Genomic DNA, 103535 nt, shown 5'->3' with positions numbered 1-103535 from the left:
AGAGCATGAAAGATAGGTGTGCTGGGCATATGTCCAGACCAGGGATTTATCCAGCAGTAACACTGAATTCCTCATCATCTGGGGAAGCTAGTTCAAGCATTTGCCACTCAGAAGCTTCACTGCAGGCTGAGTAGTCAGAGCACATATCTTTAATGATATGGTGTTTTCATTAAAGCCACTGTCCTAAGCTCTACACTAGCTCACCCAACTAGCCGTTTTCCACATAACAGCACACCTCATAACACTGCTCTATTCTGCTTCATGTTCTGTAAGGATGTTAAATCAAAGATCAAAGATGTGTCTGTCATAGAATATATATACAGTACCAGTCAAAAGTTTAGACACATTTTGAATGGGAAAATGTGTCCACACTTTTGACTGGTACTGTATATATATACTGGTATTATCAAATCCAGTTGTGTTTACACTTAAATTGAGGTATTTCTTGATTTTGAGTAAAATTATTTATCTGTAATATTTGTCATATGATGGTGAGAGGAAGACAGAGACCTGTTCAGGATGGTAAGCCATCTTGCTGATCAACAGTAGCAATGAGCTACAGAATTACACACGGTTACGTTTGTCCTCACTAGCTTGCCGTACCAGCTTTATTTGCCTTTCTAGATTGAGACTGATTCATGTGTCCCATTGGGAGATGTGACAACGACGAAAAACGCGCCGTGAAGAAGGACAAAAAAGGCGTTGTATTTTGGGACCGAGGACTGACTCATCAGTCGTGCCAGAGTTGAGCTGGAGGCTGAGCTGGTGCGGGGATCCAGAGTGTGCTGTTTGAGCTCTGCAGCAGACTCCAGCAGGGTGCCAAGTCCTGCCATACAACCCACTCCTCAAGACACCCCCTCCAAACCCTTTCCTTTGGTGCATCATCATATGGATGCTGTTGTGATGAGTGTCTGTGTGTGAATGCCGGAGTGAAGCTACTGTTTATGGAGTGCAATGGCCCATTACAAATGTAACACAGTGAGACAGACTGCCCTGCAGCACAGGCCGGGCTCACGTTGCTTTGCCGCTGAGTGCTAACCATTAATTCTGAATAAATGTTTGTGCATTCTGGATGAGCATCTGAGCTCCAACTAGAAGTGAAGGACATTTTTCATCAGCCAGCCCCTCAACATGACTCAAAAGAGATGAACGCTTTCAAAAACGTAATTCCAAGAGTCGCAATTCTTGTCTTTGTCCCCTCCACTCCTGTTGTTATTGTGTCGAACAAGCTCTGCACACCAAGGAACGGAGAGAGGGAAAGGGAGAGAGAACAAAAGCGACACGACAGAGGAATGAGGGGAAGGTCCAGCCTGGCCCCCTGCTAGGAGGAGGGGGCCAGGCTGTGTGTCATGACTACAAGTTACTCAATATGAGCCAATTAACATTTAATGAGAAAATGAAGCATGATTACAGAGCCGTTAGCAATTGTTATCTTAATGAGTAAAGGAAAACAGGGATTGGTTGAGAAGGCGACGATAATTACTTTGCACGGTGTGTGAATCGCACAATTTGACTTGTTAGTTTGACAGACGCAGAGATACCTGGAGATGGACAGAGAGACCTGACACAGACAGAGACCAAGAGAGAGGCCAAGAGGTGCCGAGACAGACTAGGAGAGACTAGGAGAGAATAGGACAGACTAGGAGAGACTAGGAGAGACTAGGACAGACTAGGACAGACTAGGAGAGACTAGGAAAGACTAGGACAGACTAGGAGAGACTAGGGTAGACTAGGAGAGACTAGGAGAGACTAGGACAGACTAGGAGAGACTAGGAGAGACTAGGACAGACTAGGACAGACTAGGAGAGACTAGGAAAGACTAGGACAGACTAGGAGAGACTAGGGTAGACTAGGAGAGACTAGGAGAGACGGAGAAAGAGACAAAGCTCCACACATCTTAGATCGAATTTCTCAACACTTCACACTGTCCTTAGTCACAGCAATAAGCCTTTCAATTAGATACAGGTGAAGTTGAGATCAGAACCAAAATAGCATTGAGAAATCTCTGAGATTTCTTTATTTTAAGAACTAAATGAGGAAGGTGGGAGAGACAGGAGAGGAGACACGATTTCATGACATTTCTGGGCTCCTTCTGTGAAGGGATATAAAACATCACCATTTCTCAGGAGGAGGAAAGAGAGATTTCATTCCCAAGGGAGATGAAAGCAAATCAGGTAGCCTCTTCATCCATATGCACGTGTTTTTCTCTGCCTCTCTAACTGGGCTATATCAGAGCGTTCTCCTCCTTAATCTAAAATAAATAAATAAATGACTAAATGTTAATCAATCCCTCTTCTTTCCCTTTTAACTTGTCCTCTTCTCATCTCTTTTCCACTTTGGCCAGATGAATCAGACGCCATTATTCTCTCCTCGCGTCTTCGTAGGAGGCTGGAAGACAGAGCCTTCAGAACCCCTACCAGCACCCCCTTCCCACTGACAACATGAGCGGAGCAGGCCAGCCAACAGGGGATGGAGGACAGCACTGCTGGGGAGAAGGCTGTACAGTATGTCACACAGCCATCCATCTCCTTCAAGGACCATAAAATGAGCAGAGTAACGTGGAAGATGGAGCATCCTACGCCCAGAGAAGGGGGTGGTCTGCATCCACTTACACAAATGTTGTTCTGCTCAGGTGAAACGGCTTGCACGTCCCTCGGTAAGAGAAGGGAGTGAGAAACCGAGTGAGAAACTTCACCTCTTTTAAAAAGCCAGTGAGTCATGATGGCTGCAGAGTTTGTTTATCGAGTGCAACGGGGCCCATCCTTACTTGGGTTACCCCTTCTGTTGTACTCAATGTTTAGTAGAAGTACACCAAGCAAAGGCAATGAGAAGTATGTGATCTTCTGTTGGGGTTTAATTCAATAACAATGCTCACAAATTTGAGTGTAACACGCTTTTGGTTTTCAAAAGAATGGTTTATAAAGCTATTTCTGAGAGTTACAAGTGTGAATGATTAGATTGGTACCAACTACTAGTCTTAATGTTGAGGTAAGGACCCCATAGCTGATGCAAGCTGGAACATTGTGGCGGGTCACTTTGAGCAAATTAGAAGAGTTTATAAATGATTTCTTTCTTTGCAGTCAATTAATGATCCTAAATGACTGAATAATGTCCTATTACAGACCACTGATTACTAAACATTAATCACACTCACGGTCACATTTCCAAAGCACAAACACCGGAATGAAGAGAGACGTGTACCTACTCAATCACTGTTTCGCTCTTGTGTGTTTGTGTGTGTGTGTGAGTTTGCTTGCTTGTGTGAGAAGGAAATCTGCTCCTAGACAACTGGAAAGCCTGTTGGCTTCTCTCAGACATGAAGAGCAGTAGAATGATCCTTGGCATCACACACATCCTGCATTACATTTCAAATATGTCTCCTTAAAGGCAATCGGTCCTACAGACCAAAATACTATCCTGCTCCTCACATTTACCATCAATAATTCACCAATGTTTTCTCGTCCTCAGGTTAGGGCATTTGACTCGACAGTGTTGGCACCGGTAGATCAGTGAGGAAAGTACATTTCAGACAGCCGGAGAGGAAAAAGGCAGAGAAAGAATTTCTTCAGTCGACACTCCAGCATGTGTGTGTGTGTGTGTGTGTGAGTGTGTCTGTGTGTTCTGATGTTGCCACTCCCTGCACGCGTGTCATATTGGATGATTGATAAATGTTTCTAGTTCTTCAGCGTTAATAACAATCTAAACTGGAAATCCATATCCCCATCTGAGATGATTGAGTGACTCACAGCAGGACACAGCATGGTACTCATGTGAACACAAAGGACACACAAGACAGGCGAAGATTCTTGTTATCCCGGGGGTGTTATTAGAGTCAACCGAGGAACACAAAAACAAGACGGCGCCCAAGACTTCCTGAGATAGAGAACACATTCTATGTCAATCGTGTATTCGTGCCATTTCCCGTCCGGAACCCTGCCGTGTCTTTCTGCCTGCGACTCCAGGCGGAGTCGGAAACATCCCTTCTCTGACGAGCCGCTGGCTCCTGGTGCAATTTAGTGGTGGTTGGAGGGCACGTGAAATGAACTCCTGAGCGGTTCTGCCGGGAAATGAAATTGCCATCACTCTGGCCTCTCATTGAGGTTCTCCTCTGTGCATGTTAATGACCAAGCACACGTGCTTCTGTCTGCACTGGGCTTGAGAAACACCATCATCTTGCCTCCCCCTCTCCCCCTCTCCCCTTCTGGTTCTCTCACTCCACTCTCTTTATCGCTCTCTCTTTCCATTACACCTTTCTTTTTTTCCCCTGGTGAGCTACCCCTTCCTCTACTTCGGACTACTTCTCACCCACAATAGCTCCAGGGTTACAGATCAACTCTCCAAACTGGTTCAGGCTGTTCTGGCGGGAGATTCCGGGGGGCTCATTGCGTCAGTCGGCGAGGCCACTGTCACATGACACACATCCAGTCCACCTCACAGACCGAGGACCCACGCGCTTTATCGACACGCTGCTCGGTAGGTGCGCTGTGCACGTACGTGATTTTGCTCGGTGCCTCCGCCCTTGGTTCTGTCGTTGCTCGCTCTGTCAGGAGGGGAATGACTGATACGTAAGCTCTCCGTCACTGATGTCGAAATAAAGTCTCGAGTTGGATTTCTTGAGCGGAGTCCTTCTCGTCTCTGGAGGAGAGGATCACTCACTGAGTTGCTGCTTGCAAGATTTCTTCACATTTTTCCCTTGAGTTTTCCCTGCAGCTGTTCCATGTCTTCTTTGAGGGCTTTGGGTAGATTTATGTTCTATGGGCACATGGGTTGCCCTCTGTGGTGTTGATAGTAAAGGGCTATACAAATACAATTCTAAATCATTTCCCCTATGTGTATTATGCTTAACTGCTGCCTGAGTGTCCTGACTGAACAGAGTTCATGATGGTCACTATTGGAAGCACTCATGTGAGAACAGTCTAACCTCCCATTGAGAATCCTTCACTTGGAATCCTTCAACTGTTCTGTTCACCTGCATGGGGCCTGGGAGCCAGAGAAAGAAAGGGAGGAGGACAGAGAGTGCAGATAAATGAAACCTGGGTGTGAAATGTGAGTGATATTAGCCATGCAAGAGTGATGTTAGCCATGCCGGCTTTTTTCCAACTGAAACTTCAACCGAATAAGAGACACACATGTTCACATAGCACACTCCTTTTGTCTGAATCCAAAGCCTGATCTGGTCAATTTTCTGGTTTAGACTCGTCAGATGTATTTTCGTCTCATCAGTTTCTTGTCTAATTGAGAACAGGTTGTTGACAAAATAATTTTCTCACAATCTTCATTTGTGAAATGAACACTGCTGTGCCTGACCATCTGGCCTGTACTACCCTGTCTCCCACTTATCTTGTTATGGACCCTGTGTGTATTCTGCTTTGAAATATTCATTAATGGTTTTATTGATATATTTCGTCAAATTATTATTGTATTTTTTTAAAGTCACGTAATCATATTAATCTATTTACAAGGCTTCTGTAGAATATTTTACATTGTTTTTTGGGTGCCTCACTACTATGGACAGAGGACCCGAAACTGTATTGCCTGTTTTAGTCAAGCTTGTTAGTTAGCGAGCTCACCAGGACTTGTTTTAGTCAAGCTTGTTAGTTAGCGAGCTCACCAGGACTTGTTTTAGTCAAGCTTGTTAGTTAGCGAGCTCACCAGGACTTGTTTTAGTCAAGCTTGTTAGTTAGCGAGCTCACCAGGACTTGTTTTAGTCAAGCTTGTTAGTTAGTGAGCTCACCAGGACTTGTTTTAGTCAAGCTTGTTAGTTAGTGAGCTCACCAGGACTTGTTTTAGTCAAGCTTGTTAGTTAGTGAGCTCACCAGGACTTGTTTTAGTCAAGCTTGTTAGTTAGCGAGCTCACCGGGACTTGTTTTAGTCAAGCTTGTTAGTTAGTGAGCTCAGGACTTGCTACCCCTCATGTTGCCTCTTCCAGCTTCCCTGAGACAATCCCATACTTGTGGCAGTATGGCAACTCGACTTTGTTTGCCCGATGCCCAAGCTAGTAAGAGAAACTCACAAACAGCTGGATAAGTGTTGCCAGCAGGAAACCATCAAGGCAGAGTAGGGTGGTTTACTCCCATCACCATAGAGACAGAGCAAACCGCATGGGAAAGGCATAGGCCTCTTTGCATGTGTGTGCATGCTTGTGTGTTCCATTTCCTTGTAAAAAAACAAAACATGTAGGAAATGTTATTTGATGCAGAAATAAGATTTGAATGTAGGGCCAGTGGAATTGTGACATAATAGACTGGAGACACAAACTTTTTAGCTGGCAGATTGAATTGCCACCCAAGGCCCTCTGCCCTCCCTCTGAGCTAAACAACTGCAATATGCCAGCTGTGACATGCTACTGTCACATCATACACATGTTTTGTAGGTCGAGTTGACATTTGTACAATACAAAGTGATGGTTTGAGGCAAAGCAATTACCGCACATACAGTATTGTAATTGCTTTCACTGGTTTAATAGAGGTTGTATCTAAAAGGAGTGTAATGAAAATTGTCAGTGAGTATATGTGTACAGTATGTCTGTCAAAACGATATGGTACAGTGCCATTACAAAATCAACATTAACATTTACTTCCTCCCTCATAACAGGTTTTCTGCAACCACCTGTGCCTCTGAACTGCATGATGGTACATAATTATCCCTGTCAAACAACTATGTTTTTATATTGTAAAATTCAGGAAAAGAGGGGGGGGGGGGGGTTGTTGGGCTGGCTGAATGCATTCAGACAGGTCCCTTCACAGGTGTGTCTGGAAAGAGGAGAGCAAAAGAGAATAAAGAAAGGCTCTCTTTCTGCTCCTCAGGAAGGTCTGGAAGCATCCAACTTACAGGAAGTGATGTCGGAGGCCTGAGCACTGACCGTAGCCCCTGTACAAGCAGCAGCCACAGCCCCATGACCAGCAACACAAACCCTGCAGGCGCAGTGCTCATCTGAAACCCTGCTTCTGCAAGCACCTTGAACCTGGGGCTCTGACCCTCCCTCCCGTTATCTGATTGGATGCAATGGAGTGTGAGGAGGGAGTGAACACTCTATAGAAGATTGCAAAGCCTGTTCCATTCCGTTTGGTGAGAAAGAAAAAGAGACCAAGAGACCGAGAGAGAGATAAAGAGAGTGAGTGAGTGAGAGAGAGAGAGAGAGAGAGAGAGAGAGAGAGAGAGAGAGAGAGAGAGAGAGAGAGAGAGAGAGAGAGAGATGGAACAATGTGTCCAATTGATCAAATCCAAGTGGAAAAATACCATTTCTCTTTAAACCATAAATCTGAGCAGCCTTTTCGGACACTTGTGTGTGTGGTGTGCTGCTGGCAGTCCCCTCATGACAAATGGAGCTAATCCCCCTGCGCGGACTAGCCCTGCGCCAGCCACACTGCACAGCACCCCCGTGCTTCCCCTGGAAAACAATACAGAGATTGAGGGGGGGGGGGGGGGGGGGGCGTAATCTGCGGCTGGGTGATGAGCTGGAAAGTAAGAGGCTGCATGGTTGGTCATGATAAGTCTACTGTCCCTCCGAGTCTTTCACACGCTGGCCAGTGTCATGCTCACTGGGCTGTGTGGCTGCACCACATGCTGTGTATGTGTGTCAGGGCCGTGGGTTTGATTTCAAATGTGGGTGGGACAGTGTATACCCTCTCTTTAAAAGGATTATACGCTAACCGAAAGAGAAATACATAGACTGTACTCTGCAGACTCCTCCCCCCTAAATAAAAAATCCTTCGTGAATCTCTCCTCACAGCCTGCTGCTTGTCAGAGCAAATGAATATAAACAACCAAGAGCAGGTATTCAACAATAAGTGCCAAAGAACGTTTAGTTCTCTGATCTCTGTAGAAGATGGCAGGCTAGTCAATACATGTTCGTATTGGACACGTACAGTTTCTGCTGTTCAAATACAAAAGCAGTGCATACATACTGCACAGTCACCCATAGACATGGACACGCACAATATCTAGTGCATGCACAGACTGCCATTCACCAACCAATTGCACACTGCCCATTATGCAATGCACCCATAGTTGTCACACACACTGCACAGTTGAGTCATTTAAAGTGATCGTACGGTTTGAAAGTAGGTCATGCTGATCGCTCACAAAAGGGCTCAAACAAACCACAAACAAACAGCAGCACCGGTGTGTCATCGTGTGCCTGCAGACCAGCGCCAGAGCAAGGGAGGGAGTCCTTCCAGAACATACAACTTCTGTCCCGACTGTTGACTGACTCTGCTGCTGATGCTGTGTGCTGCAAGATCACCTCATCTCCTTGTTTGGCCTGGGAAGACCCTGCGGTGAGAGGGACCATCAATGTATCTGATCCAGCTCAGATCCAGTAGGCCTAGGACACGGCATGAAACGACAAATGCAACTACCAAGGGAACTACACGTGTAACAGAAGGTCACTTTTCTAGACACACATAGATTGATCATTAACAGAAGCCAGCTAGTATATAGCTCTCACTTGTGGAAAAAACGTTTCGCAAACTAATGCTCAAATCTTGCATTAGAATCGTAAATCGACAACTGTTGAACACTAAAAATGCCATTTTCACCATCAACATGAGTTGTGGCATGGCAGGACGCCGTTTCTGAGTATGTCGAGGTAAAACTCGCCAAACATGATTCTTTATAATTGACCCGGGCAAGATTATTGCATTGTTTGACAAGCCTACTTACAGTTTGCGACAGTATGCTATTTCCTGATACACAAGTAGAAGCCAATGAGGGGTCCCAATTAGTGTAATGTGATTTGCATACCTTAACGGAAGACCAGGTGCGTACACCACCTGTTCCCCAATATGGACACGGATTCGTTCCTGCCAGCCCTCCCCCGCTCCATCTCTAGGCCTGGGAGATCCTCTGTGATGGAGGCACCAAACTCTGTGGCCGAGACTGAGAGCACCATGATGCTCTGGTGGAACTGGAGCCATACTCCCTTAAGGGAGGTGAACTCAGTCAAGGCTGACTCAGCACTGTTCACGGCCAGGTGACTATGACAGTGCTCGTTGAGGTTGAGGAAATGTTGAACTCTAAGCTGCTAGGGATATGTGTCATCCTAGCTGGGCTTGTTGCTTTCTCAAAGGCGGACACATGTACACGTTCACATACAGCCATCGCATGGTTTACACATCAGTCCATGTTTACAATGAGAACTGGATCTGCAGCATCTTTCCAACTGAGGAAGAGTCAGTGACGTCAGTGAGCACTGTCAGTGACGCCACGTTCCTTCACAATCAGCAGGAAACAGCGGCATTCACCACTCAAACGCAGAACAATGAAATGGTTCTAACATCTGAAGGGGAGTGGGAGTTGACAAGAGGAATTCATGTAGACAATAAGACAACACGGCAATGTGACATACTGTACAGTTGCCCATTTCTGCAAGCACAAGATACACAATGACTGTTGGAGAGCATCAGAACCGTGACGTTCATGGATAGGGAGTAACTGGCACCTGCCAAGAGGGAGGTATTCGTTTGCGATTCAAGAATAGCAATTAGACACTATTTATTGGACACAAACTATTTTGTTCACATACGACATAACATGACAACCAGACAAAGGAGGAAGAGAGGATGTCATGCTACGAGGTTGTTCATTTTATCCTTCCTGGCCTTCAGATTAAAAAAACACAGTACAGTATTAATTGGACTTTTCTGCAGAAGCAATCAAATTGTGAGAAAGGGATTACTCACATGTATCAAAAAAAGTAGTTGATCCAGAAAGTTCTTTGATTAAAGTAAAAAGAAACTGTAATTGAAGAATGAGGTGTTACAGTGTTGATCAAGACCAACGAGGAAAACGTACTGCACTGCCGCACCAAACACAGCTTTCTTCCTGACTAACAGGATCATTACAGGGACTCATCTCTCCCTCCCCAACCTCCCTTCTCCCCTCCCTCAGACACACGGTCATGTGTTCATTTGATCTTCCTCGCACTTGTTGCCTCCTGACTTCATTTTCAGGCAGTACAGGGTCTTGCCTCCATGTAGATCACTGAGCTAAGAGCCAAGTACACAGCCTAATATCCTCACACCTCACAGAGCCTTGTTAGCTGTTCCAAACTCTATGAGGACATGCCAGGAGGAGTGTGCCTCTGCCATCAGGGACCCTTATCTCTGGAATAGCCTCCCCAAGCAGATGAGGCTTGCAAGATCACTATTCTCCTTTGAGTCACTTGTAAAAACACACTTCCTCAAATGTTCTTTAGATTAAAACTAACTGGACAAATGAATACCATTTGTTGATTTCTTCATGAGTAAGTAAATGTTATGCTTCTATGAAGCTTGCAACTGTAAAATTAATTTAAACCTCTTTTAAAATAATGTGTATCTTCAATGTTATTATTTCATTGTTATTATCAGTGGTAGTATGACAGTGGTATTAGTATCTGTAGTAGTAGTGGTAAACGTAGTTGTACTTCCTGGTCATGAGCGAAGCCTAGTTCAACTGAACCAGTCATCTCCCTCATCAACTGCACCTGTGTGACTTGAAGCTCACAGGGCCATGTCCGATAAATCGGAAATACGAATGCTGCACAGACGCACAAACACTCACCCACGGTTGTTGTGTGATTCTGTGCTGCTGCTCCACCATCCCCATCTCCCCCACTCTCATGGTACTATCCATCAGGAGTACTAACTGTCTACATGCTCCCTGCCTCATATTGTATGTATGTTGGTTGTTAATGCCCTGAGGCAGGAAGGGCCTCCCCTAGATAGAACCACTCCACCAAAGTCAAATCTGTTTTCACATCTATGGTAATGAATAGATGTGAAAATCAATACATGTCTTGACTGAAATGATTTTAGGTCAGAGAACGGGAATTGGAAAGCTGTTTCAGACGGCATCGCACACTCCTTATCTGAGGAGTTGATACGGGGGGTTTGGGGTGAGTCTGACTCTGGCCTGGATGAGGTGCAGTGTGTGTGAACAGGCTGGGTGTGTGATGCCTCCAGTCAGCGTGCTGAGATCCACACATCTCTGAGTGGCAGGACACAAACAAATGAGTGCGGAGTCCCTGTTGAGCATCCCGTATCTGTCATGTTAATTTCAGCCTTCTCCCCTTGACCCTGGACCCCAGAGAATGTCAGTTGTCAAGTCCTGCCTCGCGAGCTTTCATTCAGACTCTGACACACACACACACACACACACACACACAGATCCCTCCCCTTCTTCCTGTCTCTGTATGATGGATGGCACAGCAAAAAGACGGTTTCACCTCTGCCCCTCCCCCCCCCCTCCCCCCCCGTCGTCACTGTTGCCAGGATACTCCACACACAGGGGAGAGGGGTTGGGCACATGGGATCTTGTGCCTGCCCAAACCATGTCTTCGAGGGATTATGGCAGGTTACCAAGGGTGATACAACTGCTGGGTGTAGTTCTGACTGGAGGAACTTACGTCACCTACTTCAGACAACCGCCTGGTGGTCCCACCGCTCAAGACCGCCCGGTCCCAACACAAGCTCTTCTCCTGTCTGGCCCCCCAGTGGTGGAATCAACTCCCCACCTCCATCAGAGACACTGACTGTCTCTCCACCTTCAAGAAAAGGCTCAAGACGCACTTGTTCCGGGAGTACAACGGTACTTAGGAATGGTTTGCTTGACCCGATGTTAGTTTCCTCAAGGATCACAATGACTCTTGCTCAGAGACTTGTTGCTCTTGTGGTTAGTGGTAACTGATTTAATTATTTTTTTTGTACTATCTGTGATATATTGTTTTTATTATATCACAGCGATATTATTATTATTATTATATATTATTTATTTATTTTCCACAGGTACACTTGAACTTATAGTGGTTCATGTTGTTTAATTACATTTAGTCATTTATCAGACGCTCTTATCCAGAGCGACTTACGTTAAGTACAGGGACATTCCCCCGAGGCAAGTAGGGTGAAGTGCCTTGCCCAAGGACACAACGTCATCTGGCACGGCCGGGAATCGAACTGGCAACCTTCTGATTACAAGCCCGCTTCCCTAACCGCTCAGCCACCTGACTCCAATTGTAACTTGTTTAACTACATGCTCTTATGGTTCTTCCCTTTGGCACTTACTTTGGTTGTTCACAATGTGTGCTTCATGTTTTGGCTACTCGCAATGTTTTGTGGCTATCTTGTTGTTATGATCAGTGACCTATGCACTTTGTAAAGCTCTTTCTTGTAAGTCGCTTTGGATAAAAGCGTCTGCTAAATGAATAAATGTAAATGTAATGTAAATGTAGGAAACATGTAAACAGTTTCTCAGCATTAAAGACATGTGAATGTAATTTTGAAAATGAAACATTATTTAGTTACTGTATCTATCTGTAGGCTCAGCAATCCAATGTGTGTTTGTGTGTGTCTCAAACAGCAGTCAGAGCAGAGGGAGGGGAAGCGATGCACAGTGGGTGGAATTGTCGGGCACCAATCATTGGCTCCCTCTCCAATCCACTGCTAGGACTTTGTTGATTCTAGGATCGTGCTGTGTTGATCCTAGGATTTGGGGTTTGAGTTCTGCCTTGTGGGTTTGATCCAGGGGTCTGTATAAGGTGTTAACATTAACCCCCATGGTAAAGTGGACGATGTATGGCTGATAGTGAAGGAGGGAAGGAGGGATGGAGCGAGGAAAGAAGTTCCCCCTCAAACACCCCCCCACAAGTCCTTAACCTCCCTGCCCCACCCATACCCCCCACTCCCACTGACAGGCGCTGCCCACTGGCTCACATTCAATGCACCTTGCTGTCTGGCTGGTGAGTCCTACCTGGCGTGGATTCAGCTCAGTATTGATCGCGGTCTCTGGGTTTATCCAGGACTGACGTGCTGCTGAGACAAACACACTCACTCTGCCTGGGGCTAGCGGACTGGGCTGGGGCTAGCGGACTGGGCTGCTCTGGGGATAGTGGACTGGGCTGGTCTGGGGATAGTGGACTGGGCTGGTCTGGGGCTAGCAGACTGGGCTGGGGCTAGCGGACTGGGCTGGGGATAGCGGACTGGGCTGCTCTGGGGATAGTGGACTGGGCTGGTCTGGGGCTAGCGGACTGGGCTGCTCTGGGGATAGTGGACTGGGCTGGTCTGGGGATAGTGGACTGGGCTGGTCTGGGGCTAGCGGACTGGGCTGCTCTGGGGATAGAGGACTGGGCTGCTCTGGGGATAGTGGACTGGGCTGGTCTGGGGCTAGCGGACTGGGCTGCTCTGGGGATAGCGGACTGGGCTGCTCTGGGGATAGTGGACTGGGCTGGTCTGGGGCTAGCAGACTGGGCTGCTCTGGGGATAGCGGACTGGGCTGCTCTGGGGATAGTGGACTGGGCTGGTCTGGGGCTAGCGGACTGGGCTGCTCTGGGGATAGCGGACTGGGCTGCTCTGGGGATAGTGGACTGGGCTGGTCTGGGGCTAGCGGACTGGGCTGGGGCTAGCGGACTGGGCTGGGGCTAGCGGACTGGGCTGCTCTGGGGCTAGCGGACTGGGCTGGTCTGGGGCTAGCGGACTGGGCTGGGGCTAGCGGACTGCTCTGGGGCTAGCGGACTGGGCTGGTCTGGGGCTAGCGGACTGGGCTGGGGCTAGCGGACTGGGCTTGGGCTAGCGGACTGGGCTGCTCTGGGGCTAGCGGACTGGGCTGGTCTGCTAGACTACAAAAGGATTGTAAAGGAACCGGCTCCATCTTCTATGAGCACAAGTCACATGGGTCACAGGTCACATGTGCTCCTCTACATCTGTCATAGGTGTCATCGCGTCTCTCGTCAGTACAAATGTCCTCCCTCTCTTTCCCACACTAGGGTCACACGGGGTACTCCTTACTCTTGCATGCAAGGACCACTTTTTATAAACATCTCTTTAGTCGGCTACACCACCAAGCAAAGCTAGCTTTTCAATGGCACAGCTGGGCAGTTTTTATACCGCGGAGTGACTTTAACCAATATAACTGACACAAGCACTGAACCATGATGTCCAGTTACCCACCTTTAATCTTTACCCTTGAAAAGACTTATGCAAGACATGCATACAGGGCATGCAATTGTTTCTCTCTCAGTAGTTACTGCTAATTAAGAGACAGGGCAAGGTAGCCAATGTGATCTCCACAACAGCGACACAAACATGGTTCCTGTTGGTAAACACCATAAAATATGAAAGCCAGTCCTTCCAGAGTGATCTCGGCTTCATAAATATCTTCTTTTCAAAAACTCCTTACATTCAAAGATCTGAACAAGATATATTCATTCTGAAGAAGAGTATGCTCACTGGATACCAGATGTACATCAAGCAAACCTTAACACTACATGGAAATTACATTTGGAGCACCCAGGGATTTAAGTATATACGTAGGTGTGTGTGTTTCCAGTGGTGGTGTCGTTGAACAACAACACTAGTCTGCTGTTACTAGTTGTATCAGCACCTGTGAGGCAACAAATTAAAACAGTCTGTAGTCTTGGATAAAGATCACAGTGGTACGACTGGCAGTCTGAACCGAACAAGCTGTTTCCATGGCCTTTGGAGACTTCAATTACCCCCCTTCACCATTTTGCTGCTTCAGTTCATGATTAGTTGTGGAGAATGGCTAAAATGGCTACTCTCTCTCTCTCTCCCTCTCTCTCTCTCTCCCTCTCTCTCTCTCTCCCTCTCTCTCTCCCTCTCTCCCTCTCCCTCTCTCTCTCCCTCTCTCCCTCTCCCTCTCTCTCTCCCTCTCTCCCTCTCTCCCTCTCTCTCCCTCTCTCTCTCTCTGCGCATACAAGAGGATAAAAGCATACCATACTGAACCATGACGTTCTGTTCTCTGTGAACTTACATCTAGAGCACTAACTGGCGTCTGTTAATCCATTTAGATAATTCCTTTGCCCTACATTTCATGTGTTTGTTTGGATAAGATGGCTATAAGTGACACCATAATCAGCTGACATGCTCCCCCTTTGTCATAATATGACTGGTGATATTTAATGTTTACTGTTTAATGATGTTTAATAATAATATTTAATAACGTTTTTCAAGAGCAGTTAATGTTAGTGTTCATCATCGCCCCCTCTCAGTCTAGTGAAGTTAGCTTATTGCCCTAACCTCATAGATAAATTGTTCAAATATATCTTGCTCTGTAATATGTAGATAGCTCTAAACAATAACATCTGATCGGTCTCATGTTCTGCTGAGACGATTCATTGTCTATGTTAGGTGAGTCAGCCTCAAAGAGATAGGTATTGCTGACGTGTTGGCCTGGGATAGTTCCTCATGCTGGAGGTTGTGACAAACTAGCCCACTGCCCTGTCAGTGGAGCATGACCTCATCACATCCTGTGGATGGCTCAGTCAAGGTACATTTACCAAGCTAATACACCCGTGTTATGAGCTGAAGCACGACTGCCAGAGAATCCATCATCAATCCAAGCATCCCGGAGAACTATTTAAATAACGCAAATGAAGTGTCGCAGCCCTAATGAGATGGCTGCAACATCCCACACATCAACGTTTCCTCACAAGCCGCACACACACGGAACCTTGTGCACAAATTCTGACGCACAGCGCACAAACAAACACCCAGACACTTGCGTACGGGAGCGCACCCACAAACATGTGGGCTGCAAATGCGCACGCTGGTGTTTCTACGCGGCACTGACATCAAGCAGTGGTAAAACAAGACACACGACGGCACTCACCAGATGCAGTGATTGGGTCACATCTCCTCGCTAGGGCAGAGGAGGGTGAGATCTCGGCTTCTCTCTCTCTCTGTCTCTCCGTCTATACACCTCTATCCCTTTACTGTTTAGAAAACTGCCTCTGGCATTCTCTCTCCACTGTGACCACAGTGTGTGTGTGAGTCTGTTGTGTGGCGCTTCGTGAGGCGGTGTGTGTGTGTGTGTGTGTGTGTGAGTCTTACTCGAGCTCAAGCTCTGCCTAATCCCTGCTGAGTCGGAAAAGAGAGCGGGTGCTAGGCAGCAGGGAGTCAGGGAAGAATAACATACTAGTTCTGCCCTGCACACACACACACACACATTCCCTCATTCTTTAGTCTTACTAGTATGTTTTTTAAACACTCGTAAGATTCATTGATTATGAATTATGATTACAGTACATTCACTGCAAGTTGTTACATTCACTCCTCGTACAGACGGGACTGTAAGATCCCACAGTGGTACCAAGAATCCCACGACTCCAATTCCAACTGCAGACACTATGAACACAACCACAGGCCTGGTGCTTCTGACAAGTCTAACTAAAACACTAACACATCTGAGTGGATTAGAGGGTAAGGCAGGTCTCACTGTTTGAAGCTTCTTAGCTAGGATTGTCCTTGACACAGCAGCAGGAAGGCCCAGCCCAGCCCCAAGCCCAGCCTCCTGGTAGAGAAGGCTAAATGAAGATGACAGGGTCAGGTAGTGGAGGGTCTAGAATTCCTGCTGCTGTCCCTGGCTGCACCCAGACATAATGCATTCACTTCACATGGGCTCTGGAAGGGACCAAAGATTTGACGAGCCCTGGCCATGACAGGACACACATGCACATTCTCAACGTTGTCTAATTTAGTTATCCGGAAAAAGTATTTGTTCCTTTTTTGAGGACAAAGGTGTGCTCCATATCTCTGCCTCATGCTCTTGTGTGTTCTGTGCCAGAATGTTGTGTCTTACAGCCTGGTTCTGTCAGTTTGCCAAAGCAAATCATCCAACTGTTTCCCTTGGGCCACAAAAGACTCTCAGCCCATCAGCCCAGTCATCGTCCAATTCCATTACCTTTTTCATGTCGTCGGAGCCGGCGGTCTTCTCTGTATTAGAGCCCATCAGACTTGCCACTGTGTATGTCTGAGGGCACACACAGAGAGAGAGAGAGGGGGGGGGGGGGGGGGGGAGAAAAAGAGAGTGAGAAAGAGGAGAGAGAGAGAGAGAGAGAGAGAGCGGAGGATTGACTTGGTCTTCTGGGAACGGGTATGGCTAGAGCAGATGGAGAGATACTCAGCGAGAGAGGGGAGATATCTCCTATAAACGTGCCCATTAACTTTCCAGGTTCAATTAACAGGTGTCAAGTGTTAATAATCAGTCGCTGAATTACAAATGATCAGACGATGCGCTTCGGCTTTAGCTCGGCTAGTCCAAAAGTCTCTGTTCTCTTCTGCTCTCCTCACCTCACCTCCCCATCTTCCCTCTGCTATCCTCCCCTCTCCCCTCCTCACCTTTCCTAACATCCTCTCCTTTTCTCCGCTTACCTTCCCTCTCATCTCGTTCCCCATGCACTTCAGTCAGAGACAGTAATCAGATGTGATCAAGCCAGGCCAGCCAGAGACCACAGAAATACGAGGGTTGACAGCTTGTTTAAGGAGCAGCTACCCAGGGTTCATCAACCCACCAGGTGTCTGCCTCTCTGTGTGGACCGGAAAGCTGCTGCTAAAGACACACACACACACACACACACACACACACACACACACACAAGGACACACACCATGCACTTCTTTCACTGCCAATACAATATTAATGTAGCTTTCCCAGACTTGGATACTATATATATAAAAAACTGCAGAACTCCTCTACCACAAGCTACCAGACCACTTCGTCTGGCAGCTTGTCATTTGTGATGGAAGTGTATGGAAACTAGATGCCCACTGTTCTAACCTCAATCCCCCACCTTGCATTGACTTCTCCATTCCACTCTCTGTGGATTTGATTACATGTCAATATAGATCCCTCGTCACCTTGGCTCAGTTCTTCAGCCCCACACGTCTCATCCCCATGTCAGTCTCACCACGGGGCACGCGCCGCGCTTGCAGGCTCTCCTCCGGTCTCTCTAAGCTCATGGATGTTCATTTCTAAGCCTCGGTCTGGCATGTGAAGACGTTTCATTCTATCTCTTCTCCCAAGGATGAGCAGATGACCTCCCGCCCTGGGCTGACAGATGTGTGAGAGGGATCAGACACCTCCGTGTCTCAGAGGTGGAGGAGGAGAGCGGGGGTGTGGGGTAGGAGGAAGAGCGGAGGCCGGGGAAGGAGGGGACGGAGGGAGGGTGGTGGGGGGGGGGGGAGCGGAGCATTGATCTCTATGCCTCCTTCACAGCGGGCATGTGAGGCGTGAAGTGTGACGCAAGTCGCAGGCTATATTTGGATGCATTATTCCGGAATAGTTTTCACGCTCGTGCCCTGATGCATGTGGACAGGAGTGTCGGACCCCGGGGGCCAGGCTGACCCTGTGGGTGGCACAGGTGAGCACACACAGCCTGGGCTGGCCGGAGCAGGTCCCCAGAGGGCAGGACCAGTCCCCTACTGTTTTAATGATAATAATATTAAGCCCAGTGACTGTCCACCAGTCTCCCTGCAGCTCATGTGCACAGTTATGACTTGAGAGATGAGAGTGGAACTGCCTTCCAGGATGATACACCTTTGTTTGTGTCGACAGGCGGCGGTGGTATCCTGGTCAACTGCTTGGCTGGCTTCTTTTTTTTTTTACTTTCTGAACTGGTTGTTTGGTCCCAGCAGTGTGCAATGAACACAGAGGTTCGAAATGGAAATGTCAGACAGCTGAGGGGGAACCGTGCTGTAATCAGAGAGAAAGGTCAGCGCAGCAGGGAGCAACGAGGTGAGCCAATGGGGTTCAGTAAGTATCGTTTCACCGTAGAGTGGAAAATCATTTTTCCATGACTGTACTGAGACCTGAAGAGCCGATTGGTGTTCGCCCTCCAGTTCAGATGTATTGACATGCAAACTGTGGTGTGAAGTCATTTACGTCCAGAAGTTACTTTTGGTGCGGCTGAGAGGCTGGGAGAAGGTTTAAGACTGACAAGACACACCCAAGTCTACCTCATTACTACAGTGGACAGGACTTAGTTCGGTATAAGACATTTGTCTGGCTCGAAATTGAATTATGCATTATTCATGGAAAGTCAATTTTCTTCATCATCCACAACTATCACCTTGTCAACATCACCTTCAAAGCATAGTTTCATTTGGTGATTTATTCATGTATTAAAATAGAAGCTGAGATATTTATCAGAAATAAATTCCAAGGACATATCGTGTGCATGTGTGCGTCAGTCTAGTGCAATGATAAGTAAGAAGTAAAACATGTTGATACCTAAACACACACAAACACACACACACACACACACATGCCTCTGAAGTTCCTTTATTATAGGATATGAAACAAAGGTCTTTTTATGTTTGGACAAAAGTTCAAACAATCATAATATTCATGTATTTCTGACATAAGTACATCAACCAAAGACATGAAAAAAAACTGACCAAGAGCACACCAACAGCACATGCCAGATTTACACATCCATATGCATTGTCTCTATGAATTATGAATGGCCTGTCATCTCACACTACGCTCACTGTGAGCAGGGTTTCATCCAGTCCCACAGAAAGGGAACCCAAGTGGCTCACTGCTCCACCTCAAGGATAATCAGTCTAAGACAGTTAGCCGACCCCAGTCTCCATCCCTTCCAACACCTATATGATCCGGGATTGGTTTACAAGGCATGCGTGCCATCAGTCGATACGCAAATGAACCTGACAAACTGAAGACTTTTAGTCTTAAGGTACGTAGTAAAGTTAATTTAAGATGCTTTTTGCTTTTACAGATGTGAGATTTCATAGTGTTTGTTTTGCATGTCAGTGTCAAACAGTGATCCCAAAATCACACACAGGCCAGGCTTAGGTAAAATTCGATCAGAGATTCTTTTTAAAAGTCAATCTCCAATCTCTTTCTCTCTGCAGAGTTTTAGGGATTAGGGATCTGAAGCCAGGAGGGACTGTCACACACATATACGCACACACACACACACACACACACACACACACACACACACACACACACACACAGGGCTTTCCAGAACTAATGCAATGATAAGGGCATCGTGCGGATGTAAGATCAGTGCTGGACTTAGAACCTCTGAAGTTTGTTTGGAGGTTCACCACCTGTTGGGTCTCAGGGGCGAGGCCTGGGCCACAGCCCCTGAAGGAGCACACAGGGTTTGCCTTTTCATCTGCCAGAGTACAAACAACGATAAAGTTGAACTTGCCAAAAGGTCTCTCAGCAAGGTGTTGGTCTGACTCTCAGTGAGATTAACACCAATATTCTGGGAGGACAGTGATAAAGAATGGGCTATCACCATGGTCTTTTTTTAAGGACAGGCCAGTATTCAGTTGTGGCAATTCACTCCAAATCTCACCTTCCCATCAACAGTAACGGCCTCCCTCTCTGGGCAGGCACCATCAGTTCAACAGTAACGGCCTCCCTCTCTGGGCAGGCACCCTCAGTTCAACAGTAACAGCCTCCCTCTCTGGGCAGGCAACCTCAGTTCAACAGTAACAGCCTCCCTCTCTGGGCAGGCACCCTCAGTTCAACAGTAACGGCCTCCCTCTCTGGGCAGGCACCGTCAGTTCAACAGTAACGGCCTCCCTCTCTGGGCAGGCACCTTCAGTTCAACAGTAACGGCCTCCCTCTCTGGGCAGGCACCCTCAGTTCAACAGTAACGGCCTCCCTCTCTGGGCAGGCAACCTCAGTTCAACAGTAACAGCCTCCCTCTCTGGGCAGGCACCGTCAGTTCAACAGTAACAGCCTCCCTCTCTGGGCAGGCAACCTCAGTTCAACAGTAACAGCCTCCCTCTCTGGGCAGGCACCCTCAGTTCAACAGTAACAGCCTCCCTCTCTGGGCAGGCACCCTCAGTTCAACAGTAACAGCCTCCCTCTCTGGGCAGGCAACCTCAGTTCAACAGTAACAGCCTCCCTCTCTGGGCAGGCAACCTCAGTTCAACAGTAACGGCCTCCCTCTCTGGGCAGGCACCGTCAGTTCAACAGTAACGGCCTCCCTCTCTGGGCAGGCACCGTCAGTTCAACAGTAACAGCCTCCCTCTCTGGGCAGGCACCTTCAGTTCAACAGTAACGGCCTCCCTCTCTGGGCAGGCACCGTCAGTTCAACAGTAACGGCCTCCCTCTCTGGGCAGGCAACCTCAGTTCAACAGTAACGGCCTCCCTCTCTGGGCAGGCACCGTCAGTTCAACAGTAACGGCCTCCCTCTCTGGGCAGGCAACCTCAGTTCAACAGTAACGGCCTCCCTCTCTGGGCAGGCACCGTCAGTTCAACAGTAACAGCCTCCCTCTCTGGGCAGGCAACCTCAGTTCAACAGTAACAGCCTCCCTCTCTGGGCAGGCACCGTCAGTTCAACAGTAACAGCCTCCCTCTCTGGGCAGGCAACCTCAGTTCAACAGTAACAGCCTCCCTCTCTGGGCAGGCACCGTCAGTTCAACAGTAACAGCCTCCCTCTCTGGGCAGGCAACCTCAGTTCAACAGTAACAGCCTCCCTCTCTGGGCAGGCACCCTCAGTTCAACAGTAACGGCCTCCCTCTCTGGGCAGGCAACCTCAGTTCAACAGTAACAGCCTCCCTCTCTGGGCAGGCACCATCAGTTCAACAGTAACAGCCTCCCTCTCTGGGCAGGCAACCTCAGTTCAACAGTAACAGCCTCCCTCTCTGGGCAGGCACCCTCAGTTCAACAGTAACAGCCTCCCTCTCTGGGCAGGCACCCTCAGTTCAACAGTAACAGCCTCCCTCTCTGGGCAGGCAACCTCAGTTCAACAGTAACAGCCTCCCTCTCTGGGCAGGCAACCTCAGTTCAACAGTAACGGCCTCCCTCTCTGGGCAGGCACCCTCAGTTCAACAGTAACAGCCTCCCTCTCTGGGCAGGCACCTCCAGTTCAACAGTAACGGCCTCCCTCTCTGGGCAGGCAACCTCAGTTCAACAGTAACGGCCTCCCTCTCTGGGCAGGCAACCTCAGTTCAACAGTAACGGCCTCCCTCTCTGGGCAGGCACCATCAGTTCTGAGGACCCAGGAGAGAGGGAAACATCTGTGAGAAACCCAGAAGATTGTTCAGGGAAACACTGAACACTGTTTTTGTGTCTAGGAAGAATCTGGTGGACTGGTGGAACAACATGGGATTTCTATCAGATCATCGCTGAACAGGGAGTGAACCAACGCCAAGTGTTGTGGGAAATCGTCCCTCCACTGGACTGTCACACACACCTCAACAAGAAACATGACTGTACAGTTCCTTTAACTCCTGTCTCCCACCCCCTGAACTATCTGCCTCCACACCCTCCCCTGTGCCAGCTGGACCCACTGCACTCCACTGCACTCCACTGCACTCCATCACTTTTACTCCACACACATGCACATTATGTTGGCTTAGGGTTAGTATGTATAGTATAGTATAGTATAGTATAGCATAGCATAGCATAGCATAGTATAGTGCAGTATAGTATAGTAGCTCAAGTGGGTTAATACTTTTCATTTCAGGTTTAGATGACAAAGTGCGAGAAAATCTCTGTTATTGTTTTAAACAACAGAAGATTACTCTATTTCTGTTTTCACAGCTACTTTTTCAGTTACTGTACATTTTACAGCCTACTTCTTATGATCTTATTTGTATTTTTCTTGTCTGTGCAAACTCTCATGGCGAATAACACCCATTCTGATTCTGATTCTCATGATCTGACAAACAGTCAGAGACACACACAAACTCACACACACAAGCTAGCACTCTTTTTCTCCCTCTCATTCTTCAACAAATTAAGTTACAGCTCTGTGCCTATTTATTTATCTACCAATCTATTTTCAGCTGTTGTGTGTGTCATCATTTCAACTACACTACCTACTCCAAACACAGCCTCACTCTGTTCACCAGGCCCTCTTCCCATCTCTCTAGTCATCTAATATCTGTTCTTTCTTTGGTATTCTATATCATTTTAACTATTAAAATGACGTATGACCTTGGGTATTGTTAAGTCTATCTAAACAAAACATTGTGCTCGTATTCTAGGAAACGGTTTAATGCTGCTGAAGATCATCTCTGAATGTTGGACTCTGATGACACCAAGTGGTATTGTATGGACAGCACCGTCTGCACACTCTGGCATCCTGCACTCACTCATGGCTCTACCTCTGTCTGTGTGTGTGTGTGTGTGTGTGTGTGTGTGTGTGTTTAACCCTTGTGCTGCCTTCGGGTCACATGACCCAAAGGGTCACAACGAACCATCGTTGTGCTTACACAATTTTACCCAATACAAAAACAAATGAAAATCATGGGTGGGAATGACCCGAAGATAACACAAGGGTTAACTAAAAGACTGGGGGTGCTTGTAACTTGATGATGTTTCTTCCAGGCTGTGCTTGTGGCCCTGGCAGCAGCAACAGGAAGTGACAGTGCTCTATGCCCATCCGTAGGCAAGGTGCCCAGACCTAGCCTCCTCTCGCTCTCTCTCTCCCCCCAGCCTTCCTTAGGCCCACAGTAAGAGTAACAGGGGCAGACCTTCTGGTTCTCCAACCCCCACCCCCACCCCTCCTGTGTGGAATGAAAATCAATCTCCTGAGATCCGACGAGCTGTTCTCCCTAGACGGGTCCAGGCAGTCCTCTCCCCTGAGAACACTCTGTAAAATGTACCTGCATGAAAAGAGCTTAGCTGAAGCTCAGACACGAGGAGGAGGCCGTGGAGGAGGCCTGGGACAACTCCTCCACTTACCCAGGCAGTTTCATTATGACAGGGATCTAAATCATAGGACGGCTTCATGGGCCAATCAACTGTGAGGGAGGATTGTAGATCTGGGGCAAATGTCCTGTAGGTCAAACCATAAAGGACAAGCTTGATCTTGGAGGAACCTCTACTCTGGGAAATCGATGTAACATCACTCATCTTAACCCCTCGCCCCACTGTCCCTCCGCTCTGGAGCCGTTCTCTTTTCTTCCTCGATGAAATACCTGCCTTCCTGGACTTCCTGGATCAGCGCAGGGACTGGAGATGGGGAATGTCTGGGTGAGTAATGCATGGTCTGTTCTGCGTACACGTCTGGCAGGAGAGCGTTACCACATGCATTACTAAGGAACACATGAATGCCGACCCAGATCCTGGCTTGCGTGTGATGTCATCTGCTGCTGTCCAGCCTGAGAATTAATGTGTACAGTTCCTGGTCCATTTCACACGTGTTTCTCTCCGCACATGTACTCAATAACCCCCCCCCTCCTCCTGGCTCCCCCCCCCCCTCCTCCTGGCTCCCCATGGTACCTAGGCCCTTGCTTCTGAAAGGAGGGGGCAGCATTTGGGAGAGGGTGGAAAGAAAGACAAGCGAGGGGGGGAACTGATCGGAGAGCCATGTTGGCACGGCTTCTCGCAGACCTGAAGAGAGCTGGTGGTGGGTGGGAGGGGAGGCGGGCGGGAACGAGGACCCAGCGGAAGCAATCTGGAACAGGAACAGAGTGGTATTGTATGCCGACCACCACCGCCTCGTTGGAGGAAACGGGCCATGCCGGTGGGGTGGCCTCGATTCGGGCCCCACAGGCCCCAAGCAGTGATGTGCTCCCAGAACTGGGTCAGATGCAGGCTGCCAAACCCAGGACAGGAGAACCCTCTCCAAGCTTCAAGACTCACTGGCTGGAGTGAGGTTCACTGACCACAGACATCACAGCCAGCCTTGACAACGACACTGAGATGGGAAACATAAGGAGGAACACAAACTGTGACTCCTACAAGGACTGGAAATGTCTTCCCATCTGTTTGTTGTGAGCTGTTTATTTATGCACTGACAGCCCCGAAGAGGGTCTGTTGGGAGTGATTTATTCAGCTGTCACGTGACCGATGAATGGAATATGGAGGTTTTTCGATAGGGCTGGAGGTTTGGCTTGAAAGGTGGAGGGCTGTAATGGACATATGGTCTTAGGGCATTCTCAGATTGTTGACAGAAGCTGCCATTTCTGCAAGGCTCTAAAAGCAAGACCGATATCCCATGATCTTAGAAGTGAGGGGGACATTTCTGAATGCCTGTCCTTTATAAATGTTATGTCAATGGGCTTAATATCTGAATGAGAACATGACGTTCTCTCACTGAGGAGAGTAGCCTGACTTGCCAGAAGGGGGCACTGTTCCCATTCAGCTGGAAACGTCCTCCTTCCTCTCAGCATCCATTTTGCTCTCGCTTCCCTGCAGCTCTGAGAAGCAAAATGATAGCCAACTGCAACAGCACCCTGCTAAAGAGCACCTTCTGAATGATGTGGGAATCAAACGGCAAAATGGCTGTCAGAAATCACTGATGTGAGAGAGGAGTGAGTGAACAACACAGTAGGGAGAAAAAATATCTTGCAGGGGCCTGTGGAATGCAAGGAATGGAAAAATAAAAGCTTCTATTAAACCTGGACAGAGCTACGATAATGAGGAACTCAAACCTGAAACACAACATGCACACGTCAATGGCATTTAGGCTCTGCATGATGGACAGAAGGGAGGTCACCAAAAAAACAAAATAATCACACGAGTCTTGGTAAATAGTTTATATGTGATTGTTTCTTTATCTTTGCAAATACTGTATAGAAAACACATGGTAACATTTCCAAACATTTAAAGCAAGTCTGAGCCTTAAGACAGACATGACACAGTAATCTACAGCTTTATAAACATTCTCCTCATTCTGGCACTTCCGCCCTGCAGCGTGGAATTCACCTACACACAGACACACACATACAAACACACACACACACCCCACACGCACACATCCCGTTCTATGGGACTATATTCACAGTAGGCTTTAAAACACTGTTTCTGTTTGATGTTCTTGTTGTTTTATTTAAAATATCTATCAATATTGATGCTGAAATATTTGGAAAGTGATACATTTGTATTTACATAAGCTTATTGAATGAATTTCAAATACAATGTATATATTTATATAAATTGTATATATGTAGCCTACTGACCGGAGCCATCTTAAATTCTGCCTCAGTCCCAGACCATGACCAGTCCCTTTGAGAGGCTCCAGTCCGTTCAGGACGGTGGGATACAAAAGGAGGTGGGTGGAGGTCTTGTGGGGGTAGCATTTGGCCCTGAACGACCCTGCGATCCCTCCAAGGCAGCAGGGCAGGGGAGCTGGCTGAATTTGCCCATAGATTCACTCACCCAGCCTGAACGCAGAATCATTATCTTCAGGTGCCATGACAGAAACCTGTCCTTGCCATTGCAGAGCCATCAGAAATGTATAGAAACGTAAAAAGTCTGCAGTTTCTAAAAAGGTGTCTGGAGCCTGAAGCCTGATAGACCTGTCATTTATTCAGAAAAGGCTACCAGGCTTCAGTCGTGTACTTGAACAGCTATGTTTGTGGTCCTCAAGCCTCTGTCTCTGATATTCACATACACTTTTCATTTAAAAATCAAACTTGGCAATTGGTCACAGTATTTTCAATCTTAAAAAGCCTCAAAAGGCATCAGAATGGGATCTTACTTGACTGTCATGAGGAGTTTCTAGTTGGATTATTTTTGCTATGACAGGACTTGTTCCATCTGTACCTCTCTGATACATATATGCACGGATATGTGCACACATACACAGTCATGCACGCATGCACACGCACGTACGTGCCCACTCACACTTGCACACACACACATTTGAGAAAGGCTTGTGAGACCAGCCTGGCCACAGAGGTGGCACATAACTGATAGGCCAGATGTGGCTAAAAACCCTCTTGGTGTGTTCATATAGGGACGGAATGTGATATATATGGGGGCCAAAGCACATATATATCCATGAACCAAGCTCTATCTGCACCAAGCTGTTTACACACCAAAATTTGAGTCAAAGCTTTCTTTAAAACAAATTAAAAAAACACACACAAAAAAAACATATTCAACACTTAACAGTGCCATGCACTGGGGGCCTACGCACGATGAATGAGACAGACAGCAGCATAGAATGGGGTGTAACTTTCTTAGCTGTAATCCAATCTCTTCTAGGCAGGTTTGTAGGTGCATCTGTTGCCAGACATATGTTTTCAAGGGCCATTTTCAAAGAGGCAGTGTTTAACATCCCTTCCACATAAGGTCTGTAGTTGCTCCTTTGTCCTCCTAATTTCTTTATGTATATATATATATTTAATATTTTTTTTTACTACATAATTGTCGTCCTGTCGTTGGCGGTGGTCTGTGTAGGTAAGATGGTGTTGTTCCGTGTTGGTACCAGAAAGAGAGAGAGAGCGCCCCCTGGCTGCACCTCGCTAGCGGGGACCGGGTGAGCCTCCCCACCGCTCAACCGTCGTCCGGGGTGGAATCATCCGGGGTGGAGTCCTCGGCAAACTCGTCGGAGGAGCTGCTCTTGTGGATGCGGCCGTCGCTGCGCATGCTGTGGAAGGTCTTGCGGAAGGCCTCCATCATGGAATGGGCCAGCTTCTTGGCCTCCAGCTTGCTCTCGCACACCACCGCGTGGCAGTCCATCTGGAAGGTCAGGTCGTCGTTGATCTCCCGGTAGATCCAGGCAAACACGTTGGGGCTCACGTTGTGGTCGGCGGTGCAGTAGGCGATTCGCGCCACCTGGTAGGTATCCATGGTGATGGAGGCCTCGCCACGGCCATCCAGGTGGTGGAGCCGTACCTGGAATGGGCGGATCTCCAGGAGGGAGTCGGCAGGGAGGAGGCCCTCTGTGGAGCGGGCCTGGCAGTCCCACAGGCCCTCCACGGCCCGTTCTGTGCAACCCGACAAGAACTGGGTCCCAGAGATGGTCACCTTGCCCAGGTAAGTCACCTGGAACAAACAGAGAACACACAAACATTCTTAGGCCCTGTTACAGTCGACCGTACAATAATGAATGCCGTACGTTTGCTCTTAGACACCAAAACGAAACAAAAACTGCTAGATATGTTGAGTAAACACTGGGGGCTGTGTGTGTGTGTGTGTTTGTGTGTGTATTATTTCCTACACAGCAGAGGCAGAGGCTGCAATGAAACACTGCAGCATACCATAGTAATGACACGCTGCATACCAGCAGACACAGGCGAGGTACAGCCATACTTTCAACTAGAGGCACAGAGAGGGGGAGAGGAAAGAGAAGAGGACGAGAAGGAGGAGAGCGGAGGAGGGAAGAGAAGAGTGAGTGAGAAGGCGGTAAAGGGTTTGTAGGGAAGGGAGGCCAGGCCAGTCAAGGTTGACTTGTGAGTGTTTCCCGAAGGGTGCACTTTATGACAGAGGAGGAGTCAGCAGAGTGTGAAGTGGTCTGTTTTCTTTGTTGTTCCAGTCTATGTTTACAGGGGGCGGGGGAGGACTTGGTTCGCATTTAGTATTGGTAGTCTATCAAACAACTGGGAAGAATATTTGCGGGACATAGTTGGACGAAGACGTGGACAGCAGGAGAAAATCCTGGGAGGCTTCTTCTCCGTGAGACGTTGTCTCGTGAAGGACAACAAAGCCTAAATCTAAGACACTCTCTCTTTCTCTTTCAGTCGGTTTTATTGAGTGAATTCCGTCGGCTTCCTGGAGCTAGAGAGACATGGAGAACAAACAGTCAGCATGTGCACTGTGGGGAAACTCTCCACCAGAGAGAGCAGACTCACATGTCACCTGTACTGTAGGCCTGAACCTGTCTGACATGGCCCAGTACCAGGGTACACTATACAGAGTCCAGTAGTGCAGAAGGACAACAAAGTCCAAAACAAACAAAGAGAACAAGGGGACAGAGTGACAAGAGAGAGTATAGCAATGACAGAAAACCAACTGCATCCTCATGCATGGTTTTTCATCACAAGACCACAGAGTTACCAGAGCCAGCATCCTCAACTTCCAATGCTTGTCACGGCCATGCCCCAGTGACCCTGGTGTTTCCCCTTGTGTTTCCCTAGTGTGTTACCTGCCTCACTTGGTGTTTTCTTGTCATTCTCTGTGTGTGGGCATGACCCCCCCTACCCCTATTTCTACAGGAGTAGTCTGTGTTTGTGTTTTCATTTAGATGTTCCCAGTTTTTCCAGTCTAGATTACCATGAACAATAGTTGACTTTTTGTACGATAATAATGAATACTTCACTGGTATATCTTAGCTAATACGCAATCCAAAATGCTTCCTAGTATTGGGGTGAAAGAGGTATCAGGCTAAGGTCTGTGCACGAAAAAAGGGAGGCTTTGGCAGGAGGTCGAATTTGGAGAGGACAACTGGAATTCTAGAGACCTCCTGTGACCAATGCGACCCTGGCCTAGCCCTCTAGACACACAAACACACGGCACCTGGGGAGGTGTTTGGAGTTTAGCAAGAGGAACAGAGGCTGCTTTTCTTGCTCTGTGGTTCTCTGCGATCCCTGGTCCTCCACAGACTCCCTCACTCCTCCGGTCCCACACAGTATTTCCATCCTCAAAGCCTGTCATTGACAGCAGTTTGCTTTAGACTTTGCGACCTCGCACAGACTAAACATGTGTGCTCTGGATGCCTGAGGGGTTGGGGCCAGCAATCACTGCGTCAAAGTGCTATTTCTCACAACACAGAACAACTCTGACTCCAAGCTTTCTGAGGAGAGCAGTGTGTGTTCATGTGTGAGTTATACATGCATATGTGTGTGTTTTCAAATGCTTAAACCAACAGACAGGCTCCTGTCATGCTACAGTGAGGTCATGAGGGCACAGGGGGGTTCTGTCCAGCAGGGTAAGTATAGCTTCACACATGCAGCAAAAAAGGTGTCAGTCCCTATCATGTGGTGTTTGCAATCTATTTTGTCGACTGATCTGGGACATTCTGGTACTTAACAAAGTCTGTGTTGTCAAACGTAACGGTTGGTATTCATCCTGCTGGGAGTTGTTTGAGACAGACGGAGAGGGGAGAGAGAGAGGGGAGAGAGAGAGAGGAAGAGAGAGAGAGAGAGAGAGAGAGAGAGAGAGAGAGAGGAGAGAGAGAGAGAGAGAGAGAGAGAGAGAGAGAGAGAGAGAGAGAGAGAGAGAGAGAGAGAGAGAGAGAGAGAGAGAGAGAGAGAGAGAGAGAGCGGAGGATTGACTTTGTCTTCTGGGAACGGGTATGGCTAGAGCAGATGGAGAGATACTCAGCCTCCATTTACATTTGATCTTTCTCATTGTCTTTCTAACCACCACCCCTCCCCCCTTCCCCTCACTTTCTCAAGTTTTAAATAAATAAGGGGCTGCTCTCTCTCTCTCTCTCTCTCTCTCTCTCACACACACACACACACACACAAACACACACACACAGTACAGCATGCCTAAGTTGGTGTCGCCAAACCAATTTGATTGTGTGAGATCCTCTCAGTTTGTTTTCAATTTCCAAGGGGCGTTATCAACAGGCACAGACCAAAATGCCTCTGGTCGTAACTGGATAGATACAACCAATTACAGCAACGAAACGTCATCTTGGTTGTTTATAAAATACCTCAACAGCGCTCCTCTGTACAGCCATCGTATTACACCCGCCTCATGTTAGATAAACGGTTTTGATTGGCCCGGCACTTTCCATGCTGGAGGGAAATCTGTTTGAATGGGAGGGTGGCCAGACATATCTGCCAGAGAAAAATAAACATGAGCTGGCAGATTGATCTGGTTCCCAGGCTGCAGTGAGCCAGTTCTGGAGGGAGAATTTAACAGGCAAACAGCAAACAGCAGCAAAGGTAAGGAAGAGTCCCCTCTCATCACCTCCTCTATCATCCAGACAGAGACACATTTACAGAGCAGACAGACACTGACGTGGTCAAATTCCTCAGAGACTTTGTGGTGGATCCATTAGAGGCATCTCTCCCCGGCCTCAGCACATAGGGGGGGAGAGCACAGGTACAGTGCAAATGCACAGCGAACAGGCACAAGGCCTTAGGAGTTCACTAGAAAACAAACAGGCACAGCTCAGCGAGCATGGTTAAACACTAACATGTGTGGGTACAATTATAAGCACTAGGAACATGGGGAATTGTCTTTCAGCACATCCCCCTGTAGCATGTGTCCCGCTCCAACACAAGCACACACGGAGATTCTTGCACAAACACACGTTTCTTGCGGCAAAAAACATTCATAGCTTTTGACAAAGACACACATATAGCTTTCTGTGAGAATAACCTTCAATGTTGAAATGTCCATCCCCCATGTTGACAAAGAATATTATCTCTGCATTTGTCATGAGAACACACACAACCACAAAGGCAGTTTGGAGCCAATAACTCGTTGCCAAACGAGCACACACACAACTCCTAGACACCCCCACTTGTAATGAACAAAACATGCAGAGACCGTTATAAGAAAAGAGAGATAGACATATTAACCAAAGAATAGCACAGCACCCAAAAACATCCTATAGAATATAACTAAATTGATGGTACTTTCGTTGTGTTTTGTTTCGGTAATGTGAAACTCTTCGGAAAACAGAAAGAGAACAAAAAAGAGAGTAAGAGTGAAACAGAAAATGGAAGAGAAGCACAGCACAGAAAGAAAGGTGTTGAAGGCAGCCCCAAGTGGACTTCCTATCAAAGACAGCCAGTCAGAAGGAAGTCCTGCTTGTAGATGCACATCAGTGCAGAAGCAAGGAGTTAACCCAATACAGGCTTTCGCCTCGTCTCTGTCCAATCCAGCACACACACGTACGCACACGCTCATTGAGGAACAGATGCTCTAATCAGCAAACCTCACGTTAGAATACTAAATGTTACCCTCACCCTGTCACCAGAGAGTCCTGTCTCCGACAGGCTCCAGCATCTGTGGGACCGAGAGGAACTGGAGGCTTGTCCAGATGGTTATGATATCACTGTTCTCCAAAACAACAGAATCATACCTTCAACCCCAAGGCCTGTCTGAGAATGTCCTGTCAAATCTGGAGATACAAGACTCCAGGGAAGGTTACTTTTGAAACATCTAGAAGACCTATGAACAAAGGGAAGACTGGACATGATACAATGAATAATTCTCACGTAATCTAGTTGGATACAAAAATAATTGGGTTAAATCCTTTAAGACCAACTCAGGTTGGGTTCTCAAAGTTGTTTGGTAATTCATTAAAAGCCTCAGTAGAGATTAAGAGAATAAACACTTCATGAAGGTTGTTCGATTCTGGTATTAATAGGAAGTCTTATTATGTCTTATGTCAGTTTGCCCAACAATTTGGTGTAAATCAAGGTTATGTTCTATCTCCAACACTTCTATTTATGTTGAATCAGCACTTTAAATGAAAGCTTCTATCTTAGGGGTTGACTATCACATTGTGGGATTTCAAACATATGTGCATTGTTTACAGTGCTCAAAGTTTATATTGTTTCTTTTTAAAATGATGTCTACACTATTGGAAAAAGTCTAGAAATGTCAATTATGCGTGGAAATCTGTGTCATATGACAAAAGACTAACAGTACCCTGGCGCACAATAATGAGCAAGTTCAAGTGGAGCCAGAGTTCAATGTCCAGTGGAAGAGAGATTAGACAAACATGGTGGGAGCGTCTCTCCCAGCTGCTGAAGCTGGTGAAGCTGACGTCAGACTGAGCACAGCGGGTGAAGCTGACGTCAGACTGAGCACAGCGGGTGAAGCTGACGTCAGTCTGAGCACAGCGGGTGAAGCTGACGTCAGACTGAGCACAGCGGGTGAAGCTGACGTCAGACTGAGCACAGCGGGTGAAGCTGACGTCAGACTGAGCACAGCGGGTGAAGCTGACGTCAGACTGAGCACAGCGGGTGAAGCTGACGTCAGACAGAGCACAGCGGGTGAAGCTGACGTCAGACTGAGCACAGCGGGTGAAGCTGACGTCAGTCTGAGCACAGCGGGTGAAGCTGACGCTGAGAAGCAGAGACGGCACCAGAGCACCCGGCTCCCTGCAGCAGCCGCCATCTTGACCTCCACACTCGGTCACTATGGTAACATTGTACCACTCGCTGCTCTCTGGCGGGTCATTATATAATCACAGAGATGCAGAACAGAGCTCAGGCCATTATCTCCCCTATGGGGATCAGCCCCTGTTAACACTACCAACACAAATGCACACACACACTCAGCTTGGTTTATCTATCTTAGTGGGGGCCGAACATTAACTTCCATTCAAAAATGTGTTGTTATCTATAACCACTAACCCTTCATGTTCCCTAACCCTAATTTAAACCCTAATTTGAACCTTAACACTAAAACCCCTAAACCCCCCTGAAAAAAGCATTTGAAGGTATGGGGTCAAAAGGGCCCCGCCAGGTCAGATGTTTAACGTGTCACTATATTAGGGTATTTGGTCCCCACAAGGGTAGTTAAACAAGAACACATACACACCTCTATTTCACATGGGGTGTTTATAGTTTCTTTGTGCTGGTAGACAGTGTTCTTTATCAGACCTGAAAAAGCTAATGGGAATTAAAGGGCTGGAGGAGGACTGAATGACTCACAGAACACTGCATGGCGGCATGGCTTTCCCCTAAAGATCACAGCAATGCACACATGTAGCCGTTCCACATTGAGGTGACTGACTGGGGTCCCGTTCACTCACAAGCAGGCAGTTGGATAATGCAAGGTTCTCTCTTGGCCCCAGGGTGAAACTAGGTCTGTGGGCTCCAGGGTACAAAGCATGCTCTGACAGAAGGGTGGGGAGAGGTGGCCTCTCATCTCAGTGTGCTTTGCCAGAGTAGCTTATAGATCAGGGAATGTGTATGTGTGTGTTTGGGAGGGGGGGGGGGGGGGCTGAGGGAACCAGGATACAAAAGCATACAATCCATTACTCTCCATTCCCCACCACTCGATGTGAGCACCAGGAATATATTTAAGACTTGTCCAGTTGTGCCAGTGCAGAGGGAGACCTGATACAGGCACTCACACAACTGCTGCCTAGCAGCCTCAGGCTTGGCCAACTCTCCTAGCAGAGAGAAGATAAAACACACATTCTGTACCCACCCACCCACACACACACACACTCCACTAATTGAGCTGTAAATATTCAAATCCCCAACCCCCAATATAAGTCTTATTTCTGCTGCTCTGGAAATTGCTACAGAAAATGGAAGGATGGAGAAGCAGAGAGAGAGAGAGAGAGAGAGTGAGTAAGGGGGGGGAAAACCCTCTTCTTTTTAGCCCAAAGACTCGATAAATAGATGTAGTGGTATCCATGGCAACGTAGCTAAGATCTCTCCTGGTTACTTTGAAGAAGGTGTCTGAGGTGGTTGGGGAGGAGAGGCAGGGTGTGGGGTGTGTGCAGATTGAGCAATTCACAATGGACAGGGAGCCACAACAACACCTCCCCACAGCAGTTTGGAGTAATACCAGCATATGTACCTACACCCATAGTATGCCTGTCTCCCCAGACCACATTTCAGTCTCTTCCTCTCAGCCTCTCCCCCCGACCAGCCAGAGCAGTCCTTTCCTCTAGCCCTGCTCCGCCAGCCCACAATCCAGTCTCCTTTCCCGCTGCAGCCAAACCCAGCGCAGCCTGTCTTCTGCTTTCCTACACCAGCTCAGAGAGCTCAAAGAACAGTTCAGTCTCCTCTCCCCCGCCCAGCCAGTCCACAGCTCCTCCACTTCTGCCAGTGACTCATAAAGACAGGCTGATTGGGTTTCAGGACAATTTCGCAGGTGTGCTGGAACTGCTGCTCCTGTCACCTTCCAGATGGGACTTCTGTTCTCCTCGTTAGACGGTCACATGCTCTGTGCTACTACCTTGATCAAAACAGAAGCATCCATTACCTACTAAAACACTTCTAAATAGTCGGTTGATATTGAAAAAAAAAACATTTCGCCACAAGGTTCCATGTGTGTATGGGCATTCCAGAGCAACATATCCAACACGTTGTGTCTGCTGTTATGAGACATCCCACACACACTCCTCTGGTACACCTCCACTGCACGCTGCCCTGCACCGTGTTTACATGCAGCTTCATCTTCCTTCCATGATGAGTTTAAAGATCATTCTGAATATAAAGCTCTATATGCATGCTCCTCCTCGTGAAGGACGGGTATATCATTCTATAGTTTGGCTTCTATTCTTCATCTATTAATTCCAACTTTGCCACTATTCTGTACTAGGCATCTTAAGCACCTTGTGTCACATCTCTGTAGGTAGATCCATGGATCCGCTTGTGATGGTCATGGGATGAAAAGGGAATGCATTTGATTCATGTCATCACCAGTAAAATGAATATAAAATTTTTATGATGAATGAAATACATGACTAAATCCAGAAACACGCATGGAATCCTAAACTACATGTATTTTATTGGCGAAAAAGCAAACTGCCCAAGTCACAAAGTAGACAATTTATTTGGGTTATTTAATATACATGTAAACAGGTACCCATAAGAAAAAACGTATAAATTTGAGACCGTGTAGACACGTGGTTAAGAAGCTCTATTTAGAATGAATTTATTCCAAATTACCAAATAATGTACTAACTTTCTACTACATGGTTTTGTGGCATTTTAACCTTCTGGCTCCCATACACAGAGGCATGTATAAATACACACACAGAAGTGTTAATAGTGTAATAATAGCATGAGTTTCTCTTGCTATTTTAGTCCGTAGGCATGTTTGTTTGAGTTTTAACACAGAGAGCATACTGTGAGTCAGACAGCTCAGAGGATAAACAACTAAATTAGACAGATATCAGAACCAGAGAGGAAAACAAACACACGGGGCACGCACAAACACACGCACACACAAACAAACACACGATAACACTCTGCAAGCCAGGGATCCAAGAGTCATATCAGTGTTTCCCCTACCGTTATATTAGTGGGGCGCCCCACCCCCCCAATGGCACCCCCGCCCCCCCTGGAAGGTCAAGTTAATGAAAGAATATTTAAAAAAAAATATATATATATATATAATTTAAAAAAAATTGATATATAATTATTTATTTTTGTTATATAGTGCCAGATCACAAAATAAGTCATTTAAGGTTACCATTCCTATAAAACAGGTCTATAGCTTGCTCTTTTATTAAACAAACTAAATTGCCTTCTGTTATTTATCTTATTTACACGACGGCATGTCATTTCTGTCTCTACATGTCAGGGGATCAGCTAACCATGTCTCTACATGGTCGCCAACCCCCCCCCCTCCCCCCAAAGCTGTAAACCTAGGGGAAACACTGCATATGATGTTCAAACAAACTTATTGTACAGCCTAGTATAGCCAGGAACAAAATGGCTTCAGTTACAAAAGTAAAGCATGTGGCTAATCTCTCTCCTGTTCCAGATCACCTTCCACAGGGTGAACTCTGGGTGGTACTGTATGGTTCTGTACCTTGTACTCTGGGTGGTACTGCATGGTTCTGTACCTTGTACTCTGGGTGGTACTGTATGTGTGATTCTGTACCTTGTAGCCGGCGTGTGTCCGGTTCTTCATGAGTGGGGTGGTGGAACACAGCTCTATTGCCTCTGGCTCGTGGAATATCACCGTGGGCAACGGCTCCTTCCTCAGAGTCAACACGTTGAGCTTGGTCTTCAGCATGGTCTGGAAGTGCTGAGGAGAGGAGAGGAGAGTCAACTCTGGCTGGTGGACTCCGTGTGGCCTGTTCATACACTATTAATGACATGCATGGAACATTGAGACCAATCCACAGCGGATTTATTCAAGAGTATGAGTTTTTAGTTAAATGTACTGAAAACATGGGAACAGGGTGTGACACATTCTATATTAGGCTACTATATCTATAGGATAGGAGTCCATAAACCCCACAAAACTGCTTTTACTGTAAACATCAACGTTTTCCTGATACTGATACACCTTTCTGGATGATGACAATTCTGCTCAACTGGGGAGGGGGGGGGGTGGTTAGTCATACAGATTAAGAGCCCTATTTGCCCACACAATTTCAACAATTCAGTGGGCAAATGGCAAATTAATTCCATTGCGTATCATCAGAGCTGTAGTTGACACTGATGGTTAGAGCGGCTACAGATGGTCTACAGGGGACTCAAAATAAAGTGTAACCGAACTACATTTATATTCCATATTAAATCTGCATATTATCTGCTACCCAGGAGGACTTTACATGAGCATAATCCAATTAGTTCTTAATTATGTTACAACCCAAGGAAAAGGCGGGACTGCATCCGTCATGTGTAGGTCAGCACCAAGTCTGAGGCCCCGGCTCGGCTGAGACTAAAAAACTATCACCGACGGTTCTGCCCTGCAGAGGTTGTGAGACTCATGATTTCATTAGCTGCTCGGTTTCGTCTTGGCTATTTCAAGGAAACCCAGAAATTCCTCAGCACCACCTCGGAGGCCCAGAGAGAACATGTGGTTCTGCTCTGCCTCACGAAACCACGGCTGCAGATCCCAGTCTGGGCCGAGGCTGGCGGCCAGGCCCTCATCTCCTGTTTTGACGCTTCACACGCAGAGAGAACCTTCTCCATCTGCTCAGCACATTGGTGCAGCCAGCAGTCTGACAGGCTCTATACACAGCATGTCCAAACATACCGTGGTACTCACACAAAAGGTTGAATAGGACGTGTTGATTGGGGATCTAGATGTTTATTTATTTATTTATTATAAAATATACATATGAATAATATTAATGATAATAATAATAAAATGCCTTTATTTCAAGGCATGTTCTATACAAATAAAAAGACGCACACTGTCAAAGGCAAAGCCAGAACCACACACTTTTCCAGGGCTTCTTAGGAAGTTGCAAGAAGGTATAGTTATTGAGTAACTTAGACCCACACATTTCTGAAGGTAATGACATGAGGGTCTGGAAAAGGATCATGAACTGAGGCATCACATTTTATATCACATTTTTCAGAATCATCTTTTCATCCTTCAGCTTCAGAATTGTATTTTGTAAGTCTCTCTTGGGTGCCAATATTTTAGGTTCTTGAATATGAATCACCACATACAGTATCCATGGCAGCCAGAGACAGCAAAACTGTTTTGAAGTAATCATTGGATTCTGAGAGTGACTTGCATTATCACTAATCCATCACATCCTGACAGGTGAGCTCAGCTATGATGAAAGGTGCTCCTCCCTGACCACGTCTCCATGTCTGACACTGCCCCGGCCTGCGCTGCTCTGGGAGCGCCACCACATCCGGTTCACCTCCAGTTCTTTCACCACTAGGAACTCCACCCTGGTGACTCCACCTCACCAAAACAGTATTCTGTTGTGACTCAGCAGCACTACTCTTAATGCCCACGAGACAACACAAACTAACTGAAGCTGTAAACCCCAGAACCTTTCCTGGATATCTGTGGTTTGAACTTCTGAAGAGGGGAGAACCGATGATGCCCTAAACAAAGGAATGTACATTTGTGGTTGAATGGTGTTCTCACAAACTGGGATAGATGGGAAGAGAGCAGACGGAGAAACAAGAAGAAAGAAGTGAGAAGAGATGAAGAAGAGGGGAGAAGAAAGGGAAGTTGTGAAACTAAAGCCACGTGTGTAAACGCTCACTGACCTCCGCGTCAGCACTTTACGGCTTCCTGACAGCGGCCCACATTCCTGTGGTCAGGGGGGGGGGGGCTCAGACCCCCTCCCGGAGAGTGGGGAGGTGAGGGGGGGGCTCGCCTAGGCTCAACAGAATAACACAGGAATTCTATTCATAATATTTTTACTGTATTTAAGTTTTTATTTCTTTGGCATAAGAAACAGTCTCATCAAGTTACTGTTGTTATGACTTCTATTTCTAACTAACCCCTGGCGAGGAAAATTCTTAACCAACAGAGGTGAGGGCTTGGGGTGGGGGATGTTGGGGGAACTCAAAAGGACTGAGTGATTTGAGATTTTTATTTTCACAGCAAGATGCTGTTCATTAACAGCAGAAAGATGAAAACTTTGTTAATCTCACAAATTGTGGCATGCACACACACACACACACGTGCGTGTGCAGGGAGCGGAAGAACAAGCACACGCATTCCAGACCGTCCACCTAGAGGAATGTTCCTCTGCCTTTTCCCCATCCTGCCGTTCTGTCCTCAAGGGGGACCAGAAGCAGTGGGCACCCGGGCCCAAGGCCATGTGCTCGGACAGGCAGGAGAACAAACTGTTCTGCATGTTGTTGTAGGGAACTCAAGTGAGCACAGGGAGAATCTGCCATTTCCACACAGAAAGGCCCGGAAGAGCCCACTTGAGCACCGAACATAGCCCCATGCAGGAATCGAACTCAGGACATTCTTGCTGTGCCACACAGCTGTGCTACATGACACACTATGCCCTGGACAGTCAGTCATTTAGATCATTCATCGACGTCCTGACATGCTTTTTCCAAAGCAACAGCCCTTTTTTTTTTTTTTTATAAGTCCCAGTTATGCATTAGTTGTTGCTTTCACAAAGTCATAAAAAAACTATTTTAAAAACAAATTAAGAAACATACATCTGAAGGCTCACAGTCTACCTCTTGGTATGTTTATTTGTTCATTTAAATAATTGATTTCTAAAATTCTATAGCTAATTAGCTTATGTACCGTACAGTTAGCTATAGCACCTGCCGCTTGTCCAAAGATTGCTATTTGGTTGGGTTAGGCTAGACTAATAAACAGGTTTGTCAAAAGATTTAATTTGAAATAGTTGCCAAAATGAATACTGAATTAAACTAAAATATGTTGCAAGCCTAAAGCCTCCAGCAGTAAGGAGTCTTAACAGAGCACAGATTGGACGTTAACACTACACATTGGAGTTTCACTTAGATGAAAGGGTGAGTCTGCACATATCCAGATGTGTGCTAGCTGGCGTGTTGGTGGAGGAAGACCCTACATCTGGCAAGACAGTGGGTCATCTTCGACAGCCTGGTCACAGACTGTTCTCAGCCCCTATCTAGCCGGCAGCTCCTAAGATTTCTGTTCAGACCCACACACGTATACACCGACACACACACACATTTTGGCTCCATCTGGGGTCTGACCGAGTCATTAGACACACAGTCTGGGCCATTGCTAAAAGGTAGCAGGCAGACTGTGCAACTGGTTGGCTCCACAACTACAGCTCAGGCACCCCTGAAGCCCTACATGGTACGATCCAGCCACGACACACTGGTCCTGACGGCCTGTGTGTATTAACGGGCTCATCTTCCGATGCAGGGACAATTTACAAGTGGAACCCCAATCTACAGAGTTCTGTGGGAGGTCCTGAGCCCTGTTTGGTGGTGATAGGGTTGGTGCTGTGCATTCAGAAAGATTCAGGATTAACTCAATTGGGGGGGGGGGGGGGGGGGGGGCAAAAATACAGTATTGTGCATACAGAAGAATCCACATGGAGCTGCTAGCTAGTTCTTCCCAAGGATTCCAGGAGGCCTCTGATGAACAGAGCCACAGGCCACCACAACCCCAGACAGACCCAGAGGTTTCTGTCCGTGTGTATCCTCTAGCAGGCTGGCAGTTCTGCAGTCAGGAGCCGCTCTTTGTTTACTTAGCTATCTGGTACTAAAGTACACAGGACGACAAGTTTGAGAATGCTGAGAAACTGTCTAAGGGGAACATGGTCATAAAAGGAAGTGCGTGTCTGTCAGCTGAATTGCGTGAATGGTGAAAATAAACCCTTCCTGATGCTAGGAGGAAGAAGCAGTTACAACAGAGCTGATTCTACAGCTGTGGTCTGGGAACAGAACAATACTGCATCCCACATCCAGTTGTTGCAACACTAGTGGTTCTTCTTAAACACCATCTTAACCCTCGTGCTGCCTTCGGGTCACATGACCCAAAGGTTCATAACGAACCATCGTTGTGTTTACCCAATTTTACCCAATACAAAAACGAATAAAAATAATTTTATTTTAACCATTCCAATGTGGGGGGTCTGAGACAGCCCGACAGTTAAAAGAAAATGCTTCACTTTGTTTTTGTATGAGGTAAATTTGTCGCAATACGAAGGTGGGTCACAATGACTGATGGGTCAGAATGACCCGAAGATAACACAAGGGTTAAAATAGGCATTGGTAAGAAAACCACAGCATGCAAGGTAGTCTAGAAGATGCATGCAAGGTAGGCTATAAGATGCATGCAAGGTAGTCTAGAAGATGCATGCAAGGTAGGCTATAAGATGCATGCAAGGTAGGCTATAAGATGCATGCAAGGTAGGCTATAAGATGCTAACTTCAGTCAAACCCCTCTTGGCTACCGTCAGCCATATAGCAGTCGACATGCCACCCTTTGTAGGCACCTGTGTTTACAACTTCCCATTTCTCTTCTCTTCCTACTTCAACATTAGATTAAAATGCAGCAAGACATCCTGTGTTCCCATAGCAACAGAGGAGAGAACAAGAAGGATACCATGGTAACGGCGCAAAAACAACCTACAGTAAACACATCTTAAACAGGGAAGAACTCAAAAAATGTCACATTGCACAATCAAGGTTCAAGATAACACTACAGTCAAGAAGATGCAACACTCATTATAGCCATTGTTACAGGGCAGCAAGTGACAGATAATCCCCATTGTTACGGTACAGAATGTCACAGTCCTGGAGGAGCCATTTACAGTGTTATGTTAGCCCCAGTGTTTAAATTGACCCTAGTTTGGGATTTCTGGGTCCACAGTGATCCAGCTGAAGATAAGAAAGTTATGGGGTAGACACAAGCATCCAAACCATGCAGGTCATGTGACATGGGGCATTACTGCACAGTGAGCTGGAACAACTCTATTAGCATGTGATAAATGGCTCTCTCTGTGAACTGTACCTTTTTTCCCCCAGGGGATAGAACTGTTCACAGGGCCAAGAACTGAAGCCAGAGGGCAGACCCTCCTACAGAACACACAACATTACTCTTCTGTGTGAAGACCAGAATTAGAACTAGAATTAGGAACCACATGCTAAACTTACTGTTGAGGCAGACTATAGACAGTGTTGCCTTTTTTTAACCCACAGACAAAACAACTGTCGTTGCTCATTGGGCAGGGTGGTCAAGTTGACCAAGATATGTAAACTGAGTTATTCTGGAAAGTCTTTGTAAAAGTGTTTTTGTGGAATTGAGATTACAGATCTCATCTCAAATGAACTGTATTTCAAGGTATGCTAAATATGTAGGGCCTACAAATAACAAAAGACCCAAGCATAGTGTATAATACGATATCTTCCTGATGCCTGAACCAGTGCTCAGTGAGAGGTATTGTGCAAGTCCCTTTGGCAAGCGGTCTACCCCACATCTGGAGGCCATTACGCGAGAGGAGACGTAAAGCCAGCCTCGGTGGACGGCTTCCCCCTCGCCCCTGGAGATCAAAATACGTGTCATTAATAAAAATGAGTTTTCACTATTGCCAAAGAGGTCAAATAATTTAAATTATCAAGTTATTTTTAAGCATGTGGTGCAGTTCCAAGGTGTTTTTTTGGGGTCATGGGTCTATTTTCATGTTGACACACTTGGGTAAATAAGAGCCCCGGAATGCACAAACTACATGTGAATGTGTGAATACATGTGAAAATGACAGAAAATATGCCCTCATTTTGAGCGAATAATATGGACTACCATACTGTCCATCATGCTATTTACACATATGAGCGTCTTCCAAGAATATGATAACTGGAGACCATGCAGCTGCCGTCTCAGGCAGTATTAAACTGACACCTACATTTGCCTAACGGGTAACTTATGAAACAGTGTACAACGTTGCACTGGTTGGGTAATGGGCATTGTCGTGGGAGGGAGGGGTCCTGGAATCAGCAGACAGAAGGTAACATGGGACGCTGGGATCGAAATCCTGCAACAATCCTTATTGTTTCGGTACTAATTACTACAACTATAAACTCTATGATCAAATGTGGCTTAAATTTAGGCTAAGAACTGATCAATGTTGACCATATCAATACAGAACTTCTGTATTCAGCTGCTAGATGTACATAACGCTTTCAAGCTCATTGACCATGCATAGCGTCCACCCAGCTTCAGCACGATGGATCGAGCGCAAAACCTGGCATACACAGCTGTGCATGGTGGGGATAAATTCATACCTGCAATCGCTCTGTCGCGGGCTGCCACATGTTAGAATCACAGATTTCCGTCTCCACAATAGCTTGTTCGTCTCTGTAGTCCAAATCACATCTGCTTGGCGTCGCCGCTTGCCTCTCTTTTGCAGTCTATAGAAAACAGACCGTGAATTCCAATGGTGTGGACGACGTAGCTCCGCCTGTGCGTAGGTACAAGAAACCTGAAGAGGGCGGTAGCAAGCCCAATATTTCCAGTCTGAGCAGCTTGCAAGTGCAGAATATTTACATTTACATTTAATCATTTAGCAGACGCTCTTATCCAGAGCGACTTACAGTGAATACAGGGACATTCCCCCGAGGCAAGCAGGGTGAAGTGCCGTGCCCACTCAGAATATGAGAATAGTATTGACTTCAGGCTACTTCAAAGTCTCGCAGAAGAGTATAGGCTGATTATGTTATGATTTTAGCCATATTCAGCCAGTGAAAGCTAAGGTTTGCCCTCTAGTTTTAATCTTACACTCACTGTTCTAATGTCAAACTAAATGTGTCTTGCTGATCTATAGAAGCCATTCAGTGAACTGAGACCCAGAATTTGCTACCGGTCGGATATGTGTGTGTTTCGGTGTGGCATGTAGAGATACCTCAGCTAGTCTGTACTTACAGATATTTATTTTCATCTGAAACATCTGAATGAACCTGGATGTCACCAAGTCCTTGCAGAGGAATAACACACCTTATATGGGCATTCACCCTGAGATTGGTTGTTGTCTGTGGGCATGAACCATTCTGGTGTGGGAAGCAGCTCCTACATCATGCTGAAGTGTTAATCACTATAATTCTATTAGTTGGTCTGGGTTGCATCCGTTTCTTTCCATCTGTGTACAAATGTTGGTACATCTTGAATCATTATTTAAGAGCACCACTAAAATGACATATAATAATTGAAGAAGACCGAATGCTAATGTTCACCTACATTTTTATTGTTACATCATTCAACATAGATAATATTCATGGTTCTTTTCGTAAAAAAGAAAAGAAAAAGGAGGATAAGCCTGTAGGCAGGATCAGTCCGAGCTGGCTCTTCACCCAGGGTCTGGTCCTGAGAGGGACAACATGACAGCACAGAGAAAGAGACCCCTGCACCTGGGTACCTGGGACACACAAGCACACTGACACTGGAGCATACCACCTGGCACACCCCGACCATGACCCCTGACCCTCTGCCACCCCCAAACATGATCATCCCAGCTCCCCTCACCACTCCCGGAGGAACGCCGTCCTCAGGTACGTTACACAACACTGTGAATATGAGCACTCCTGCCTTTATTTACACAGAACCTGCATGTCAATAACAAAAATATGACAACAAATATATATTTTTCAAAGCACTGTTCCAACGGCTCCCACTACATAGTGGATCTAGACATTCCATCTACCACCACGTGTTGCCTGAAGAAGAAGAGTTTGGCACAAACCCTGGAAAAGCTACTGTATTCACGAAATCAACAACAATACGGAGGGTTTCAAAATAATGCAGAAACCATCAAATCTACCCATGCACCAAGTAAGGCAACCTACAGCAGATACACATGTGTGCTCCTACTATCTACCACATCAGTTAGGACGCTATCAGCAGTGTGAGCTGTGAGTGTCTAGGTGGAGGGACAGGTTGCTCTCTACTGGCCCCTGAGTCCCAGGGCTGGAGGTCTCTCCAGTAGTTGGTAGAAGGACAGGTAGCTATACTGGACAGCTGGCCGGCACAAACACTGTTTTGTTTCACATCTTCACAGAATAATAAAATGTAAAGTAAGCTGTTATGCTACAGTAGCCTCACGGATTTCAAATGGAAAATAGACAAACTGCAGAATTATTTTAGAACTACATATTCTCTAGCTATTTTCTTGCTTCTACGTTTGTTTATGTGTAGTTACATTTAGTTATTTTGTTGTTGGTAGAAACACTGACTTGTATGTGTGCTTATGCAGAGTGAGATGTCATGATGTGACGTGGGTCATGTGCCCTCGTGAAGGTGTTTGAGGCCATGATGGGATTTGTAGTCCCAATGGAATGTGTTGTTGCAATGGAATGTGTGGTAGCGTGTGAACATGATAGCATTCGCGGTCTCAAGTCGACAGATGGCCCCGTGTGGTCGTGAGGTGACGTGTGGTTGTTACACGTGGCGTCTGTGGTGTTTATTTTTACAAGTCTTTGGTTTTGATTAGAGTGACGAGCGGTTTGTCGTCCGGACTGTAGTCCTCGTACGTGATGGGGGTGGCGTCGTACATGGCCGGCCTGGACTTCTTCCCAAATCTGACGGGAGAAACACAGGGGGAACAAAACAACATCTGTCCTAAACAAGAGAGGTAAGCACGCAACTTGTGCATGCAACTCATGTTTTTACAGATGAGCCGAACAGTTTAGAGAGGCACCCCATGCACCCGTGTTGCCCAGATACCTGGCGTGTCGGATGGAGGCGATGGCGTTGCTGAACTCGCTGTCGATGCTGCGGCAGTTGTAGAACTCCTGGTAGGCGTGGCGGGATGAGCCCTGGTATTCGATGCGGCTGATGCGGCAAATCCCCACGATCAGGATGATGAGCATGAGGACGAACGCCACGCACAGCGCCCCGATGATGATGTAGAGGGAGTGGCGCGGCATGTTGGTCAGGGAGTCCTCGGGGTGTGTGGGCTTCCACTGCAGGTCTGGGGGGGGCAACACACACACACACAAAACACACAAAACACACACAAAACACACACAAAACACACACAAAACAGGCACGCACACGCATTTAGGGACGGAACGAGACGAGTGGATGGGCGTCGGCGGGTGGACGAGGAGAAGCGGTGCGGACGACTCACGTATCTCGCAGCTCGGCCCCACCCAGCCCGGGGGACAGTGACAGGTGAAGCCGTTGGATTGGTCGATGCAGGTGCCTCCGTGGTGGCAGGGGTTGCTCTCGCACTCGTTGACGTCCACCTCGCAGCTATCCCCTGAGACGGCACAGAGAGTCAGAACCTGCCGCTGCTCTGTGGCTCCGCATCAGCAAGGCTACCACACGCACACGCACACACACACATTCAAGTCCAGTCCTCACCCAGGTATCCAGGTGGACAGACACAGGCGGTGTTCAGCCCCGCACTCTTGCAGTGGCCGCCGTTCTGGCAGTGCACCCTCTGACAGGGATCTCTGTACACCTCACAGTGCTTCCCTGCAGAGAGGAGGAACGCATGAGACGACACACATGGCATCCCCATCACCTCCCACTGGAGTGCACACGCTCTGTGCGGTGTACGCTAAGCTAGCGCGCACATCCTCTTCGTACAAGGAGACCCAGACGGGCACACACCTTCGTACTGAGGCGTGCAGACACACTCGTACGCGTTGATGAGGTCCCTGCAGGTGGCGTAGTTCTGGCAGGGGGCTGAGAGGCACTCGTTGTACTCCTCTTCACAATACAAGCCATGGTAGCCTGCCAGACAGAGAGGTTTACCACGTTTACAGAGCTTTCGTTGATCAAATATCCGATCATGTCACGGATGAAAACAATACATATTCCATATTTGCATAACATAACCCCACAACTGGGTTATTGCAGCCTTAGTACATAGCTTTTTTGTTACATGTTCATGCAACACTTTGGTTTACTCAAACAATCTAGCACAATGCCTCTTGGGCATGGAATGTTACTGAAAGAGAATGGAATGCACAAGGCTGTTCCCCCTGTATGCCACTAGAGGGCAGCGTCACACTGGGATTGAGACAACCGTGGCATCCCCATCTTTGTCCCCAAAAGAAATCAGTGCAGCTACAAGGTCAGAGCACACAGATTGACAGAATCTCTGGGTTGCTGTAAGAACTTGATGTTCTGTCATCACAAACACTGCAATGCCAAGTGCTTGTGTGTGCGTCCGTGCATGTGCTGTGTGCGTCCGTGCATGTGCTGTGTGCGTCCGTGCATGTGCGGTGTGTGCGTCCGTGCATGTGCGGTGTGTGCGTCCGTGCATGTGCTGTGTGTGCGTCCGTGCATGTGCTGTGTGCGTCCGTGCATGTGTGGTGTGCGTCCGTGCATGTGCGGTGTGCGTCCGTGCATGTGCTGTGTGCGTCCATGCATGTGCGGTGTGCGTCCGTGCATGTGCTGTGTGCGTCCGTGCATGTGCTGTGTGCGTCCGTGCATGTGCGGTGTGCATGCATCTACGTGTGTTTCATTGTTCATTTTCCGTGAGTGAAAAAGAGTGTTTCCGTGAGTCTGTCTGTGTTCCTGAGCATCCTGTCTCCTCTCCGAACTGGAGGCAGACACACGAGGCTGTGTGTGTGTGTGTGTGTGTGTGTGTGCTCAGACACACGTCAGCCTCATAACTCATCTTCTCCATCACACAACACTGCCACATGCACCATCTGGCAGGCTGATGAAAAGGGAGGAAAGGTCAATTAAATCCCTAAACAAAATTGTGTGTGAGTGTGTGTGAGAGAGAGAGAGAGAGAGAGAGAGAGAGAGAGAGAGAGAGAGAGAGAGAGAGAGAGCGCGTGTAACTCTGATTATGCATGCTTTTTCTCCAGGATCGTAATTGCAAATCACCCCTCATGCCAGTCCCCGAACAGTGGCGGTCCGAGCAAAGCCTTTTCATTGGACAGCAACCTCATGACAACTTGCGCAGTCAAGGCTGCAAGCACAGGCTCGGCGGCACTGAGCAACGGTTTCACCATGGCAACCAGACGATGGGGCTGGGAGGGTGGGCGGGGGGAGAGGTGAGGAGTAGATGAAGAGAAGGATAAAAGACCCAAAGCAATCTGAGACAGGTGGTGAATAAAGAGGAGGCAGAGCCCTGATGTTAAGGAGCTGACGTATTTCGGAAGAGAGGCAGCAGATCATAGGAGCCTGTATGTGCAGGCCCAGAGTCTTCAACAGAAAGACATCAGCTGCCATGTTCAGCAGAGACAGAGAGCCACCCAGATGGTTAAGACCAACAGGGAGAGAGGCCAATGTGTCCCTTTGTATTTACGGCCCTCTGAAGGAGTCATCGTCCTAACCACAGAGGCCTCTTTAAGAGATGGATGATGATCTGTCATCATCCCACACAATAGATTTGGACCAATTCACCCAACATGATCTCGATAGCCATCGATGGTTTGACACAATCTTTTACCAGTTTCAGAGAGATGTGCCTGCTTGAGACAGAATGCCCAGCCGTGCCTGGGTTCCTCACCTGGGACACACAGGCACCTGTAGCTGGTGCCCACGCTGCGACAGACCCCGTGGGCGCAGGGGTTGAGGGCACAGAAGTCCACCAGCTGAGCGCAGGTGGGGCCCGTGAAGCCAGCAGCACAGCTACAGCCGAAGCCCAGGCCGGGACCCTGAGGGTAGCAGGTCCCGTTGTTGTGGCAGGGGCCGGAGGCACAGGGGTCCACACGCTGCTCACACATGCTGCCCTGATACCCTGAGAGAGACAGAGAGACAGAGAGACAGAGAGACAGAGAGACAGAGAGAGAGAGAGAGAGAGAGAGAGAGAGAGAGAGAGAGACAGAGAGAGAGGGAGAGAGAGAGAGACAGAGAGAGAGAGAAAGAGAGAGAGAGAGAGACAGAGAGAGACAGAGAGAGAGAGAGAGAGAGAGAGAGAGAGAGAGAGAGAGAGAGAGAGAGAGAGAGAGAGAGAGAGAGAGAGAGAGAGAGAGAGGGAGGGAGGGAAAGACAGAGAGAGACAGAGAGAGACAGAGAGAGAGAGAGAGAGAGAGAGAGAGAGAGAGAGAGAGAGAGAGAGAGAGACAGAGAGAGACAGAGACAGAGAAAGAAAGACAGAAAGAAATAATTAGAGTGTGTGACACAAACAGAGAGAGACAGGTTTGTTTTCCACTGACTCCAGCAGATTATTCCTTCCTCCCAATGGATATAAATGTCTGGGACTGTGTGCTATGGGTAAAATAGGGTCCCTCCCTCCAGATCGATGAATCCGCCTGTAAAAGGCTCACTTCATTAGTGTAATGAAATACATACCGATGAAATCAGCACTCTACGCTGCATGTACAGTACTCACGCACAGCCCAGCCAGGCTCTGTACCATCGGCCATGAATTATAGAGTAGCATGGGATGGGGTATCTGGGTAAAGATGGAGGAGGATGGGGGAGGGGTAGCACACCTCGTCACAGGGGTAAGATGTACAACCTCAGTCTGACAAGAGTAGCAGACAGTCAAAAAGGTTTAGACTGAAACAGAAGGGCAAGAGAAGCACAACACCAACATGGCTTCAGAGGAAAGATGATTCTGAGATAAGAGGAGGAAGCCAAGCTGCATTCCCCTCCCTGTCTGTCTGTCTGTCTCCCAGAAACCTGTCTGGTGTGGCGGGCTATTTTCACGCCGTCTGTGGCCTGAGGTGTGGTCGTCAGGGAGACAGGGGGGAGTGAGCAACAGCCGTCGTCAGAGCTCTGTCCCTGATCACAGTGACAGCACCCAGGACCGGACCATAATGCACCCTGACACAGAAGTCTGGGGAAGCTGGACAACCCCTCAGAGGGTGAAACACTCCAACATCATCACACACAGACCTGAACACTCACATATATACACACGCATACACACACACACACCAATGTGACCACACACCTAAGCAAAGCCCCGGATGACCTCCACCATGAGTCTGAGTTGAGAGCTTGTACATTGCGGAAAAGTACCAGGAGAGAGAGGGTTAAGACTCTAAATATAGACGTCCTCCCACCCCGCTGTTCCTGGGAGGAGGCAGGCACACTGCTGAGAGAGGCCTGGAGGATGGAGGGGAGCACTGCAGGAGCGGCTGTGTCGACACACAGGCCCACCAGCGGTACTGACACTGGATTCAACTCACTCGGCTGGCAGTCAGTGATCGAGGCCTAATGCTGTTTTGATTGTTTCTGCTACTGTTGTCATCTGTTGTCATTCATCAGTTTGCGTAGAATGCTTCGTGATAATGAGTTCCGCCTCCGCCAAAAGACATTTCATACTTTGAATGATTTATGTGTGTGTGCGGGAAAACAGTAGCGATGCTGTAAACAGGTGAGAAAATGTGTGTGTGTGTGGGGGGGGGGGGGGGGGGGGAGGGGGGCATTCTTAAAATAGTCCAGAACCCTCCAGAGAGAGAGGAATAAAAAAAGAAAAGTGTCCCTTTCAGACAACAGAGAGACGGTATACACGCTCTTGCAGTAGCAAGAGAGTGAACACCAGAAGCACAGTCTTTATCCCTCCTCGATTACTCTTCACACTTCACAGATTTGACTGCTCGACAACTTCTCCACTCTGGGCTGTCCGTGGAGTAGGTAGGAGTGGCCAGACTGATCCAAGTCCTCCTCAAGCCTCAGCTGTGAAACCCTCCAAGCTAGCACCCTCTTCTTCTTCCCCCTGTGGAGAGCTAAGTCGAGTTGGGTGTCTGTCCGTCACACGGCTCGAGCACACAGTTCAGACCACCCCCCAGCTTGAACTGGGAGAGGGGGACTGTTGTGAAACCCACAGAAAAGCTTCAAATACATGGTTACCCAACAAGAGCATTACATATTTTGAAATCTTCACTGCACTAATTAAAAAGTGGTGAAGTGCTCTTCACTCCTATTGTTGAATCGTTGCTCTTTTTCTGCTGGAAAAACAGCTGCAGAATTATTCTTTTTTATTAGTGGAGTTGGTCCAAAAGCTACTGATTAATAATTCAATCAGTTTTGCTTTGTTAGCTGTCCTCATTAGGAGTACCTGAACAGGAATATTTCTCGAGCCGGTTCATCAGTCATCCTCAGTTGTTTTATTTATGTGCGTGCAGTGAAAAAAACTCAGGGTTTGTTGTGGTCGAAGTGTGAGGGTGTTTGTGTGTGTGCGTGTGCATGCCCTTACTCAGAAGTTTTGCTTTGGCACATGCACTTTGTGGGAACATATTTCCCTTGAGAGGCCAAAGCCAGTGTTAAGTACCTTAGAACTCATTAGAGCTGCAGACCAAAGTTCAAATGAAGCACAAGAGTGACACAGATAAACACATAGATGACACCATGACCCGGAGAGAGCAGACTGCTGGGAAATTAAATGCAAGTGGCTTGTGCTGAGCAAATATCTCTGATCTCTCACTTGTGTATTTTGGGGAACAGTGGTTTATACATTTTCTCCAGAGTTCGCTTTGGTTCATAATTTATAATAAAGAATTATTTAAAGACAATATATACATCCTTAAAGGTATAAAAGGGAGACAAATAATCTGTAAAATCAATAGGTTTTGTCCCCCATGAACTTGTAAACTAATGAGGCCCTCTGAGAGATGTTTAGCAACACAGACAACCCGCTACTTTCAAGCCAATTATGTTCCAGCAATGCTGTTCCAGCCAATCGCCTTTAGCAAGGCAACCTTTCCTTCTGGGCTTATGTTGTGAAACCACTGTCAATCAAACTCGAGCTAGAGGAAAGCGTAGAAGTTTAGACGAGAATTGGGAACATTGTTTTATAGAATTTATTCGAGCTATTACAGTTTTAATTTGTCATTTTCAAATGGTTCGTCAACTGTTATATATCACAATACACAAAACATCATTAGACATTAGTAGGAATTAGCAAATCAATATTCTGGAAGTTGGAAGATCACTTTAGTTTAATTTATTTACTTTATTTTCTTTATCTAATGGCATCATACACACCTCAGTACATTACTTTTGTGGTATGTGCAAAATTGACCTTTTATGATGTTAGAATGTAGATATGATTATTGTTAAAACTCTGTCTTGTAACACAAACCATTCATTGGCATTACTACAGGATGGAATACTGTCTCAGTCAGCCACCCTGCATCAGAATATGTAGTGTAGTACATATGTAGTGTAGTACATATGTAGTGTAGTACATATGTAGTGTAGTACATATGTAGTGTAGTACATATGTAGTGTAGTACATATGTAGTGTAGTATATATGTAGTGTATGGTGCAGTGCATGATGATACATTTCCATCCATAAAGCTATGTCGTTCACCAAGTTACATTCAACCATGTCGATAGAAATATATCATAGTTAACTAGCTCCCTACTTAGAACTAGAAGTTAACGACTGTGTCATAGTCTAGCTTTCTGATTAAAACAAAAAACATAATTTTATGTGACGAGGTAGGGTTTCCAAAAATAAAACTCATTAACTCACATAATTATGATACAGCCTAGGGCGAAAAAACGCAACTCTGTCACATAAACAACTCCACATTCAGAATCACAAGTTTCTTTGTTCTGTTTGTATCAGATGTGTGGCTCTGCCCTAAGTTGGGCTGTTGAAATGGGAACATCTATTTAAGGAACAGGTATTTAAGGAAGAGCCACAACAACTGTTCTGTATGTAAGGCACATATTCAACCCCATTATGCTCATGTTTAAGGGTTTTAATTGATCATAAAAGCTCCTGGCACTCAACACGCGTCAGGCATGAAGTCATGTTTTTTGTTTGAATTATCAGAGGAACACCTAAATAAGATCCCTGTCATGGAGCAGTAGGGTACCTACCTTCAGGGCAGTAGCACCTGGGCCCTGCTAGGCTGCTGGAGCAGGTAGCTCCGTTTCTGCAGGGCTCAGACAGGCAGTGGTCCACCAGCGTCTGGCAGCGCTCCCCCTCGAACCCTGGGACGCACAGAGCAACGTGACATCACTACAATGCAGCTTCTCCTTTGTAGTCAGCTGTACTACACACAAACACACACACGGGCACACACATACACTCATGCTTACAGTCCCCCACACACACACAAACACATACACACACACGCACACACAGAAACCCTTGCCTGGGGGGCAGGTACAAGTGTAGTTCCGTCCCTCGTCGCCCTGCCTCTGATCGGTGCAGGTGGCGTTGTTGCGGCAGGGCCTCAGGTGACAGGCATCAAACTCCTCACAGAAGATGCCAGAATAGCTGTCCTCACACTCACAGAAGAAGGTGTTCTATGGGAGTAGAGAGACGGAGAGCTCTGCTAACAAGGATATCCCATCATTCTTACACAAATAGCTCATTGATTGTGTCATTTTCTGTAGCCTGCTAATGAGGTGTTGATTGGCATTAGGTTTGCGACATAGCTATGTTCAGCTACATTGGGCCACAAGCCTGAAAGCAGCCTTGAATCATGTGCGTTTCTGATATGAAGATCCTTCTTTACAAGTGGAGGGGAGACACTTCTAACCCCTGACCTTACCACTGGAGGCTGGGTGATGCATTTTCCCTTCCCAGAGCATTGTGGGTCACTGAACCTGCTTCCAGGCTCCACACAGCTGCTGGCTTTGACGGTCAAGTTCAGTCTCAAGGTCACCTCCTCACTGCTGTCGGAGCCCAGACGCAGCATGCCTACAACGAAAGAAGAGAACTAATGTAAAGGTTTAGCAGGGAAAAAAGCAACGCCCGGTCAAAGATGTGACAGACAGACAGACAAGTGAGTGAGAAGTGGTTTTATAGAGGGTTGTTATTCTTATAGAGCATCAAACATGTTTATGACCCCTAAATGATCCACCTAGATGTCACTGCAGTGAGAAGATTCCCCAGTGGCCGACTGTGCTAGATAGACAGAGTAGACAAGAGACAGGCAGAAATAGATTTGATGTTGTTCCCGTTCTTCATATGACCCAAGTCACAAGAGGCAGCTGCGTTTTCAAAACCTCCCTCAAATGGAGGATTAATAGCAATATTCTGGACCCCACTCAGAACCAGTAAACCACAAACACAAAGATGAGCCAGTGACATAGTGGATCACCCCCCCACTCCATGTTGTCACTCCCCCGCTCGTACACTCAGAGATATATCAAAGTCAAAGGAAAGACAGTTCAAGGTCCAACGTCACATGTAGTCAGACGTGCGCAGGAGGGTGGAGGCTCATCACCACCAAGGAACAGGACACCAGTTAACTGCTGGATTAAGGACAGTTCAATATCCTGTTATAATCCTGTCAGAGGCTGAGTTGGAACAGCGTGTAAGGTGGTAATATTAGGCTCTTACAGAAACATTCGGATTGTGACCATCAGGTCTATTCTGGACATGCTCTTGTGGTCCTGAAGTGTGTATATATGAACATGTTCATAGAGGTTACAATATTTATATCATGGCAAGACCGTACAGAGTGTCTCTTTATGTCCTAAGGATGTCCCCTATTTGTCGGGGACGATAGCTTCCTCACAGAGATGCCATTGGTCAGTAGGAGGGATCTTACTGAGGAAGTAGTTGTGTCCTAGAGGCAGGGACTGGTCTGGAACCACTAGTCCATCTGCGGCCTGCTGGAACCACATGATGGTGCCCTCCAGCACAGAGGAACGCTGGAACCCTTCCTCACCCACACGCCACAGCACGGGAGCCCCACTCACGTTCACCAACACCCTGGAGAGAGACAGAGAAAGGGAGAAACGAAGAGTGGGAGAGATAGACAGTGTGTGAGAGACACAGAGGGAGAGAGAGAGAGAGAGAGAGAGAGAGAGAGAGAGAGAGAGAGAGAGAGAGAGAGAGAGGGAGAGGAAGGGATAGAGACAGATAGATAGACACGGTTGTGCGTTTGTGTGTGTGTGAATGAAAAACCCTGATAAAAAGACAAAGAGCAGTCAACCACAAAGGCAAAACCAATGTGGTACAGAGTGATGCTAGTGCAGCCCTACAGCTTGCACGGCCCCCGGGGACTCTGAGTAATGAGAGGGGCGTGTGAGTCTGGGGTGGAGGAAGGTTGATCCCCATGGTGACACCGCCACGGTGAGGCAGCAGTTTCTGAAGGCCAGGGAGATGAGCTATGGATCGTGCGGTCAAGGGCCATTACTCACCTGAGTGTGAAACAAATACTGTTGCGGGGAAAAAATGCAGCAAGCAAGCAGATGCACAGAGATACTCTTGTCTTTTCTCTCTCTCCATCACGGCACACTCGCAAACACACGGACACACAAGTTCACGATCTCCTTTTCAGCCTCTGAATACCTTGACAATGTGCGTCTTTAGCTTGTGTTTCAATTGACAGTTCTGTGCTGGATGTGTGTTTGTGTGTGCTTGTCTGTGCGAAAGAGAGAGAGATAGTGTGAATGAATGCAAAGTTTGCACACAAGCTTTAGGAATCGATAAGCAGATCACAAACAGCAACAGCTTTAGTGTCACACAGGACGAACAACTAAAAACAGCCAGAAAACGTGCTGAAGATCTCCCTGACTCAGACAGGGCAGTAGTGACTCTAACGTGTGGTGTGGGTTGTGCCTGTGAGCAGACAGGGCAGTAGTGACTCTAACGTGTGGTGTGGGTTGTGCCTGTGAGCAGACAGGGCAGTAGTGACTCTAACGTGTGGTGTGGGTTGTGCCTGTGAGCAGACAGGGCAGTAGTGACTCTAACGTGTGGTGTGGGTTGTGCCTGTGAGCAGACAGGGCAGTAGTGACTCTAACGTGTGGTGTGGGTTGTGCCTGTGAGCAGACAGGGCAGTAGTGACTCTAACGTGTGGTGTGGGTTGTGCCTGTGAGCAGACAGGGCAGTAGTGACTCTAACGTGTGGTGTGGGTTGTGCCTGTGAGCAGACAGGGCAGTAGTGACTCTAACGTGTGGTGTGGGTTGTGCCTGTGAGCAGACAGGGCAGTAGTGACTCTAACGTGTGGTGTGGGTTGTGCCTGTGAGCAGACAGGGCAGTAGTGACTCTAACGTGTGGTGTGGGTTGTGCCTGTGAGCAGACAGGGCAGTAGTGACTCTAACGTGTGGTGTGGGTTGTGCCTGTGAGCAGACAGGGCAGTAGTGACTCTAACGTGTGGTGTGGGTTGTGCCTGTGAGCAGACAGGGCAGTAGTGACTCTAACGTGTGGTGTGGGTTGTGCCTGTGAGCAGACAGGGCAGTAGTGACTCTAACGTGTGGTGTGGGTTGTGCCTGTGAGCAGACAGGGCAGTAGTGACTCTAACGTGTGGTGTGGGTTGTGCCTGTGAGCAGACAGGGCAGTAGTGACTCTAACGTGTGGTGTGGGTTGTGCCTGTGAGCAGACAGGGCAGTAGTGACTCTAACGTGTGGTGTGGGTTGTGCCTGTGAGCAGACAGGGCAGTAGTGACTCTAACGTGTGGTGTGGGTTGTGCCTGTGAGCAGACAGGGCAGTAGTGACTCTAACGTGTGGTGTGGGTTGTGCCTGTGAGCAGACAGGGCAGTAGTGACTCTAACGTGTGGTGTGGGTTGTGCCTGTGAGCAGACAGGGCAGTAGTGACTCTAACGTGTGGTGTGGGTTGTGCCTGTGAGCAGACAGGGCAGTAGTGACTCTAACGTGTGGTGTGGGTTGTGCCTGTGAGCAGACAGGGCAGTAGTGACTCTAACGTGTGGTGTGGGTTGTGCCTGTGAGCAGACAGGGCAGTAGTGACTCTAACGTGTGGTGTGGGTTGTGCCTGTGAGCAGACAGGGCAGTAGTGACTCTAACGTGTGGTGTGGGTTGTGCCTGTGAGCAGACAGGGCAGTAGTGACTCTAACGTGTGGTGTGGGTTGTGCCTGTGAGCAGACAGGGCAGTAGTGACTCTAACGTGTGGTGTGGGTTGTGCCTGTGAGCAGACAGGGCAGTAGTGACTCTAACGTGTGGTGTGGGTTGTGCCTGTGAGCAGACAGGGCAGTAGTGACTCTAACGTGTGGTGTGGGTTGTGCCTGTGAGCAGACAGGGCAGTAGTGACTCTAACGTGTGGTGTGGGTTGTGCCTGTGAGCAGACAGGGCAGTAGTGACTCTAACGTGTGGTGTGGGTTGTGCCTGTGAGCAGACAGGGCAGTAGTGACTCTAACGTGTGGTGTGGGTTGTGCCTGTGAGCAGACACGGTCCCTTACTTGACAGCAGTCTCCTCAGGCACCTCCAGGGAAACAGTCAGTGTTCCAGAGGTGAGCTCACATAACTCAGGGCTCACACAGTGCATCCCCTCCGTCACCTTCAACACACACGCACGCACACACACACACACACACACACACACACACACAGGTAAACAACAATACATACTTACACTGTATTAAGGTAAAAAAGAAAAAACCTGAGCAAGGCCGTTTTTTTACCTGGTCTTTGTCCCAGGGCACCACCAGCAGCCTCTGTCCAGCCTTGGGTTCCCACGGCTGCAGGGTGGGTGTGGCCTGGCTGGTGGAAGGGATGCTGGTTGGCTGAGGTGGTTGAGTGGCGGTGGTAGGCGTGGCAGGAGTGGCCTGATCAGGGGCAGGGGGCATGGCTGTCTCCCAGTTAGACACGGGCAGGTCCAGGATGGGCTGGTCACACCTTTCCCCCTCGTAGCCCTCAACACACTCACAGGTGTGGGCCTCCCCTTCGTCACTGCGGCTACAGTTGCCATGGAGACAGGGGCTGCTGGCACAGGGGTCTGTGAAAAACTGTGAGGAGCAGCGGGTAGAGGGAGAGGTAGAAGAAGCAACATGAAAACATCTCCCTTCTCAACCACAGCCCCTCACACTGCACATCCAAGGGCTCCATGTCCTCCTTTGTCTATATTATATGTTGTGTACAACACATGTTTTTTACCCCCCCTTCCACAATTCTAGCTTAGACTTATAAAGCCAAGGGGACAGTGCATACAACATTGTTACGTGTGACTAGAGTTCCAGGGAGAAAGTGTGTTCAAATTGTAAACAGTCCTTTCTCGATTTCATCTATCACGTCACACCTCAAATCTTATTCCCAACCCTCTCCTACCCTCCCTTGTCCTAATCACCATCCATTCTTTACCACTAGTTTACATGCTGTTGGTGTTTTACATTTTGTTCGTACAGGTGGTGTCTGGAAAGGTTACAGCAATACATTTGTTTGATGGCAAAGTGAAAAACAAGAACAAACTGTTCTGAAGTTGGCTTCCTTGTTAAAGGCTATGGAGCTGCTACCTCTGCATACAAACAGCTCAGAGCTGGTTCCTCGCTGTCATGCACTTATGACACAAATGGGTCCTGACAGCTTGTTTCATGCTGTTTCCTTCTGTGAATAATTGAGTGGATTCGGTCGAAGACGCAAAACAGAAGAAAAAAAAAGCGAAATAGTTGAAGGTGATAGGACAAAGCTATGATATGATACCTTGCTCTAAGACTATTGGTTCTGCCACCAGAGTCTGTCACCAAGAGCCGGCATATTAAACTGTTGTGTTTCCAGCCCCTGCAGCTGTTCAAACATCAGACAAACCAAATGCAGACAACTCTCATTTTGACTCTCCAGCCAGACACACACTCAAGCTCGTCTTTGTAAGGCAGAAGAATCCTTCAGTATCCTTAGCAGTTCTCCTCTCCATAGGAATGAGTCACAGCTCATTAGCACTGAACCCGTCGAGTCTTCTCACGAGACTCTGCCACTGACTCTGAAAGCACAGTTGCAAAGTGGGCTGACTCACTCCTTACAAACCTCTTCTGACCTGGACACACTGTACTAGCCATCTTTCACCCTAGTTTGTTTTCTCAGACTCTTGATAACTTGCAGTAATTTAGTCAATTCTTTAGTCAAGTATGCCATGTTGTCCCTGAGTAAATAAGGGACAGGCCTGAAGTTGAATATCGAAAACACGAAAACTTTGTAAAAAATGTGTACAGTGTGTAGATAGCGTAGAAAAAACGTTTTTCTTTTTCATTCAATTGATATGGTTTAAAAATACATTTGCAAAAGGGTGGGTAGGCTTGAAACATCATTGGCTTATAGAGATCAGTTTCTGATAGCAATAAGGTAAAAACAATACTTAAATCCATAAAGAACCATATTTGTAACCTATCCAAGCTAACCTTGTTGTTCCAGTAGGTCTGTAGTGCCAGTGAACTGAATCTGCTCTGTCAGGATATGCAGTGTGGAGACACTACTGTGTGGATGAGGAGCAGGATGTTCTGATGATCTCTGTTGGGTTGTACTAAGATGGTCTAAGTTTGTGGTGTGTTCCTGCAGCTTGCTGGTGGCCAGACCTCAGGGCTGACAGCTCGGTTATAACTCATCCTGTGAGCCTTCCCATTTAGTCACTTTATCAGTCAGTAAATGTTTGTTTGAGTCATCATTGCCGTGGACATGTTGTGGGGGTGTAAAGTGTAAAAACTAAGAAGAAAAATGGTTGTGAGATGGCAGAGCTAGTCCCATAGGAGTAGAGATTAAAACCATATATTGTACGGTCAAGCACAAAGGCATGCACATAGATACACACACACAAACACACATACACACTGCAACACTGAAGAATCCTCTGTCGGTTTTTGTTCAAGGCTGTGTTGTAGGAACATGACATGACTTCAGTCTGTATATATCAGTTTACAGTATGTGAAGTAGTCATGACCCTTCAGCAGGGTGCCCAGGATGCTGCTGCCTCCATTCAATAATGATCAAGACATCTGTGTTGCCATAGCTACAGTAGCTAGGTAACCTGAAAACAATTAGCTGTTTTTGGTGCTCAAGCCCGAAGAGTGTGTGTGTGGTAGACACACAAACAGCAGGTGAGCCGTGGAGCACATTCACACACTTTGTGAAACATTTCCTTCGCAGCTCTCTCATAGTTCACATGAGACGTATGAGAGTGAAGCAGCTGTCTCCTCTTGCTCGTCCGTAGTGGCGTGCAGGGCTCATGCTGCCTTGGCACAAGAGGAGGTCGAGACAGAAGCAGGTATTTGCACATCTCAAAGGCACCTGGGAGGTCACTGGCCCAAGGAACATGTGCATGTTCAGTGAGAGATGAGATGTTTGAGTTTGTGTATGCCTGTGAAGATCTTCTAGCTCTCTGAGAGGGTGGAGCCTACAGAACGACTATCAAACAGCTGAACAGAAACATTTCCTCCTGATCAAATTCTGGATACACTTAAACAAGGAAAGATGAGAAGGAAGAGGTTTTAGTGTATCATTATTAGTTTGATGAGAAACTAATAATCAATGTGCCCATTTTGAAACTCCTTAAGAAAGCGCTATCCTTGATTTATTTAATTGAAGACAATGTTCTGGTCATGAAGAGAGAGCTTTAAGAATGCAAATGTCTCCATGCAACCTGGGTTTTGATCTGACACATTGTCTGCTAAAAAAAGCATGCATGGCAACCTGTAACAGCCTGGTCGCTGCAGCAGGGAAACTAGAGCATCTCCCTGCATTGCGTAACACGGTAACAAATAACCGTGGCGATGAGACAGGAGGAGAGGACGGGGTCCTGTGTCTGTTACCAAGAAACACTTCAGCACATGCCTCCCCTTCCTGCTATAGGCCAGGGACTGATCCTGGAGCCGGGAGTTTTTGACAGCTTCCGCTCAAGGTCCTCTTTTAATGAAGCTCTGCCTCAGCATGACATCATGCTCAGAGGCTACCTGGCTGTGCTATATTGTCCTGCATGACATCATGCTCAGAGGCTACCTGGCTGTGCTATATTGCGGCACAGTACCACGCACGACTGTGACTGACTGTAGACCAGGACCCACACTCATCAGGGCTTCACACAGTCAACACCGCTCTCTCACCACTGCACTGGCCATGACACGTCTATAATAAGACAAGCCTCCGACACCAGTCATCACACTGTGTTGATAGTGTTTGATCACGTCAGCCTGATTCACGCTGTGAGGAGACGAATGACAGCTGTCGGCCTGGGGTTTGATGGACGACTGATGCTCTGGAAGGATGATCTGGATGCTGTGGCGTTTACCTTGGGGACGTGGCGACTGTCATGCTTTGACACGCGTAAGATAGCCATAAACACGGACACGGACACAGGTCGAGCAAAAACAAAATGAAAAAGACAACGAGACTATTGACCAATCTGATGAAGCGCTGCTCCAGCCTTACATGTTGTCTACATCAAAGCTCCACTGCCAGCCTCCAATCCCCACTCTACCCCCTTCACCTTTGTGCTGTGGCATCAAAGGCTGCACTTTACATATGATTAATGTAAATCATTCAAACACATTCAAGCACACACACCTGTCTTGTAGCGTCAAGGACTATCCAATGTTGCCATGGTTACTTGAAATAAACTAGTCTTAAACATTTCAAAGAGGAAAAGTTACCAATTACAATTACGGACCAAAATTGTGTAAGCAATGTGTTGAAACAAAGCTTCTTGGTTTTAGATGATAAACTACCCCCAAGGCAGACAGACTCTTGTAGTAAAGATGGGTTGTAATTCATCTGTCATACAGCAGTGCTCTGCTTTTCTAACTCCACACTTTACTAAACAAGTCCTTAAGACCCTAGCTCAATCATTTCTAGACCATTGCCCAATGACACAGGCAGGCACTGCAAAGAAGGATGTAGGAAAACGGCAGCTGGCTCAGAACCAACAACTTCATCTTGCAGTTTGATGTGAACAACATGCATGTCAATCTCTCCTGGTTGAAAATGAAGGAAAGCCTGACAGTGCCCCTCCTTGTTTTTGTTAGAATTGTTGTGTAGTCAACTCCCATTCAGCTCTAACATACATATCTACCCTGCCAGAGGTCTCTACACCATTCCTATTAATGCAATCAAAGCAGTGCACAGTGTGCCTCAGCCATGTTGCAGTGAACTCAGCTCAGACTGCTGGAGCACACAGTGAGGGAAGCTTTCAAAAACAAGTGAAGCAACACCTGATGGCCTTACACCTGCATGTAACCAAATGTTTATGTTAGTGTTTTTATCTATAGCAATATAAATACATATACAGTATAAATAAGTGTTAAGATTGCACTCTGTAAGTCATTTATATTACAGTTTTTCTCAATTGTTTACACACAAATACTGGTACTTGAGACACAATGACCACAACATGTAACTCATGCACCAACCCCATGAACCAATTCTGCTAAACTACAAGCACAATTCCTGCTTTACACTCAAATTGCAGTTCTACAACACACTTTTTTCAAAACACCATACACAATTCTCTGCATTTGGCACAATTTTCATGAAGAAAATCTTTTGTTTTCACAAGGAACACACTGCCATTCAAATACGCACTCTGACTCATCGCAAGGACAAACACCTGTCACACAGTTTTACAATTAGCAATCAGAGCTTTAGCATAAAAGGGCAACAAGTGACCTCTTCTGTTTTTGAGCAATGGATGCCAACATTGGAAACAGAGGCAGAGGAGTGAGAGTAAGAGGAGGAGGACGGGGAGGACGAGGATGAGGAAGGCCAAGGACCATAATCTCTGATGAGATCCGAGCCGCTTTGGTTGACCATGTAGTCAACCATGGTCTAACAATGAAGGAGGTTGGGCAAAGAGTACAGCCAAATTTGAGCAGGTACACTGTAGCATCCATCATCCGGACTTTCCGAAATGAGAATAGGTAAGAAATCTACTCTCACTACAAAATTGCAGTAGGCCTACTGCATATCAATACAGTACTCAATGAGTACAGTAGTACAGTATTGCCTGTGGACTGTTCTGTAGGACTGTACAAATAAAGTATGTTTCAAGTATTTGGGAAATGTATTCCTACTTTGTATTCCTACACAGTATTTACAGTATTTTACTATTTGTTTGGCAGAACTGAAAGATTACCAACACAAGGTGGTCGGGAACATCTTCTGTCTCCTGAACAGAAAACTGAAATCATGAACATGGTCCTAGAAAATAACGCCATAAAATTACGGCAAATACAAAGAAAAATAATAATAATGTAACTGTGTACACTATACAGTAAATGATTATGTTGTTTTGTATGTAGAGTACTGTATGTGCAACTTTGTGTTGGTTGGGATGTACACTGTGTACATATATGTAAAATATATTTGTTACCGTGTATTTCTGTGTTCTGAGTATAAAAACAATATTCTCAAATATTTTACAACACACTTATGTATGTACTGTCTGTAGTAAATGTAACACTGAACAAAAAAAGGCCTAACTCACTATGATGAATGAAGAAGAAGTGTTTTCCATTCATCATAGTGTTTTACATTGAGCACATCAGTGTTCAAATGGTTCTTATAAATGTCTATTCATATGATGGTTTGTGTTTGTCATTTGAAAACAAAATACCATTTTGAGATTAAATAACATTGTTTTGAATGTTAAGTTTAATTTTGCAGGAGAAGTGAGGGGTTTTGCCCATTTTGTGTGTGTTTTTTTGATTTGTGTGTAGAGCTCTGAGAGTATGAGGTATGCATTCAGAAAATGTGTGTAACCAATCGAGAAAAACTGTAAATGCTTTTGAATTTAGCTGGAACAATTTACATATTTTTGTATATCAAGAATAATACAGTAATGTTTGTGTGAAAGAACATTGTCAGTTACATTTATATTTCAGGTGGTTGTTTTGACGGTCTTATCTGTGGACCCGAGGAAGAGTAGCTGCTGCTGGGGATCCTAATCACATCCTGAACCCTGAATCCTGCCTGCCTCGCTCCTATTTTTACTTCACCTTTTAACTTACCCTCTAGTCTTTTAAAATGCTCTACTTATGTATATCTCATGTATATCCATGCTTTCTTTTACAAAACTCCCTTACTGTTGGATTATACGGTATAAAACACAATCAGAGAAAGAGAGATGGAGATGGAGGGGGAGTGCAGATAGAGGGAGAGAGAGAAAGCAGTAGAGAGAGAGAGAGAGAGAGAGAGAATAGTAGAGAGAGAGAGAGAGAGAGAGAGAGAGAGATAGAGAGAGAGAGGGAGAGAGAGAGAGAGAGAGAGAGAGAGAGAGAGAGAGAGAGAGAGCGAGAGAGAGAGAGAAAGAGAGAGAGAAAGAGGAGGAGAGAGAGAGAGGTAGTGCGAAAACAGAGACAGGTGAGAGCAGTGGTTGTCTACAGAGGAGCAAGGGTGAGGGGCTGGCAGCGGAGGACTATTAATACCTAACCAGGTGGAGATGCCTGAGGGATGCAGGGAACATGTGTACCATCAGAGTCTATTAACTGTCTACAGCACTGTCCTTGTCCAGTCTTCCCAATGTGTGTAAGGGGGCTACAGGAATATCAGAGATGTACAAAGGACTGAATAGGGGCTACACATTCTTTTATAAATACATCCAATTGTATAACAGACACCCAATCAGATCGGCTCCTACTGCTCCCACCCCAAACGCCTTCTACCCACAGAGACACCTTCTCCCCTGATCATCTCTCATCCCCAGCCGGGCAGGCCCAGCTACTTGCTGTATGGTGATGCATGAGGGGTCTGTTCTCTCTGACCCACATACATATACTGTCCTGCTGGGTGCAAAGCTGGGAAGGATCCAGAAGAGCTGTGGTATCTTTCAAGCTGAATTCGTAGAAGCAAACTGAACATTCTGTTCCCCTGTGACTTCAAATCTGGAGCACATGAACATCATTTATTTTATAGCCTAAACAGCGTGAACATTGAGAACATGTAGTCCCGAGACTGGGCAGGAACGTATGCGCTCGGCAATCACGCGCATCTGCTGCAGATCCAAAAGACAAAAACATGCCCACCGTCCATATTGTCGGTGAAAAGAACAGGAACAAAGTGATGCGAGTCAGTGAATGAGTCATGACTTTCTTGAAAGAGCTGGCCCCTTTCAAAACACACATTGTCTCTCTGGGTCCCACCTGTCGATACAACCAGTCGTGACCTGCTCCCAGCAGGAGCAACCCTGGACAAGGTGAAGCTCCTGGCTGAAGATGTCCATGGAGGCCCCCGGTGCCTCCAGCTCCTCCTCCTCCTCTGATGATGAAGTGAGATGAGAAGACGAGAAGGAGTCTGTGAACCGCAACCTCCTGAGACGAGCTCTGAACACGGCCGGCGTGTACAGACGTGAGTGTGCAGCTGTTGGTGCAGATGAAGAAGTGTGCGGGTCATGATCGTCGCGTCACGGACCGAGCGCTGTCTTCAGGTGGTGGGGCAGGTAGAAAGGATCTCCCCCCACTCAAGACAAATGAGCACAGCAATAGAAAAAACCTGATAGACACCTATTGATCCCAGGTTAACATGGAGAGGTTTAATCCGTGAACAGTGTGATGGAGGCTGGAGACTCCCGCTACAGACCGGATCAATGCCCCCCCTCCCTTGCCAACACCGGGACCCAGCTGTTCAGCTGTTCAGACTCTGATCTACCCAGGGTTGATTACTGTCTGGCACCACGGGCCGCAAGACCCAGAGGGGGCTGACGTCGGCCCAGCCTTGCTCTTTGTTCGCGGAGCTCTGTGGTTATTTTCTGTTGAGGATATTGAAGGATTAACTCCATGTTTTATGACTCGCAGACGGGGTTAGAACATATCCCATTACAAGGATCAAACTGCCTTTTATCCTGCATGGCTTCATTAGCAAAATACTGTTTACCAGTTCGTGCTGACTAACAGACAATGTGTGTGTTGTTTGTGTTTGTGTGTGTGTGTCATCCCTATCATAACTGGGAGAACAGGAGCCGTGGCTGCACTGTTGCTAAGAGACACCATACCCTGCAAGAATGAAGGGCAAAGGAACAGAGATGACACACACGAGCTAGCGCTCCCAGCCTGTCCTCCTCCCAGCCTGTCCTCCTCTCCTGCGCATCCCACAACACGTTTATCATCACGTTACCTTCACTACCGTGAAGTCACAACAACACAATGGATCATCGAAGGCCTAAGGTCTAATTACCATGGGATGGAGAAGGGCGAGTCATTGCTGGCAGCAGTTAGCTGCACTTTTGTGCCGGTCGAGTTGAATGATACAGACTGCTTGTGCCGTACACATTCAAAAAAAGGACAAACTGGTAAGTAAAATACCTAATACCAAGCCAAGCAGAAGCCTAATCATGGAGTTGTGAAATACATTTATTTCACACCAAGTTTATGAAAGGGGTTCAACATGAGTCTTTGTCCAGGCCTCTCTGTCTCCACTAGGTGATGTGTGTTGTGGAGATACATGTCATCCAATTCCATTAGGGCTCTCTCATGCTCTACCTCAACTTCGCCGTGAGCCGCACAACATGAAAAGAACACGAGGACAATCACAACAGACGTGAGAAAGCCTTCTGAGCGAAACAGGCTGTTCGTTGGTCAGACAAGAATAGAAACACTGCTTCAGAGGTACGCTGACGAACGGACGTGCAAATAAGGGAAGAACAAGGAAGCTGCACCGTGGAGGGCGAGGTGAGTGGATAAAAGGAACATGTTAGGTTGATGATGATTGGACGGTTTTCTGAAGTAGGATCCCCAAGAGGATGCCCTTGAACATTCGGTGCCATTCTATTTTCTTCCCGTCAAAGCAGTTATGAGTTCTGTACGACAGTCAGAACAATGCTGTTCTGTTTTCAGCTGTCAGTCTCCAGGGACGCTCCTGACAATGGCCTGGTCACCTCAGGTCAATGTAGGAACGTGCAACATACATGAAACATCAATTCTCTGTCACGGGTCTAGATCTCGAGAGATCATTTAGACGCGTTTGAGGTTGTGGCCATACGGGTGTTCTGGATAACAAACTGTAGGAAGCTCTCCCTGCACTACTCCATGCCTTCAACAGCGCTGCAGTTCTCTTGTAAACAGTGGCATGAGAAGGCCCTCCGCAGTGAGAGGAGAGGAGGCTGTGGGTATTATCATATTCCTTGTGGCTCCTATCTCTCTCAAATGTCCCAACAAGCCACAGATATCAAAGCAGCTCCGACACCAAAGGCTGGCGCTGTGCTTTGAGCCCTTCCTAATTAGGCGAATCTGTATCTCCAGCTGCCCAGAGACATGGCGCGGTCACCTCAGAGCAGCCTGTTCCCCTCACGATAATCAGTATTCATCTGGTCCCTTAGCCGGGGGGGGGCTGTCTGACATTTAGGAATGAACCCTCTGAAGGAGCGGAGGAAGAAAAGGATGAGGGAAAAGGCAAGGTACAGGAAGAGAAAGAGGGGAGGGGGTATTGTGTGAAAAAGAAACTTGCACGACTTTCTTACCTTGAGAGGCTAAATAATCCTGTAGGAACCCCGGTCTTCTCCTCTAAAGCAGCACGTTGACCCAGCCCTGTTGTACGGAACAGTACCTGCTGTTCTAGTGGACAGAACGGCCTTTTAAGATGACTATGCTGCTGGAGGTTCAGGGCAGAACCACTGACAGAGCACAGAATCACGTCTCCCTGCTCACAAGAAGAGCAGTCAAGATTTATGCAGACAAACTAGCATCCAGGCGACTGGTGAATAATGTAAGACGTGGCTGGATCTATCTCCCTAGTTGTTTTATCAACTAGGTCAGGTTATAAATGGTAGAGGTTTATAACGTGGATCTCATGCTGTTACAGCAGAACAATCAATGACTATTACACCATTACAGTGGCACATCCAAGATGATCCTTCTCCTTCATGATTGACCCTCCTGTTACCTTTAAAATACCTGATCGGTTGAGCGCATGAGAAATCAATTCAGTTGTTGTTGTCTCTTTGACACTGGTTCTCTCTCTCTTTCTCCCGCTCCCTCTCTCTCTTCTTACCGGATCCTTCTGTGGTGTGACGCACAGAAGGATGCAGCCCTGCCAAACAGGTCATTTACCAAATCTCTATTGACTGCTGCTCTAGTTGCCATGGAGAAAGAGAGAACGGGTGTAGAGGAAAAATCAATGATCCCCCAAAGAGTTCCTCTCGTCAACTGTCTATGGAAGACCTGTGCGGAGGAAGCGAGGGCGGCTGCGACAGTCGCAGACCGCAGCCGCCCTCCCTGCTATTCCGAGAGATGAATCCAGGACATCCAAGGAGACAGACAGAGAGTCCCTGGCTGGATGCTCCACTAAGGGCTCCACTCCTATCTACCCAGATCCCTCTACATGCCTCCCCCCATGACCCATGGGATTAAGACCCCACATGTTTGTCTTCCGCCGGGTCACTCTCTCCCAGGGGGAGGAACCTTTCTGTTCTCTATTGCCTCATCAAGGTAACTGTGCGTACGTGCAGCTGATGGTCAGGTAACTGGGACTTCAAATAATGCCATCATCCGTACTGATCTTTTAAACAGAGGACCGCTGCAGAGGTCAACAGTCTCCAAGCCTTTTAAAGAACAATGCTCTCAGTCAGATCTTCTCTCTCCGCAGAGATGACAGGGGCAGAACAACCGTCGCACATTTTTCCTATGTTTCCCATGTGAACCCTAAGCCCCTCTAGTGCTGGTTTTCCTTTGAATCAAACTGGGATTGGAACCTTCTCTCGCATGGTGTATAATGTCTCAGGCTGTGTCTCCTACGAGAGCTGTGGGACTTCTCACAAGCCCTGTACGGTGGTGTAGCTACAGTACCGTCACTTCTGCCGGCACTGCACACCGCTAGTTGCTACCCTGTTGCCACATAAAACACACTGGTCATGAGTACAAGCTTCACATGCTTGCCTTTGACATTGCTAGAAAGACAAAGGGCACTCGCACAGGAAGTTACAGTACATAGCAGAGCAGCACTAAAGTAGTATAGTACTCTGTTCGGTGTCTATCGTACACAACCAGGCCACCAGTAGAAACCATGGCAGGCCATTTCAGAGGCACATCTCACCTCACAGTTGCGCCCGGTGAAGCTGGAAGGACAGGTGCACGTGTAGGCCAAGGCGTCCGTCATGGGGTCGGTGGTCTCAGGGTCGGACGGCTGGCCAGAGCAGGCGCCTCCGTTGAGGCAGGGCCGTCCCTCGCACGGGTCAGCGAGGGGTGTGGCCTGCGTGGGCTCTGCCGGGGCAGGTGTGCCCCCGACTCTGGCGCTGAGAAGCAGCAGGAGGAGAGCGACGGGGCGCTGCGCAGGCACGCGCCAGGGAGCGGACGCCAGCACACCACACAGACTCATCCTTTATCCCTCTTTGATGTCCCTTGTTTTGGTTTTCCTCCCCAGTGGTGGCGTTCTGAGCTGTGTCTGAGGAAGCGGCTGGATGCAGTGCTGTCCGTGTGTGAGGCTGGAGACGCAGACGGAGAGCAGCTGGTAGGGCGCTGGATGCGGGCTGTGTGCGGAGAGACTCAGAGCAGACTGGCTGACGAGGGCAATGAGGAGGAGGGACTGGCTCCTGTTCGCTCACAGCCTCTGATTCATAGTGACGACACTCCCTCCCTCCCTCGGTGGCTTGCTCCCTCCCTTCCACTCTTTCTGTCTCTCTCTCTCTCACACACACACACACACACACACACACACACACACACACACACACACTGTGATGGACTCCTGTGCAGACCTCATTTATAATCTCATCATTCATAACCTCTCCTTGATGCTGACATCCCTTCTCTGCAGGCATACAGGCAGGCTGACAGGGAGAGAGACTCGTCTTCAGCTTGGCCTGGGAGATTATCTGCATCAGAATGACAAAGGACAGCATTAGCATTACCACTGGGGATAGGTTGCCAGCATCTTGCCACACCCTCTACACCTCAAGGTTGCCACCCACCTCTCCTGCCAGGGCCAGAGGATGGGCTCTGTGTCAGGGTCTGAAGATACATTCTGGCTTTCAGACCTGAAATAACAAAACAAAAATATTGATTGAATAATATTAACACTACAATCGTCAATAACAAGGATTGTGTTACATTGTTGTGTATCAGCATATCATTTAGTATGCAATGCATTTTACTCTGCGTCAATACACTTATGTAACCCAGTGATAAATTAGTTATTTCAATTATTAAATTATTCATTAGAGTTATAAAAATTCATTGGTTTTAAAATTAATTCACTACTTAGTCTAAGTTTAAGAAAGTTAACACAAATGGTTGAAATAATTATGGACCTGTTACATTGAACAGGCAGTGTGAATGTAAATTAGGGAAAGCATATAACAAAGAAGAAATCAACATACAAACAACAGATAAAGGAAAAGGAAAAAAAACATATAGCAAAAAAGAAATCAACATACAAACACCAGATAAAAAAAAAAAAAGATAAAAAGAAGACTAAATAACGTAACCATCAACACACAAAGACAACAGATGGCAAATAGGAAAAAGGATAAATGAGTAGATAAATACAAATTAGTAATACATGCTAGTATCCAGTGCAAACAGCCATGAGTTGCTTCACTTGTTTTTTGAATCTAGCTTTGTTCTGGGTTTTTGAGATGTGATCTGGAAGGGAGTTCCATTCAACCATAGCCCTGCATAGTACTGTACGTTGTTTTGAGTTTGTTTTAATTGTTGGAATTGTGTAGTTACCCCTGGTGGCATGTCTGGTGGGGTATGTATGTACATTACAGCTGAGTGTGAGCTGCCTAAACAAACAGTCGGGGGTTTTTAATGTGTTAATTTTTTGAAAGAAAGACAGAAGTGATGCTTTTAGCCTCTCATCAACTTTCAGCCAGGAGAGTCGGTCATGCATGTTATTTACATTTGCTCTTGGTGTGCACTTAAGGGCAAGCCTAGCTGCTCTGTTTTGTACCCTTTGAAGCTTCCCTAGGTTAATTTTTGTGGTACCTGACCAGACTACCGAGCAATAATCTAGTTGTGACAGTGCCAGGGTCTGCAGAACCTGTTTGGTCAGATGAGGTGTTAAAAAAGAAGAGCATCTTTTAACCACAGATATGTTTCTACCCATCTTTTGCACCAGTAGATCTATATATGTCTTGACCATGATAGTTTACAGTCTAAAGTTACACCCAGAAGCTTTGTTTCCTGTACTTGCTCAACAGCAACATTGTTCAGTACCAGGTTCAGCTGGGGTTTAGAGCTTAATGATTGCTTTGTCCCAAATACAATGCTCTTAGTCTTGGAAATGTTAAGGACCAGTTTGTTATCAGATACCCATTTGAATACCATCTGCAACTCTTTGTTGAGGGCTGAGGTGATTTCTTTAACTGTTGGTGCAGACATATATAGTGTTGAATCATCTGCATACATAGACATACAGGCTTTTTTACAAACAAGTGGGAGATCATTTGTAAAAATCGAGAAGAGCAATGGTCCTAATGAGGATCCCTGAGGAATTCCACATTGTAAATGTCTTGGGTTTGAGAGGCTTCCATTAAAGAAAACCTTTTGTTTCCTATTGGTTAGGTAACTTTCGATCCATGCTACGGCAGATGGTGTAAAGCCATAGCACTTGAGTTTTTACAGTAGCAAGTTATGATCAATTACATCAAATGCGGCACTAAAATCCAATAGCACTGCTCCTACAATATTTTGTTGATCCATATCTTTTAACCAATCATCTGTCATTTGCGTGAGCGCTGTGGAGGTTGAGTGTCCCTCCCTGTAAGCATGCTGGTAAATGCTTGTCAAGTTGTTCATTGAGAAGTAGCATTGTATCTGATCAAATACAATTTTTTCCAACAGTTTGCTCATAACAGGTAATAAGCTGATTGGTCGACTGTTTGAGCCAGTAAAGGCAGAACGAGTGTTTTTCGGTATAGGAATTACCTTAGCCTCTTTCCAGATTTGAGGGCACATATTACTGTCAAGACTCAGATCAAAAATGTTGCATATTGGAGTGGCAATATGGTCCGCTACCATCCTCAGTAGCTTCCCATCCAGGTTATCAATACCAGGTGGTTTCTCATTATCGATAGACAATAGCAATTTTTCCACTTCTTCTATAGTCACTTTACAAAATTCGAAAGAGCACTTCTTGTCATTCATTATTTTGTCTTGTATACATGAATACAATGGCTCATAGTGTGGTGTTGGCATTTCCTGCCTGAGTTTACAAACTTTGTTAGTAAAATAATCGTTAAAATAATTGGCAATATCCACAGGTTTAGTTAAAAAAGTCCCTTCCACCGCGATGAAAGATGGAGTCGGGTTGCTCTTTCTGCCCATTATGTCATTTAGGGTGCTCCAGAGTTTCTTTCCATCATGTTTTATATGTCATTAATCCTGGATTCGTAAAATAATTTCTTCTTCTTTTTGTTCAATTTAGTGACATAGTTCCTAAGTTTACAATATACTTGCCAATCAAATGTGCAGCCTGACCTTTTTGCCACTCCTTTTGCATCACCTCTCTGAGCCATGCATTCTTTTAATTCATCATCGACCCAGGGAGCCCTAACAGCTCTAACAGTTAGCCTTCTGACAGGTGCATGTTTATCCATAACTAGAACTAACAGTTTAGTGAAAACACTAAGCGCAGTATCTGGGTTTCTCTGTTTACTGACATCAGACCAACACATCTTTCTAACATCATTCACATATGAGTCACGACAGAAACCCCTGTACAACCTTTTATGTAAAATGTTTGGCCCAGCCTTTGGAACTTTAGCCTTCCTCGATATGCCCACTAAATTATAATCACTGAAACCAATGGTGACAGATATGGCTTTTGAGCAGAGTTCAGCAGCATTGGTGTAAATGTGATCAATGCATGTAGATGATACAGTTCCTGTCTTGTTAGTAAACACCCTGGTTGTTTGGTTAATAACCTGAACCAGATTGCAGGCACTGGTCATACTAAGAATGTTATTTTCAGAGGACAGCTTGATGCAAGAAAATGTATGTTTAGGTCTCCCAGGACATAGATTTCTCTATTTTCATCGCACGCTCTATCAAACATTTCACACAGATTATCAAGATACTGACTGCTGGAGCTTGGTGGCCTATAACAGCGTCCCAGCAATATAGGTTTTAGGTGGGGTAAGTGAACCTGTAACCATAGCATTTCAACATCACATGACATTAGATCCTTTCTGAGCTTAACAGGGATGTGGCTCTGAATGTACATTGCAACTCCCCCTCCATATATGTCCCTGTCCTTTCTGTAAATGCTGTATCCTTGTATCTCCACTATAGCATCATCAAATGTATTATCTAGATGAGTTTCAGAGATGGCTAGGATATGAATTTTATCAGTCGTTAACAGGTTATCTATATCCTGAACTTTATTTCTTAAGCTACAGATGTTTACATGAGCTATTTTAAGCCCTTTCTTGGGAAGTGTTGGCATAAACATGGTGAAGGAAGATTAATATTCAGTAGGCTACCCACAGTGTGTGTGCGTGCCTGCCTGCCCGAAGTTACAAACCCGTATTTTTGGCTGATCTTTCCCCTCCGACTGTTGTGCATATGTGAAAGAACACTACTTAAACCAATTCAACTGAACTTGACTCAACTAGACAGACTTGACTTACTGAAGTTAACAACAATACAACTGAAGAGCCCTGGTTTATTTACGTCTTATATTTTGAATGTCTTTAGTGATGCAGCTTTGAAAATTTTACTGCCTTCATTATTATGAAGTGTAAACATTTTCTAATGTCCTTTACATCTGTTGTGTCCATTCATATGTAGTGTATAGCCTATTTCTTAACTTCCATGAACCTAGGTGCTTTTAATTGTGGGTTAGACCTGCATGCAGAGATGAGGGTTCATACAAATCTACAGTGGAAACTTTATTGGAAAGAAAGAGTTAAACCTCCGCTGGCATTACAAAATGAACAATTTCATACATTCAAGTCCAGCACTTTAAGCCCTCAATCATAATCACATCCCAACGTATTAAAATGTGTCTAACTGAAGTGCTCCAGATGCTGACCTCTGCCCATAAATCACTTCCCAAACAACCCCTGGTGTGTGATTCATGACCTTCATTTCTATAAGTGGAACATCAACAGTCTTCAGTGTAATCTATAAAGCTGGGTGGCTGATGAAAACTCATGAGTTCTCCAGGTCCCAACTATTCAGTCTCTCGAAGGACACTCCGCTCAGTAAACCTGTCCCCTAAACCATGTTTCATCTCTACTTATAGGGCCAACTAACCCATCCCCTGCCTGGCCTTTTGGACAACATCTTGACTCAACAAGAGCACCCTAATGCATGGGTGCCAAGCAGGTAATAATGGAGAATTGTGAACTTGGAGTAAGCATTTTTTTTTATTGTCATACAGACCTTCATTAGTTGTTCAGAGACAGTGCATTTGGGAAACTACATTTTATGATACAGCACATTGTATAACACCTAATGCAGCAGAGCACTGGATCTGTGGTTCTTGTATTAAAATGGGAACTGTAAGTTGTGGCTTATAGGGTGGTGAGAAGATCACAACTCAAACATGGCATCTTCCCTCTAAACTACGCTACACTATTCCAATTCACTGCCACCCTCATAAGCATCAACTTAGAAAAATAGAGAGATGGGTCAAGAAAGGATAAGGTCTGCAGTACTGATATCTTTAAAACTTTGATATCAGATTTCAATTAAACATTACATAGGATAAACAAGGTTTTCAAATAATAGAATACAATGGTCAGGGACAGCAGCAGACTATTAGTCTCATGTTCCCCTCAGGTGACAGTATTACCACAGCTGAACACTCAGGACACAACTCACAGATGGGAGGATGAATGAAGAGAAACGCAGGACATGAGTCAAACAGTTACTTTATTTATGTTCAGGTAAAAACATGAACCTGATGCAGTAAATTATTGCAGATCTTAGAAACCAGCACATGAAGGATTGGGCCAGGAGAGCAGACGGTGGCGCCACCCCCTGGCCACACACTGCAGGTGCACACCACGGTTTGTTCCAAGCCAGCAGTGCAAAAAATAAACTAACACAAGGGGGAGGGGAGAAAGAGACAAAATATAGAAAATTAAAATAAAAAAAAAGGTAAAGCAGACGTTCCCACCTCAAACAGGGTGTGACACTGCATATAAAGTTTTTCCATAAATGAACTTGAAATGCTATCTGGCCAAGAAACGATAAAAAGAGACCAGCCAAAATGTGCTCCGCCCCTTTCTGGGATGGTGGGGTCCTCATGAGCTTGGCCTGGCCAGTCAGTCAGTGGCCCCTGAACCCCACAGCCCACAGGGGCCAGCAGACACACTACCAAAGGAAGAGCAAAAACTACATTTCTTTATCCAACACATCGGATAGAACTCTTTATATTTGAGCTGACGTTCTTTTGTAGGCCAGAAGACAATTTTAATTGGGTAAAAGAAAAAAATACATACTACTCCTCTCAACACTATCCGCATTCAATCAACTGCAACTCTCGTATCCAGAAATTTAAGCAAAAAACACACAAGAGGAAAAGCTGAACCAAAATGCAACACACAAATTGGGGTAATATAATACAGAACAGAATGAGAACAAACTAATGGGAAGTAGACATGAGAACAAAGAGCTATTCTATCAAATGTGTAGAATGAGCAAAGTCTGCAAATTTGTCTGTACAAATGATCTTTGGAGCTAAAGTGAATCTATCTTGCTCGATGGAGCCCCTCCCCAGTACACAGTGACCTTTACCGCTCTGGGGAGGAAACATCCCTTTTTTTAAATATCACACAGCAATGCAATTTAAAATGTCACCCAGATTTTTTCAGTCTTTTTTTTTTCAGTCTTTTTTTTTTTTTTTTTTTAAACATTACTCCACTACTGATATAAGTTTTACTCTGAATTTCTTTTTTTTTGTGTGTTTTTTTTTGTGTTTGTTCTGCGAGTCATGTAATGCCTATCCATTTTGTAGGAGAGACGGGGGCAGCAAATATATATCTGAAGTCTTTTAATTTTCTGCAAGCTGCTTTCTCTAACAGGAAGGCTGTACACTGCCTTGATGTAGGTGATTACAAAAACAAAGAGGAGAAGGAAGTCATGATTTCGTCGGTTGCTGTAGAAGGCATTTGAATGTGAGAGCCGGGCGAGATCAGGATAGGTGGAATGACTGCTGGCCCTCGCGGGCCGCGATCAACAGTTTCTCGCGCATGATCTCGATGCTGGAGTAGTCGGGCAGCTTCAGGTAGTTGACACAGGTCATGACCGAGGGCAGGAAGTCGTCTGGGTTCTCTGTGGACTCAAACGTCTTCCTCACGATGGTCAGAGGAGGGTTCAGACTCCGGAATCCTGAAGGAAGGACGACAGGTTGTCTCTCCAGGTCAACACGAACGCCTCGTGCTCCACACAAAACATTTGCATCTACACGGCTGCATCAATCCCAATCTATTCATACAAGACCTCTAAATCGGCAGTGGAATATAAACGGGATCCTTGAAATGTTGACATTATGAAAGGGACCAAAACCCCCAATAGTGTGTGTGTGTGTGTGTGTGCGCCATCCTCACCTCCAACTGGCAGTCTGGGGCTTCCCGTCACAAACTGCAGGAAGAGTCTCTGCTGCTCGGCGTCGAAGCTGCTCAGCACCTCGAACAGGAACCTCACAGCACGACTGAGGGGGTGGGGGGGGACAACACAGTCAGACACACGCCGCGCACAGCTGCCCAACTCATCCAGGATCTTGAGGGACATTTCATTGGCTTGATAGGCGAGGACGGAGGTGAGGCCTGTGTCGAGGTGGGGGGGGGGGGGTTAAACACTCACCTGTCGTGTGTGTACCCGTGGTCCGGCCGACAGCACTCCATCAGTGTCTTCACATCCCAGGTCTCGGATTTGCTGCCGCACAGCAGCTGATCCAACTGTGGGACAGGAAGGGCCACAGTCAACACACACACACACACACACACACACTGGGGAGGCAGCAGGGATGTGTGATATTGACACGAGTCCTCACCTCCTCTGGGTAGAAATACTGCAGGTGCTGCAGGGGGAAGACTGACTCAAAACCTTCCCTGAAGGATTCAAACTGTCTGGACACTCCTTCGTTGAGCGTCCAATATACCACCAGCTGGAGGAAGACGGTCACCAAAAAGAAAATACACATTGTAATTAGAAACAATCCTTCATACTATTTCTGACAGCTGTGGCGCAGTGTCATCTGATGAGACCAAATTACAGATCTCCAGACGTGTGTGTGTGTGCGCGCGTGCTCTGGGGGTGCCCACCCTGAGGTACTCTTCCAGGTTGTAGATGGTCACAGGGACGTCCTTGCCCCCCTTCTTCAGCTCGATGTTGGGGAAGCCAGGCAGGGTGAAGTCCAGGCCCAGGTCCTCCACGGAGCAGCCGTTCATGTTGAGGGTCTCCAGGGCCTGCTGCAGGGTCTCTCTGGTCTGGGGGGGCAACAACAGGGTTTACACATGACCACTGGCTCTCTGGTCTGGGGGGGTGGGGAAAGAGTTCCAACATTATAAAGTTTAACCCAGAGCTGCTTAAAAGCCCAAAAGGCAATTAAACATGTCAGTGTTTTCCTGATGGTCTTCCTGAGGAAGGATTTTCGCTTTTCCGGAGATCCCCCTGACACGCGGCTCCATCTCCTGCAGTCTCCTGCAGTCTCCTGGGGCCTGCAGTCGTCCTTACCTGGGAGCGGTCCAGCTCAAGCCTCTTCTTCTGCCGGATGATGTCTTCCAGGTGCTGGATGGACTTGGCCACGCCGGGGTCGATGTTGACCAGGTCGTGGGAGCTGATGGACGCCTCGTGCCTCAGCATCCACTTGTAGAAAGGCAGGCCCAGAGGCAGGTCCAGCTGAGGAGGCAGAAAGGACAGTGTCACGGGGGGGGGGGGGGAGAGACACATCTCCAATCACAATCTCTGCATCCGACCCTCTGAGTGGGTGGGGGGGGAGACATTGAAAACAGAAGACACAAAAACAGCTGGGAATGGAAACCAAGGCATTACCAGTCTGAAGTCCATAATGGCTTTGGCCATCAGTTTGCCCAGGAAGCGGAACTTCATTTTGATTTTGGCGATGTGCGCCGGCTTGGTGGTCCTGCCAAAGGGGACAGCAAACAGCCCTCTGGAGCTGAACATGTATTTAGTCCCTTCTTGGCTTCCTGCAGAATCACAGACAAGACAGGGACCCGCTCTTACACCGCCCGCACGCAACTTCCACACATATCCATGCGACTGAATCTGAATCAACATGGCCCAAGTGCAAGCGGAGCCTAATGGGTATCCCTCCTCGCTCCTCAAGACATGTTGATGTTCATCCCCATGGGGGGAGGGTGGTACCTTTAGGGTTGGCCAGAGTGACCTCTTCCCCCCTCCACAGCCCCAGGTCAGCCCTCTGCAGCTCCTGGGACACCAGGGCGTAGAACTCCAGGGTGGGGCCCAGGCCCGTGCCCACCTGAGGGGGAGGAGAGACAGAGAGGGAGGTGGTGAGTGGACGTGGTCCAGGCCCTCTGGGGTCATGTGATCACGGCAGTGCTGGAGCCGAAGCGGTGGCTGTGCTCACCTCGTTCTCGTACTGGATCTCCAGCATGGCCCTGGAGCTGCCCAGGTCCTGCATCACTGACTCGGCCTGCTTCAGCAGCTCGTCACGGTTTATCGTTCGCTGTAGACGGGCAGAGTACAAGGGGGTTTGAAGTCGTCTCAATAGAAATGGTCAAACAAAAACACCTGGATGTTTAGTGGGGACACTGTCACTTCTGTTTGGGGGAGGACAGGTGGAGGCAGTTGCACTTTGTGACCTGAATATGACCCAGTCACGTCTCTTGTCATGCGTTTCACAAATTGCTTTTCTTCCACATGATTTGCTAGCTATGTTCAACGTATCCAGACAATGACTTGGCTGAAAATAGGCTCTGGGACACCTGGGCCGCCCCAGAGAGTGGACAGGCCACGTTGAAGAACAGACAGTTTGTTAATGTAGGGCCCAAGGATTCCTTTTACCCTACGACATGGAAATAGATTTCTGAAAAAAACCCAAAGCAATTTGTGTTCAATTGTGCCGTTAGATGGAATAACATGCTGCTGCCGCGCACATGTCGTGCAGTCTAGATTATACGAGGGACAGCTGTGGTGCCCTAGTCCAGAGAGGGATGTTATTCATTGTTATTTTATCAAAGGAATATACATTCATTATGGGATTCATCTGGGGTCAGCACCCTTTCACAGAGCCCTCTTCACATCCAGGCCCATCACCTTTTTCCTGTCCAGGCGCGGCGCCACTCTGCTATCCTGAGAATCTGATTGGTTGATCTCGGGGTTGGTGTCGAGCAGGCGCTGCATGGCCCGGTCGCGGTCGAAGGCGGTCACGTAAAACAGCATCTGGCGTGTGTCAAACGGGAAGAAGAAGGGGCTGGGGGGGGGGGGAGACAGGGTTACTCATGGTACTGGTTGGGATCTGTAGTCTCGTGGGGTGATGGGGTGTCTCCAGGTCCAGTGCAGAAGGCAGTGCTGTAGTGAGGAGGAGGAGGGCTGGTGTGGTTACCAGGTCTTCCCCAGCTCAGTGAGCCAGGTGGGGATGTTCCCAGTCATGATGACCAGAGGGTCCTGCAGCTGCCGGTTAGCCTTGGCTGTGAGCTTGCTGTTGATGAACTCGCTGGTGGGGATGATCTCCTTGCACACCGCATTCTGGAACACACACACACACGGCTGTAGTACTGACACATCAACAGTGTAGGTCAACAAACAAACTTGTCTAATGAGATTAGGCCCAGAAATAGCTCGAGTCATTAGCCGGGGAGGGGCCACTCACTTCGTACAGGTAGAACCAGTATCTGCTGATTGAATGCAGGACCCTGAGCAGCAGGTTGACCTCTAAGGAGGGGTCGTTGAAGGTGATGGTCTCTGGGGGCTCTGACATGAGGTACATCTCCAGGGGGCTGGACACGCTGGGGCACACGCCATCTGGAGGAGCAGGGTGGCAGTGGACAAGTTACGCTGTGGCGTTCTGTAGTCGGGAGCCCGCGTGTGTGTGTGTGCGTGTGTGTGCGAGAAGGGAGGCTCCCACCGTGCCACAGCTCGTCCTGTTTCTTGGCGTTGCGGGGGGAGGTCTTGGTGGGGGCGGTCTGCGCGCGGCCTCGCTTGCCTCCCACGGCGTCCTTGCTGCCATCCTCGTCCTCCCTCACTGGCTTATACCTGGCAGAGACACGGAGACGAGGTCTGAATCACACTGTCACACACACACACACACACACACACATCTCCTGGACACACACAGCTGGATCCTTCACTGCTGAGGTTCCTGGATTACATAAGCGAGTTCTTTTCCTACCCTTTCCACAATTAAATCAACAAGCGTGGCTCATGTGTGTACCATATAGTGTGCGTTTTGGTCCAAATGCCTGCTCTCCCGAGCGGGTTGGCCTCGTCGTCCGTGGACTCCCTCTCCTCCTCCGCCTGCAGGCTGAACTGCCTGACGGCCTGGTACACCGTCATGTTGTAGGGCAGCAGGTGGTCCCCGATGTAGAACTGCAGTCTGTGGCGCACGCTGCCAGAGTTCAGGAACTGGGCGGCCTGAATGGGAGGGGCGGGGGGGGGAAGGGGGGTTAGAATGAGCACAGTCTGAATGGGGTGGGGGGGAGGAGGGGAGAGGGGATGGGGGTTAGAACGAGCCCAGTCTGGTTCAGGGTGGGACTCTCACACCGTCAGAGGGGGTGGGGGGCACATACCAGTGACTCGTCGATTTCATCGTCGGACCCGTCGTCGTCGCTGTCCTCGTCCTCCTCTCGTATCCGCCCGTAGCCTGAACACAAACGCCCCGGCATTAGATCCAACAGACGATGACACCCCCCCCCCATGCCCGTTGGTTCCCAGCAGTGCTCCTCACCTCGGACCACCAGGTATCTCTCGATGGCCTGCACCAGAGCCAGGGGGTCGATCTTCACAGGACCCCCCTTCCACTGCTTCACGTTGGTGCAGTCCGGGTGCCTCTGCAGCTGACACTTCAGCTGGTGTGTGTTGAAGAACTTCAGGGCCTGAGAACCTCTGCAGAGACACACACACACAATCAACACACGGCTAAACCTGCCGGCCACATGTTGTGATGGGGTATAAGGAGCCTGTCAAGCAGGAAGGAGGCGTCTCTCATGTGGACCCCCTGTGATTGGACGACGCACTGACCTGCTGCCGTTGCCGTTGCCGCTGGGGAAGTCGTGCACCTTGACGGGGAACTGCTCCATCTGGCTCAGGCAGTTGTTCATCTTGTGCACCAGCGCCAGGAGGGGCCCGTTCTCAGACGGATCCAAGCGGCCCGCGGGCTCCATCCCCGGAACCTGCCGGAAGAAAAAAACACCCAGAACTCAAAAACACCTCGCCGCCGCGTACAGCCTAAAGAAACACGCACCTGCGCATAAACACGCGACCAAAAGAAAAAGAAATCCTCAAATGGGCGCCTGCCCCGTTGGTGACAGTGGGCCGCAGCAGAGGTGGTCGGGGGGAGAGCCTCACCGGGCAGCTGAAGAAGACGTGCAGGAACCTCTTGAGGCGCACGTCGCGGCACACCAGGTCCCTGTCGCTGTGGGACGTCAGGTACAGCAGCAGCTGCTTCACCAGGCCGCTGTGCTGGATCTCAAACGACGACACGTCCGACTCGGACACGATGCTGCAGATCTCCACCAGGCACTCCACGCCCCCGTCCACCTGGGCACACAGGACACACCCGTCAGCACCATCGCTCACACTCATTCGGGCTCGGAGGTTCAAACGGACCCCCCCCCCCCATCTGGTCCTTTGTAAAGACGGTAGGCATTTATCGATATTCCTTTTGAGGGACGTTCAGTCTAGTTGTGTTTTAAGTCCACAAAGTGTTCTAAAGTTCAGTCACACGTGCCCCGATTAAACCCGCTCCCCTGTCCCCAACACTAACACACGTACGCCCCCTGCACATCTTCTGACACACACACACACACGTACACCGGGGCTGGGTGTTTGATGCGAGGGGTGTTTGATGCGAGGGGTGTTCACCTGCAGGCTGAGCTGCTCTGTGGCTGTGCACAGTCTCTGGAGTACATTCAGTGCAGGGTTGCTGCCGTCCACGTTCTCGTTGTTGAAATTGCGCTCTACAAACTTACTGGCCTGCTCTTTGATCCAGGCCTTTATTTTGTCCCTGCGCACAAGAAATCATCCCCCAGTCAGTCATTAACCACAGGTACAAAACTCAATTCAAGTCCACCTATATCCCATTATTAATTTGTTTTGCTTCTGCCAATACTGGCATTTCTTTTGGGGGTGCGTACTACAGTCCATATTAAAGCCAGTACCTGTTGTTGGAGACAGAGTCCTTGGGCGGGGCGCGGGCCATGCCGCTCACCCCTGCTGTGCGAGAGGGCTCCGAGTTGGCGCTGTTGGTCTGGGCGCCCAGCTTGCCCCAGGTCTTGGGGTTGAGGCTGGCCAAGAAGGAGGATTTGGGGGACTGGGTCGTGGTGGGACTCTTGGCTGTGGAGCAGAGTAACAATGAGAACCAGGACAGGAGGAAATACAAGCTGGCCTCTCGGGGGGGGGAAAAGGTTCCATCCTACACATGGCCGTTACCCTGATTGTCTACTTTGTCGTCGTCCCTGGGGGGGGAGTACTTGGGCCGTCTGGGCCCCCTCTTAGGCAGGCGTTTCCTCTTCAGAACATCGCTTAACCTCCTAGGAGACACGGGGCATTAACGTGCTGCTTTGGGCCTCGGGGGTGAACCCCAATCCCACCTCAACCCTCTGCAGAACCAGGTAGAGCTGGATTGGGTGTGGAGCACAACACTATAAGCCACATGAGTGAATTTGGTCTAGCTGGTGTGTGTGAGAGACGTGTTACCCCTGTGGGCTCAGGTCCAGTGAGTCGTCCATGCTGTGCTGGAAGCTTGGGGAGCCCAGGTCGGGCGTGGCGTTGGTTGCTGTGGTCGTGGTGGCTGTACTGATGGTGGTGGTGCACAGGCTCGCAGTGCCACTGGTGCAGGCCTTGGGGGGGCTGGTGAGGAAGGTCTCCGACTCAGCCAGGTTCTTCACCTGGTGCATCACACCTGAGGAGAGACGGCACGAGGCGTGGTCAGGAAGCTGCCAGGACAGGTAGCGGAACATGTCGCGAGGGTCATGTGACTGCTCCGAGGTGCTGGCAGAGATCTCTTTACCTTCTCTTCTGAAATAGACGCTGAAGACGTCAGGCAGCTTCTGCATCAGGATCTCAGCCATCTGCAGAGAGCCCACGACAATCTTCAGGTCCTGGCTGGACAGCATGGAGGCGATGTGGCTGCAGGAACACACACGGTTAAACGACGGTCTTTAAGAAATGTACAAGCAGAAAAACAAACAAAAACACATCTAAAAACCAAGATGGCCACCGTTGCTGGCCCATTGCTACGGTTGACCACGTGGGTGTTGGTTTGCGTCCTGCTCACCTCGACACAGCGTGGTTCCTCAGCACGTCCTTGAGCAGATCTGCGTCTGCGAAGAAGATGATCCTGAGGATGGCTCGAAGGCACTTGTGTCTGACGGCAGGACCGGCCGAGGAGCTGTACACCTCGTACAGGACCCCGAACAGGGTCTTGATGAAGCACTTGGCCAGCTCAGGATCCTCCTTCATCAGCTGGGCCCTGGCATCCTCCCTCCTCACCTCCTGGTGCCCGCCTGACAGACACACAACCACAGGTCAGGGACGGAACGCGTTATTAACAGCGTTAGCGCAAACCCATTTAACGGCGTACATTTTTTTATGGCGAGATTAACGTTCTTTTTGGCCTAGCAAAGTTTGTAGTTTTTTTCACATGCTGTTGCAACAACTACTGACGTTAGAAAAACTACAACACCACACCGGATCTAGCTAGACCGGAAACAAAACAACAGGCATGCCGCACACACTTGTTTGGGCTTGCGAGCCGGCTAAAGAGTAGTAGGCTAACGTTACATTTTGAGTGGATGGCGAGCGCGAGACGCTGAAATGGATGCCAATAAGATTCTGAATGGAAAGGTTACTTTTAAAAAGTTGCCAAATGGTTCCATTGACAAGACCAAAGTGATCTGTGTGTTTTGTTGTTGTGAACTGAGCTATCATCGCAGCACGTCCAGTCTGAAATACCACTTGATGGCCAAGCACACAGCTGATGCAAATTCTCCGCCCCCTCGTCAAAGCCAGGCGATTGCAATGTTGTTTTCAATTTAAAAAAACATTTGCACTAAGCAATCTGATCCACTTTTCCATGTGGATAGGAGCATTAAAATTAGAACAAAATATAATGGGACAAAAATAAATCAAGGTACATTTAGAATAGACAAAAATGTGCGATTAATTGCGAGTTAACTATGACATTAATGCAATTAAATATTTTTATCGTTTGACAGCACTACTTTTAATATGAGAATATATCAAATAACCCTTAGAGTGTGGTGGGTGTGTCTCACCAGTATTGGGATTGGCCAGAGGGTTGGGCTTCCTCTGGATCCCGCGGGCCGTGCCCGTGTCCTCGTTGATCTGCTGCATAGAGTTGAAGTCTATAGTGTAGACCCGGCCCAGCGTGGACAAGCTGATCTCGTCCTCCCCGTTCTGGTGGGCAGTCTGCTCAGGGACAGAGGCGCACGTCAATCACACAACCACACCTGCAGCGCTGGGGCCGAAAGCCTGCGTATGGCGCTAGATGTGGATGTTACAAAAGATTCTATACGCGACACAGGAAGAAACATCAGAGAAGGTAAGTCAGCTACTACAATCTAGGAAGTACCATCTGGTATGGGACAGCCTTGGGGTAGCAATTGTTTTATTCGAAAGCTAGCTACTGGGGAGTCAGGTGGCTGAGCGGTGAGGGAATCGGGCTAGTAATCCGAAGGTTGCCAGTTCGATTCCCGGTCATGCCAACTGACGTTGTGTCCTTGGGCAAGGTACTTCACCCTACTTGCCTCGGGGGGAATGTCCCTGTACTTACTGTAAGTCGCTCTGGATAAGAGCGTCTGCTAAATGACTAGATGTAAATGTAAATGTACTGGCTGGTAAGTGTGAAAGGGAGTCTCTTGGCTGAATTTGTGCTATAGAAAGGCCTAGAGTATACATACACCGTTATAATTCTGTTTTTATGTCATTGCAATGTTCCCGATTAAGACAGGTTTCTTTCTACTTGTGCAACAAAAACACCAGATATTCACCAGATGCGTCTAACCCTTAACAAAAAGCTGAAGTCATTCACTGTCGGAGGCACCCAGTCTGCAGTGGACTATGATGCGTGTGTATCATGGTCAATATTCTCCGTTCTTCCTTTGGATCGTTGTAGTGGACAAAAAAACGATGACGGGATCAATGAAGTGTTTAAATATTATTTTGCCATACAGTGACAAGTGTGGGCCTGGTAACATGAGCAATGTATTATCATGTTACCTAATACAAATATGAAAGTCATGAAATGACCAGCCACTTTGGCAGCAGTGGAAACCCCAAATATGTTTTGAATCTGTGAATTTTGTGAATCATTTGTGCCAAAAAACAGCAAGCTGCTCTTTTGCAGCTCGGTAAAACTCATGTTCGTTCTAGCAGAGCCCAAAATTGATAGGACATAGCTTCTTTGGTTTCAGCCCTGGTTTGTTTTTGTGCACAGTGTGTACCTGTGACGCTGCAGAGGACAAATCTGTGCAGTTGCGTAACGGATGTACTTCCTGCATGGGAAATGACTTGCCATTGCACAATACGCATCGACTGATTCGGTGCGGTTTGGGCACAGCCGAGGCGTTAAAGGAGCAGAGGCCATCAAAAAAAAAAAAAACAAGACTGCAGTCTAGCAGACGCTGAACCTGTCTAGTAGTCTGAACATCCACATCAGGTCACATTTACCAGGAGAGAGGCTGAGCCTACCTCGATGATGCGGCTGTCTATGCGGTTGTAGGGGTGCCACAGGCCCCGGTCATCCCTCCACTGCCAGATGGCTCCCTCCGTGGTCTGGGCACTGCCCTTCTTCAGCATCAGGTCCACCGCAAAGATGCCCTCTCTGGGCAGGCAGGGCATCAGCTCGCTGGAGAAGGGGGAGGAGACGCCGAGGTCAGTAAACAAACAGTGCAGTTTGACGCCATAGGAAAGCCAGTGGAGGAGCACTAGAGCCAAGACGGGATTCAACAGTAGTATGTTGAAGAGAGGGAGAACAGGCAGGGATCGGGTCTTCACCAGATAAGCGAGGTGAGTTCATAGAGCTCCTGAGGACTCCGGGGCACCAGGTCGATCTGCTCCTGACAGCTCCCGTTAGACGCGCCACACAGGAGGAAGCGAAGAGTCTCCGCAATGTCTGAACAACAAACGAGGTCACGTTCTTAGTCACGGTTTGATTCACAGGGAATACAGGGGAATCCTTTCATTCTCCTATGATTTACAGACAAAAATCCCCCTCCCCACAGATCTCTACTGTGTGTGTGTGTGTGTGTGTGTGTGTGTGTGTGTGTGTGTGTGGTTGGGCTGTGTGACATGGCCGTTTTGGTGGACTCACTCTGTTTCATGAGCTGCACAGCCAGGCAGGGGCAGTTGGAGCACATGAGGGAGAACATGCGCACCACCATGATGAACATCCCAGAGCTGAGCACCGGCGGGGTCACCACCAGCAGCTGCTGGATGTTGGTCAGCAGGTCCCGAGAGGCCACCTGCTGCAGTAGGTTCTAAACAAAACACACAATTCAGTCGGGGGTGGGGGGGGGGTACAAAAAGACAAAACACAAACCCACACCCAGGTTAACCCATGTAGCCTATAGCCTAAAAGCCTCACATACCTCCTCGTGTTGAAAGTTATCCACCAGCCTGGCGAAACAGAGACAAGTGCTTTCGACGGATTTCTTATCCTGGGAGGGCGAGGCAGAGACGGGGCAAGGGTAAACACAGAGGCCCAAGTCACAAAGACAAGTGTAACACACTGGCACTAGGGAGTGTGGGTGCAGGTGAGGAGGGATGGACCTGGTGAGTGAGCCTCTGTGTGAGCAGGGGAAGAGAGTCGGCCACAAAGTGGAACTCGTCCGGGGTGATGCTCTGGCAGCAGTTGGCTGCGATGGCCAGGGCGTTCCTCTGGGCGTTGATGCTGAAGAACTCCAGGTAAAGGAGGCAGTCCGCCAGGCCGCCCTGGAAGGACCACAGGGTCAGTCTGGAGAACACTGGGACACTGGCTAGACCTCACAGACTGAACTACAATATTGGGACTTCTACATCACCTAAGGCACTACACAATAATAACATAAAGAAACGGTACCCTTAGAGAAGAGCCAATACTGCACATAGAGATTCAATGGCTTATAGTGTGCGACTGTCGTGCCAGGGCCTCATTTGGTGAGGAAGCAAAATGAAAGCGACCACAGGGGAACCACTTACCGCCTGCAGGATGGCTTTGCTGTGTCGCCTTGACAACATCTCCAAGGCAGTCAGCGCCTGCTCTGCTACATCAATGAACTGGATCACCTGAAGCTGTAGAAAACACAGTGTGGCATTAGCGGCTAGTGTGCTACGGGGGAAGGGGGGGCCGGAGAGCGGGTCGCGGGGGGGGGGGGCCGTACCTTCTCCAGGAAGACAGGGATGGCGTCGACCACCACGGCTGAGGAGCGAGGCAGGGCCTCCATCATGTAGGTGAGGGCTCTGGAGGCATGGTTCATCTGGGGGGGGACAGGACAGGACACACATGCTTAGCCCACCACCGTGCATCACCAGGGGCCTCGTGACCATACGCTAGGAGGACGGGGTGTAAGAGGAGGATGGTACTCACAATGTCAAAGTTATGTTCCATCTGTAACAATGTGATCTGTCGGGGAGAGGAGAGAGGGGTGGTTACTTGTGTGCAGTGACACAAGAGGACGATGGAGGTAGATTTGGACAATAGTAAGACATGCTGCGAGGGCCTTCCACAAATCATTCTGGGTAGAGGTTTCCAGCCTCAAGAGTCGTGTTCACCGTGCTAGCTATGCACGCATTGTCGGGTCGTCACTAAACCTTGTCTGTAGTTGGTCACTTATTGTTAAAGATGTACGCCTTGAATCAAATCTCAAATTAATAGTTATTGGTCTTCAATGTAACTTCCCAGTTACAAGTGTTGACCGGGCTAGAGAATAGACACATTTCAGAGCACATCACAATGCATGTTGTGACTTTACAACCAGTGGAAGTGAGAAAAGGCCAATTCACACACTTGTCACCTTCTTTTAACCCCTTCAGACCTGAATTTTTTCTGCTGGGCAAAAAAAATTGTTCCTAGTTGCTTCTTACTCCTTTATAGCATAGAAATAAAGGGGAAAAAAAACTTCTTTGAAAACTCATGTTTTTATTGGTATTTTTTCATGTCCATTACAATGGACGCCAGGACTAAATGAGCGTAAAACGCCATGAAAACTTAGTTTTACATAGGCCATGTTTTTAACATATGAATCATGTAACAGTGGAACCTGCAAACACAATTAAGTTGATTATTATCTTATTATCTTATCTTATTGTTATACTTTTAATATTGTAAGCTAATAACAGATCACACAACTATTAAACAAATGGAAAATAACAAAAATACATCTCGCGGATTTTCCCATATATTCTCTCATTTGCGATGAGCAGCCTTAAAGCAGTTTCGGTGTGGCACAAAGCAAAGGTGGATGTTGCATTTGTCACAGAATACACGTGTTTTTCCTGTGCAGTATGGCCTCTTGCACCTGGTGGCCTCTGTCTTCTCATCATAATTTGGCATGTGGTCAACCATATCATACTGCACTTCAGGTAGAGGTCTTGCATCTTGAACTCGTGGTCTGTGGGCATGTGGTTGTGGCTCTGGAGACATACTGGGCCTTCCACGTTTTGCTGCCACTGGTTTATGGACACTCACCAGACACCGGGCCACATTCATCTTGAAATGGAGGAGATCCAGGGTGTCTTTTGTCTGGAGATTGGCCCTCTTGGCATCCAGCCTGTACTCCAGCCAACTGTTGACCACAGCCAGATCAAAAGCGTGTGTGATCATTCTCAGGGTCCACTTTCTTGACCGAATTTCTGTGCGGTACAGACTGACAAGTTGATCAAGCAGGTCAACACCGCCCATCGCTTCATTGTACAACTTGACCACCTCTGGACGGGACACCTTCAAAAATCTTTTCTGCTTTTTATCCCACCGCTGCACCTCATCCATCCTGCCAACACCAACAAAGTTGGAGGCCATGACAACTGATCTGCTGTCAAACCATTTGACCAGTGCGACCTTACCATCACGGCTTACAGCTGCATCGCAGCTTCCTCGTGGCATTTTTGTCATCACTTTGTCGGACTGTAGAGGAGGGTTGGCAAAGCGACAGATCCTTGCTGTAATCTGTTCATGGACATCTTCCTCTCTGTTCACAGTAATCTCTTCCTGATCCTCTCTCACTACACTTTCTTCTATCTGAACCTCAGCTTCCACCTCAAGTTCTTCAAGCATGCATGGAACCTCTTCACTGTCACTTTTCTCTCTCCCTCGTCCTATCCAATAACAAAACAATTCGATTTATAACTATTTTTCCATAGTCTCACTCATATTTTATGCAATTTACATATTATATAAGGCATACAACTTTGTACTATACTCTCAACATCTACACTTACCCTCTATCTCATTCCTGCTCTTATCTTCCTCATTTCCTGAATCCAAGCAGTCAAGATCAGATAACTCTCCATTTACAAGGTGATCTAGGAAGTCTGCGACTTTATACTCTAAAAGCACATGTGTGATAAAATGGGTTATATACCTAATATAAATATATATATATACAATATAAATCAATTGTGAAGTCATAGTTTAGCTATGAAATGCTTATAGCTATTTTTTTCTTTGCATGTAGACACTGACTAAATGTGTGCTGGCTAATATCTCTTGACTCCCGATGTCCATTGGGATGGACATTAAACTTTTAAAAAATCCTGTAACTTAATTAAATGGAATATTGTCAAAATAACTTGAAATATTAACACTTGAAATGGTTAAAATTATGCTGAGAGAAAATGTATTAGGCTAGCATGAACATTAATTAACATTTTTAATGAAATATAGGCACTTACTCCTCCCTCTCTCGAGCTTCAGAGCCATGCTTGTCTTGTCTGATGTCTGAAGCGCTCTCAGATCAAGTCAAAGGTCATTGCACCATTGTGATTGGATAATAAGGAACCAATGAATGATAAGCATCATTCAAATAATGAAATCACAGACTTTCTATTGGTTTAGACCCAGAAATATGCAATGTCCATTCCAATGGACGCCAGGTCTGAAGGGGTTAAATAAAAATTAAAAATAAATAAAAAAAAGAGTGCGAGAGAGAGAACGAGGTGTTGGGGTGGCGAGGCGGTGGGACTGACCAGTGCGGGCACCACACTCTTCACAGGGAACCCTCCCAGTGTCTCCTCGTTGCCCATCACCAGGAGCTGGCACATCTCGATGGCAGCCTGGAGCTGCTGGGACTCGTCCCCTGTGGCCTGCAGCCCCTGCAGCAGCTGCTGGGCCTTGGAGCCTGGCAGGGAGACAGAGAGGGGGAACACGCTCACAAACATGCCGGGAAACACACGGGGGGGGCCTTGGGGGAGCGCCACTTGACATGGGGAACATGGAACCGTGGGGGGGGGGAATTGAGTGTGGGCTGTGCGTGAGTAGGATGGTACCCACTTGCTCCACTGCCGATGGTCCTGTGGAACAGCTGGGACATCCGTGGCCCCAGGGGCCCGAAGAGGTGAGGGGGGAGGCCCCTGGCTTCCAGCAGAGCTGGAGGGGGAGAACACAGCTCTGTGAACAGCCTTCATAAAGGCAGACGGGGAGTACTAAAGGACTCACCTTGAGGCCTTTTCTAGGACCGCCAGTATCAAGTGAGCAGCGACAACAACCTACCTTGCAGTCTGCCCATTTCAGAGTCATCAGACTCGCTCTCTCCAGAGGTGGTCATACCTACAGCTCCGGCCACTGAGCTAGAGGCTGGGGAGACGGGACAAAAGGAGAATCATTCAAATAACGTTGGGCTAGGCCGGCGCTGGGTGACGTCGATGTGGGGCCGAGCCCCATCCCTACCTGAAGCCCCCTGCGGCGCCTCATCCGTGCGAGCGGCCGAGGAGTTGGCGCCATCCTGGTTGTTGTCAGAGTCGGCCATCTTCTCCTGTCGGCGAGCTTCGGCTGCGCCGCGCTTGCCCAGGCCTGAGCCTCGCCGACTGCTCGGGAGAGACGGGAGCGTTGGAGAGCGCGGGGAACAGCGCGCCAGTCACAACGTACGGCAAACACCAGATCTTACAGTCAAGCCCTCTACGTGTAATGCCAATAATAGTTTCTCACCCTTACACTGGAGTTGTGTGTCTGTGTGTCCCGCTCACACACCCACACACTTGTTTGAAGATATTGGCTACAAGTACCCAACAACAAGCATGTTCACATTCCTGAGAAGTCAACAATTCCTCAACCAAAGCCTTTTGGCACAAGATCTTTACAACCAGCACACCCATGGCTATGCTGCGGGAGAAGGGGGTGGGACCTGTACCTGATGCTGGGGGAGAGGAGGGGGAGGGACCTTTACCTGATGCTGGGGGAGAGGAGGGGGAGGGACCTGTACCTGGTGCTGGGGGGGAGGGACCTGTACCTGGTGCTGGGGGAGAGGAGGGGGAGGGACCTGTACCTGGTGCTGGGGGGGAGGGACCTGTACCTGGTGCTGGGGGGGAGGGACCTGTACCTGGTGCTGGGGGAGAGGAGGGGGAGGGACCTGTACCTGGTGCTGGGGGAGAGGAGGGGGAGGGACCTGTACCTGGTGCTGGGGGAGAGGAGGGGGAGGGACCTGTACCTGTTGCTGGGGGAGAGGAGGGGGAGGGACCTGTACCTGTTGCTGGGGGAGAGGAGGGGGAGGGACCTGTACCTGGTGCTGGGGGAGAGGAGGGGGAGGGACCTGTACCTGGTGCTGGGGGAGAGGAGGGGGAGGGACCTGTACCTGGTGCTGGGGGGGAGGAGGGGGAGGGACCTGTACCTGGTGCTGGGGGAGAGGAGGGGGAGGGACCTGTACCTGGTGCTGGGGGAGAGGAGGGGGAGGGACCTGTACCTGGTGCTGGGGGAGAAGAGGGGGAGGGACCTGTACCTGGTGCTGGGGGGGAGGAGGGGGAGGGACCTGTACCTGGTGCTGGGGGAGAGGAGGGGGAGGGACCTGTACCTGGTGCTGGGGGAGAGGAGGGGGAGGGACCTGTACCTGGTGCTGGGGGAGAAGAGGGGGAGGGACCTGTACCTGGTGCTGGGGGAGAGGAGGGGGAGGGACCTGTACCTGGTGCTGGGGGAGAAGAGGGGGAGGGACCTGTACCTGGTGCTGGCGCAGGAGCCCGTGGTCTTCTGACGTGTGCTCCGCCGAAAGCTGGGGAGCTCTGCTGGAGGTGACTCGCTGCGCTTCTTGGTGGACTTCCTCAAACCTGACAGGAGGAGGAACACAGCTGGCGTGAGGAAATGAAACGTTTTGAAACTTAAACCATCTGAGCAAAACTCACGATTAAAAAGGGTGCGGATAAACCCTTTACCATTCCAGACTGTCAGCCAGAGTTGAATAAACTTCTTCCTTTACACAGTCATCCTGATTGGTCAAGTTCATTTATTGTCGTTATCAAAAGGCAATTGCTTTATCACTGGGCAACACAAGAGGCATCTCACTACATTGTTGAGTGGGGTGGAACCCCCTTCAGTACATCTAGCTGTGTGAAAACAACCGTTTACATCAGCTTCATTATTGTTCAGTTTAGCTGTGGAAAATCAGGCCAGTACGACGGTCAGAGCAGGGACTGGTCCAGAAGGAGGTCACCAGCCAGGACAGCACCCCGACAGCTCCAGTGTTTCAGAGACCCCTGCCACCCACCAGGCTGGTATAAATAGCCATCTCTCACGACAGCAGGACATAACTCGACAACCTTCACGTTAAACCTGTTGATCTCGGTGCTGTAATCCAAACCAGGCATATTGCGCAGTCTAGGTAGACATGTGCAGAAATACACACTAGCTGACCTTCAACACAACTACAATACAGGGGCTGTCTACGGTGCAACAGAAAACTCCCTCCTCTCTCTCCCTCTCACACACACACACACACACACACTCCTGAACCCAGTAACACTAGCTACCTAAACTACAACACTACCATCACAGTGGCTAACTGCAGTTCATTGTCAGTTTCACGCAACCTGCTAGCCAAAAGCAATCCTGTGTGCTTACTCACCATTGTAGCAGAGTCGACAGAGACTAAATACTTGTATGAGAGGACTGGGTAATATCTATCCCCCCTCACCCCCCTCTCCGACAGGAGGAGGTGAGTCACCCCCCCATCCCCCAGCCGCCCCTCTCCCTTTCCAGTGAGAACCTGATGCCTGTTGGTCAGCCGGCAGACCAGAGCCTCTCAGAGGGCTTCTGTTCACATCTGACCGTTCCAGCCCCGGCCCTGTGGCACCCTGCCCAGCCTCAGCTACCATCTCAGAGTCCCTGACCCTAGCCAGAACACACTGACACCCCCCCCCCCCTCACTGACGTCTTCCACACACCCACAGCATGCAGAGCATTTCAGCCCCCCTCATCCACCCTGACTGCACTAGGTTACAGATCTTTCCCTTACCACAACACGGAGAAGCAGCTGACTGACCTTCCAGTCAACACACTTCCCCTTACTACAATTCCCACAACACACTGCAGGGCAGTTGACCCTCCCAGCTGTCGAGAGCTGCTTGGGCTCTCTCATGCTTACTCCAGACACCTTCTGACCCCCGAACCCTAGCGAGGTGAAAGAGCTGCCACCTGCAGGCTACCTCCATGCCACAGCACAATCACCTAGCAGCTGGGAGCCTCGCCCGTCCTCCCTTTACAATCATCCATTTGTTTCCCAGTCCACAGGCAGGCTAAGTAACCAGACAGAGTATGTATTTATATCCTTTGGTCCCAGCCTGGTACTGACACAGGCTGAAATTTGAGCCCCCCCCCCACCCCGGTGGAGTTCAGAACCACAACTTCCCAACATACAGCTGAGCTGATAAGAGCCATTTGAAGCAGTGGCCTAATGTGTGTGTGTGTGTGTCTATCAGGTATATTGATGTGTCTGTTGGGTCTATGAAGGTTTATCTGCATAACGTGTGTGCAAAGTTGTTCCACCAGTGGCAGTACGTTTACGTTACGTTTAGTCATTTTACGTTTAGTCATTTACGTTTAGTCATTTACGTTTAGTCATTTTTTAGCAGACGCTCTTATCCAGAGCAGTAATTCCAGTGCAGTGTAAGCTTCTGTAACCGAACCGGTGGCACTGCTTGGGCAACAGGTCCTGTGACATTTAATCTCAATGAGTACCCTTCATCCGAGGCCATAGGAACATAAAACTGACCTCCCACCAATGTCAAAACCTGCCATCTGCATGCTTGATGCACTCGCACTTCCTAGACAGACCAAGGATCCACTAGATCCCACTCCTCCATTCCACCCTGGTCCCAAATAAAAAGGGAACCTGAGAGATCACGTTACGCCTGAGGTGCACTCACTTTGTAGTTTGGCCTGTAGTCCTGATGGCCCAGGTTTGGAGGTCTCTGTCTTGGAGGACCCAGGCAGGGACAGTTTGGGCTTTGGCAGGTTGACTTTGGGGCTGAAGCGGGCTGCCCACTCAAATTTGGAGGAGCCGGCAGCTTTGGCCTGCTCCTTGTCACGGGTGCTCCTGCGAGGGGAGGGGCTGGAGGCAGAACGGGAGCGGCGAGCCTTGTTCTGGTCTTTGCCCTGCTTGACCCTGGCGCCCTGCGGGGCGGCGCTGTTGGCGCCGGCTGAGGAGGAGGAGGAAGAAGTGGAGGCAGAAGAAGAGGAGTCCGTCACGGTACTACACCCAGCTTTGGCTGAGGCGGCTGATTTAGACGCCAGCTTGGTGGGTTTTGCAGATCTGCCGTCGGTACGGTTGGGGAGGGACCCAGCAGTGCTGCTCAAACCGGGGAGGGAGTCAGCCTTCTTCCGTTTCTGGGTCGGGGAGGCCCCACAAGCCCCGCTCTTCTTGCTCTGGCCTCGGCCGGTGGCTGCCGGAGGCTCTGGCGCCAGAGGTCGCTTCTTAGACTTGGCCGGGCCCTTCTTGGGCTCTGAGGTGTCGTCTCTGGAGGGGTGGGACTTGGACTTCTTGGCGGGGGTGGGGGTGTAGGTGTTGTTGAGGTCGGGGGCGGAGCTTCTCTTCAGCCCTCGGGCGCCTTCGCTTCTGGATTGGTGGCCTGGTTGCTCTGAAGTCCCGGCAGCCTCTGGGTCGTCTTGCAGCACGGACGAAGCTTCGGACAGCAAGAGACCGCTTCTGGAGGAGAAGGAAGGGGCGGGGCAGCATCTTAGAGCACTGCTTAAAACAAAAGCAAATCTCACACCATGCACTCAAGTGTGTAGACCTGTAGTGAAATGACATTTGCTAAACAGATTGAACAAACACGAGCCGTTTCTGTTTCATGTGTAGTGGTATTCTAGTGACAAAGCACACCCCTCAAACACACACGCACACAGCTGAGGAGAAAGGAGGGGTACCTTCTTGAGCTGTGCCCTCTGGACTGGCCAGAGGCCGAGCTGGGTGCGGCTTTGGAAGCCTTAGAATTAGGTCTTCTACTTTCAGGAGGGGAATTTGCTTTTTGTTTTACCTGCTCTGACTGCAACCTGTAAGGTTGGACATTAAAGAGCAAAGTGACAGTGTGGGTTTCAATAAGAGGAGTCATCGACATCAACAACCCACTATAACCACCCATCCTGAACAGCTCCAAGGAATGCCTTTGGAGTTTAAAACAAAACAGCTCCAGCTAAATAAAATTTGTACCATATAACAAACAAAAAAAAATTCCAACAAAAAAAATGCCTTATCAACCTTTAAATAATTGTAAGTTCAAAATTGTTCAAAAAAGTGTTTTTCCAAGAATTCCCCAGAAGAAAAAAAAACACATATCAGATACACTTATAGGATCCAAAATTAAGACCCCAAAGAGCCAAATCCAGGTACATTTTCTCTCAAGCGAAGAAAATGATACACTGGTTGTATGAGACTCTGGCGAGATTAATGGAGCAGAAGAAAATGTGTTTATCCTAATGGCATTTCTGTTTCCTCGTGACACCATGCTAAGGAAAACTCATCGCACATGGAAGTTGAAAATGAGCGACTGGCTAGCTTTACGTGGGTGAAGAGACAGAGGTGTTATAGAACAAGATGACGGAGCAAGAGATGACTGCACTAGCGACAAAGAGGACGCCCCGCTCCCCCTCCTCATATTTGCTTTGGATAGAACTGGCTCAGGGGGTAGAGAGGGTCAAGTTTGGTGGTTTGATCCCCAACTCCTGGCCACGTGTGAGTGTCGTCGAGCAAAACACTGAACCCGAAGCTGCTGCTGATGGGCAGGCTAGCGCCTTGCATGGCAGCTCTGGTGTGTGTGTGTGTGTGAGTGATAGAGAATGTGTGAATGAGAGGTCAATTACTGCAGTCCATTCTATTTATTTATTTAGAAGTGTCTGCTTAATAATTATAATATTATCATCATCATCATCACCCTTATTTATTTCATCACTGACCACTCAAGGGAACCTTGAATTTGTCTTGAGGACCCATTATAGCAACGCAATGTTTTGTGAAACTGTAGCATGTGTGAAACAATGACATGTTATAAGTGTGTCCAACAAAGTAATTGTTTCATATTTCAACAGTTTACAGCTAAATGAGGATGTTAATTTTGGATCCTGATACATGACACAAAAAAAACGACGTGAAAACATGCTGGTTCTCACCTTCCCGCGACTGTATGGTCTTGTGGCTGGGCCGCAGCAGTGTTCCTCTTTGAACGGCGCAGTGACCCCCCTGGATTGGAATTAGGCCGGTTGGACATTGGCACCTCTCTCCTGAAGGGACATACCCTTTCTAGACACTACCATTCACTAGTGGGAGGAGAGGGGGGGAATGAAACAAATTCAAACATTAGCACACCCAGGGTTTTGGACCATGGGGAAGAGTGACGGCCTCATGGTCTACCTCAAACCACCACCTGTATCTAACAAAACCATTTATTTACTTGGATAGGCCAAATTAGCAATGGAAATGCATGCACTTCACAGGGGGCTATAGGCAGTGCTGATTAGCCCAAAGAAGGTGGGGGGGCGGTGATCTAATCAAAGGGACAATGACCAGTAACACTAGATCACATATTTGGCCAAGTGCCTAAGAAAACGAACCCCTAACTTTCAGGTCTATGTATAACCTTTGTACAGCAACAGTCTCTGAATAAGCATCCATCACGTACAGCTTACTGAAACTCTACCGTTTTAACATGCTGTCTTGTTTGCTTGGCTGGTCAATAAAAATAGATTACCACTTACTGCAAGATATTATGCACACTTACTATCCAACAGCAATTTTAACAATTTTTAAAGCCTGGCTCTTTTTAAGTAGACTCCAATACGCCATGAGTTTACATCAAAATCAGGAATGGTCCAACCTAAACATTGCCTAGCAGGTCATTTTATTAATGGGTCAAGACATGACACTTTGTATACATTTTACAACCCTAAAGACTGAACTGAAAGGCAACTAATGAGACAAATGAGGATAGATGTAGACTCATTGCTGGCCTCAACTCTTGGTCACATTAGGCTGACTTATTGGTCTACAGTTTTCCCCAACAATAACACATTTCTGAATAAATATGTAAGGCCCTGCAAAAATCGAAAGGGCAGCATACATGATTACATTTGCAGGTTTCTGTTTTACAGGGTTCCTGCCTTGTACAGTTGCTCAATAACACATGTGGTCCAGTGTTTGAACAAATCAGAAAATGGACTACATCTATCCACAAATGATCTTAGAACGTTACATTGGCTTATTAATTTATTGAGTCAGGGGACGGTTACATTAAAATCTGTAGACAATTTAACAATGCTTTTATGCAAACACTCGTGTGGAAATTAGTATTATCCTATACGTTTAATATTGACGACCATCATTCGATAAAGGCTTCAAGTGTGATATATTGATCACAAAAATACGCCACACTTGGCAAGAACACAAGGCCATTTTAGGCCTGCTCCGACTGTACATCCCCATCGTCTTTGTTTATTCGTCCAACTCAGAAATGGTGTTCGAGCCTTTTTTACTAAAACGCTGCTATTGTGCAATCGGTACTTGACGTCAGTTGACAAGACACTACTCTTCACAGTATTTGTTTTGCAGAATTCTAATGGTTTATTTCTGTATCCTTTTACAAAGAGGCCTTTATACTGACGTAGTTCTAGCACCACTAGCTAGCTTGGTACTAGCAAGCAAGTAACCAAATAATACCAAGCTAGCCTAGCTGCGCCAGCTGGCAAAATGTTCTTCGATTTTGGCAGTAACAGTTCATGAAGCACCTGATGTTCGAGATTAGATTAACCAACCGATGTTACATCGTGACTATAGGACAATATTAGTAATACAAGACAATGAATGCAGCAGTGTACATATTTCTAGCTTGGCAAGTCTCGCAAACAGTTAGCTAGCTAGACTAGAGTGACATGTAATACGTAACATTAGCATAGCTACTGTACTTGGCTAACAGTCTATTATAGATTGCTACGTCAAACGCAAACAGCACAGCAGCATCATAAAATCGTATCTGCAGTATACTGTATATACCGTTAACGTCAACTAGGCTAACGCGACAATGAAATGACTGCGGCTAACTAGTTTGCTAACTAGCTAAATTGCATTCGTAAACAATTACCTGTGCTTTCAATCGAAATGGCAGCATTGGTCAGACTAATTGCATTTACAAGAGGTGTCGACCACTGTGTTGCTAGCTACTGTAGTTTAGCTTACCTTAGATGGCTTCTGCTGACTCGCTACGCTGGGTGGCCGAGACACCTAGATAGTGTACTGGCCAAATAAATGACTAGCTAGCTAGCTACATGTGGCTAGCGGGCTTGTTAGCAAGTGTGGCTAGCCAATATGTAATCTCGTGTTGTACCGTGGTATAAACGTACCGACACACGTCACTCAACATTTTCGAGACTAACTCTACTGTGTAGCATTGTGAGATCTAACAAGCTAATCAGCTAGCTAATGTTTAGCCTAGCTCACTGGTATACACACAGGCTACGTATATACACACACCTCTTACAAGAAAGTATAGCAAATCTGACAATACGAAACAACTCGATAGCTGGCCTGCTTGGCTAGCTAGCTATCTGTAGCCAGTTTACAGTAGACTAGCTAGTTTACCCATATTACTATATTTAGGAATACAAGTCAAATGAGCAGTAATGCTACATGACGGGAACACTGTGTTCACTATAACAAGACTGACGACAGAGACTAGTCATCAAGTTAGCAAAGCTCGTTTAGCTAATAACGTTAGTCGTTAAGAGGAAGCCGTAGGTGATATCGGCTAAATTCGGGTTGACAAACTTTACCCGTGCCAGATTACTGTCAGTCATTACATGGGTGTCTATCCCTCTCTGGGTTGCTAAAGTGTGGTACATTTAACTAGCTAGTTGCTAAGACCAGCATAACTATGGAACTAGTGTGTCACGTCAGCTACGCCGGATAGAAACTTTGCTAGGTGGGTTAGCTGTGTAATCGCGTCCGTACTGAACAGCCGCAAAGCAGCCATTGACAACGCGAGTTATTTATTTTGAAGTGGCTACCCTAGCTAGCAAGCCAGTTAACAACATGAACGTTGTTAGCTTTGAGAGTTAGCTAACACATAGCTAGCTAGTTAGCGTTGGCAATATAAATAAATATTGGGTTAATTATACCATTATAAACTAAACGATGACATCCTAAATTTAGTTATGACTAGCTATGATCATTGTTTGGCGATTTGAGCTGTGTAACGTTAGCTAACGTGGCTACTAACGTTAGCTCGCAGGCTGAGAAACTGAAAAACGAAATGGCCTCTGAACCTTTTTTTCTTTGCTTGCATCACACAAACACAAAAAAACAGGAAAGCAGGAACAGGATTCGATTCGAGAGATGACAATTTTACGCTAGACCGTTTCACATTTTCTCAAGTAATTCGGATTTACATAGTCAAAAAGGCCCTACGACTGTTGAAGAACGTGTCATTGAACGTAACATATCATGTTATTACCTATTTGTTCCAGTGTTGTAGTTGTAACAGACAGTGCACCAGCTCCACTCTCTCAGCTATAAGCGCGCTAGCTAGCTACCTTCACATCAGCTGAGGGACCTGCAACTGCAATATACATCCGCTCTACGGTCCCCCATTCTGTCGCTAGGAACTACCTCCCTTATTAAATAATAACATCGACACTGTTAAGAATTTCATCTTTATTATTGACCAAATACAATGTATTTATATTAAAATAATTTACTGTCCGACACTGTTAGCATCTTTACCAAAGTCTAAGTCTGTCAGAGCCACTGACCTGAGCCCACAGTAGGGTATGGTATGTGGCTGTGAAGTATCAATCCGCTGGGTCGTGACCCCTAAATCATGCAACCCCCTCTCCACACAAACACAATTTAACATATCGATATTATACTTATATATTTTAATGTGAAAAAAACTCCCAATTATTATTGTATTTAACACATTTATTTGCGTTTCGCAAATGTTTTTATTCAACGAATTCTAAAATATGTTTTTGCTTTTATGTTGTCATGGTAACAATATAGCGTCCAAAATGGCTTCTTTACTTGGCGAACAAGTGTTTGAAATAAGTGGTGCAGGTCCATCGCCTTCAAAAGATTTCTTTCAACTTGTTATTACTAAAACCGATGTAAGTATTTCCTGTGGAATGCCATTCAACTGAAATATGAATCCAATCCGAGATGTGGAACTCTTCTACTTTGGTTGAAGCCAGTGTGTAGAGGCCTAGCTACAGCACCTTCTATGTAGGATTAGCTAAGTACAAGTATAGACACAACTTGGTCTTCCTAACGGTCCTAGCAGAGCGATAATATTACGTTATAGATTGGTTTGTGAGTTGTCTTGTTTTCGCCATGACTGAGCACCGACCTGCAACCCAACACGGATGAGAAGATTCAGCTACAGCAGGTTCCATCCAGACTATAATGATATATATTTTTGTGTGGGCAGAGTCACTTAGGGCTGTTTAGCCAGATCATTTTATAATCATAAGTGAAATATTCACAATGTTGTATGAGCATTCTGACATTTTCAGTGAGCTTGCACCTCAGAGCAAGCTCTGAGCTTATAGTGCAGAGGATAATAATTCCTGGTAATTTCTTGAAATTGATTTAATCGCAGGTGATATGGAGATCATGGAAGATTTCCCTACGAGTAGAATTCCGTAGTTCCGGACCTGGAGAAATGAAGCAATCCCATGAGGAATATTTGCTTGATTCTCGACTGCAGCGTAAGGTTTCCAACACATCCACCATGGTCTTTGACATAAAAGTTCATGCCAGCATAAGTGCATACCATGCTCTCTCTTTAGACCAGGTAGGTCTGGTGTTCGGACAGAAGATTCTACAGTACACCCTTGCACTGTGCAAGGGACACTTTGACTATATTCAGCTCCTGCCCAGCCACCTACTGCTGAGAATAGTCTCCTATCTGAATCTAAAAGATACAGGACAGCTTGCACAGACCACAGAGAAGTTCAGGAAGGTGAGGGTTCCTCCAAGATCAACATATTCAGACACATACATTTCATATTTCAAACAATTCAAGGGCCATGTCATCAAGTATAGGAAAAGTTCAGCTCTGGAGTGCTGTTTCTCCTCTGTCTCTGTGTTTGTTGTGGCTTTTGTTGTTGTGTATGCATGTGTATGTTGGCATGGTTATGTCGTATGTGGTATTGCAGCTCTGCAACTCTCCAGAGTTTTGGGAGCAGATTGTGAGGCATCGCTGTGATGATTTCACCGCTGACATGGAGGGTCTTGCCAAAGCCATGGGCTGGAGAAATATGTATTTAAATTTCTTTCACAAGAAAAAAGATCAAGAAGCTGTTGACAATCAGCAGGGAGGTAGTGAGACACCATCGGCTTAGAAAGGATTACTCCTCTGGTAATAAAGATTTCAATGTAAGGGAAGCTAATGTGTTCCACTAATAGGATTTTCACAAATTTTGATGTTGCTTTTTGTGTGCATATTTTACTTTAAAATGCAGTGCCAATTGAAGTATTTTAGGCAAGTTATATTATCCGAGTATTATATTAATGGGGCTGAAGGTCTCACTGTACCTTCAAATGAATGATGTTAACCTTTAATTGTTCATTTGTTTAATTGTTTCTCAATGCCTTTGCCATATAGATGTCAATGACATCTATATGGCATACACAGACCATGACTGATTTGATGTGTGTCATTGATAAAAACATGAAGGAAACTTACTACAGTATTAACACATGTTAGACCAGTGATTTGCTTTTCAGAATAGCAAGGGTCAAAGGCAGCCTTGGAAAAAATAACTTCCTGTTTTAAAAATACAAACTTGATTGTTCTTACGCCCCCTGCTGAAAAACAACTGAGCTGAAAGAGCTGTTGGCATAGAAACAGGACTTCAGCTATCATCTAGCCAGCAGAGGGAGCAAAGAGAAGAGTCAGTGCAGTCAGAAAGTGGATTAGAAACCTTCAACAAGGTGACATGTGAAAATGAGAGATGACATCAGTAACAATTTTCCTTCAGAACCTAATTCACTTTTAAATGAAAGGTCCACAAAATATTATCTAACCCCATTTAGCATATGGTTCCAGAAACAGTCTTGAGACTCTGTAATGTTAAAATAAGGCAACACTGGTAATGTGTGACGCAATACATGTGAAATAGAATAAAACATTGATCTCAATCCAAAACTAAAATAACATGAATATGTAAGAATGTCATGTAAAAAAGGTGTTGGAATGGACAGACTATTCCCACAACATAAATCTTTGGGCTGTGTATGGACCTGACTGTGGCCCAGGGCTGTGACTGGTACAGTAGTTTATTATTTGCCTGTGTCATCAAACACCGCCTCCTTCACTGGGTTCTAAAGAGAAAAAAATGTCATTACATAACCAGATCTGTCTCCACTTTCTGGACTCCACATGATCAGACCAACACACAAATCAGCCAGGAAGGCAGACACCGTTTGTTCAGGCAGAGTTTTCTCTTGTTCACTGATCCCATGGTGTCAGTGGCCTCCAGGCAGGCACCAGCAGGAAGAGGATTTCAGAGGCCGTGTTCAGGCTGGGCCAGACGCAGGCAGGCAGAGGACAGAGGAAGGGAAATCCCATGACTGGGCCCAGGGAGCGGAGGAGCTCGGAAACATCCCAGCACTCTCACTCAACACAGAACTGCTGCAGAACCACTTAGGGAGATCATGTAATTTCCCTTAACTCAGAAAGTCTTCAACAATGTTGCAGTATTTTTTATCTGACTGACAGAGAAATATCCACATAGTAGTGCAAGATTAAAACCCATCTCAGATACTGACACTGATGAGAAAACTGCCGGTAAGCATTTATTTAAATTTAGATTAAGCATCTTTTTCTATAAGAATACATCAATTTGGTTGACTAATAATATAATGACTGAAAAATTTGTCATGAAAACTACTTTCATGGCTTTGCTTGATGGACTTGGGCAAGGCAAGGGTGCACAAACATAGCGACTGCTTTCATTTAGGTGAAACTGGCAGGATATCACTAGAGGCCATGTTGTGTGACCCTGCAATGTACCAGAGAAATAATAGGGAGAAGGGAGGGGGTAGAGAGAAGGCATGTGTTAAACAGATGGGATATGTAGAATATTTAAGTTATATGTAAGTGAAATATGCCACCATACAATTTGCTTGTGTCATGTCGCCCCTGACTGAAAAGGTTGCCAACTTTTTTGCTATCTCATAGCACGTTGTGGGTTGCCACAGTAACCAGTGCATGGGAAAGTGCAGCAGTTTACATACCTTGGAGTGCTGGACAGCTGCCAGACTGATTCACTGACTGCTACCAGGCAGATTACTGGTTGTGTGTAAAAAACTATTTTCCTGACTGCTATCAGGCAATTCTTTTACGTTGACCTTTGACAAGGTGCTCTAAATATTACCAGACTGGTTCACTTTTACCAGGCTGATGCAAGCACTGCTTCTAGACTGGTGTGCAGTCTGCTCCAGTTGAGAGCCCTCATGCAGCAGTGACACTGCTAGGTCTGCACCAGAAATAGATGCCAACAAAGTTTGTGGTTAACATTGTACGCCTTGGTCACAAAGCCACTGTCATGTGACCTACAGCAGAGAGAAGAGAGGACGGAGGCTGGAAGATCTTTTCATGTCAGGTAAACCTCTGTGTACTACAGTGCATGTGCATTCTTCATCTGGGCAGAAAATGCACAAGCATTGGCATGGGTTCAAAATAGACTGTACAACCTCTCCCCCATTCGACCCTGAAGCTTAAGGTAAACTCAGCTCCCTTGTGACTGATACCCTCACTGCACTCAAACACACAAGAGATTCAGACAGTTTCGTACCATGAGTACCATGCCTGCCTCAGCCACCCTCCCCCATTCTGCAGCTGTGACGCACTCGGTCTTCAATCTGTGAGCATCAATATGCAGCCTCAATGTATATTCTCCGGGGATGTGATACTGATAGCACTCTCCCTTCATTTTCTTTCTAGGTGCTAAGGAATGACACACTGAGTTGTCTATGATCTTGTGATCCCAAGAGAATAGCAGCCGTGTTCCGGTGCAGTTGAATGCCATGACATGAGTGTAAGAGAGAGGAGCTCGACTGTGTCAAGGCGTGTGCCTGTATACCACAGACAAAGAGAATGTGCATGCGTGCACAGGCATGAGACAGATGGAGGTTCTCTCTTTGAGTTTTGAAGCAGGAATCCCATTTTAGCCAGACATGCATGGTAG

The 103535-nt window shown here is 47.4% G+C and overlaps 4 protein-coding genes across 7 annotated transcripts; 1 reads left to right on the top strand and 3 right to left on the bottom strand.

The window, feature by feature from the left end:
• Positions 1–25245: 25245 nt before the first annotated feature.
• pid1 (phosphotyrosine interaction domain containing 1) lies at positions 25246–42675 on the bottom strand. Its single transcript, XM_067246411.1, has 3 exons — positions 42552–42675; positions 35983–36129; positions 25246–27486 (listed from the first exon to the last, which is right to left on the bottom strand). The coding sequence occupies exons 1-3, from the start codon at positions 42579–42581 to the stop codon at positions 26995–26997; spliced, it is 669 nt and encodes a 222-aa protein (XP_067102512.1). The 5' UTR covers positions 42582–42675; the 3' UTR covers positions 25246–26994.
• A 2050-nt stretch (positions 42676–44725) lies between these two features.
• dner (delta/notch-like EGF repeat containing) lies at positions 44726–68102 on the bottom strand. Its single transcript, XM_067246634.1, has 13 exons — positions 67821–68102; positions 56507–56830; positions 56285–56382; positions 53695–53858; positions 52690–52838; positions 52288–52441; positions 52010–52123; positions 47735–47965; positions 45877–45999; positions 45625–45738; positions 45389–45520; positions 44983–45229; positions 44726–44837 (listed from the first exon to the last, which is right to left on the bottom strand). The coding sequence occupies exons 1-13, from the start codon at positions 68100–68102 to the stop codon at positions 44726–44728; spliced, it is 2244 nt and encodes a 747-aa protein (XP_067102735.1).
• A 5486-nt stretch (positions 68103–73588) lies between these two features.
• On the bottom strand, positions 73589–98882 carry trip12 (thyroid hormone receptor interactor 12). Of its 4 annotated transcripts, none has more exons than XM_067245648.1 (42): positions 98798–98882; positions 95466–95612; positions 94227–94352; positions 93227–94005; positions 91027–91132; positions 89766–89905; positions 89589–89672; positions 89370–89465; positions 89066–89217; positions 86469–86504; positions 86263–86358; positions 86081–86173; positions 85673–85834; positions 85492–85560; positions 85215–85380; positions 84899–85016; positions 84593–84749; positions 83158–83311; positions 82158–82386; positions 81891–82009; positions 81578–81782; positions 81311–81411; positions 81040–81214; positions 80744–80885; positions 80228–80419; positions 79901–80052; positions 79608–79765; positions 79450–79523; positions 79095–79294; positions 78789–78916; positions 78534–78685; positions 78267–78409; positions 77978–78134; positions 77289–77387; positions 77066–77180; positions 76733–76887; positions 76415–76579; positions 76003–76167; positions 75732–75845; positions 75542–75636; positions 75286–75389; positions 73589–75067 (listed from the first exon to the last, which is right to left on the bottom strand). In XM_067245648.1, the coding sequence occupies exons 2-42, from the start codon at positions 95561–95563 to the stop codon at positions 74871–74873; spliced, it is 6168 nt and encodes a 2055-aa protein (XP_067101749.1). In that variant the 5' UTR covers positions 95564–95612; positions 98798–98882; the 3' UTR covers positions 73589–74870. The 4 variants fall into 4 exon arrangements, with proteins under 4 accessions (XP_067101749.1, XP_067101750.1, XP_067101751.1 ...); XM_067245649.1 differs by having other exon boundaries at positions 89766–89902; XM_067245650.1 differs by lacking the exon at positions 94227–94352.
• Positions 98883–99353: 471 nt separating this feature from the next.
• On the top strand, positions 99354–100685 carry fbxo36a (F-box protein 36a). Its single transcript, XM_067246633.1, has 4 exons — positions 99354–99449; positions 99941–100049; positions 100131–100303; positions 100500–100685. The coding sequence occupies exons 1-4, from the start codon at positions 99354–99356 to the stop codon at positions 100683–100685; spliced, it is 564 nt and encodes a 187-aa protein (XP_067102734.1).
• Positions 100686–103535: the final 2850 nt, after the last annotated feature.

Source organism: Osmerus mordax, chromosome 11 (genome assembly GCF_038355195.1).
Source record: "Osmerus mordax isolate fOsmMor3 chromosome 11, fOsmMor3.pri, whole genome shotgun sequence".
Lineage (NCBI taxonomy): Eukaryota > Metazoa > Chordata > Actinopteri > Osmeriformes > Osmeridae > Osmerus > Osmerus mordax.
This window is presented reverse-complemented; position numbering and strand designations above follow the sequence as displayed.

Excerpts from the sequence above, each read along its gene's own strand:
- pid1 (XM_067246411.1), bottom strand. The coding sequence starts at position 42,581 with ATGTGGCAGCCCGCGACAGAGCGATTGCAG. Across the intron at positions 36,130-42,551 it reads CCGCGACAGAGCGATTGCAG|CACTTCCAGACCATGCTGAA; the intron begins GTATGAATTTAT and ends TCCTCTCCTCAG. Across the intron at positions 27,487-35,982 it reads GGACACACGCCGGCTACAAG|GTGACTTACCTGGGCAAGGT; the intron begins GTACAGAATCAC and ends TGTTTGTTCCAG.
- dner (XM_067246634.1), bottom strand. The coding sequence starts at position 68,102 with ATGAGTCTGTGTGGTGTGCTGGCGTCCGCTCCCTGGCGCGTGCCTGCG. Across the intron at positions 52,839-53,694 it reads AGGACACAACTACTTCCTCA|GCATGCTGCGTCTGGGCTCC; the intron begins GTAAGATCCCTC and ends CTTTCGTTGTAG. Across the intron at positions 45,521-45,624 it reads CTGTCCACCTGGATACCTGG|GGGATAGCTGCGAGGTGGAC; the intron begins GTGAGGACTGGA and ends GTGCCGTCTCAG.
- trip12 (XM_067245648.1), bottom strand. The coding sequence starts at position 95,563 with ATGTCCAACCGGCCTAATTCCAATCCAGGGGGGTCACTGCGCCGTTCA. Across the intron at positions 79,524-79,607 it reads GAGATACCTGGTGGTCCGAG|GCTACGGGCGGATACGAGAG; the intron begins GTGAGGAGCACT and ends GTTTGTGTTCAG. Across the intron at positions 78,686-78,788 it reads ACAGGACGAGCTGTGGCACG|ATGGCGTGTGCCCCAGCGTG; the intron begins GTGGGAGCCTCC and ends CTGCTCCTCCAG.
- fbxo36a (XM_067246633.1), top strand. The coding sequence starts at position 99,354 with ATGGCTTCTTTACTTGGCGAACAAGTGTTTGAAATAAGTGGTGCAGGT. Across the intron at positions 99,450-99,940 it reads TTGTTATTACTAAAACCGAT|GTGATATGGAGATCATGGAA; the intron begins GTAAGTATTTCC and ends ATTTAATCGCAG. Across the intron at positions 100,304-100,499 it reads CCACAGAGAAGTTCAGGAAG|CTCTGCAACTCTCCAGAGTT; the intron begins GTGAGGGTTCCT and ends GTGGTATTGCAG.